This window comes from Phaseolus vulgaris, chromosome 11 (assembly GCF_000499845.2).
Source record: "Phaseolus vulgaris cultivar G19833 chromosome 11, P. vulgaris v2.0, whole genome shotgun sequence".
NCBI lineage: Eukaryota > Viridiplantae > Streptophyta > Magnoliopsida > Fabales > Fabaceae > Phaseolus > Phaseolus vulgaris.
This window is the reverse complement of record NC_023749.2, coordinates 5,868,162-6,009,783: the sequence shown is the minus strand read 5'-3', so window position 1 is coordinate 6,009,783 and position 141,622 is coordinate 5,868,162. Positions and strand designations below refer to the sequence as shown.

Here is a 141,622-nt window from a genome sequence, read left to right as displayed (position 1 = left end):
AAATCTGTATAGAAAAATCAAAATATAGAGACTCACTAAGTTCCAACAATTCGAGTGCTTATGTGGGTATTGTCCTCTTCATCGAGCTTGGCTAAACCAAAGTCAGATATCTTTGGTTTGAGATCTTTATCAAGTAACACATTAGTGCTCTTGATGTCCCTATGAACAATTTTCAATTTCGATTCTTCATGGAGGTATGCCAAACCTTTGGCAATACCAACACAGATTGTTTTCCTTGTAGGCCAATCCAATTTTATTTGGTGTTCTTCTGCACCTTCATTGGTGAATGCAATTAAATTACACAAAAATTTCATATGCATACACAAGTTAGAAGATGGGAAATATCATAGAAGGGGCAACTGAAATCAGCCTCATAAGAAAAAATTACCAAACAAAGCGCGAGCAAGGCTATTGTTTTCCATGTATTCATAGACCAACAATAATTGATCTCCCTCGACACAACATCCATAAAGTTTAACAAGACAAGGGTGTTGCAAAGCTGAAATCATGCCAAGCTCATTTAGAAACTCACGATTCCCTTGACTTGATTTGGAAGAAAGCTGCTTGACTGCTATTATTGTACCATCTGATAAAGTTCCCTGCATATGGAGCAATGCAACATCAAAAAGTAATATCTTCAATTAAAATAGATGCATAATAATTGAGGGGATATGCCATACTGTCCAAATTACCTTGTACACAGGACCAAACCCTCCTTCTCCAATTTTGTTGGCTTTGTTGAAGTTGTTTGTTGCTACTTTGATTTGTCGTAAGGTAAATATACCCATTTGCAATTTTAAACCCTTTAGCTCTGTCAATTAAACAAAGAAAAACTGTAGATTTCATGTGGTCGAGAAAATTCTATATTATTAATACTTTTGTAACCATTGGCAAACTGGATCAATCGCACAAACAAATCACTAGTGGTTCATAAACAGAATGATGGACACTAATGAATATAGAGTCATTAATTGGTAGCATCTCTTTAGTTCTATGTATATATCCAAGCTTAGTTACCTTGTCAATGAATTCACTTTGTTACTTGTGGAATTATCACCATTATGTTTGAGGAATGAAGAAGCAAGAATAAAAGACCAAGAGAAGTGAAACATAGAGTAAACGAGTGTGAGGGTTAGAATCAAGTGTCTTGAGTTACAAAAGAGTGTTAATAATAAAAAGTGAAGTTTGCTTTTCAAAGAACTTTAACTGCATGCCTGAATTTAGGTGCGAAAATTTATGTTGCGTGCAAGAGTTCAGTTTTGTACATTGAAAGTCCTTAAGTTGAAGCACAAAGCTTTTCATCATCATAGAATAAGTTATTCGCAATTACCTTTTGCTAAAGAACTTTTCTGTCCCAGACAGCCTTTCCACCTAAGTATACCAAATACCAGGACTAGAAAAACTGCTACACTAGCCACAATAGCAACCACGGCACCTGCAGACATTCTACTTCCGTTTTCTGAGGGAGGGATGAAGTCTGCTTGATTATAATAGAAAAAATTATTATATTGCATGGTAACATCCAGGTGCTATATGAATATCAAGTACTGAATGAGAAGTACAACTCACTGGGATTTACAGAAATAGCTGATATGAGAGGACCATATACTGATTTAAATGGAATACCAGTTGTCCCTTTCCCAGCCCAATATAGGCGGATTTCCAACGTGTTAGTACTAATCACAATGGTAAATGATTTTGTGATTGCTTTATTAACTCCTCCTGCTTCTTCTGCAATGTTAAAATTCTTCAGCACCAAATTTCCCTGAATGAAAAGGAAACCAACCTTAATGCCTCATAGTGGCTACAATTTTAAGTATGCAATATCCAAATTTCTTTAATTAATTGTAGTAATCAAATTCATGAATGAAATGAGGTACCAAGGTGGGAAAACTTCTCCAGTTGATATGTGATATTTTGGGTATTCTAATGTTCCACATGGAGTATAAAAGGACATATCTATCTCTAATCAGATTTCTTTTTAAAATTTGAAGATATGGAATTTGAACATGGCAACTTTGACTAAAGGGTTTTTCAATTTCATGAAATGAAATACTCATGACAGACAAAATAAAACTACAAAAGTTTGAGATAATTTACCTGAATGTAGACATCAAATATGCGCCTTCCTAGGCTGTTATATGTTTGATCTTCAGTAAACATGACCTCTGCAAAGCGTAGATTTACCGTGTAGTTTCCATTTCCCAGGCAAAATCCATAATAAGTAAGAGAAATGGGAGAAACACGTGCATCCATGTATAACTCAGCATCATCCATGAAAAGCTTAGATTGATTTAGCCAAATATAATATTCTGCACGGTCATTATCCATGAAGTGACCAGTGCTGCTAAATCCCCAGTTTTTTCACTTAAGTGGAATCTTGCTGGTCCTGCATTATCTGTATCGTCATCATATGTTTCATTTCCATTGACTGTTACTTGCTTTCCACCACAATTTATATGCAGAGAGTATGATTCTGGGACAAGCATATTAGTGAGTAAAAAAGGTATTAGACATATATGATAAGTTTGCACTATCCCCAAAAGCAAGACAGATCAGAAGAAAACGAGTCAATAGTGATTATAGATCATCAAAATTCCAAAGTTCTATTTGTACTATTGTGACATGTTATTTGGTTCATAATGCAAAATGATTAGTTTATAGTTTTCACAGCATGGAATTTTGGAAAACTCGGTTAATAGCAATTTTGTAACTTCACTATAAGATTTTTTTAGTGTGGTATTTGATAAGTGTGATAGCAAGTAGTTATAACATATGTATTGGACCTCTTTAGTTGTATTTATGATATAGTCTTTTCAATTGGTGTTAAAAATCATTGTTAAAACATTTTTTTTTCTGTAGAAGTGATTACTACTTATTTCGTAGATTTTGTAGAGAAATAAAGGCTTGAAGTCATGAAAGGTGAAAGTCAACATTGGAGTTTTTCGCCCAACAACTTGAAGCCTCACCAAGAGAAAATGACTTTGAATTTGCTGGGCTAGCAATGGATTTGTTGAGTGAGAGCTGAAACTTTGCACCTTTTACAATGTTGTCTTTTACCTAGAAAACAGATAAGCTCACCCAACGAGAGTCTACTTTTTGGACGTGATAAAAAAGAGAGAACTTAACATATTGCATGGACTTTTGGAGGGAAAAATAAAAAACGTATGTTTGGAGCTACTGAAATGGAATGAAGGAAAGATCCAGGAGGACCTCCAACTTCAAGCTAGTCATTTACTTTACCATTTCTGTACTTTAAATGTCTTGGAGTAGCTAACTCCCCATTTCATTGGGATTGGATGTAATGAATCTCTTCTATATGTAGTTTCTCTACTGCAATACAAATCTCTTCTCATAATTCTTGTGTTCTTCCTTGATGCTTAATGTTGTGTGGCTTGATCATCTATGATTTGGGTTGCTTCTAAACATTGGAAATGATTTTAGAACTTGGTCCTCAAGATTGAACAACTTAGGGATATAATATTAGACACAACCTATTATCTCTTGGTCATTCTATAACACTTGATCTTCATGCAAACTTAGTGTAAAAAGTAATAAGGAACTGATGTGTTTCACATTATTTTAGGTATATATTGGATAGAGAAGTACATTTATAAAAGTTCATGAAATCCAACCCGGTAAATCTTTGTCCGTGTGAAGTAATATCATTTAAAGTTAGTCATTTTGATGCTTTGAATTTAGAATTAACTCTACTCTTCAAATTTAATAAATCGATGCCTTTAAGTCTTTAGTCGAAATTTAGTGAAATTGCATATTGGCTAAACTTGTGCAAATCTCTTGACAAACGATACTTGGACTTTTCAATATTACTAGTTTGATTTGGTACACTTGCTAAAGAGTTAAGAGCATTCAAACATGGTAAATAAGTAAAGGTTAGTGACAATTTAACTTTGTATAAAAATTTGTTATAAAAAAAGAAAAGTAAAACTTACTTTTAGGACAAGCAACACTTTTTAAACATGAAATGGATTCTCTGAAAGAATGACCAAAGTAACAAAGCTATTTAGCATGATCCCATCATATAAAATTTAAAATGACCATATGAAAGGGAAATGTCAAAAGATATATCAAACTTACGAGCTATTGTCCATCGAGGAGCTTGCAAACAAGTTCCTATGGGATACAACAGAAAGTTATGACTCAGATAGGCTCTTTAAGTTGCAAACAAATGTTCTCATATGCAAGGATTCTTACACATTTCCACGTTGACATGGCTGCTGCCCTGAGTTTTCCATGCTAAAGTTATTGTACGAAAGATCTCTGGTTCAGATTTAAAATTTGATTCAGAAAATCAAACAAGATTCAAAACAGATAGACTTCATGAGACTGGTAACTAGAAAGAAATCGATTACAATTAGTATAGTAACTCAAAGGTGCCTTCAGGTAAACAATTTAATCAAGCACTTGTCTGATAAGCTCTTAAGACATTAAGGGTCATGACATAATTTTGAGCATGAAACATGATGGAATGAACTAAAAGAAGTGTGTATTGATAAGGTTCTCCAAGAAAGTTATTGAAATAAGCCAGAAGGAGCCGTAAGTTCCCCTTAAGTTCTTCCAAATGCCCCCAAAATACTAAAGTTTTTGTTCAAAAAACACGTTGTGCACAATCTAGTTCCACTGCCAAAAAGTTATCAAAGTGACTTTCATCATGGGTAAAAGTTAGCAGAAAATGATTGCATAAACAAGTTAGAGTAGAATGATAACAGACTAACTAAACAAAGAAGAATAGTACACACAACCTGGATTCTTAATCCAATGCTTTGCATTAGAAGTTATAATTAGGACTCCCAGATGCCAAGAGTTTTAAGACTACGGCCTATACTGGATTTATAGTTGGTTGGAGGTGTTGGTGGGTTTGTCACGGCCTGCAGCTGGTGCAAGATGGAAAGGACATATGTGCTTGTATGCCAGGGAGTCAAAAGAAATGTTAAGGACATGATGGAGGATTCTGTTTTGATGTGTCTTATAACATACCAATAGAGGCAGGGTGTATTTGATGGTTTTGTAGCTGCAGTTTGCAGTGCTTATAGCATTCCAATACGAGCACGGTGCTAGCTGGAATAGGATGTCTAGCTTATGCAGCAAACATTATCTATCTATTGCTTCTGGGGTGTTTGTTCATCTCTTTATTCTTGGATATTCTTAATGTGATTTGGTTTATGTAAAAGGTTTGGGATACCCCTTTTGTATCCCTCTTAATTTAATTTCATTCTTTGCTGATAAAAAAAAAAAAAAAAACCTGCCTCCACATAGATTTGGACAACATGAAATAGAGGGGAGATTAGCATTTAAACTTTTAGAAAGTTAGAAGAATATATGACTAGCCTGTAGTAAGTTCTGAAAGAAGTATTGTTTATCAAGTTATCATCAAGGTGAAAAGAATGGTGTCTATAAATGTTGGTCTGAGTAAAGGTGCTAGGTTTCTTTAAGCACGTGGTCTTAGGTTCATTTATAGTATTCATGCAAAATAAAATGACATTAGGAGAGGTCACAGGTAAATCAAGTTACTTAGATAGTTAGATTAATCTAATAGGCAACTGAGCACAACATTCTATGAGATATAAAATAACTGCAACAAATATTTAGGGAATTACAATTTGTATATCAAAAGTCTAATCAAATTTTATGTTTTAATCATACATAGGTGATGGTCAAGTACTGATACAAACAGAAATCATACAACCAAGACTAGGTTTTTCACATAGAAAATAGAAGGGAAGATAAAAAGACGAAAGACACATTTTACAAGGGAATAAAAGACAGCAAATGATATGCTTATAAAGTCTCTTTCCCCTTAGAACTCATTAACTATTCAATTTAAGGAATCATAACATAAAAATAAAAACCACTGGAATAAAACTTACACATTTTTATCTTTCTCTGCCCATGCAGGTACAGGTCCCGTGAGGATGTTTCCAGTTAAATATCTACAATTAAAGAATACAAAGAAATTACCATGTATAAAATTTCTGATTTATTCAAGTCCTAGAATCATGGTGAAAATTCTAGTAATATTGAAACATGCTATTTCTCCTAAAATGAAAGTGAACAGCAGTAATTGGTTACCAGAAAATGCCAGCCCAGTTTAGAGGAAGAAGAGAAAAGAAATTAACAAACTTCTTACATATATTCTATCTTTCTTAGGCCATACTCAAAGCTGCTTGGAATTTGTCCACTTAATTTGTTAAAGCTGAGGTCCCTGAAAAAAATTGCAACCAGATTAAGCTGAAAGAAATTAGCTTAGAAAACATTCTATAAACTCAAGGAAAATTGTAGTTATGTTTTTTGAAGCATTGGTACAAAAGAAAAATACTATTGAAATTTAAAAGTAATACAAGAACATTGTACTTAAGCATATTAAGCATTGGTATAATTAGTTGCACTTAAGCATATTGGGAGAGTAACAGAAGTTACAAGGTTTGTAAACTAGACATAGTCCCAAGATATTCAGGTATGGTTCCATTAATATTGCAACTCCTCAGAATTCTGCGAAACAGTAAGATGGACAACAAAAGGAAATCAGTATTGTAATTTCCTTCTTCTGAAAACATTGCCTTACTGAGTCATTGTCCCACAATGTGCACAAAGTATTAATTGATGCAATCAACTCACAAAATTTCCAAATTTGACAGATTGTTAAGTTGGGGAAAAGGAAAATGGTCTGATCCGTCTATGTCACTAATTCTCCTGCACATCACATTTTAAGCACAGATAAACACAACTAGAATGAAAGTAAATTTAAAGCTTACTACATAAGATACCAGACATACAAGTCTGTTAAACTTTCAAGTAGTGAAATTCCAGAAGGAATTGGCCCACTTAATCCAGTTCCTTGAATCACTCTGTCATAACAAAAGAAAAATTCTTTGAGATCAAGGGTTTGTGTTCCTCAACAATCATGAACAGTTAACATTGGTACCACTGTAACCGAACAAAAAATAGATTCTCACAGTTTCTGGAGACTTGTCCAGCTTTGAATAAAATCAGGTATCTTTCCAGAGAACTGGTTGTCCCCTAGTCGACTGCATAATGTGATGACAAGAAACAAAACAAAAAGACTTTAGCTAAAGATGGAACTTAAAACAACAGTATATACTAATTTAACAGTCACTAATCAGTGCATTAAAAGTAACAAATTGGGAAGCTTACACTTCCTGCAAGGTAGTGATTCTTGCAAATGTTGCAGGCAACTCTCCAGTAAAATTGTTGGAGGTAAGTAGCCTAAACGTATTAAAAACAACAATAAATTGTCAAGAGAAACCAAGGTCTTCTAGTTAAACTAAACTGCTATTCAATGAGCATTGACATTTGATATTTTAGAACAAAAAGGAAAGATAACAACCCAAACAAAGTACTAAAGTTGAATGGAAAAAAAGAAAGCAAAATAAACGTCATACAGTCTTTGAATACTTGGAAGATTCCCAAGCTCACTAGGAAGATTTCCAGAGAGTTGGTTGAATTCAAGGGTCCTATTCACATAAAGCGAAAGTTAAATCCAGATGAGGTGATAAATGCTTAAAAACAATGCATGGTAACCAGAAAAAGAAACTCACAAACTTTGGAGAGTGGAGATGTTTGCTAGCTCTGGGGGAATTGAACCCGTTAGTCGATTAGCACTCAGAGAACTATCATAAATATGAAACATCTTGGCATGCATTAGCTTCTTGTTTCAATAAATTAGTACATCACAACGAACAAAAGAATGTATTACAACAAGTGTTGTTAGTATTTCTTTGATAAATGATCACCAATTGCAAATGTGACAGCAACTACCAGGTTTTGTGACCTCTGTTGCAATTTTTCCACTATAGGGTTAGTATTAAGAAGTGTATTTTAAGCTTAATTTAATTTTATAAAACTGAATTATAAGGTGAGGTTTGCACTCACTTATATACCATGAAATGTTTTATAGTGACCCAATAGTGAATGACCTGATTAGGTCAATCGTTATAATTGACTTTGATACCATATTAAAAAGTAGAAGTCTAACTCAATCTTATAAAACTGACTTATAAAATAAGGTTTACACCTATTTATATACTATAAATGTTCTTATTTTTTTTTCTTAACTCGTCCACGAAGTTAATTACTCATAGGTTTCAATCGCAGTAATATACTTACTGAAATAGCTAGCAATGAGCCTTTATAGTAAAAATGTTTTAAAAAATGAAATATTTATTATAATTCTTAAACTGTGTGAAACAACCTTAAATCACAATACTTGTGAAACTGAGGGAATAAGAAATAACCTTAAACTGCAGTTTTTATGAAACAGAGGGAGTAGTAGCAATGGTACGTGCATGTATTTATAGATTGGTGAAGAGTAAATTGACAGAGAAACTAAAGAAAGTGTACATGTGGACAATATTCAATAAGCCCCACTCCAAAGGAATTGTCCCATTCAGGTAATTGCGACTAAGGTCACTGCAACAGAGAGACAGTGTCATGCAAAATTGAAAATTACAAAACACATTGTTGAATTGAAGTGAGCAAAAGTTAAAGAATATCATACATTTCTTGAAGGTACGGTAATCTAACCATTGCTACTGGGAGAGTGCCTCTGAGATTTTGTACTTTCAAAAGTCTGCATCCTCATTTAGCCAATTAAATGTATTTAATTTTGTAATTGAAATTGAAATTGAAAGACACATCTAATGATTTTGGTAGTGAGAACAATATATGGAAACTTTGAAGAAAAAAAGGGAGTGAGACAAGTACATGTTAGTAACATGGCAGATTGTGTCATTCTCAAAGGAGCAATCACAGATAACATTATTTTCTGTTCCTCTCACTTTAGTATGTGATGTCCAATTGTGTTCTCCACTGCATGGATCAACACTGAAGTCCCAATCCTTCTTCCCAAGTGTCTCACCTATGTCTTTCAGAGCTTGCACTATATGTACAATGATTATTAAACAACTCAAATAATGTTTGTGGGTAGAACAAAATGCATACTCATTTGCCAGAAAGCTCAATTTGGATAAGTATACTTTTTGTTTCTTAAACTTAAATTAAGTTGGATTATGATTTATAATTTAAAATTAATCTTTTTAGTTAATGTAATTATAAAAATAAAAAACTTTTTAGTTCCTCTGTTCAAACATTTCGTACTTAAATATTTTCAAACTTTAAAGAGTAATTTATACGTTTCAAAGCTTTTAATTATGTCCGGGTTTAACCTTTTCGAAAATTGATAAGCATAAATTACTTTGATTTTATGGGAACAAAGTTTGTTTGATTCTTTTTATTTTGTGAATTTTCTTATTTTTTTTTTATGAATCTTGGCCGAAAAGTTAATTAAAAATGGTTAAATATATTTTTGTCTTTGTACTATAATATGAAATTGATTTTTGTCTCAAGTCCAAACTTTAGACCATTTATATATTTGTAACATGAAAACAATTGAGATACGTTGTTATGCATATGTGAAATTATTGTTAGATTTTTTCAATTGGTTTATGATGTAGAATTTCAAATTGAACCAATTTCACATATAGAATGACTTATTCAATTATTTTCATAATATAATATGAAATTGGATTTTGTGTATGGTTCACGTTAGACCATTCATATATTTGTAATATGAAAACAATTGAGATAAGTACTTTTGTATGTGAAATTATTGTTAGATTTTTTCAATTAGTTTATGAAGTAAAATTTCAAATTGAACTAATTTCACATATAAAATGACTTATTTCAATCATTTTTATAGTATAAACACACTTTAATAGCGTAAAGTTTTGGATAATATACAGAAAAATACAAAAATTAATTTCATATTATATTACAGAGAAAAAATATATATTTAAAAAAAAAACTGCTTTGATTATCTTTACATACCTTCATCTTCTGGGAGAGTAGCTCCAAAAGCTAAAGAGACAAAGCAAAATACAAGTAGGAGCTGAAGGAGGAAGAAATGAGGTGAAGCCATGTTCATGCTGTTGTTGATTTCATGATGGAGAATAGCTTCATGAGAATGACAAAACAAATTCAATTCAGAGGAAAGATATATACAGATTTTAATACAAAGTCAACTCTCCTGAAGAACTTCCCACTTGGTAATTTTATAAGTGCTTCAGAATGAGATTGCCATTTTAATCAATGAAAAAAGAGAAAAGGATAGTGACCACTGGCTGACACAGTAAAAGATGGAGAATCAAGTTTCTTCTTGGTTGTATATTTGAATGGTAGGTAGTTGTATAAATCATAATAATAATAATAAGCTTTGTTTTTGTTTGGTTGTTGTTATGTCATTCTTGAGGTATTTGACATAGTCATGTTGTAGCTTGTTTGTCTTAGCAGGTTTACCATAAAGTTTTACTTGCATAAAAAACAGAAAAAAATTATAATTTTACATTAGCTTATATTATACGCTCAAGAAACCAAGTGGCTTAAAAATTTAAAGAATAAAAAAACTATTTAAAATATGTTATAGTTTATGGTCATGTGTATATAAGTTACGAGAGTAAATGGGAAAGTTCAGGTTGATCTTATATGGTAAGGCATTTCATGTTCATGCATGTTTTTTAAAGTTTTAGTTTTCATTTTTAAAACTTCAAATATAGCTCCAAACACTGTTTTGTTGGTTAGAATGACGTTTGAACATAAATTCGTTTGTTAAAGGAAAAAAAAAAACTCATGATGTAGTATATTGTAGGTATTGTTATTCAATTATATTTGAAATGTCGCAGTTTATATTTTATTAAAGATTTAATTAAGTTTTAAGTTTCGTAAATTTTATTTGAGTTGCTAATATTATTTTTCTTTAAGTACTTAAATGATTTATATTTTGCATTTTAGTTTATCTTATTTAATTTTTATGTTAAGTGAGTGACATGATTTTTATCTTGTTTTATTGTCTTACTTTCACGTGTTAAAAAACATGAGATTATATGATTAATATAAATATTATATTATTGTTAATATAAAATTATAAGTATTTTTTATTAAAAGATATTAATAACAAAAGACTCACATAGTCACGTGATGATAAGAATGATTATTTGATCTTGTAGATTATAATATCGTTGTAAATAATGACATAGAATAATGAAATTGTTATCCAACATATTTTTAATAAAAAAAAATAAAAATTATTAATCATTTTACATTAGCGACAATATCAAAATATATTAATTACAAAATTTTATATTTTTTAACACGTAAAAATAAGTAGACAAATTAAATGAGAGAAACTTAATAGAAAAATATAAAAAAAATCCAGTCTTAAATAAAACAAAAAAATTAATAGTAACTGTGAAGAAGTTGAAATTTAATTAAGTCTTCATTAAATAAATAAACCTAAATTCAATTGGAGAATAATACATATATTATATTTTGTAAGTTTTATCTTTTATTAAAAAAGACCACCATCAAAGTACTGTAGAAATATCATTGCCTTCTTGTTTGGACCTCAAAAGAACTGTTTTTTCTTGTACCTACTCTATACGGTCTTCTGCTATTCTCATAATTTTTTTAATCTCCTATCTAATATTTCAAATTATGTTATTTAAAAGTTTTTTTTCTAAATTTATAATTAGTTTTTGAATTATATAATATGGAAGTATTTTTTAAGTGTGTGATTAATTTTCAGATTATATAATTTGAAAATCTTTTTCTAATAATCTGTAAGTCTTTTTTTTTTAGATGTGTGATTAGTTTTCGAATTATATAATCTATAATTTTTTTTTAATATAAGATTAGCTTTCAGGTTACATAAAAGTTGTTTTCAGATTATGTAATCTAGAATACTATTTTTTAAAAATATATTATAGATTAGACAATGTGGAAGCTATTTTCGAATCCGAAATTAACTTCTGGTTTATGTAATCCAGAATACATGTAATTTTTTTAAATGGTTATAAATCTATAGAAATGACACAAGAATGATAAAAAGGTATTTTTTATATTTTGTACAGGGGTACAGGAAGAAGTAGTCCCTCAAAAGCCAGAGCAGCCCAACGAACATGCCTTCTCTCTCTGGGCCTTTTTTTGAAGCCCAATTAAATTTGGATTATATCCACTTGGATTCACAAAAAGGTATAACCAGGGAACCCTTTTAGATCTCCGATTCGGTAGCAGCGACTACAATAACAAAGCAGCAGAAGCAAGCTTGAGAAAATAGCATTGCATTAACAGCAGCGTTGATAAAAAGAGGTACAAAATGCGGAAGTTCGATCCATGGCCCGTTTTCTTCAGGCGCGAATGGAAACGGAACTGGCCTTTCCTCGTTGGATTCGCAGTCACCGGAGCCATAATCACCAAGTTTTCCCTCGGCCTTACCGGTAAATCACCACATCAATTACTCTCTCTTTCTGATGAATTTAACTGTGTTTTCTCTATGATCGAATCGTAATTCACTAATTCACTATCTCGTTTTCTTTTGGCAGAGGAAGACGCTAAGAATTCGAAGTTCGTTCAGGCGCACAAAAGGTAACCCTATCTGCGAGGCGTTTTCATTTGTGTTTCTGTTCTTTAATATTTGGTACGAGTGTGTCTCTACTGTTTCCAATTGTTGAAAATTTAAGCGGGCGAGGTTGTTTATTTGTCTTGTGTAGTTTATGAATTTTGTCTATCGGGAAATGGCGATTCCTCTTTGATATTTTGCTGTACGTATGATGATACGTCGTTTTGTACCGTGTTAGCAATTCAAAGTGGCTAATAGAGAAAGATGAGAGATATGGAAATTCACAGATTTATTCTAATAATCGATTTGCTCTCAATTCATCCTATTTGTACTGTTTGCACTCGATTTCCTAACAGAATTCTATCTTCGTTATATATCCTAAGTTCTAATAGAAATGGTAACCATCAATTATATTTCTTACTACTGTATAAATTTAGTCGGTTTGTTAACTTCCAGGCTTGCTATACTCTTAGCATTGAAACTTCTTTCTCGGTTTGTTCCTGACTATTGACTTGATCAGCTATGGTAGCATCCTGTTCTTGGTCGATGTACATATATATATCCCTCCCGCCCACTTCAATCTTGTCCTCAATGTTGAGATCAGGATAAGTAGTTCCAATGCTGTCCTCTATCTTATCTTCCCATTTAGCTTCTTTGAAGCACAATGTTATCTGCAGTAGTTTGGTGCTGTGCCAAATCTGGCCCAATGTCCTCCAACTCCTGCAAGCAATAAGTTTTTCAAAATCACTGCATCAGAAGCAAGAACTATAAGAACATGCACTAAAGCTCAACAATTATGCCTAATAGTATATTTCTGGTCACAGTAGAAATTAGAACACCGGCCTCTTATACGTCTTGCTTTAATCTAAACCTGGTACAATCTCTGAACAACTTGCTTGGGTTTGCTAGGTGTGCTGGAAATGTGAGTGCTGTACGTAGACAATGGCAGACCTATACATTTGGATTTGAACTTGGATATTTGGATTTTTTTTTTAATTTTGATTTAGAATTTTGAAATGAAATGGAATGGAGGACCTATGAGTATAAAAAAAACAAGTTTTGAAAACTGGACTGGCCGATTGAACTGGTGAACCGACCAGGTAACCGGTTCAAATAAACAGGGAATATAAATGTGTTGTATATCTCTATTTCGTTCTCAAGAGTTTATCCCTTTTTTATAATAACAAAACTCTAAGCTTTACCTACTTAATATTTGTACACTTTGCAGCAAAGATGTAAAAACAAAACGTGAACGGGCCCACGCCCAACCAATTAAAAGATTTTTAAATGCAGTTTTGTTTTGTTTCATGCTTTCTATGGTGTCTTTGACTTTTTTATATAGATATTTTTGATATGATTGATGTGTGAGCAATTTTCTCATTTAATATTGTGTTCGTAAATTCTAATAAAGGTTGATAATGTAATCCTTGAAATTCATCATGCAGAATTACTTGAATTATCGTACTAGTTTCTGCATTGCATCTTCTTATAGAAGGGTGCATTTCCTTTCTAAGCTAGATGTGTATAAATCTAGTTTGTTGTTGACCCAACTGTTGGCCGGATCAGAGCTATGTTAGCATCTTGGTCAATGGTCATATTAGGCTGAATTTTCAATTGCCTTTTTGTGTGTAGATAAACCTTGACAATGAATGTGCTTGTTTTTCTCTCCAACCTATGCTGGACAGGAAAATAATTTTCCGAGTTGATGGAACATATTTTTTAAAACTTGACCGATTTTGGTTTATTACAAATGAGCCTCAAGCCGATGATTATTGGGCTTTAATTGAGGAATTATTAGCGATAAGTCATTATTGTCATCGATTCTACAACGTATTTTATCACTATACCTGATTGTTTTGTGCTCCATCTGTTATATGCTATTAGGCATGCGTCTAAATGCATGAATTCTAATAATAGGACATTGTGGTGTTCATACGCATTTCAGGTGACTTCTAAATGGTGAGATCTGCACTGGTTTGACACTGTTGGATTTGTCAAGATTACTTTGCTTGTCTTGATTTTATGGATTGTAATAACACAAGAGAGATGCTCAGGATAATCTCTCTCAGTCTGTATCCCTTGTTTTGAATTCAGTTTTGTTTGTGTACCTAAATCTGGTTGAAGAAAACACACAATAGTTATTAATTTCTAATTCAGGTTATTTCCTTCATTATAATACTTGTCTGTAGTTTTCCCTGTTATGTATCGACCCTAATATTTTCTGGAAATAGATGTCTTTAATACTGTACGTTCTGTGCCTTGCTAATATGTTTGTTACTATTCTGTATTGACTTAGTATCTAGTATCTTGAGAGTGGGGCTAGTTGTCTTAGTTCACACTAAGCTGATATTTTCAGAGTGAAAAACCTTCCTAAGCTATGCAGTGCAGTAGAATTGCCGCCATATTTTAAAGACTAATCGAGTAGCAATCATTTGGAAAATTAAATAATGCCCCAAACTGATGCTTACTCTATATGGAGATAGAAAAAAAAAATTAAGATTACAAGGAATCTGGACACAAACCAGCATGAGGGCATAATAATTAGAAGGCAAATTCTCACTCTTGCATACCTTCCCCTTGCCTTCTATACTTTTTTTCTTTTAATTCTAAAATACCCTTTTGAGAATGATGAAGAGTGTTGTACCTTCTTCATTTTCAAGTTGTTGTTTTTTTCTTTTCCTTTTCCTTTAGGACTTCTAAAGGAACAAAATAAAATTATTTATTTTCTGAAAATCATTTTCTAACATGCAATAGAAAAGATGGGTGTAATTTGTTCCCTACTCGGTTTTGTTACATCCATCTTCTCTTTCACTTGCTCTTCAACCTCTTAACGTACCTTATAACTTACCCCATAGAGACACATTTTCCATCTTCAAACAAATTACCATTCCTCGGTACCATAATGTTTCTCAAAACATTAAAGGGTTATTTCACTAAAAAGAAAATGAACCATTTTGAGATTTAGAATAAGGGTTGAGAGGCTTATTAACTGTTGGCAAATATTTTCTCTTCTCATTCTCTCGCCGATAATGTGATCTTGTGTGTGATGAGAAGATCTGGCTGATGAATCTATTTTCTTGCTCCCATAAGTAACACATTTTGGTTCATTCTTTCAAGGCAGACCTATTCCACAATTCGCAACCTTGGTCTTTGCAGAACATTCTAATTAATGAAAAAAGCCTTTCTATTTAATTAAAGACATTCTATTCGTTTTTCTTAATCGTCTTAAATTCTTCATTTGTGTGAGTTTTAAATTTAGGACAATTATTTTTTCATAAATTTTAATTTAACTTATTAAGAATAAAAAAAAATTAATGTAAAGAAAATCAAGTTTTATTTTTAATATATAAAAATTTAATAACTATTTTATTAAAATCAAAGAAAATTACTTTAATTTTATTTCTAGATTCTAGATTAGTTTCTGGGTCATGTAATCTGATTTTTTTTTTAAATTACTTCTAGATTTTATAAATGCAAAAAAATACTTTCAGATTCAAAAATATCTTTTAAATTATATAATCCAGAATATAAATGATGTGAAATTTTAAATATTAATTTGATTTTTACAGAAAGAAAAAAATACATTTTCACTTAGTATGGACTAACAGTAAGACGTATGAATCAATCTTCGCAACTATATCAATATAAATGACAACTTTAACGTCAAAATATTTATTAAGGAAACCGTCTAATTAGGAGCCAAGCCATTCATTTCGTGGGCCACTCTAGGACTAGTCCATGGAGGTAGACTTCGAAAAAAAATCACATCATTATAACTATTCTCTCATCTGTTCCATTAAGCAAGTTATAAAATTTGCAAATAGAAGATTATTTAAAAAGGTTTTAAGAGACAAAGGTATTAACAAAATGCAAAATACGATAAAAGGAATTTAAAAAAATGTGTTTATAAATAATATAAGTTATGAAATCACCCATGTACAGTGATGTTGTATGAAAGATCTTGGTTTCCCAAACTTTTATTTTCATACATATAAATTATAAATAACTAAATGTATTTTTTAATTTTAATATAGTCATTTATTTCACACCTTTGAATATTTTTACACTTATAAAAATATTTTGACATCCAAAAAATAATTTTTTTAAGATCCGGCCAGACCACAACCTAAGTGGGTTGGTCCTAATGCTAATTGGGGACCTATCATCACCCATTGGTCACAGTCGGTGATGCACCCTCATTACATCACATCAAACCGTACACGTGGCTTCACCGAAACAAAAAGGAGGCCCCGACCACTTTTTCATCATGCACAAATTCTGTTTAAATGAAATATGAGATGAATTAACTATATTTAAAAGTGTTTTTCAACTAATTAATATACTGAAGATATCTTATAATTAAACTGCTCTATTAATATTATTATAGAATATAGAACTTTTTATTTTATAAACAGAGAGATGGAAAGTAGGAAAAAAGAAAGAAGAAAAAGAATTGTATAATTTTTCCTTACCAAAAGTTTTTCTTTTTCATATTACCCAAGTGTTTGTTTGTGCTACAAGTTAAACAAGGTGAAATGCAGCAGCAGGTCATTAGTATATATAAGAAGCATTTGAGCAACAGCTTGAGGAAGAAGCTTTGGTAACATAAATTATCAGCAAAAAACCTTATAGTTGAAATCTTTGAGCAAAGAAAACAAAGATGGCGAATTCTAGAATTACCATTGGAAATCCTTCAGAGTTTGGCCAAGCCGATGCATTGCAGGCTGCTCTTGCTGAGTTCATCTCAATGCTAATATTTGTCTTTGCAGGGGAAGGCTCTGGAATGGCATTTAGTAAGTCCTTATTCATATTTGAGCACACAACTCTTCTTAGTCTGATTTTCATTGACAGTATGAAGCATGCAGTAAGTATATTATGAACTATTGGGGTGTGTTTTTGACAGACAAACTGACAAACAATAGTCCAGCAACAGCAGATGGGGTGGTGGCAGCAGCACTGTCTCATGCATTTGCTCTTTTTGTTGCTGTCTCAGTTGGTGCTAACATCTCAGGTGGCCATGTTAACCCTGCAGTCACATTTGGTGCCTTTATTGGTGGCCATATAACCCTCCTCAGAGGCCTTTTGTACTGGATTGCTCAGTTGCTCGGCTCTGTAGTGGCTTGCTTCCTGCTTAAATTTGCCACTGGTGGATCGGTAAGACACTTTACTTATATTGTTTTAGGTTAATTTACTATGATGATGTAAAATATAGTTAATTTAGTTTTTGAAGTTTTTGATGATGTAAAATGAAAAATAGTTTTTGATTTAGTATTAAATTCATTATTAATATTATAATTTAATGATAAAGTGGTCTCCCAGAACATAATCCCAGATAAGAAGTCACAAAATAGTGTGAAATACAATGTTGAATTATGTTAATTTTAGTGATTAGTTTTCCTTTTTTTGTGTGTCCGTTGCAGGAGACATCTGCATTCTCATTATCCCCTGGGGTGGGATCTGCAAATGCACTAGTTTTTGAGATTGTGATGACTTTTGGTTTGGTTTACACAGTGTATGCCACTGCAGTGGACCCAAAGAAGGGTCAACTTGGTATAATTGCTCCAATGGCAATTGGTTTCATTGTGGGTGCAAACATCTTAGCTGGTGGTGCCTTTGATGGTGCATCCATGAACCCAGCAGTTTCCTTTGGGCCCGCTGTTGTTAGTGGGATATGGGCCAACCATTGGGTCTACTGGGTTGGCCCATTAATTGGCTCTGCTATTGCTGCTGTTGTGTACAGCACTTTCTTCATCACTCCAAACTCTTATGAACAGCTATCCGTCGCAGATTATTAGGACCTAAATTACATTTCTTTGCTTTTCATGAGGGTTCTCTTTGTTGTTTCAATTTCCTTGTTTTGCTTTTGGTTGCATATTTGTCCTGATCTATGAGATTATTTACCAAGTAATTGTCACATTTAAACTTCTAAGGTTTAAGCAAACTTTACATCCTCTTGCTCCTTATAAATGATTCTTAAGGGAGACAATATTTACATATAATGCTTACTATCCAGAAGACCATAAACTCGAAATGCAATATTTTAGAATAAGAAAGAATGAACTAATTCATTTTATCAACAAGCTATCAATATAAATTCACGGGGTAGAAATCTGTACACAATACTGAAGGCAAAATATTACAAATCATGGTCTCTCTTCCAATTCCTACCATAATCATTACTGCAGGGAACAAATCCATTATTTGACACTAGACTCCAGTCATGTAAAAAATTGAAAAGGAAATAAATAAATTTCAGAATGAGTGTCTCCAGTGCTACACAGAATGCTATTAATTTTAACAAAATACATAGTGTACGGAACTAAAACACAAGTTCAGAAGTTTAATCATCAATCCAATAATATGACTAACCATGAAGAACAGTGTTTATAAAGTTTTGTAAAGCTCCTCAAGCCGTTTTCTTGTCATGGCGTTTATAAAGTTTTGCACGTCGTTGCTTGAACATATGCAGGTAAAGTTTGAACCAAAGGAATGGATAAACTACAAGAACAACCTGAATGAGAGAAATGGAGCATAAATTAAAAGAATAAACAATTCGTGGACGTGTACATAAGCTACAATTATACAAAATTGAATTGAAAGGGACACAAAAAGGCATTTGATATGAAGCAAAAACCAGTTTCAGTCAGTTCTCAACACTTGTCTTGGAGGAGCTTATGTACAGTTTATTTGGACTTGTCATTTTGCATCACCACTTGTTTGTTAAAAATTATGAAAATAACTTATGGCATGTTTATAAGTTGCCTTTAGTTATTTCAATAAGCTCTCCCCAATAGTTTATTAATCAGCTTACAGCTTACATGCAAACAGTACAATCTTATTTCTTTTTTTATCATAAAATCAACTTATGCATAGGTTTTACATGGTAAGCCCTTCTTCAATAAATACTTAATAAGAGTATGCTAGAATAAATTTCTCCTAAACATTTCTATGAAAAAAATAAGAAAAACTTATGAGTTCTTCCACAAGTTAAAATTAATTAATGCATAAATTAAAAATAAAAATTTAAAAAGACTACATGGAAAGAGTTTCATCAAATTAATTTATCCATAACCTAATTTTAGTTTATAAAGAAATTCAATTAATTTTTTTCTTATTTATATCTTCTAGATGTGTTTATGAAAAAGTTTGTTCAAACCACAAATCTTTTATCCAAAATGCATTGACACAATAGTTTTCATTTGAAGCATTTTTTTGTCTCCTCTCTAGTAGAAAGTTCGGTAATCAATGGGAGATCCTTTTGAGGCTATGGATTATTTGTTACGTATAAGGACTTACTACCTTAAGGAACTCATAATAACTAAATGGGAGGCCTGAAAAGGAATCTGCATAGAGATTCTTCTTCTTTATAATTGGAAGCGCCTGGTACATAGTCCAAACTGCAATATAATACATATCAGTTACTTTATGAAGGGGATGATGGCATTTGGTTTAGAAAGGAATAGGTGGAAGTCAAGCCTACTGTAAATTTGTTTCAAAATTCAAATATTTTTTTAATCAGGTGCAATTTTACACGATAATTATCGAAATAGATAATATTTTAAAAAGAGTATTGAAATTGATAAGTCATGGTATCATACGACTTCTGTGTATTTGAAATGAAGTTATTTCAAGAATACACGACTTACTCATTTTAGTAATTTTTTAAAATTTTATCCATCTCTATAATTAAGTTGTGAAATTGCTTAAAATTCATTCCAAAAGGGATTTCCAAGAGATTGAAGGGAGATATTAATTTATGAACTCACTTTCACCAGGACCCACTCCCAAAGGATACAGCACAATAAACGCGGTGTACCTAATTAGAGGATAGCAACAAGCATTTACTTTGAAAAGAGTACTCTATAAAAATAATCGAAGATATTAACCTTGTTCAAGTTAAGTATGTGGCCTAAGATAGAAAAATACCTGAGATAGGTCATCCAAGAAGGACAATTCCCCAAACAACTGAAAGCATAATGTGAATACCTAATGACCTGCATCGCCAAAGATTGCAGTCCCAGTCATCTTTCTAACTTGAAAAAAGATCATGATATATTTCTTTTATAAGATAATTTCCATGGATCAGACATAAACCATTAGTGCCGTAGAAGGAAATATCAGGCTACAGTTCACAATACATACACACCATGAAAAAGTCACCTGATATTCTCTTAAAAAGAAAAAAAAAATAATAGGAATTCTATGTTACACTAGGGATGACATAAACTCGCGGTTAAAAGAAGTTTGGGAACATTAAAGATGACCTCAATCTATAATATGCTAAAATTTGTAAAAAGTGAACTTTTCATGTGTTATTAAGTCATTTTCCTATTATTGCTGAACACATATGATCAACATTGTTGCTTTAAATGGTTATGTAACAACTGTTTTAAATGTTAAACCAGAAGGTAATGCTAGAAAATTCAATGAACTACATCCAATAAAAATATAAACAAATTACCTCACCCATACTCCATGCAAGAAAAGTGATAAAAACTGAAGGTAATTCCTGGAGCTACAGAAAGCATGCGACAAAGAGCCAATGTTAGCATCTGTGTCTGATTGTCAACCATTGCATACGCGAGTAAACTTTCAGATTAGTCCTCAGGACTTCATGCATTTCATTGTCATTTTACATAAAAAAATAATGATATTAAACAAGTGACAGAGGATTTTCAAAATGTTCGCTGTAAATAATTTCAAAAACTAAATATAGTGGTTCATTCCATGAACAAGAGCATGTGGAAACGAAAGTGGAAAGAAATGGAACTATACTATTCAAAATGAGTCTTGCCAACACATGTCGCACTTGTGGAAAGCCTTTAGCCAAAAAAGGTAAAACATTAATAAATTGGGATAACATTTTCTATTTCAGTGGCATACTGATATTTGGCAAAACAAAAAGACAAGAGAACTGAAAGTGAGCCATAAAACCTCATCAAGTTTCCGAACAATGGCAAGCACAAAATGGGTTCTTCCTCCCCATTGCATAAGAGGAAGCAAAACTCCGCTGGGCACAATACCTGAAATTGACTCATTAAAATTGCTTCTTAAAATTTAAACTATGTGTTCTACTAACAAAGCAATTCAATTTCATTCAAGTAGCAAACGCACCGATAGCTCCGTGTATAACTTCCAAAAATGCAGCACATTGCAGAAAACCTTGCATCAAGTACCAAGGCAGAGCAAATATTAGCTTTAATTAAACAAATCTCTACTCTTGTTAAAAATTACAGTTCTACACTTTACCACTGCACTTCTTAATCTATTTTAGTCTCGTCCCAAAGTAAGTACTAAAACAAATTAAAAAATATAAAGACTAAAATAGTTAAAAGTTATTGAAAGATAATAAAACAAATTTTAAGAAAATAAATGTTCAATTTAATCTCTGAAACTGTCTCAATATTTCATATTAGTTTGAGCAAATTACACTAGCTTTCCTTATTTTTATTTTTATTTTACATAATATTTTTCAAACTTTAAAAGGGACTACCATAATTTATAAGGATATCAATATAATATAATGTTGTCAAAATAATTAAAGAATTTTCTGCGAAAAAGAAAGATATCGGACTAAATTGAAAAAAAAAAAAAAACAAGTGTAATTTACTCTGTTAGAATTTAAAAATTCAAATATATTCTAAAACTAACATATTTGTATCTCTAAACACATGTTACTATTATTATAATCGCTTATTAAATGCAATATTAAAACATTCGAGTGACTTATATGATTTTTTTTAGCAACATAAAATTTTAATGACTAAATTTGAACATTACCTCGATTAAAAAATCCAGGAGTAGGAATTGAAACGAAAAAATTCTATCTATACAGATTAAAATGCAAACATTGCAAGTATAAATCACAAGTGAGTAATTAAACGGAAAAAAGTTATAAAAAAAAACATGTGTTTGTTTTGTTCACAGTGTATTGAATAATAGAATTGCGAGAAGGGTATTTTGGGAATGAACTGACATATTAAGTTGCCGGCGGAAGCATAGGTTCCGTTGATGGAAGCAGTGACGAGAACATTGTACAAAATCTTAATTAAGGAAAGCGTCCTGCGAGTGAGAAATTAGAGAGTTAGAAGAGAAATTAAAGAAAGAGATGAGATGAAGAATTGTAATTTGTACCATCCAACGGTCTGAAAGGAGTTGTAAGCGAGGAGATAGAATGTGGAGATACGAGACATTCTCCGTCTCTCGATTTCTCGTTTCCCTCGTCTCCTTCCCTACTTCGCCGGAGATGGGTAAAATAAACTCTCGAACCAACCAATCGCACCGGTTCACTTTTACTTTGAATCACATTTATATTTTTTTCTCATATATATATATATATATATATATATATATACTAAATAGATGTTTGCCTAATATTATCTATTTATTTTTACAAATATTCATTAACTGTCAACTAGAGAAAAAGTTAATTTAAGTATATAAAAAGTTAATTTAAGTATATAAGTAGTATAATTTAATAATATATTAAGGTAATGAGATTAACTTATTCTCACATAATCACCTATTAAAGCCAAGATAAAATTTATTTTTAAATTAAATATTCTATTTAATAAAATATACTTAAATTCAAAAGCATCAATCATAGTATTTTCAATAATTAATATTATCGTGAGACTACATATAAAAAGAAGTCACTCCACAAGAATAAGATAATGAAATTTTGATCCTAGAACCTTTGACACTAATATATTTAAAACTAACTTGAGCATCAGAGTATCATTGCAGGTACTCATGCCTGAAAAAACGAAAGGATGACAATACTGAAGACCGGATGCCGAAGACCAGGAATCCAATCTACATCTCATATTAATTAAGTATTAATCTCATATTAATTAAGTATTAGTATTAAATAAATATTACATGGTAATCACACATAAATCATGTCTATCAAGTAGATTAGATTAACTATATTAAAACATAGCATCCTAAAGGTTAAAAACACACCTATAAATAAGAAGAAGTCACTCCACAAGAATAAAATAATGAAAATTTAGTTAAATATCGAAATGTCATCGCAAATACTTCTACCTTACACACCAAAAGAACAACAAAACTGAAAACCGAATAACAAAGACTAAAAACATATAGCAAGTGAAAAACATTCATTCCTACCAAATTACTTTGTGAAGAGGACTTCATTCCTGCAATATTATTTTGTAACAACAGATCTTAAATTTTGTTACGAAATTATTTCTAGGAGTTATTTGTATTACTAAAATAATCTACTTCTTCTCAAATTGTAATAGTTTATAATTCAAGTGAGGTCAACTTCAAACAACATAATTTATATTTCAAGTGGTCCAATGAATCAAATTTCACTATAAATAATTGAAGCACTCTTTTACTTAATTTAGGTTTGATTCGTATTAGTAATTTTTTTATGGATACATGATACGTAAGTGCTCCTATTTGCAAAGTTAATTAAAAATTTGTTACTGTTAGGTCAATGTTAAGAAAATATCTATATATAAGTGGTGTCCAATTCAGCTCAGCGTGCATCTTCATTAATCTAATTTTCTTGTTAAACCAAAGCATAGTATTTAAGTCAGGACTAGATAATTTAACAAATTACGTAATGGTTATAAATAATTCATACAATTAAGCTTCAAATATATAATCTATAATTTATAATATAAATATTTTATACTATTCTTAAAATTTTCGCCATAAAAAAAAACCCGCCGTACAGTTTTTATATAACAATTATAGTAAATTGTACTTAAAAAAGTTTGTGTAATTTTTTATTATTTAATTTTAAATTTAAGAGCTCATGTTTTAAATTTCAAGTTTAAATATAAAATTTAACTGTACAATAAAAAATTGTCACGCCTGTACCCAAAAAAGTCTATTTTATTTTATTTTTATATTAACTTAATTTTGAAATGGGTGAATTCACCTAGTTTTGATTTGATATTATATTAACAAAATTTGTTTTATTTCCTTTTTTTGAATTTGAATATTCAAGTACTATTATTACCTATATTTCCCACTCGCCTAGTCCTTATTCACGAATAGTATTAAAAAATGTAAGATAGATGTGTCACGTGTAAAATAAAGAAATGTATAAAAAAAAATAAGTTGGAACAAAAAGGTATAATGTAATTTATATTTTCCTAATGACTTTTATAATTAAAAATATATTAAGTACACTAATTTAACCTTAATTCAATTTTATAAAATTAATTTATAAATAAAATTTATATTTATATTTATTTATATATTATGTATTCTAATATAAAAGGGGACGGAGAGAACTATTACCTCTTTTGATCATCAGTCATCTTTCCTCCTTTTTCACTTCACCAAACAACTCTCTCTCCTTGGATCACTCTCACCACTCCTCCTTCATAACCCTTCACCCATGCATAAGTTTTTGGTCTGGATGATACATGTAAAAGGTACTCTAACACTCAAGTCAGTTTTAATATTTAGTGCTCGATGTAATTAATACGCGATGATGACATATTTTTTTTTCTATCGAAACTCATGACTATTTATATGATTATTATGTGGACTCATTATTATTGAGTCGAATTAGCGTTTAGGTCATAATTAAGAGTACATTACCTAATGTTTAATCACTGTTTGGAATTATTAATCTGATGTTGAGTTTAATGAATTTATTATGTCGGGTCGGTACAAATCAAACACCTAGACCTCCAATTTTTGTTCGGTACATTATGATTTTTTTGTTATTTATGTGAAATTTCTAACAAAATAATTAAAATAATTAATGTGTTTTGAACTTACGTTTTATCTCTAGCTTCTGTCTAGACTAAATATATAACTGTTAAAAATGATTTAGTGGATATATTGATACTCTCCATTGTATTATAATTGAAAAAAAAATTATTAAGATGAAATCATTTTAAAATTACATTCATCAAATCCCAATTATAAAATTTGTCTTTTTTTTAATGTACAGTTGAAATAAAATTTTCCATAAATGATTTACTGGTAATAAACCTGAACCATAAGTTCATTAATGCGCCACGTTGACTAAAATGTGCCTAGTGCATCTGATACGGTTCTTGTGGTTGGAAAGGTGAATATAAATTATTCACCCATTAGTAGTAGTGGCTAACATCAATTTAATATGTTTCAAATGAAAAAGAAAGTGCTGTAATGGATAGGTTCCACATCGGATATTGAAACTTAATTTTAAACAAGTGCTCATGTATATTATTATTTTACATTCAGAACATACAACCTCACTATTGGATGTTGGTTTAAAGCAAAAACACAAACACTGAAATACACTACAGTTACTCTTGGGATTCATCACAGCTGTGTCACACTATGGAGAACCATGCCCAAAGCTCAAAGATATTGTGCTGTACATGTCAAGCTTTCTTATTCTGACAGATGGCACAGACAACTACAACAAGATATTGATTAAAAAAATATCATGAACCCTAGTTAGCCAGTTAGAAATGCATTCCCTTGTTCATAGCAGGAATAGTATTGGTCAGTTAATGTAGGAAACAACATCTTGCTACTTTCTTCTTCATCCATCACCCATAAGGGATGAGAAGAATTGTACTCCCATGATGATGGAGAATAAATCATTGGATATGGACAAGAGAAGTTGCATCCCTCTTCACTGTGCCCTTCATACACAGGTTGCAGAATATCATACATGTCCTTCTCTTCTGACATAACAATATCTTCCCATATATCATCCAAAGAGTACCCTTTTTCACCACCTTCCTCATCTCCAGCACCGATCAACCCCATTATGTCATCACATCCACCTGTGTCGTAAAAGCTCTCTTCTCCAACCTCTTTGGAACCATGTGAATCCGCAGCATGATTGCTGGAGGATGGTGAAGATAGAGAACTAGAAGACACAGGTGATGATGATGACGATGAAGATGATGATGATGCTCGTTTTTTCTCTAGAGCCTTCTTTTTCCTCATGTGGGTCCTCCAGAAATTCTTGATCTCATTGTCAGTGCGCCCTGGTAGCTTCCGAGCAATTCTTGACCATCTGCAAGGGAGCATCAAAGTGAGCAACGCAGTTCAAGTAACTAATGAACAAAATAAGGTGAAGAGTGAATAATATGACAGACATAAATAGAGTAAGAAAAGATTGAAAGAGATGAAAAATTTGGAGTCATAAGCAGGTAGCTTATAGTTTAGTTTCTGCATGGTTCTCAAACCTATTTCCCCATTTGGAATGAAGCTCCATGACGAGGTGTTCTTCTTGGGATGTCAGCTTCCCTCGTTTGAGATCAGGGTGGAGGTAATTAACCCACCGTAACCTGCAACTCTTACCTGTTCTATTCAAACCTACAACAAAGTGACGTGGTTAAAGGGTGCTTAGAATGAAATATTCATACCTATTCACTGTCTCCCTCCACCTTCAAACCTGATACCTTTGCTATAAAGTCCCATCTACGATCTCCAAACATGTTAACAAAATACACCAGTTTGAAGTCCTCCTGTTCTGTCCAGGGACCCCTTCGGATTTCTTCTTCAACCATTTTCTCCTACACCACCTTCTTCTATTATTTCAACTTTTGTTCTTCACTTCATAAGCTTACGGATTCTGTGAGGCTACTACCACTATTTATACGTGGTTTTCCCACTATTCTTATTCCCTGACTTCATTTTTATAATAAGCAAGTCTGCATATCCACGCGTTCATGTGGTGCACTCATGCTCATTCATCATTAACTTTCTATGGCCAATTCAGGATGGTCACGTCACCTATGACAAGGACTTCACAAATTTATTACACTTAATACTTTGATTCGATTTATTATTTTTAAAATTTTATTAATTATAAGAAGTAAAATCGTATCTCTTTTGTGTGAGATATTCTAGCTCATGCTAATAAGAGGATATCGTATCTTAGTAGGATAGCATAGTTAGGGTTAATCAGCGCATTCGATGTATTGTCCGTTATGAAATTCGGTGTTTCGTCACAGTTTTGCTCTTAAAAGACGTTTCGGTAAATGAGGAAGGAGGGAATATATAAAATAACATTGACCTCGACTTTTAAACGATGTTAGACTATATTAACGGAATAGTAAGTAATATAATCAAAATTTTGATGAAGCAAATTTACTCTTTTGCTCGTATCAGTTTTTGGAGATCTAGTGTTGCAACAAGTTGCAATAAAATTATGGATTTGAATGGACACAAATAATTAGTGAGGTTTAGATGCATGAATGAGTGGAGGGAAATGACTTTAGGAAGCAACTTGGTCTTTTCTTATAGAAATTGATGAATGAATGCGTTCCTTGACTTTAGAAAAGAGGAGGCCCAGGTTTGGCAATAAGAGAGAAAGAGGAATTGGACAGATCAAACTTTACAAGTGGAGAATGGGAAGAAATCATTGAAATGTTTTATGGGCAATCTTTACTCTCATAGTAGTACAAAGTGAAAATCTGAGAAGCTATTGTTAATAATTCAGATGAAAAATTGTCACTGCTATTGTACTAAATAAATACCATATGTTGGGTTGCAGCCAACATTATTTAGGATTTCGGCTCCAACAGTGTCGGTCCACTTTAGGTTGTTCCATATTCCATTTGGGGAAAATAAACAAATCTGAACATGAATAAATAAAATGAAGAAATCAAATCCCTTAGAATGCTATGGACTGCATTTAAAGATGTTAGATTCGCCTCAACATGTGCTTTGTGCCTTGCCATCTTAGGGAATGAAATAAAAGATTGGAAAACAAAACATAAGAGTAAGAGTATCTTTGTTTCAAATTTTACACTTTTTGTAGGAATATTTTGTGGCTGAAAAGAAATTCACTAAGACTAATTTTATAGAAAAAAAAAAGTAATCACAATAACAAAAAAATCATTAATTAGTTATTATATTGACTAAATTAAATATTATTATAAAGACTAAAAGAATTATTGATATCTAAATTAGTTTCTATTATTAATAAATAGTTTTTAGATTGATATCTAATTTAGCTATCAAATTAAATACTATTTTATATACTAAAAAAATATTGATATTTAAAATAATTTTTATTATTAATAAATAATTTTAAAATTGGTATTTAATTAACTACTAATTTTATAGAATAATTAATTGATAGTTAAAATTTTGGTGACTAAATATCAATTTAAAAATTATTTATTAATAATAGAAACTATTATAAATAGTAATACTTTTTTAATAGTATTTATTTTAGTTAATATAATAATTATTTTTAAAAAAAATATTTTTTATTTAATAATTTATTTTTATAGCACGAGCAAACAAAAACAGAAAGTTTCTACGCCAAGAAAAGGAAAACATTTAATTTAATTTTAGTCATCCCTCCAAATTGTCGAGAATTGCTTATCTGGGTAAAACTTTACCTGAATTTCTAAATCATAAAAAGTGTTACTTGATCATTGGCACCAATTTACAGCATTAAGACAAAATCACGATATGGTATACTTTTGAGCTTATAATGTGATTAGTCCAAACATGATTCGGAGTATATAATTCTCTAGAAAGATCCGAAATTGGTCGCATTCGGAAACTAAGTGGAGATGAACATTGGATTAAATTAAGGACACTCAAATGGTTCTAATTGGACACTCATTTTCTGTGTGATTCTACACATTTCTACTCGATGAGTGCTATCCATGAACTTCATGATAAGTAGATAGGAAGAGTGGAGTATGGAACCATTTGTAAGAATCATCATACCAAAACTATAATCATCACCAAAAATAATATTTTTTTATTATTAAAACTATACAAGAAATTTTACTAATATTTTTCTTAGTTTTAGAAATAAATATAAAAGTGTTTCGAAATTGCATAAAAAATCATTTCAGCCAAAAATAAAAAATCCACAAATCACTACGAATAAGGCCTTATAGTTTTTGTTTTTGTTTTCATGTTAAAAGAAGGTGTTATATATATATATATATATATATATATATATATATATATATATATATATATATTAATCTTTTAAATTTACACGTCATCACACACTTCTCAAATTTGTGAAAGTAGAGAAAAAGCTTAAATAAAAAACTATTTATTGAAATCTCCTAGTATTCCAGCTGTAGTTGAACATAGTATGCTGATTTTATAATTAAATTATGAAATATAAAAGTTAAATTGAAGTATGTTTTGCAATATGCTAATTATGATGTAGGAAAGATCCTACATTACTAACTATTAGTTTATTTATTTTGATATATACGTGTCTAAAACCAACCTAGATTTCAGAATTTAATGATGATAGTGTTTATACTGTTATTTCTATCATTGATTAATATTACTATCCTAGATTTCAGAATTTAATGATGATAGTGTTTATACTGTTATTTCTATCATTGATTAATATTACTATTCAATCATATATTATTACTATAGAAATGTTTTCTTACATAAAGTTTTTGTTTTTTTATTTTATTTTTTACTATTAAACTTATTGTTGAATCTATCTAACTAGTAATAAATGTAGTTTCCAAATGAAAAAATAATCATTTTTAGAAATAGAAATAATGAAATAGAAATAATGAAATAGAAACCAATTTTAGAAGAAAAAAGAATTAGTTGTTATAATGATTAAATTAGAAACCATTTTAGAAACTAAAAGAAAATTGGTTTCTAAATTAGTTTTTATTATAGTTAAATAGTTTTTAAATTGGTATCTAATTAGTTACCAAGGTTTTAACTACCAATTATTTAGATTTTAAATTTGGTAAAAAAAACTTTAGTTGTTAATTAGATACCAATTTAGAAACCATTTAACAATAATAGAAACTAATTTAGAAACCAAATATTTATAGTCTATAAAATGGTATCTAATTTAGTCATTATAATAACTAATTATTTTTTATATCTAAAATGGATTTTTCTCTCCTGATTTTCTTAGTGAATATGTTGATTGTAGTTTAGAAAATGTTTTATATTTGATTATTTTTATTATTATTGATAAAAAAAATTGTATTTTTTAAATAATATGCGAGTTTTTAAGTAACTATAGTCAAAATCAACAAATTTACACCACCATATCTAGCACAACCTATTTTCTCCAAATTTTACTAAATTCCATTTGATTAATTGCACGAATTGTAACATGACCTTACTTTAGAGAAGAGGAGTTTGTTTGTTATAGTGGAGAAATATAATGAGAGAATAGCCAAAAGATTGGGTAGTGAGTTGGATGGCACTAATTTGTGGGTACACCACTTCATTACATCCTCTTCTCTCTCTGTCTCAAGGCCAAGTGTTCCTTTTCATATAAATCAACAAATATATATATATGCAATAATTTTTTCAAACTTAAATATATTTATTTACTTTTTTAATCTTTTGTTTTTAATCCTTATAAATTGTGTATTTTTAATCCCTATACTAAACTATTGAAGGACTAAAAATGAAAATTATATGCTTTAGGAAAATAAAAAATATATTTAAGACGTAAATAAGATAAGTAAGATGACGAAGCAAGACTAGTGTGCAAGTAATCTGTCACGTCACTCTGCTATCTCAATCCTTTATAATTTTCTTCCACAAATGCTAACTTTTGACTTCCTTTTTTTATGACAAGTGTAAATTAAAGTTATTATATATATATATATATATAATCAAATAGTTTTGTATTGGTTGAATTTATTCATAATTTATTATTATATTAAAGTGCTTATCACTAGAATAATATAAAATTATTTAATACCCCGCTAGCGAATATTAACAATTATCATAAATATGTAACTTATAAACATATAAAACAAAAATTATCTGACTAATTTTGGACAATTTCTAAAGCAAAATAAAAATTATCAATAAACACTTTCAACGCCTAATTTAAGTGTTTTTTTTTTATTTTGAAAATAATATTCTTTCTTTAATGAGTTGATTTGGATTTATAAAGAAAATATTTTATAAATATTTTTGTTTGGATTAGAAATATCTTTTTTCTTAAATAAGATTAATCTTTAGTTTTTTAAGCATTGGTAAGTGTGACTATTTAATTGTTAGTTTCCAGTCGGAGTTTAAATGATATTTGTAAAAAATAATTATAATTCCAGTTAATGTTTAATATATGATGATTAAGTATGATAAACACTGATAAATATATACATTAATATTATCTTGGTATAAGTATAAGTTGTTTGTGAATTTGAATTATCACTATCTTTGTGATTAATTTCTTTATTAATTTGACATCACGTACTATTTTTCAATTGATTTTATTCTTAATTTATTTTTAGGATGTCACCGAGGAGTTAATTATTTAGGCCGAGGGGTATTGACACTATATACTACAAAAAAAACTTTAATCCTGAGCCCAACTATTACAAGTAATAAGAACTATACTTACATCACCTTAGTTATTTTTACAAAATTGACTCATAACAAATATAAGGTCCTAATTGCACCACTTGCCAAATATTGGTTTGTTTATCAAAGTTTTTCAATCTTATCTTACTTTCACTTGTGCCTAAAACATTAGTTGAACTATAAAAAATTACTTTGGTCAGAGTATATTGATAAAGAGGAAGTTTTAGTAAGATTTTAAGTTTTTATCACAAAAATAACATAAACAAAAACAAATATGACTTTATAAAATGGTCTATTTTATTATAAGTTTATAATAATAACACGTTGACTAATATGATTTATATAAATTTATCAAATATTCATAACTATAAATTATATCATTTTTATTAAAAAGTGGAGACCCTCAATAATTTGTAGCTGGTATTAAGACTAGTCTTTATCAAACTTTTAATATTTTTTCATGTTATGTATATATTTCTTACTTTTGATAATTATGAAGATGAACAAGTGGTCACATATCTTCTAAAATTCATATTATCTATGATTCAAACAATAAATATATGAACAATTATATAATAGATTTGTTTATTTGTTAAACAAATTGCAAGAATTCATTCACTTAGCATTATTTTTACTTTATTTTCATGTCTTGTATTAATATGAGATGCATTAATCCAAATTTGATTCATAACTTCTCTATTGTCTTTATCATCAATATTATGTAATGTGATTGCTACTTTTCTTCATTTCAAGTTGCATATGTATTTATAAAAAAACTTCTAGGATTAAGATGCATGCAACAACAACTCACACAAGAATCAAAACCTGATCCACGCTTTTTCTATCATTTCTAGTAATGCAACTTTTTTAGTGCTCTTACTTCAAGTGGTCTATCAATCTCTTCATAAAGTGTCTATTTTTTGGAAGTCCATCTTAACTTGTACCTACAACTTTCTTGGACTGGTGGGCAGGGTAGTTGATTTTTGTTTTGAAGAAGCAGATAGGTTTATCTGATATAGAAAATTCACTCATAGGTAGTTTACGGAACATAGTGATCTTTATAAGCTCAACTTTTATTGTTATCATGGTGGTTTTATCTATTTTTTGTTTTGCTTTCAAGGTTCTAGTCTATCTTTTGTATACGGATTGGAACATTTCTTAAGTATTTATTTTAATTCAATTAATTCATTTTTGAGTAATATGAGTAGGAACTTCTAATAGTCAAACTACACAAAATGAAAATAGTGATTCGTAATAGTCAGTGAAAAATGTTGATGGTGCACAAGGAAGCATAAAGGGAAGTGAAGGTATTGTTGGAGTTCTCTCGTAGAGTATCATGAGCAGGAAAAAGAAGATGTACATATCTATGTCAAAGGCCAAGTTTTTCAACTCAGTCTAATGTCATATTAAGAATAGAGTTTAAGTCTAACTCATTCTCATAAAATCGACCTGTAAGGTTAGGATTGTCCCTAGTTATATATTGTAAATTGATTTTATCTCTAGTCGATGTGAGATTTAAGGATGGCAAAACAGATTAGTCCCGCCCGTTTTGGTCTGACCTACCACTAACCCATCAAAAGCGGAGCGGGGCAGGACGGGACAGGCTGGACCACAAAGGTTATACGGGAAAAAATTAGTAATTCACCCTCGACATAGGGAGTGTTAGCGGACTAACCCGTCACTTTTTAATTTTTTGTTTATTTTGGATTTATTTATTTTGTTGTAGTCATTGATACTAATTTTTTGATAATAAAAATGCAAAGAATAACAATAAAATTAAATCAAACTTTAATATTCTAATTAAAGAAAGTTTAATTCGTAACAAAATAAAGTATATATTTAACAATATTTCAATGAATAAAATGATGTATACAAAAATTAATATAAATAAAGTTCTATATAAAACATTGACCACCATCAATTTTAATTTCAAAAACATGAGATTCCTCTTTAAAAGTGACAGAAATAGAAAAAAGGATCAGACAACCATACCCGATTCACTTTGTCATCCCTAAAGGGATCTCCAATACACCTCGCTCAGGCCAAAACATGTACATCTCATGTGTGAGATTAGATATTCGTGAGTTGCCCGATAAAAACACAATCATAAATGACATGATAGATCCATCAAATATCGTTAAGATAGACTTTAATACCATATTGAAAAAGGTAATATCCTTCCTTAACATATACATACATAGTGTGATTCATGATGAAACACAATAAGATTACATTAGTCATAAAAGATCCTAAACGATGAATCTTTGATCCTAAACGATGAATCTTTAACCCTAAAAAGATAGAACCTCTTCAGTTCACATATGGAAGAATGAGGTAGAGATATGTACATAGATGTAAGGAGGAGGGAAAAAAAAACTGCAATGTGTTATTCTTATCTCTTAACACACCAAAGAAAGACTACAAACCACCCTTATGAATAGATAGTAGTATAAAACAGAAAAAAATACAAACGAAGCTGTATTCAAAACAAAACCGCATGCAACAAACTGCCTATACGAACCTACAAACCAATAGAAACCACAAACGCATAAACATATAAGATATTATTCTTAATTCGTGGGTAGCACACGCAACTTATATGAGGTAGGTACCTAAATTAATCACCCAAAAAGAAATCAAATCTTAATAGTTTAAAGGGGAATCAATTCATATTTTAAAAATATACAACAATATATGCCAACTTTCACCACAATGAAATAAAACATGATTAATAAGTTTATTGATGATGTATGTAGTGTCATCATAACTAAATGAAGTGTTTGTGTGTGAAAAGAGAAGAATGAAACTTTGATAGGAGGTTTGGTTTTGGGGTTATAACAAGGGGTCATGATCCAATGTTGAAGAAGGCTTCTGCACTGTATTATTTTGCAACATACAATATATCACAGATATAAAATGACAAAAATATCATCAATTTTTTTTTTTTAAATTCTTTCAAAAATCTAAATAAGTAAGCCAAATTTTCTCTTCCAGAATTTATAACTAAAGAATTTATTTTATGGAATACATTTTTCATCTTAAAATCACTTCTAGATTTTCCATCACGGTTTTGTTTTCAAAAGGCATCTCAACGAATGTACTTCAACACTCAAGTCAACAAAAAAGTTCATCATCCGATTGTCAGAGTACTCGATTCTTCAAATATGTGTTATTTATATTACTTTAGTGGGTATTCCTTGTTGGATCGGATTAGGAAGTTAGATCGTGCTTAGAACTGCATTACCTAGATGCTAATCACTGATTAACTTTGCTGATCTTAGTTGAGCGTGATTAGATTTGAGCTGTTAGTCGGCCCGTCGGACGTGGGCCTTGATTATATTCGGTCGATCCAATGATGGGATCCGAGATGTTGCATCAATCATACGATCCTCACCGGTACGTAAAAAGAATGTTACCTTGGGCCCAATTTGTTGTGCCCTATTGATACTTGAGAAAAATTGGCTAAGTAAGAATTTGGTGATTTGTGACATAAGGAAAATTTGGTTGGAACTATAGGAGGTGGGGACTGGTGCGGTAATGAAGCACTTCCACCCAGCCCACAAACGCAAAAGCAGATCACATCTTGTTAGATTTTTAAAGCTACAAAAAGTCATTCATATCATTATTCTTTATAAGTCCACCAGAGCCCTTAACAACGACACAACAATGCTTCCACTTCAATAGCTATAACATCCAAATTTTGTAATTCCTTTTTTTACTTTAAATACTATTTTTTAGTTTAAAGACATGTATGCTTTAATTTTTTCTTAAAACTTTTAAAAGCGGAAAATATAGGAAAAAATTAAAAATGAAAATAAAGTCTAAAATTTATCATCCACCTTCCCCAAACCCGGAAAAGAAACAAAATTAAGGAAAAGACATATTTTTGAACTATTCATTTTCTATCCTCCAGATTTTTTGATAAACAAGATTAAATTAAAATAAGACTTAAATATTTAAAATTTGACGAATATGTCACTTTATTTTTTTAAACAAAATTTAGTTATAGATTTTTTTTTATACAGTTTTAGTATTATTTTCTAGTCTTATCGTTAATTTAACTTTTGTTAGTTTAATATTGATATAGTTTTAGCAGTGTTCGTCCCAACATTTCCATTAGCAATATAATATCCATCATCAAATTAGTCTTCTAAGCTTTTTTGGTTCTACAAAGCCATGCTTTTCTTATTTTAGAATTACAGAAATAATAAAGAAATATGGGATTAAAATGAAAGCGCACAATTTTATAACAAATAAAAATACTCATAAAAAAAATCACAAAAGGACTATATTACTGATGATGAAAATCTAAGGAGTGAAAGTCGTTAAAAATTATAAAAACAAAAGAAAAATACTATTTTATGAAATGAGACTTGTTTAACTTAAAATATATAATAAATATTTGAACTGATTGGTTAAAAAAACTATTTGATTTGTTTAAAGATGAAGTATTATGCGATATAATTAGATGAAAACATACATTATTATAAAATATTTTTCAAATTTTAAAATTTAATATATAAAAATATATTTTAAAATTTAAAATTTTAGGTTCAAAAATACTTTTTCAACTCTTATTTTGAATTCTAAAGTTCAAAATACATTTTCAAATCCAAAAAATATTTTCTGAAATTTAAAATTTAAAATAAAAAATTATATTATAAATTTTAGAGTTTAAAATATACTTTGGAATCTAAAAAATATTTTCTTAATTGAAATTAGGCATACAAAATTTTATTCTGAATTTTAGAGTTAGACTACGAATTACACAATTTGAAATTGAAAAAAAAAAATGCACATTTTTTTTCAAGGAATTGAAAAATTGATGGAGGTGCAGGAATAACCTATGGAGGAGGAGGAAGAAATTGCCCAGTTGTAAAGCTGAGCCCAAAATGTGAGGAAGCTTTGATCCAATTACATTCGCGTCTGATTCTGTGAAAAAAACATTGAAATTCGAATAGAATATTAAATTGTCGACAAAAGTATATACATATTGAATATTAAGAAAAGTTTTTCTCTCTCTTATCATCACATGATCTTTTTCTTCGGTAGATCTCATGTACAACATGAGATACTGTAAAATATAACGAATATATATATATATATATATAATGATTTTTTTTATGATTTTTTTTCTCAGCTTGTTTTGTTATTTATTTAAACTACAAAAGGCGAAGTTACTTCACGTATTTTTTATCTGACAACCAATGAATTTTTTTTCTTCCAAAATAGATTATTTATATAGTAATAAAATCCCGACATCTACATTAGTCTTATCCTTTTCCAAGTGATTGCAAATATCAAATCCTTACACCAATCCTTGTTACCAAGTAATATATATGTCTATTCTGTGAAACCAGATGAATTTTATGTAATAGTTAGACTTTTTTGTGTTTATAATAAAATTGTAACCAAACATAATGAAACTTAAAGTCTAATTATTTAATATAATGAAACTTAAAGTCTAATTATTTATCTGTGAACGTAAATTATAAATTGACAATTGAAACACGTTAAATTTTATATTATTTATTTTTATAGTTAATTTTGTGATTATGTATTTCTTTTGCGTGTATTTTTTCCTATTAGGTCGCCATCAGAAAATCAAACACCACGTACGCCATCTATCACTTGAGTATCTCACAATCTCGAACAGTCATTCTCATCATCACCCCATTCTCCTTTTTTCCTAAACAAATGTCTCACCTCCTTTCTATTTCCATCACACTCATTCTCTTCTCTCCACCCAAATCATTTACCATTGCATGTGGAATTCACGTGATCTCGATCCATCTTCTCTCTCTCATATATCTCACTATATGAACAATAATGATTAGCATTAGTTTATGAGAAATTGTGGCAGTGTGAAAAGATGAAGAGGTGGGAACATAAGGCTTGTTGAGAGAGAGTGTGGCGTGTGAGAATGGGGCCAATACTGGGTTATTGGCAAATGCATGTGCTCTTCAATGACTTTGTTCACACCATTGGACGCTTGTGCCGATAAATTGGACCAACCGACCATTTCCCATTTATTCACACTATTATTTTGTTCATAAATTTCAAAGTCCTGTCCTCCTCCCAAATCAACGACACAACATTGCTCATTTCCACCACCACCACCCTCTCATCATCCGCCATGCATTCTTCTGTGGGGTCTTCCTATTTTCTTCCACACCATTGCTCTCTCATAAACAAACAACTTAAATAAAAAAATTTCAATTCTCCAATGTGGGATACATGAATATCTTCTTTTCAGGAGCATTGGGAATATATACGGGGCATGGTCAACGATCGCGTCCATCCCATAAATAAACGCCACCTGGAATGGGACCCACTCTGTGCAGATTAGGCTCTAAATTTTCTAGGTTTAATTAAACTTGAATGATGCCGTGAGAGAGCCGCGACATCATAACTCCATGGAGTCAAAGTTAGGTGAAGATCGTTTACGTGTCTCGCCGGTCAACCTGCCTCAGAAACATTTGAATTTTTCAAAGGAAAAGTTGTTGAAAATTCATAGAAAATCATAAGAAGAAAAGGTAAATAAACGTAGACTTTTTTGCCTATCGTTTTTATAAGAACCCTGGGACCACAAAAGGTTGAATTTTTTAATAAACCTGCATGCAAGATAAAGTGTGGAATAATGATCACAATAATGGAGGAGTAGTACAAACATCATTCAACTCAAACATTGAATGCCAAGAGTTGAAGAAGAAGTTGGAGTTTTGAATTTTCAGGTAAAAGTTGAATCGTCTGAATTTTCGTATCTTTTGGCTTCTATTACCTGCTGTGAAATAGATATTCCGTATATTTACTTGGGTGAGGGTTTGGTAAAACGACAAATGGGATAAAACGAAATTGTTTGGTACGTAACAGGGAGAGGAGTTTGTGAAGAGTTGAAACGCGATTAATTTGGAGTTGGTGACAGTAAAAAGAGGGAAGGAACAAACAAAGCCGTTACGACGGCGTTCTGCTTTTTTCTTCGCGTTCGAGCAATAAACTAAAGAGAATTCTACTGTCACCGTCACAGGTCTGGCAGTACTGAATCCCAAACAGCCATTCCTTGTTTGGTAGCTGTTGTCTTTCGCATCCATATTTTGAATTCTCTCTCTCTCCCTCCCACATCACACGCCAAACACCCTCTTAAAAACCCACACAATTTCCCTTCCTCTTCAAAATAAAATTCTAACTCCACTTCTTTTTGTCTTTTTCTTTCCCTCCTTCTCTCTGCGCTCTTTCGCTTTCGTTCGCATTGCTCTCTGTTCACGAACTCTGCAACAACCCGTCTTCCATCGAGGTTTTGCAGCGAAGAGAAATGTCGGTGAGTTCGAGTTCCAGGGGAAGGATAACGACGGAGCTTCAAGTCCCCAAGAAATTTACTGACAGAGAAACCAGTCCAGAGAGAACCAAGGTTTGGGCCGAGCCCAAGCCCAAAACGCCCAGAAGGGTCTCCGTCGTTTACTACCTCTCCCGAAACGGCCAACTCGAACACCCTCATTTCATGGAGGTTCCTCTCTCTTCATCTCAAGGACTTTACCTCAAAGACGTGATCAACCGCTTGAACGTTCTCCGAGGGAAATCCATGCCCACCATGTACTCTTGGTCCTCCAAAAGGTACCGTTTTGTAGTTGTTGTTTAAACTAATTCAAATTCCTTTTTCATTCTTGTTTTATCTGATTAAAGGTGGTGTGTGTGGTGGTGATTCAGGAGCTACAAAAACGGCTTCGTTTGGCACGACTTGTCGGAGAACGATTTCATCTACCCGACGCAGGGGCAGGACTACATTCTCAAAGGTTCGGAGATTGTTGAGAACACTGTCGCCGGCGGTGCGAGGGTTAACAAAACGGAGGAGGAGTCCGCTTCGCCTGTGGTGATCACGAGGCGGCGGAACCAGTCGTGGAGTTCTATCGATTTGAACGAGTACCGTGTTTATAAATCCGAATCGTTCGGTGACTCGGCTGGGAGAATCGGCGCCGACGCGGCCACTCAGACGGAGGAGAAGCGGAGGCGAAGAAGGGCGGCGAGGGGGGAAGAGGCGGAAGATATTCAAGAGAAGAATGGTGGAATTGACGCGGGAATGGATGGGGAGAGGGTTCCGCACGTGACTTGTGATAATAACATTAATCATACTACGGAGCTGAGCAGGGATGAGATCTCGCCTCCACCGTCGGATTCGAGCCCCGAGACGCTGGAGACTCTGATGAAAGCAGATGGACGGCTCGGATTGCGGTCTTCGGAATCGGAGAAGGGGAATCTGACGGTGGAGAGCTGTCCTAGTGGGAGGATGAGAGCGTCGTCGGTTTTGTTGCAGTTGTTATCGTGCGGCGCTGTGTCGTTTAAGGAGTGTGGGGCTAACGCAGCGAAAGATCAAGGGTTCTCGTTGGTTGGGCACTACAAGTCCAGGATGCCCCGCGGAGCAGGGAATCAAGTGGGAAAAGATACAGGGATATCGATGGAAATTCCGGATTTGAGCAGGCTAAGGTTGGAAGATAAAGAATATTTTAGTGGGAGCTTGATCGAAACCAAGAAAGTGGAAACCCCAGCTTTGAAGAGGTCTTCTTCTTACAATGCAGATAGGTATGTTACTTTTTTGCTTTCAAATAATCAAATCCCTTTTAGTAAACAAGTTGACTGAAACTAGACAAACAAAGTTTTTGCTGCTGCCATAGCTATGCCCCATTTCCTGCTATATTCATTAATGGAAAGTTATCGTTGATGAAATACTGAATAATTTCTATTAGAAGAACGCATTAAATTATTTATTATTTAGGGTTTAGGGTTCATGTTTTATCTTTTATTTATCGAATCCTATATTTTTATTGTACAACTATTGTTTTAAGGCGACTTTTGTAAAGTAAATTCCGTGCCTCTGCGTGTACCTTGTAATTAGCAAACCTTGGAGAATGTGGGCATTGACATTCATACAGTTTCTGCTCCATAGGTTAAATAAAAAGTTGTGGTTAAGCATGTGTGAATGCTCCTAGGACGTAGAAAGCATCTTGAGATTGAAGACTTATAAAAGAAAAATGATATTCGAGTTGAAAACGTAAAACATTTTATCATACAATTCTGTTCGTCACATTATTATAATAGGAACCTAACTTTTCTCACATGGTACTATTTATTTTATTATATTTTCTTTGTTTATTTTTTATTACATCATTTTTTATCTTTATAGATTTCTCTTTTGTCGTGTTTCTTCCATTCATACACTCTATCTCTCATGATTAAAGGAGAATAGAGAAGAAAAAAGTTAAAGTTTAAAATGAAAAAAGTGGAAAAAAGCTATATATTTTTCTTCTAAAAGTTAACTTTGTTTAACCTTTTTCGTTTCTCTTAATAAACACTTCATTATTTAGTTATTTGTTTTCTTTTCTCCCTATATAAACCTCACCATAAATATAGTTTTTTAATAATCTGAGATCTTTATTAAGGGATCAAAATCTCTTGTTTGTCTTCATAAATACACATCTAACATCTTTTTCATTATAATACTATAATTTCCGTTGACAGTGATACTCTATGTCACCAGTTTTCTTTAAAATTTTACTAGGTAAGCATTAAGATTGAGTTCCACGCGTCACGTAATCTTAATACTTAGTAAGCATATTACATTATTAGTTATTTAAGAAATTCTGAACAAAACTACATATCTTACGATTTCAAATTTTTGTAGATTGTATGTATTATTGTCAGAACATGGTAGGGTTTTAACTTCCTCTCTCTCCGGATGTTGTCCATTCTACTTCTTCATCATGTAGCCTCGGCTCCCCCTTCTCCTACTTATTTCTAGCTGAAAATGAAAGCCTGTGTAGTCATGTTTAAACCTTTTTAACATATTGCTCCAAGTTTCATATGATTTAACATTTGTTTGCGAAAAATGTGCAATTTACACAAATGAGTAGCTAGTTTAATTGGTTTTGTACAGTCACATAAGATGTTGATGCTTGAGAGTGGCGTGTCTCTCCTGTTCCATCTCGTACACAGTATGCAGTGAATTAATTATATACCTCTTAACTCTTAGTTAATTATGCAATTAGTCATACTCGTTATTTTGTTTTGAACCCATTTAGTATTTGTCAGCTTCTGCATGTGGGGCCTAATTTAAATCATCCAGAGAGTTTATCATTAATTAACTTTCCAGTTTGCCACCTATAACTATACTAGTAGTACGAAATAAGCATCGAGGTAAAATAGGAATTCTCTTGGGGGCAATGAGTACGTCGATACATTCAGAAATCATATGCTCTGTTTTGATTGCTGACTACTGTTTATACTATCATTAATCAACCATGTAGTGGAAATTAGGTGTGTTTTAAAGAACATAATTTTTAATTTAGAGCAATTAAAAATTTCTACTGATGGGACAAGGTGGCTAGATTACATGATTAAAAGTGTTCTTTATGATAATGACAGTGACAAATTGTTTTATCAATAATGTGGTTTTGTCTGTGGTCTCTTTGTTCCTTGCAGCGGTTCCCGGTTACAAATAGTGGAGCATGAAGGAGAAGTGGTGCGGGCAAAGTGCATACCAAGGAAATCTAAGACACTACCAACTAAGAAAGAAGAGGGTACTTCCATGCATATTGGTACCGGTGGTCAACACGGAAGCAAAAGATTTGACGCACAACAATAATTGATACTTTGAATGAATATATAAAGCGTAAGGAAACCCTGTCAATGGAGGTTTATAGGCTATTAGTTGATAGTGGAGAAGAGAACAAAAATTTAGAGATGTGAGGTTAGAAGGAGCAGTTTGGCAGAATGTATAAACATGGAAGCAGATAGGACCAGCAAGTAGGGGGGCAGTATAGTGGTCTAGAGCTTGGCAATTTGCAAGTCACGCAGCAGTGTGTGCAGATACGTAGAGTTTTGTAGGCCTTGTCCGATTTGATGTTTAGGTTTTGGCCTAAAGTGAGTACATGTAAGGACTAGCCCATGGTTTCATTCCTGGCGTTATATGGGGTCCTGTTGGCGGTGACAATTGTCTTTTCTTGGTAAGTAATTGCCTTTTTTTTTTCTTATTTTACTTTTTCTCATGCCTTCATTCAAGTTAAACATCTTACCAGCTCATTCTTTTTAAAAAATGAAAATGATAAAACTTATAGAAATGTCAACATATCATTGATATTTTAAAAATGTTTTACTATAAAATTGTAAAATGTTTTACCTTGTTCAGCATGTGGTAGGGACTTATCAGACTGAGATGAAAATCTTTGTTTAGTTTGATTAACAGAGAAGAGAGAATCCTTTCTCTATTTGCTTTTCAAGACAAATAAAGAACAAAAAGAAACTACACTGTTTATATACCCTTATGTCAAAAACTGTACACCATAGTTTTTAACGAGTTATTTAAGATGATAAGCTTTGTCCCACCACACTTTTACTTTGAAAACATCCATTGATTCGTTATGATCTTCGATGAGATACAGGGAGAGATTTAATAATAATCAGATCTCAGTGAAACTCTAAATTTACTTGAGAAATTAAGTCATCTTTAACCTAAAATCTGAAGACAAATCAGTTTGTGAGTTTTTTTTATATGTTAGACTTACGTATAGATTTATGCTATAAGGGTATAATAGTATCTTTAGTTATAATATGTAGAAACTGAAAATCAAATTTATTTATATTAAAAATTCAAGTGCCTAATTATTTATACCAATTGCTGTAGAAGACCATATTAAAGTTTAAATAATATTTTAACGTAGCATGATAATGTGTTGAATGAAGTTGAAAAAAAGAAACTACCTTCAAAAACATTCACAGCCATTTTAAAACATGGAAAGAATAAAGTGTGATTGCCATTTGTAGCAGCCTTTTTCACTATTAGTCCATTGACTTCGATTGCTGCGAAATGTGAGTATGCCACCATACTTCAGCTTTGCCCTTTAAAGCACGCGTGTGTGTCACTTTTTTCCTTATAAATTTATTTGTCTTTTCTTCAATATTTTTTAAACAATCTCCTTACTATTTAGAACAGTGAGGCATTACAAACACTGTTGATCAAGTCAAGGCATAAAACTATTACAGCAAATATCATGTGTGTTTTATATATGAAAATGGAAAAAAGTACCCAAAATAATAAGAATAAAAAGACTTTGAGTTCGAATATATTAACAAAAGGTACAGAATTTTTTATAGTTACTCTAACTGTGTTTAAACATTGTTTGGTTGTGATGCGGATATCAAGGTCTTTCTGATTCATATTAGGTTGGGGTTCGGAATGAAAGAAAAGGAAAGTAAATAAAAAGTTGGGTTTTTTGTGCAGTAATAATTCGCTTTAAAACGAACAAAATTGGTTTCTCCTCTCAGTAAGAACTTATTTGCGATATATTGTGCAAGTCTCTCAGGATACCCACAGAAACTTTCTAGAGAATTTTAAGAGAGAGAAATTGAAAAGGAAAAAAGGAGAAGATGGTGAACCGAGGGTTTGAAGAAGATGAAGATGTGAGTGTGTGAGATGCAATTTCTGAAGGGGGTGGAGCTCTCTTTCTATAGGGAGAGGATCCAAGATCCGTTGCAACTTCTAGACCCACGTGCTTCCGTCCAACATCTCAACTACGGCAACAACGTTCTAAAATCCTGAAGGACCAGACACTGCGAGCGCAGAAGTGGAGCAACGTTCTTCAACTTTCGAAGGACAAGGCAGTGTTTTCCCAGTCATGCGGCCACGATCCAGGGTGGAGAGCGCAACGAGCGTGACAATCTCGGTAAGTTCCAGTCTCTACTACACTTCCGAGATCTCCTCCAACGAAATTGAAAAACTAGGATTTTCCACGCACAATCTGATCTCCGTTTCAAACACTCTGTTTTTTGTTTTTATTCTACTATATTAGGTTCTGTTTTACAACAATTTGGATATAGAAAAAATGAATTGGAAACTAGTGAATCGTGAAAATGATATGAAAGTTTGTAGATGATTTAATTTATGTAATTGAAATATTAAAAAATTAAATTGTATAATTTAATCATTTACGAAAAAGTTTTTGTTTTAAAATCAATATAAAACTTTATATAAAAAAAATTGTAGTATTTATATATTTGTGAAAGAAATTTTTACAACCAATATTATTACGTAAACAGACAAAATATTTGTAATTATAATTTATACTTTGTTTATTCAAAATTAAATATTTCATAAATTGATTGATAAACGTAAATAACTAACAAGTTACAACAATAACAATAAATGAGTTAAAAAAAACACAATAGACAATTGATTAACTGAAAATTCATAATCAATTCCATCATAATGGATAATTAATTAGTTGAAAACTCAAAATCAATTACACTTAAAATCCTAATTGATTATGATGTGCTACATAATTGATTAACTAGTTGAAATTGAAGCTTAATCTATTATACTTTGTTTAATCTATTGTAACTTTACAATATATATGAATTTAATCTATTGTTGTTCTGTACGGTTATAACATTTACATGACCTTTATTTTATTTTATTTTCTCATTATGCAATATTAAAATAATACAATATAACACAAATTAAGTGTTAATAACTATTTGTGAACTTCAAATAATGTATGTCCATTTGAACAATTGTGATGTGTTGAAATTTCTATGCGTTGTGCCCATTTCCCAGCAAAAAAATAGAACAACCCATGCAAGATATTGTATAGTGTGCCCATTTTTCAAGAATAAAACCAACAACTCATTAGTTATAGCCTTTTATCTACTCAGAATGGTGACAATCAAAGTTGGTTTGTTTAAGATTTTGCTGAAGTTTATTTAAGGAAAATATTTTTTGTTTAAATTTAATATTTTGAAGTGGGTCGAAAATAGGCCCCTCAAGCTCCATGTGAACTGAAATTGGCAAATGACTTTATTCGTTGGCCAATTGCTTTCTGCAACACCTCTATTTGAACCTGTACCCCTATAATTTTTAAAATAATTAGTTTCACCTTTTTTACAGTGACTTCCAGATTTCGTTATGAAAGCTTTTTTCATATAACACAGTTTTCAGAATCCATGAAATATATTTTTCAGAACAAAAAATTTGGAATAAAATTTTCAGAATAAAATAAGTTTGAAATAAGTTTTCAAACTTAAAATTTGAAATAACTTCCAGAATAAAATTTTCAGAACACATTAAATCCATTTTGAAATAAGTTTTTCAGAACAAAATTTTCAGAATAATCTTTTCAAAATATATATAATTCTTTTCAGAATATATTTTCCAAAATAAGTTTTTAGAAAGGTTTCTAGAATGAGAGTTTTTTTGCTCTTCTTCTTCTAACCGTAGTGGTGATGGTGCAGGAGCGTTGATAGTAGTGAAGGTGGTGGTGACATGGAGTGAGGGAAAAACGGATGGGACAAATGGATCATTTTCACCCGATCATGGGGAATACAGATTGAAAAGTTGGGGTACATAAAGTAAAGCCTATTTATTGATGAATGGATGCAATGCATGGGCCTATCTGATTCCGTAGGTCAAAATCTGCTGCAAGTTCTTCCTGCACTCCTACATTTTTCTTCCTGCACCCCCATAGAGTTGCGCAAAGATAAAATTGTCCCTATATGAACTGTACATCTTTTTATTTATTCCGGATTATGAAATTCGGTAAATTTTTGGATTAGCGGATCCGGTAATCTCCTGGATTGATGCTTCTGGTAGTACATGAATGATAGTGTTAATCCAAAATAAAAAAAAATGCAAAACATCCATAATTGAAAAAATCATTATGGATCCGTCAATCCGTAATTCAAAATATGCATTCCGGATTCAAAAATCCATAATTGAAAAAAAATCATTCCAGATTCACCAATCCGAAAATCAATAATTTAAGCAAACTTTGTTTCCAGAGCACCCCCTCATCCGGAATGCAACATGATTTACTTCCGGATTGATGAATCCGTAACACACTCCCAGATCCCAAAATTGTGGGGCTCAATTTCGAAATTTACAAATTTGTAGGGGTGAAGAAAACTGTAGGGGTGCAGGAAGAAACTGCCAAATCTGCTAGGATGTAGTGACCCAGTCCAAGTGTTTGTATTTCACACCTCCAGATTTTCTTTACACACCTCTCTCATCACATTTGAATGAGTGAATTAACCTTGCTAAAGAATGTGTGGCATAATGGCTGACCTGTTTTTGCCCTACCGTTGACTCGCCGTAGGAAACGGGTCGAAAATTTTGACCCACCCTTTCAATTCTTTTTTTTATATATATATTAAAAACATATTTAATTATATAAATATTTTCTAAATTTTAATTATTTATTTAATATATCTAATTGGATAAATTAAAATATTTATTATCATTGTATATTAAATTACTTCATTATAATTAAAAGCTGGAACACAATTTATAAATATTAATGATTTAACTTGCAAAATTATGACATATAATTTGAAATAATTATAAAAAAAAATATTTTTAATATTTTTTATTTTATTTTTTAATTTGGGAAAATATGTTGATCAACCTCTCATTTGTTCCATGATTTTGATAAGTTAGGCAGTACACCCCAAATCAGGTTAAAAACATCCATCCTATTCTTCAAATTTTGGCGTAAAGAAGTTTCAAAAAAATCATTTAAGAAAAAAAATAACTCATTTCAAATTAATTAATTCAAAAATACATTCATTCATTTTGTAATATACTATATAAAGGAAAAAAAATTATTGTGTATTTAAGTAAAATTTCGTAGATTACCTAGAAACTTATATTGCGCGCTTTCATTTTTTATTTTTTTTTATAAACTATTAATGCAGATTTTTTTATATTAGTTTACAATATCTTTGTGTTATTCGAGTTTTTTTTATGAATTTTGCTCATAATTTACATTTTCTTTTTCTTGAGTGTGTATTGTTTCTATACCAATCAATGTAAACAAATTTCAGTATATCGGATGCAAGTTTTGTAACTCGGATTTTGTAGGATAGTATAAAATGTGATACTATGCAAATTACATGGATGGAGACATTAGGGATAGCAATTTCTATAACCCATTACATAATAGTTATTCTAAAACAATACATTCTTTTCAAATATACTTTTGAAGACGATTGTTTGCTACAAAAGTATTTGAAAATTGTATAGTAATTCACGTGTAAGTTAAATTTAAGGTTTAAATGTTATCTAAGATTAAGTTACTCTTTAGATACTTAACATGTTGATAATAGGATAAACTATTTAATAGGTTTAACAGATTAATAAAGATGATATTCTGTTACCGAAATTTCATAAACTAAAAAGTAATTAAATCTTTAGATGTTGGAACTAGTTTTTCTGATACGCCACACTCCTCGTCTCTTGATTCTGTTTTTGAGTACTCATTTAATGATTCACTTAAAATAATGATTCCTTATAAATACGATACTTCTTACATTGAAAAATACACTTAAACTCACTACTTTAAAACAAAACAAAAACTATTTTAAAATTATTTTGGTTATCAAAAATACATAAACACCATTTTTTTCCTAGCATTTTCAAATATTTAAACTGATTAATCACCAAATCAAACAATGTACCAATGAATTTCTCTAAGTTTTCACTCAAGCTTCCACCATGGAAGAAGACCATTGAAAAGCAAAAACAAACAGATATAAGACTAATCTTCATCTTCATTACAATGAATGGCAAAAAATGTGGAATGAACAACATAAAATCATATATCTTCTGGTATGTCAATATAGTCTCACATCGGTCAGGAGTCGAAACCAATAACAGTTTATATATTCCTCCTCCTCCAACCCACCGAGGCGCCTTTTAAGGACTAAATCGTGATGGAGCACCAACCTTGACAATACATCGGATGCGGTGATTGATCGTAACGATGTATCCTAAGAGACTTGAAGTTAAAACAGAAGATAAAGACATTTCATAATATAAATACCGAAAAGATAAAGTTGAATTATACTTATTCCAATGTATGCTTCTTCCATTCACAAATCTCTCCACTTTTTCCCCCATTTTCTCTGAACTCTAACTTTCTTGCAAACTACTCACACTTTTTACACTCCATCCAAAGGAGTTGCAGTAACTCTCCTAAACCAACTTCATCAAGCTACTCCATCCAAAGCAACACGTCTGCTCAATTTTTTATAAAATAACCGTAAACTCTCTTTTCTTTATTTCCAATTTAGGTGACTTTTTTACATTATTTCTCTCCACTCTTTTTTTATGTTTCTTGTTCATTTTCCGTTACTTCTCCCTCTCTATTAATTTAAACAAATATATTCTGTTTATAAACAAAATAATTTTAACAAATATATCACTTTTTTCTCAAATAAATAATCTATCTCCTTTTCTTTCACTTTTATTTTTCATTTTTTTCGTTGCAATAGTAATTTAGTCTCCCAATAGTTTTATGTGGATCCAACTTTTTGTAGAAAGAAAAGGAGAAAATTAATAATTTATTTTTTAACTTCATTTTCTTTGTTTTCTTAATAACATCTGTATCTTCTCTTTCCTAATTACCACATTCTTTGATCTCCACTTTTTTATGTGTTCCCTCTTACTTTAAGATGAAATAACGTCAAAAAAAATTAAATGTTAGTGAAATAACATATTTAATCTAATTTTTTTTGGAATTATAATCTTGACCATATTTTTAGAAATGCCCTTGATAAATTGATAATCACTTTTTTTCTCCTTTAACTTTACAACCATCGGTACTTATTTTAATATTTTTTATACCATTTAATTATAAATATACTTTTTATTATATATATTTATTTCTAAACCAAGAATTATATATAACTTTATCGGTTTGAAAAAATAATTTTACATCAGATTAATTATTCAGTAAATCAGATAATGTAAGACTGAATATAGGAATAGTATATACTTTTGTACCAAACATTACTTATTGGGAATGATGCAGTAGAAAAACTGTGGGAATATAATTTTTTTGTATTCATCTGATTCATAACTTTCCCTGCTTTGACTGGGAGTTTCAGTTGGAGTCTTAAACAAATACAAAACAAAACAAAGTGCATGAATACGTGGTCACGCAATCTATTCATAGCCATTGATCCACCACAAAAACTTGTGTCACCTCGTGTTTCGACCCACACTCACGATTAACACTCCACCACTGTCCATTCACTTCATCACAGTATATATACACACTGTGCAATGGCACCAAAGTCCAACACATTTTCCCACATAACAACGTTGTTGTGATTCGTACGGAAGCATGAGTAAGTGTTTGATGTTGGTGGAGGAAGTGGGTGAAGGGGCATCAAGAGAGAGGGTTGTGAAGAGTGGTGAGTTTAAGTGCAAGACTTGTGACAAGCAATTTCCTTCATTTCAAGCCCTTGGAGGGCACAGAGCTAGCCACAAGAAGCTAAAACGCATGGCTTCGAACCTTCCGTGTTCGGTGGTCACACCAAAATTGCACCAGTGCTCAATTTGTGGACTTGTGTTTGGCATTGGACAAGCTTTGGGAGGACATATGAGAAAGCATAGAGTTTCCTCAATTCATCATCATCACCAAGATCTGCCAAAATCTAGCGCCACTAAAAACCTTCGTTTCTGCTTCGACTTGAACTTGACACCCTACGAGAATCATCTCAACCTCAATTTAAGAACACCTGTGTCACATTTGTTCATGTGATTCCAGAATTTTGGATGCAATCCCTTGTTCAGTTTTTTTAGTACTTTTTACCATTTCTTTTCGTTTCTTACTTCACCAAATTCATTTTGTAGTTGCAATAACCAAATAAAACGTTTAAAAACATGTTATTTTTTTTAAGTAGGTCATATCAATTTGGTTGAACTGACTAAACATCATGTTTAGTAGACTTAATTATTGTGTCTCCTTTATAATTTTTATTTTAAGAGATAATTGTACATGTAATTGATTTGTAAGGATAAAAATGAAAACATTGTCTGTGTGGATGTAGGTTGCAATTGACGATCGAACAACGTTAAATTTTGTGTTTTTTTTTTTCAATTGATTCGTGATTATCAGTGTTGCTTCCCGATATTTTTTTTTTCCATCGATTTTATCATTGTATGTTCAGATATATCACTTTTCAATCTTTTGCTGGATCTCTTCACATTCACATATTTGACTAAAAGATTATTTCTCTTTTAATCCGAATCACTTAACAATTTTTTTTTATTTTAATAAAAGATCTATCCTATAAATCATTTTATGGGATTAAATATTTTTATATTGAAAATGTGTTTAGTGGAATGTAAGTTTATTTATTTTTATTGTAGTTTCAGTATACGTTATGAATGTAGTCGCATTCATGTCATCAATTTAATCACCTCTATTAGAGTGAATTAATTTCTTTAATTAAAGAGCAAATTGAACGTAAAAATTAAATTAAAATATTCAAGTAGAGTTTGACCTAAAAAATTTATTGTTAAGTGGAAGAAAAAGTGTAAAGAAATCATTAAAAGTTACTAGAAATAGTAAATTACAATGAAATTATCTTTATTAATAATTTTGTAATGCATTTCAATTAGACACTTTGGCTTAGAAGTGAAATAAGAAACTATGTGAGACCTATTCCATCTTTGTTGTTATCCAAACTAATTTTTTTTATGAATCCGTTTATTTAAATTTAATCCTGGCTGCGAATAAAACCTGAAATTAGTTGAACAAAGTTGAGTCAACTACAACATATCAATCTAAAATTATATATAGTTAAATTCTAAAATAATATAAAGTTTAATTAGTGTTTAGTTTATAACTACTAATTTTGAAATAAAATACTTCGTTATAATACAAAGTAATGTTATACATAATATTCTTTATTAAATAAAAAGTTTTATTACTAATATATAATTGTTGGAAAAAATATATATCTTTTAGAGAGAGAGAAAAAATAACACTAAACTAGGTTGAAATTATTCAAAAACACAACTCCAATTTATTTTAAAACACATACCAAGTTAATTTTCAACATTTACGAATTCATCCCAATCACGAACACCAAAATAAAATATAATTAAATGTCATAGAAGCTACCTATGCAAAAGTATAGTTTTATTTCATATGCATCACCCAACCATGAGTTGTTCTTGATATAGGTTAATCCTATATTATATTATATCTTCTGGATGTGAAAAGTCTTTTGTATACTTTTGAGTGATTGATTTTTTTTATTTTTTATTATTGCATTATTATGATGATTACAATTTTTTTTTAAAGAGATAATGAAATTCAGTCATGTTTAATTTTACTTTTGATGAATTTTTTAATTGAACCAACATAAAAATCTTCATCTTCGGTATTACCAAATAACAGAAACCATAATAGTAAACTTATTCTTTAAATCCAATCATATAAACTAAAAAAAAATACTAATGTATACAAGGTTAACACAAAGAGCATGAAGTTAGAACAAATTAGTTATTAAGACATTGAAAATTTTGTATTGGGTTTATATTTTTATACATATCTTACAATTATTTTTATTTTTATTGGCTCTTGAATTTTGATTTTGAATGTTTTCTAAAACTTTATAAAGCTCCTTCAAATCTTATAATTTCATACTTTGCTTTCAAAATATTTTAAATTCTTACGACAAAGATTCATTAGAATTCAAAATATCCTTTTAATTTATTTTTTGTCTACATCAGATTCATTGTCTTTTAAAATTCACAATTTTTTTATATAAAAGTGGAATTTTAAAAGGATCAATTCAATACATCAGTAAGTATTTTCATGGTATTTACAGAAAATTATTAACTACCTAATTATGTAACTCAATATTTATTTATTTTAATTTGGTATATATAAACTTGTTCTCGAACAGGTTTGTGATCTAGAGAACGATTGCTCCTGCTTCCACCTTCGGTCAGTTTACGATTCTCCAAGCTCTCCGTTACACCTTCCTCCTCTCGGTCGTTTGGCTCCACAGGCAGGGATGGTACCTGCAGAAGACACTTCAACGTTCAAGTCAGCCGGGGTGAGCACGGTAGATAATGACATACATTTCTCCTTAGGATGCGTGTTATTTATATTACCTTAACGGGTCTTCGTTGATGGGTCGGATTAAGGATTTGGTTCGTGTTTAGTGTTGTGCTAAACAACCCTTAACCACAAATTAACTCTGCTGACTTGGTCAATCCTTGACTAAATGTTAGGGGTTGGTAGGCCATGTGGCATCAAGTGGTCACCTCGACTTTGCTTAGACGGTGACCTGGTTAGAGTCCTAGTCGACTCAACAAATCGTCCGGTCGTACCAGTACAAAATTCAATCTCAAAAATAAGGTAATATGTTTATCTTCTTCATATTTTGTTTACTATTTATGTCTTCCATTAGGTAATATCTTTGGGCAGACGTTATTAAGATTTTATCTTGTACTTGACACAGAATTATTTCTAAGGTAGTTCGGATATTAGGAAATTGTAACATAGTAGAAACTAAAAAAAATTCTTCCGATCGTATTTAACTTTTGTAAAATATTTAAAATTTATATTTTTACTGAAAACAACCAGGCTAATATATTTTTTATATGAACTTTGCCTTAAGTAGTTAATATGAAGGTTGCATTTATATTTCACTGTAGTGCCTAATTGCAGAGAACAAATTTTCAAAATGTGTTTCAGCCCAGCACAAGTCGTTTGCTTTGCATCTATACATTGGGAAAAAATCAATATTGAATGAATCTCACGACCCCCGCCATAGAAAGCTGGGGGTAGAGTTAGACATGCAATCTCCACAATGCATGGAGTCTTGGATTACTTGTTATAAAAGGTTCAGACACTACTTATCACACACAAATTTATGAAGAATGACAAGGTTGAGTGCAAGTCAGCATCATGATCATTATACATGTAATTTTTCCTCCATGTTCTTGGAGAGTAATGTTGCCTCCAATTTGTAACATTTGTCATCAACCACAGCAAGCAGATTTTTGTGCAGCTTCCCCGACTCCACCTGATTGGTCTTGGTTGATTTTGATTGTTGATGGCTGCAATGAAAATATCAACTTCAGAGAGGAAGAGGGAACTATTAAGACATTAAAGTACTGAGAGGAAGTTCAAATACCTCTGCCTTGGAGTCAGTGTCAGCCAACCTTTGTTTTATATCTCTTGCTATTGAGAAGAAAACTTCCTCAACATTTAGATTTGTCTTTGCACTCTGCAATGGTATTTTTCATGAGCATAATAACAAAGAAGTTTAGGGGTTTCCACATTTTCTGGTACACACCACTTACAGTTTCAAAGAATTTGATTCCGTACTCATCGGCCAGTGCTTGGCCCTTGGATGTAGGCACAACCTTAAAAGAGACGGGAAGGTATATTACGATCACAAACATTTCAAGTCTGACATGCATGCACATATGGCATCTCAAATCAAAACTCAACCCCTTTCTAACCTCCACATCCCAGCAAAACAGTTGAAAATTCACTTGCAGTAACAGGGTTCTCTAACACCATCAATGATGAAATTTAACCATAAGTTGTAACTTGCATAACAATGATGGAAGAACATTTGATAACAGTATTGGTTATTTTTCCAGGCCCTTTTGCTCTTAGTTCTACAACCTTGTTCAAATGAAATTGGTGTTCGAAGTATCTTTTTACTTTCCTCATTCAAGTTGTAGAAGGTACAATGAAAGAGAAATGAAGAGGTTTCATCAAACATGACCAATGCTATCTTACTCTTTTGCTTTCATCCATATCAGCTTTGTTCCCCACCAGTATTTTGTTAACATTGTCTGAAGCATGTTGCTCAATATTGCGAATCCAATTCCTGATATCTAAAATAAGTAGAAGCAGAATGAATATTCCAAATGCAAAAAGCATTTAAAGTTTGAAGAGTTATTCATAGATTTTCAAATTTCGAACTTAAGTAACAATTGAGAACTTTACTGCTAAATGATGCTTCATCTGTAACATCGTAGACTAATAATATGCCCATTGCACCTCGATAGTAAGCTGCGAAAACAAAATACAAAAAAGATAGGTAACACCAAAAACTTAAATGATAAACACTCCCACTTGTACGTTTTTTATATATAAAAAAGTTTAAAAAATACAAAAAATACAAAAAATTTAAGGTAGCATGAATGAAACGACAGTAATGGACGGTTTTTCTGAAGTTTAACTCTTGGTAGTGGACAAATTAATACAAAGGGGATGTTTAGAAGTTGTTTTTTGGAAGGGAGGGCAAATTTTTCATTTTTAGTCAATACTCTATAATTTATTTATTGTAAATAAAAGAAACAAAGTAATAGATTAGCATGAACTTAAAGCATTAGTTTTTTGTTTATTATCTATCTTAATTTAAAATAAAACATTTGTCAATCCTTTCACTCCCCTCCAAAACCTAACTCACATATCCTAAATGAATCTCTGTAATATTCATCTCATGTAAATTGAACAAACTCTCGTTGGCTCTAGTCTCTTGTATCTTTAACATTTAATAATTAACTTGAGAAAAAAATCTACATGGAAGTTATATTATCCCTACAGAAACTTTCTCACCAACAAAAAGTTATGCAGCAGAAACAATGGTGATAAAAAAGATATAGCAAGAAGAGACCATTTTAAGGTTCAAAATAATGGATATCCCAGGATCCAATTTTTGTCATATCCTTGGGATTTGGAAGTATCATCTCCAAACTAGAACAATAAGCTGCCTCTATGGTCTAACATATCATATTTGACACTCAATAAGAACTATGATGTTTTCACTGATTACTTCCCTTTCTTTTCCGGACTTTTTTTCTCTAATTTTTCTTCAAGCTTATATTTTTTTTTCTATACTATATCTCCTATTTTCCATTTTTTCACCACCTTTAAGTCCTACATCAGGAAGAGCCACAAACCATATGTCAACTGCTATGAAACGAATTTCCAAGTCTCACATACAATGATACTAAAATCAATATAGCAATACCCATAAATCTTACCAGTTGTAATTGTCCGAAACCTCTCCTGCCCTGCAGTGTCCCAAATTTGGAGCTTGATCCGCTTGCCATCAAGCTCAATGGTTCTTATCTTAAAATCAATGCTACATTAGGAAGGTGGGCCTATTGGTGTTAGAGAGAGAAGCTTTTGGCAAACAAAATTCTATACTTTTACTCCTAAGCTGTAAAAAACATACCCTATAGTTGTGATGAAACTAGTAGTGAAAGAACCATCAGAAAAACGCAGAAGGAGACAACTTTTTCCAACACCTCCAAAAATAAAATAAAAAAACATGAGATGTTAGCTTGCATATAGTTTCAAACAAAAGCTACACAATTATTCCATTGTGATAACTAGGATGCCAACTAAAATACTTCCAACCCTTTGCGAAACCTCAACAAATGCCATAATTTTTGGAGCTTAATTTATGAGCACCACTAGTGTAAGAAACATTATACTATAACCCAATCACTGATCATGTTAACGTATTCAATTATTCTAATTACACATAGTCATTCCGTCATACAAGTTAGTTTGTGATTGGATGATAGAAATCGTTCACAGTATCAATATACATTTATCACTCTAGCTTTTGTTGGGAGAAAGGAAATTAAAGGTCTCATCTCATGAACACAAGAACATCTTGCAGATGCAATTAGACCATTGAGGGCTTATTTTGGCAACCGAAATTTTGAGAATTAAACAAATTATTAATGGATCAAAGAGAAGGCTAATTTCAAATGATAACCACCCAAGTCAACACAAAATTTGCAATCCAACCTCTTTCACCCAAAATTTGCAGCACAATAACACAAACAATAAATTCAAATGCTGACTCGAACCAGATCATGAAAAGAACAATTTTTGCCACGGTTTAACACCAATCCCATTTGAAAAAGATGCATTTGCAGAACTCCAAACTCAACGATTCAATATATAGAGAAAAAAAAAATGGTGGAATGACAAAAAGGGAACCCCTAGTGAAAGAACCATAATTTATGATTACAAAGAAATCGCATGTTCCCCTTGTGTTTGATTTTACAACATTTGTTTTGCCTACAAATTAATTTGAAAAAGAAGAAGAGTCTACCGCTGTCACCAATCAAGAGAAGCTTTATGAGATAATCATAATCGGCACGAGCCCTTGGAGATGGAGCAGCCATCAACTCTCAAGTTGTAATTTTGTTTGGAATGAAAGGAAGAACAGGTCTGAAGAGTATGGAAAATGGTGTTGAGTGTGAGAAAAATGGTGAGATCGATAATGGAAGAGAGAGGGATCTCGTCCAAAACTCACTCGTAAGTGAAGAAAGATGGAAAATTTAGAGAGAAAACACCGGTGCTTAATTTTGTCTCATTTCATTTTATTTTATTAAAAAGTAAAAATGAAAAGAGAAGAGTAGGAGAACATATGTTTACAACCTTCTTCTTCAACCATTATATTTTAACATTCAAGTGTAATTTGTTTAAATTTTATGTTAGACTTAGCAAAGTTTACAAACTATTTTCAATTTTTTTAATATATTAATATATTAAATCATTCATAGTCTATGAAGTTCAGACACTTCTCTTAAATGGCGTGTAAGTTTTGGATACATGAACACCGACACTTGTAGGACACACGTATCCATAAAGTGTCCAATTCAAAAAATATTTGTTAAATTTTTTATAATTCTAGTACAATTTTAAAAAAGAAAAATACATTAATTTTATAAAACTCAAACTTATTGTATGAATTTTTATTATGATTATAAAAATAAGAAACAAATCATTTTGAACTAGTCATGAACAACATTTTTTGCTCCAAAAAAATATCTGAAATATACTTGTGCACATAAATCTTTATTGTCAATTTATATAATTCATAATTATACAATATATATATATATATATAGATTCGTGTTCCCGTGTCCGTGTTTCCGTGTCCTACATTTTAGATATTATACTTATTTACACGTCCGTATTCATGTCATATCAGTATCCGTATCAATGTTTGTGCTACATAGTTCATAGCATTCTAATATATTTTTAAAATTTAAATTGACTCATAAAATTTTATACTCGTTATAATTTTTTTTTTTAATTTTTATTTATAATAGTATGTATCATAAATTGTCTTTATCGTCTTTATTTTTATTTATTATTGTATATATCATAAATAAAATATCTTTATCACGTGGACATAAAGACTTGTTTCATCATTCAAGTTTTTTTCATATCTTTAATCATCATATCTTTCTACTTTTATACATTTTACCTTCATGATAAAATGATGGTGTTAACTATCTTCTTTTTTTTAAGACGTGCTAACATTTTTGTTATATATTTAATTTATCAGTAAAATATGTAAAACTAAACTAAATTAATAATGATAATGATAAAAAATGTAAACACTAATTAAAATTAATCTCCCAATACACACTACAGCTATTTTTAATAGACACCTATTCTTCTAACTTTTTTATGATATAAATTTAATAATTTTCAAAATATATTTTATGCAAAAAAGTAGATACTCCGTCAATAATTGAATTTATTTATTTGTCAATATTATTCGTCAAAATTTGAAAATTATATTAATGTTTTCTGAATTAACAAATAGTAAACAAATTATAAAATTATACTTTTTACAAATGTGTGAGTTTTTAATTTGTCTTGTAATGGTATATTATGTAACACTTACATTTTTTTAATATTAAAATATGTACTTATCTCTTTTACATACTTATTAAAAGTTTTAAATAGGTATTCACTTTTTCTTATTTTTAATAAAAAAAAAGCACTCGGTTTGTGGTTTTAATGAAAGATATTTAATTTTTATAATTTTTATTTAAATTGTAACTAGTATTGTAATTTTAAACAAAATTAGAAAAATGAGTGTGATTAATTTATAACATAAATAAAAAAAATAATTAATTAAAAACATAAGAAATGTGTTTAGCACATCCAAAAGTCCTTTCAGAATTAAAAACATCTTATTCTTTTTTTTAACATTTTTACTAACTACCAAACAAAAAATATATATAGATATAGATATTAAGTCTTTTTAAAATAAAATCTTCCTTTCTATAGAATATATATATATATATATATATATAAATGAAGAATAAATAAAAGATGAATATAACATCTTTTTTACATTTATAGTTTATTTTTGCTAAGACTATTAAGATTGTCTAATTGTTTAGGGTTTACGTTATCTACTCTGGTTTTTCTTATTTGTTTACTTGCTCAAGTCAAGTTTAAGCTCTCAAACATGTACACATTTCTCTGATTAATGATCTAAACATTATGATCTTGGACTAAAAAAATCTTCTTTACTTTAAGACCACGTGCAAACCATAGTCACAAGACATGTAAAACTTCTCAAACCTAACTTAAGAAAAAAATATAAAAAAAAACTTATTATAAAACAAATTATGATCAGATCGATTTTATATGTTCTCCACCAAAATTTTTAAGGTAAGTTTTGGTCAAAAAGAGATAATAAGATATTTGAGAAATCTATAGAAAAAGTGCTTGGAGGAAGTATTTCACTACAACAAAAAATCCATTTTAGCTGAAAAAAAAGTGGGGGCTATAAAAAGGAAGTCACTAGTATGGGTGAAGTTTACTCAAGTTGGACACAAAAATAAATGTCAAATATTGTGTCCTTAATGAAGACCTTTAACTTACTAAAAATTATTAAAATAATAATAATAAGTTAGAGTCTAGAATTATGACACAAAGTAGATGCAATGAAAAAAATTAAGTGACAGAATAATACTAAGATGACGTGGAGAATGTTGTAGAATGATACTACGTCGAGAATGTGGATACAAAGTGAATGCAAGTTAATATTTTATTACATTTAGTGTAGTTATGGATGACACTAAGATGACGTGTACGTTTATCGTCACCTTAGCCCACGCTAAGTTATTTAATGAGAGAGAAAAATAAAACATTAAAACATTTTTGTCTCATATTTTCATCTCCTCAACTTTCAATTTCTCATTTCTGTCTCACACTTTCAAACTCATAATCTTGAAATTCCTCCCAAAAAAACCTACGTCTTCTTCGTGGTCATTTCGCTCTCCATAATTTCGTTTTTCATTTTTGTCATCGTGGCCATTTCTCCCTCCTTGAGTACTTGGGTGCATTTTACTCATTTATTTTCCAAATAGTGTCCCCAATGGCAACAATGTACTCACATTTACTTTCTCACGTAATATTCCCAACGACGACGCTAAGTTTAATTATTGTTGGAGATCCCATATCGACTAGAGATTAGGACATTTCATAGTATTTAAGTGGGTGCAAACTTCACCAGCCGGTTTTATGAGGTTTAGTTAGACTTAAAGTTCACTTCTTAATATAGTATCAGAGTCATTTCGAGTCTATCCTAGCGATTATTTGTTGGGCTTATCAGACACATGAAGCGGTTATCGGACCACCCATAATATATAATCTCACGCACGAGTTGGTAGCCTCAACGTGAGGGAGTGTGTTGGAGATCCCACATCGACTAAATAGTAGAACATTTCATAGAATATAAGTGAGTGAAAATTTCACCTTATAAGCCGATTTTATGATATTGAGTTAGGCTAACACTACAAGAAAATCATGAAATATAAACCAAGTTTTAGAGACCAAAATAATTAATTGCAATAATAAATAAATAATAATTAGTTGCAATTAGTAACTAAATAGTTTCTAAATTGGTATCTAATTAGCAACCAAGGTTTTAACCACCAATTATTTAGTTTCTAAACATGGTAGCAAAAACCTTGATAACTTTGATAGCTAATTAGATATCGATTAAAATAGTTTCTAATTTAGTCATTATAACAATTAATTAATTTTAGTTTCTATTTTGGTCTCTAAAAATTAGTTTTTATTTCATGATTTTTTATAGTTGTCGTTTTGCTGTTAAATTAATATGATTCTAGTGTAGTTGTCCAACACCATAGATATGATAGTATAATTGTGGTCAGATGACCCCAAGTCGTCTCCCAACGAATCCAATAGTGATTTCAGTGAATAGAATTCAAAACCTATCTGCAAACAATGAAAATTAGCAATAATGGTAAAGTGAAAAAAAAAAGATTGAGATAGTTATGCAAGAAATATAAAAGAGAATTGAAAAAAAAAAACCGGTTGATCCCAAGTTATTTCACCATTGAATTCTTCACAGGTTCTCTAAAGATTAATCTTTTGTCAATCCTCCAACAGAGTTAAACCATATTGAACATGCGTTAATCTAATTCAATTAGAACTCACCAGTAAAACATGCGTGTACTGGTTTAATCAATACCTACTTTGTTTCATGCGTATACTCCGTGAGAATGCTTACCTCTTATCTCTTGAATCATTCGCCCAAGAAATTAATTAGAACAATGCGAACTAACTAAGAAACAAAACCTCATAACTAAATGGAGAATTACAAAAGAATCAACCAAAAAGGTTTAGCCTTCCATGCGGAGGCAAAACAAAAGAATTACTAAGAAGAAACTAAACTAAGAAAATCCTATGAAGCTCCCCATTTTCTCCTTGATGCTTGTGTCCTTTTATAGGCTTTTCTGGTCCAAGGATCTTTTGGGAAAATATTGTAGTTTATATTTTGTTAACCGTTTTCATCTTTTCATAATTATTGTATTTTGCAGAAGATTTGCTTCCAAATCTGTTTCTGATATATTGTAGATTTTATTTTCTCTTTCTTCTCATCAAAATTTGTTTACTGTTTTGGTTCAAAAAGCAACTTAGACTTTTGCATATTTGGCTCATTCACAAAGGTAGATGTTTCATCTAGATAATTTACTCTAAAAACACAAAATTAACAATAATAATAGTTAAGGCCCAAATAAACCCAATTATAAGAATATTAATTAAAACAATGAATTTATTTATTATTATAGTCCAATAATCTATGAATAAGGCTAGTGAGTGTGAATAAATATATGCTTATCAATTTTCTTGTAGTGTAAGTCCACTTCTTAATAACTATTTAATTTTATATCCATTTTAGTGTCTCCAAACCTACGTTATAGTTAAATAATATATTTTTCTTTATATAGGTTTAGTCAACACTATCTTGTAAATTTGTGTCTCATTGGAGGTCATCTCTAATGCATAGCCACCAAAAGATTAACTTCCATTCGTATTGGGACACTAAGCTCACACTAATCTCATGTTGCGTCTATCTTTTGCTTTTTGCGTCGCTCTTTTAGAAACTCTACTATTATTATTTCTTGTAGTGTTTTAGAAAAAAATAATAATTTTTCTAAAGTTAAATCTAAATAGTTAACTTTTATTTCTTTATAAGTTTTATACTTCAATAATAAAACATTAACACTTCATCTATGTTATACCATTTTCAGTCTTAAACAAATAATTAGGTACTTACATTTTTATTTTTTTAGATAAAACTCTAACAAAAATATTAAATTATGAGAGAAAAATAGTAAAAAAATATGATAATTTAATCTTATGCTACCTTGATAAATTTGAGATTGAAAAATAAAATAAATGTGTATTATAAAAATTGAGATGTTTAAAATGTACTCGCCTACTACCAGCAAAAATATTCCAGTGCAATTGGTGAATAAATAACTTTCTTTAGTCGATAAACCCAAATCATAGTCCAAATGCAATGTGTGGACTATTACTTGAGCTTTATTTATGCTTTCCATATGCGAATCAATATATTCTCCATAATTGACCTAAAAAGTGTCTCTTGGTGTTTTAAAACTAGAATTTGATATACTTAAGTGACTTAAAAACTTGTCTAATAAAGGATTTCCTTCAAGGCTTTTTTTTTAAGAATGTTATTCTATGTGAAAATTAAAAATAAAGTTCCGATTTTATTAGTTATTTAATATTTTTTACTGATCGAGATCAGACAAACTAAAACAGATATCAGTCAAAGTTAAAACACTCAGATAAAGTAAGAAAATACGCGACAAATCATGTAATTCCATTTAAATTATGACATACATTAAATACGGTCCATCAACAAGAGAGTCTATTATAAATTCTATAAATAAGCGTGATTGTATCAAAATAAGATAAGTTTTAATCAATACATTAATCATATTGAGTATACTTGATCGTCAGATTATGATATATATGCTCTTAAACGAGAACTAAGTAAGAAAAAGAGAAAGAGAAAAAAGTGCGATAGAAAGAGAAGAATAAATTATTCAACAGATTGCATATACTCTTTAATACAAATACAATTTTAAAGTTAGTTTTAATTTTTTTTTTACAATCAATTAACTTGTCCATTAATTTGGCTAAATGCAACTAGCTACTGTTTACCATGTGCCATTGAACACCAATCAATTGCCTACCCCTGACTTCATACCCTTGCTATTTAGAAAGAAAAATGAAAGGACCCACTTTTGGTCTTTTCATGTAGCCATCTTTATGTTTTTTAAGTTACAAATCAAGAAAAATTCAGCAATCAAGTAACTACATCTCAAAGCACATGAAAAAAAAAATCATGGAGTGAAATCCAAGACAATGACCATTCTAATTTTTTTAAGATAAAACAGAAAGCAATTAACTGCAATCTTTAGGTACATATTACATGCATCCACATCCAACAATAGAAGTATAGTAATTAATTAGTGATAGAAAAGATGCCAAAAGCATATGTGAAAAAGAATGGGGCAGCAAGTTAATGCTCCAAGCATATGCTTAGAAGATCCTCTGCCTATGCCCCCACCCACCCTCTCCATACCCAAACCTTTATACTTTATTAAACTCTCCTTCCCTTCTTCTCTTTCACCAATCATCACTTCAGAATTCCAAGGGGAGGTGTGCTCTGTTGCAAGTTCAAGATGCTGATTCGGATAGGAACTGAGGCATGTAACAAGAGTGAGATCAACGACGGTGAAGACGAGGAAGATGACACAGAGTTCAATTCCTGATCAACCAATGACAATTGCAAGTTCTTTGGACTTGTTTGATCATTTGGGCAACTGAAGATCCTTTGGCATGACACCCTTTAGGAACAGGATGTGAAGGATGCTCCTTGCTCCTCCTCTAACCTTCTATTTCCCCAACAAATTAAGAGGTTTTGGTTTTCCAAAATGTTGATTCCATCTATGTATGTTCTGTGAAAGAACTCATACTCAGTTATGGTTAAGTTGTGGTTGCTTAATATAGATTATATGATTATGTATTTGTGTGTGTATGTGCTATTGCACACCCTTTTGCAGTGCTAGTTATTCTCGCTCTATTTTGCTCCCTTGTTCTTTTTAAACTGTTTTTTTGCTGTGTTTTGTTTGGAGTCTGATCTGTTCTGCAACTTAGAAATTAAGGTGCCCAGAATAATGTGATTAATTCGCGAGATATGCTATATATGTACTGTGTATGTGGATTATTCTACCAAAATAAAAGTTGAATTAAAACGCTTAAAAATAAAAGTTTGGGAATTAACTTTGTTCTCCACTTTTAATGGATATCGAGATTTTGATATATCTATATAAGGGATTCCTCTCTTAACTGCTTTTAATTTTTTTTTTCTATTTTATCCTTATATTAATATTTAATTTTATTATTGTATTATGGTCATTGTGTCATTTCTTATTTCCCTATTAACTGTTCTTAATTTTTTTTCTATTTTATTCTTATATTAATATTTAATTTTATTATTGTATTATGGTCATTGTGTCATTTCTTATTCCCCTATTAACTGCTCTTAATTTTTTTTCCTATTTTATTCTTATATTAATATTTAATTTTATTATTGTATTATGGTCATTGTGCTCTTTCTTATTTTTTCTACAATATTTAGTATATGTAGTGGGGAGATTTTGAATTGAAAGAGAGGTGGAAAAGCGGTTTTGAATTGGAAGAAATGTGGAGGAACAATTATGAATTGAAAGAGAGGTGGAAGAGTGGTTATGAATTGGAAGAGATAATTTATTTTGAAAATTAATTGCATAATGAAATAGTGTCTGTTGTATGAGAGAGAAATAAATTTAATAAAATATTTGAAATAAATGGAGCAACCGTTTGAATTGAAAGAGATAATTTATTTTGAAAATTAATTGCATAATAGAGGGAGTGTCTGATTAATGAGAGAAAAATAAATATTAGGAAATGTGAGTAGTGGATTTGATTATTACTGAGCAATTACCACTTTCTTCCACTTCCTTATAAGGAGTAGGTTCCACCCGTTGCATCCAAATAAATTTTTGACACATTTTGAACCCTCCTCCTTCACGCTCCATGTTCTTCTCCTACTCTCACCCATCTTAGTCCCTTTTCAATCACCATTGTACAACAACAACCACCATTGTTTCCTCCTTCTCGCACTTTCCAAAGCGTTCGAAGCAGAGACATGTCTCATTGTTATAAGATTTGAACATTTTTGTTTCTATTGCTTTCTTAATTTTTTTTTTATATTTTTGTATGAATCCTAAGCCCAGCTTTGTGGGCAAAATTTTTATGTTTGTGCTTTGATATATTAGATATTACATAAGTTGGAAGTTTGGTAATTTGTATTTAGTTTATTATTTTATTTTTTAAAATTTCTTTGCCATGGAAGATGTGGATTCAATTGATATGGTGATAGATTCTACAACTTCCAACATACAACCATTTGCATTATGTTTTGACATTATTTGCTAGTCCATTTTTTTAAAACCTTATATTTAATCTTGATAACCTTACAAAGTTCAAGATTACACCCAAATTAAATCAAAATTTAATATTCAAAGGCAATAAAATGAAAATATAAAAAAATTAACATAAAACCTTAATAAAACTATTATCAATGGTGCATTTAGATAATTTACATAAAATTATATGAATATATAAATAGTAAAAATAAAAAATGTGGATACACAGGCACGTGAGTGTCTGTGTTCCCGCTAGTGGATTATAATGTATATGGTAAAAATCAACAAAAATAATGAGATTGAACCAGATTTTGTTAGGTTTAGTCTTTTTCTTTTTATTTTGGGCCTAGAGTTTTGCAATAAGAGCAACCACAATGAAAGTGAAAGAGCAAAGACAAATCAATACCTTATATCTTAGTATTTCATTCTTCTCCTTTTCTTGAAGTGATTGAACAAACAATTTCATTATTTGAACAATCAATACCTTATATCTTAGTATTTCATTTGTTTAGTTTGTACTCCATTTTTTTCTTTTGTTAATTTTTTTTATAGGTTTGTTGACTTCCAAAAAAATAAAAATAAAAGTAAACGAAAATACAACTATCTAAAAACACCACAAAACTTACCTCAATCACTCACTTTCACCACCACCACTTGAAAATAAAGAAGAAACCATCACACTTTTCATCATATTGAAAAGAATATTATTGGAATTAGAAACAAAACATATGAAGGTGAAGAAGGATTTGTCAAGAGCAGATAATTAACACAACCTCATTAACTTTTAATGTTTGCTTTAGATTAAAAAGTGAATATGAAATTATTTAAGAAAGAACGAAAAGACTAATGTTGTTTGAATTGAGCTATATCGAGTGAAAAGTAAAATGGAAATTGTATGTAATTTGTGATTAATAGAATAAAATCTATAAATTGAAAGATCTTGATGAGAGTTGATTTCAAAGAGTTAATGTAATCCATTCGAAAATTTATTATATTTGATCCAATGAACTTTATTGTTCCTTTTTTCATCTTGGTTTCTTTTCTAACCAGAAAAATTGGTGAGTGGAATTTCAATGAGACACGTAATATTTTATTAACAAACACCTTTATTTTATATGGCTAAATTACTATGGGAGGTCAAGTGTGAGTCTACATTTAAAATCAGCTTAATTGAAACTTGGTTAACTGATATTGAATATAGTTTGAATTCGTAAAAAACAAATGAACCTACATTTGAATTAATTTGAATATAACCTTGATTAATTATTATTAAGTCAAATTTAACATCACAAAAGGTTAAGCAAAAACCAACATTTAAACAATTCAATTCGAACTTTGTTATTTGTTATGGAGTCTCCATATCGTAAAAGATTGAGTAGAATCCTACATTTAAACTATATCAATTTTGAATTGATTAATTATTGGACTGAATTTAAACTCATAAAAAATAAATATAATTATATATCTAAACCACACTAAGTATGAGTCATTACTTATCTACTTTCGTTGAATATACATTTATTTAAGTTTATAAAGGTTGAATTCGAGTCTATAATAATTCAATTTTGTTGAATAGTTGTTTGAACTTGTAAAATAATGAATAAAGATATTTTAAAAAATTAATTACAAGAATTTTGGTTCATAAAAATAAGCTTCTAATTAAAAGTTGACTAAGTTTGTTTATGAAAAATATGTTAAAATTTGTACATGTATATATGTCATTGAAAAAATATTTGTACACATATTATGGACAAGTAGATGAATTCATAAACATTGTTGTAGTCGTAAAAAATATTAAAAACGTAAATATGAAGTTTCAATACAAGAATAGAAGAAATAATAAAACCATCTCAAAGACAAAAAATAATATTCATTATAAAAAGAGTGATAGATGATGTTATATGATTTTTTTCCCATCTAGTGGTTATGCAAGTCAAACATAGTCAATTATGTTCTTAATCATGATCAATGTGTCGTGTCTTCATTGAAAAACTCAAACTTAGTTATTTTCTCATGTCGTTTGTAACCTTGAATATTATAAATGATAACTTTTTTTTTAGGTACATGCACCATAAATGCATACACAATAAGGTGAAGGAGTAAAGAGAGAGTTGTCCCCGAATCCATAAACTTTTTTCTCATTTTCTCACCCCAACTCTAGGGGCATCGCTCCCTCTCCCTTTCTTTTTCACATCCCTTTCCTTTAAATCACTGAATCCAAATGTGAATAATGTTTTTGGTTTATCTGTTTTCAAATTTGTGATTACATTACATGATTAGATCCAAACAGAGTATAAGAAGAGTGATTAAAATGACTAATTGTTTATTATTCATCTATGTAATTGAGTAATCTACATCCTCTCAATAAAGTTAGAAGGACAAAATTAGTTAAAGTCAATAACAATTTCACTAGGATTCAAAATAATTATCAAAATATTTCAATAGAGAAAAAGAATAAATAGGGACGTGATTTGGAAAAATCACCCTCAATTAGGAAAACCTTCCAAAGAATAGTGTTTCTCCATAAAAACTCTTAAACATTTTGACTAAAATTAAGGAAAAAATTGCAAATAAAAAATATACCACAAAAAGCACTTAAAATTCACAATTCAAAAAAGATGTTCCATGCATTAAAACAATAGTAGCAAAGCAAATAAATAGGAAAAAAACATAAGTAAACCCAATTCACCACAAGTTCAAGTAGAATTGGATTGAAACAAATAGAGCATTGCCCATTATAAACCAAAATAGACTTGATTCACTTAATCTCTTAGTTAAACTATTTCGAGTTGTTAAACGATTTTAAATTGAATGATCGACCCATTTTTATATTTTAAGAATTGAATACAAAATATGTAATATGTTCATCTTTAATACTTTGAATATTTTAGTTTCAATAGATATATCAATTTTTTTATAAAATTATAATTCCTCATGACTCCCTCTTTTAAAATTGATACATTAATACACCAAACTTCACCATTAAGAAATAAACCATGATTTTTATTTCTCCTTTTGTTTCTACTATGCTTTGGATAGGAAAGTACCTTGTATTCGGGTTTTCTAACCAAATTTTCTCTAGACTTCTAAAAATAAAAACTTTTCGTTGTGACGATACCATCATATTCTCTTTGCAATTTAAAGAGATGCTGATTGTAAAATTAAAAATTAAAAGTCTTCCAAAATTAAAAGGATTTAATATTATTTTTTCAAATTATAATGATAAAATATTAATATTTAAATTTAATAAAGAAATAAATTTACTTTTATTATCATGAAAATATAATATTTCAATGACGGGAGAAGAAAAAATTAGATAATTATATGTTTTTCATTTTGAAATAAAAATGGCAAAACGCATAACAATTTTATAATGGAAACAATTCAAGAATAGACAATATTATTAGAAGAGAATTAGTTCCTGAATTTGTTAGATTTTTTATGAGACATAAATACCTTTTATTAAAATAAATATTTATAAGGATAACTTTGATATGCAATCATCAATAGCCGCGCAAGACTAATTTTGGCGCCCAAGGAAAAATTGATAAATGAAAAGAAGAGAACCATCTAATTTTGGGGGAAAAGAAGAAAAAACATCTCAGCCGTTGAACAAAAATAAATATAGGCGCCCAAGGAAAACTGAAAAGCCAAAAGAACATCTCAGCCGTTGAACAACAGACTCATCAAAACGCCAGGTCATCAATCCGCGCCAAAGCCCAGTAGCCAATCAGAACCTCAAAACCTTTCCTTATATTTACAATCCTTGCAATCTCTTTTCATTCACACCTTCAATTGTTTTTCCCATTAAGCTTCTGGAATCCCAATTCTAAACCCTATTTTTCTTCAGAGCACCAAATTCTGCACTAGATATGGCACCAAAGGCAGAGAAGAAGCCAGCGGAGAAGAAGCCGGCGGAGGAGAAGAAGTCCACGGTTGGGGACAAGTCCCCGGCGGAGAAGAAGCCAAAGGCAGGAAAGAAGCTTCCGAAGGAGGGAGGAGCTGGTGGTGATAAGAAAAAGAAGAGAAACAAGAAGAATGTGGAGACATACAAGATCTACATCTTCAAGGTTCTGAAGCAGGTTCACCCTGACATTGGTATCTCGAGCAAGGCCATGGGCATCATGAACAGTTTCATCAACGACATATTCGAGAAACTTGCCCAGGAATCTTCTAGACTTGCCCGCTATAACAAGAAACCCACCATCACTTCAAGGGAAATCCAGACTGCGGTCAGACTTGTGTTGCCCGGAGAATTGGCCAAACATGCTGTCTCCGAGGGTACCAAGGCTGTTACTAAGTTCACTAGTTCTTGAACAATTTATCCTATTACTGATCTGTGTTCTTGGTCCCCCTATGTTGGTAGTTGTATCTAGTTGATCTAATGTTCTGTTCCTAGATATGTAGTTTTTAGTTCAATTTGAAGATATCAGATTGTGCACATCCTTTGTGTATTGAGATTGAATTGACCTATAGAAGTGTTCGTAATGAACTTTTGTCTACATGTTCTGCTATCTAACAACCATTGTTATCTGTTAGTTCATTTTGGCTTGGCTATGACAGGCTTTTTTACAAAATTGAAAATAATTGTCTTGCCTTGTTAAGTATTTGGACCTCATTAGTGCAATCTATTGCAAAATTTCTTTTTGTGCTTCATTATGGGAAGCTGAAGCTGTTGCTGATAGAATTGGTAATGGAACTTGAAATGTATGCCTGATCTTGGGTTATTATTATTATTTAAGCTTATAAATGCCGAAAACCGGATATTTCAACCTTGGTTACAGGAATTTGTATTCATAAAAAGGAACTTCTATTTAAAATTTGATCAAGTTTGTGTATGAAAGATATGTTAAAATCTGGTATTCAGAATGTGTAAAGGAATGAGAATATAAAGATAATCGGAAAGACTTTTTATACACACAAAAGTATGGGCCAGTGGATCACTCATAGATATGTTCATATGGGTCATAGTAAGCAACCTGAACCTGAAAGAGTTCAAGAAATTCAAAACAATAAACTATATTGTGAGTCTAGGTTATTTGGAGAGAATCTCTTTTACATAGGAATAATCCTGGGGAGAAAGTTATACAGAGGTAGTTTTTTTTATCATTTCCCTTTGACTGTGTTATCTCTATCTCCTAAAAAAAACTTAGAAGTAGGGAAAGCCAAATCAACAGCGGCTTGAGCAGGGTTGACCTTAATTTTCCAGAGTCTATTTAAAAGAATTATCAACATAACTATATAGAGAGATTACAGGGATGGAAGCTTTAGAAGGATTACCCTCAATGGAGGAAACCTCCCATGAAAGAAGAGTGTTAAGAACTGAACATTTTGACTGAAAGAATAAAATGATGAATAAGAAGTTTATCTCAAAATACGTAAGGTAAAATGCAAGTTTATGTAAAGGGTGGACCCATGAGCCATTTCGGCTGCCACAAATTTAAGTTGGTTGGGATAAAAAAGTTTAAGTTTTGTCGTTTATGAAAAAAAAAACTCAACTGACTTAACATGTCACATGAATGAGAACATGTTAAGTTGTTGCTGGTTGTCCCTTTTTTTAAAAAAAAAAAAATACAAAATGATGTTACATTCTCCTTTTGAATCTTAAATCTTTCAAATATATGAAATGCTTAATTTCTTTACGATTTTTATTTACATATATTTGACATTTTAATTATATTTGTATTATTTACTAATACATGCTCTTTAGCTAAGCGTGTATATTTTTGGGACAAAGAAGATATTTATAAAAACAATTATAAAACATAAACCAAATATACTATTTTTTTTTCTATTTTCATCATCTTAAAAAAGTTACACTTAATTTCTCTTTTAAAATTTTAAAAATATAAGTATCACTTTATATTTGGTATAGTCATTTTTATTATTTGACATATTTAAAAGTTTTGCTTAATTTACTAACCTGTTTGAAATTTTATTTTGTTTTGAAGTTTTTAAGAAAGATTAATCTATCTCTAAACAAGTTACATGGAAAATAAGTTAAGTTGAGAAAATTGTAAATCAAATTATAAAAATTGAAACCACTACTACTAAAAATATGACATAAACGTGAAAAATACTTAATTAAGTTTAACTTAATAATAACTAAATGTTTAACTTTGTATTGTACTTACTTTTATTTGTTGAACTAATGATCAAGATTTTTTTGTTCTCTTATATTTTAAACATGTGAATATATATTGAGAATGTGATTAATATCTTTGCGTGCTCAATCGGATTTAAATGAATAGTTCGAATAAAATATTTATAAAAAGTTAGTCGAATTTATTAATTTTGAACTATGTAATTTAAATAATATACTATTAATTTGAGTGATCATCTATAAAAGGTTGATGCTCAGTCGGTCGGGGTATTTGTTAATTGCACTTCGACGCTCAAGTAAGTATTTTGATTTAAGTGTATTCTAACATAATGCAAAAAACGTACCTTACTCCTTCATATGAAACTCTATTTATAGTATTGGTTTATAGACCCTAACCCTCATGGGCTACATGTTAATTATTAACTTATGCATAGTGATCCCTTAAAATCAGGGACATGTATCTTTTTAGTTAATCAAATTTATTTATCACGTTGAAGATATTTCTCGTATATTTCGGGATGTGTATTAACTCATTTAATATTGACACAACTGTTTTTTATTTATTGTATATCTTTATTCATATTGACTCCAACGGTCGGTCACCGAGACCGAGACTGGATTGTTCGACCTCAACCGGTACACAATTTATTTAAATAAGAAAAAAATCTATTTTTTAAAAAGACTATTTAGATACTACTATTTATGCATGTCATTACATTTTAATATTTTAAAAATAATAAATAAATAGAAAGTATTGATGTAATTACAGAATAAGCATTTTATTAGATATGGTGATAAAGGATTTGTTATATTATTTTATAAAATAGGAATGGATTTTCTTAATATTTACATCCATGAAAGTAAAAAGGAAAACGTTGATATATAATAGTCCTTTGTTTTGTGAAACTGAAGTTACCCTTTTAGGTTGGGTTCCTTTCAATCTTAAAATCTAGGTGTCCGAGAAGCGAAGAGAACATCTCAGCCGTTGATTAACGGGTTCATCAAACGCCAGGTCATCAATCCGCGCCAAAGTCCAGTAGCCAATCAGAACCCCAAAACCTTTCCCTATATTTACAATCCCTGCAAACTCACTTCATTCACACCTTCAATTGCTTTTTCATTTAGCTTTTGGAATCCCAATTCGAAACCCTAAATTTCTTCAGAGAACCAAATTCTGCTCTAGATATGGCACCAAAGGCAGAGAAGAAGCCAGCGGAGAAGAAGCCCGCGGAGGAGAAGAAGTCTACGGTTGGGGACAAGGCTCCGGCGGAGAAGAAGCCGAAGGCAGGAAAGAAGCTTCCGAAGGAGGCAGGAGCTGGTGGTGATAAGAAGAAGAAGAGAAACAAGAAGAGTGTGGAGACATACAAGATCTACATCTTCAAGGTTCTAAAGCAGGTTCACCCTGACATTGGTATCTCCAGCAAGGCCATGGGCATCATGAACAGTTTCATCAACGACATCTTTGAGAAGCTTGCTCAGGAATCTTCTAGACTTGCCCGCTACAACAAGAAACCCACCATCACTTCAAGGGAAATCCAAACTGCGGTCAGACTTGTGCTGCCTGGAGAATTGGCCAAACATGCTGTCTCAGAGGGTACCAAGGCTGTTACTAAGTTCACTAGTTCTTGAACAAGGTAGTTTGTTTGATCTATGGACTTGGTGCTTCTATGTTTGGTAGTTGTATCTAGTGGATCTATTGTTCTGTTCTCAGATTTGAATTCTTAGGTTTGTAGGTTTTTAGTTTAAATTGAAGATATCAGATTGTGCACATTTTTTGTGTATTGAGATTGAATTGACCTATATAGAAATGTTCTCAATGAACTTTTGTCTACATGTTCTGTTTTCTGACAACTATTTTTATCTGTTAGTTCATTTTAACTTGACAAAATTTTAAATAATTGTTTTTTTTTTAAAGTATTCCAACCTCGTTAGTGCAATCTTTTGCCAAATTGCTTGCTGTGCCACATTTAGGGAAGCTGTTCCTGATAGAAATGCTGTTTGATTTTTGACGTGTAAGTTTTAAAATCTGATATTCAGAAAGTGTAAAGAATGAACATATAAAGATCATCGAAAAGACTTTTTATACACAAAAGTATGGACGAATAGATCACTCATAGAAATGTTCGTATGGGTCATCATAAGCAATCAGTTCAACAAATTCAAAACAATAAAATATAGTGTGATGGTTTGACGTTTTGTAAGAAAGATTGATCTATCTCTAAACGAGTCACTTGGAAAAAAAAGTTAATGTGAGAAAATTGTAAAACAAATTATAAAAATTAAACCCTAAACACTTCTACTGAAAATTAACATGAAAAATACTTGAATTAAGTTTTATAAGATTTGCGTTTAATCTTTATAATAACGTAATTATCGGACTATTTTAAAATAATTTATTTAAATAAGACAAAAAAATTATCCTAAAAAAATATATTTAGATACTATTATTTGTGTATGTCATTACATTTTAATATTTTTAAAAATATTAAATAAATAGAAAGTTTTGATGTTATTACAAAACAAGCATTTTATTAGATATGGTGATAAAAAAATATCATTAACATACTTTAATAATAAAATTTACTTATAATTTCTTGAATTGAAGTTTTGGATTTTTTAACCAAAATTATCAATCACTGCTAAACCGTAATTGCAATAATAAATATTCTATCAAACCATCAAATTATCATAGATTACTATATTGATACAATTTATTTTCTTATTTATCATAATATCCTAGTTTCCATCATATTAATTTACAACAAAAAAATAAAATAGTTTCGTTTCAACTTTAAAAGATACAATGCAAATAAATATTGAATGCACTCCTTCTTCAAGAGCATGAAAGGAAAGCCTACCGTAAACTAAAAAAATAAAAGATTTTAATTAAGTTTATAAAAGCTTTTATTTTAATTGTAAAAAAAAAATATTGAATATTTATTATTAACTAGAATATCATGACCGTTTGGTTTTAAAATAAAATATTTCAAAATTTAAAAGTAAAAGAAAATTAAAACCTTAACCATCTTTATAAAATAATTTGATTTTATAAATTAAATACTAAAATAAAAATCAAATTATTATAAAATAACTTAAAACAACTACAACGTAGAATTAATTAAAAAATAAATTCAATAAGACAAAATTTTCAAAGAAAATTTATATAAAAAAATTAATTAAGTAAAAATTAAACCATAAATGTTATTTTCCCTTTTATCATATTATATTATGTTGCATGTGGAAAAAAAATCTGTATTTGGTTAAACAAAACAAATGAAAATATTTTCATATTCTCTCATGAATTTAAAAAAAAAATGTTAGCAATCAAATTAAAAAAAAAATCAATATTTTTTCCAAAATCCTAACATTTATTTTTTTAAAAGTAATTTACTTCTATCATCATCAAAATATAATGTATCTAAGATGTGTGAAGGAATATTAGATAATATATATTTTTGTAATGAAAACAATTAAAGAATAGGTAATATTGAAAGAAAAATAGTTATTGGATTTGTTATATTATTTTATAAAATAGGAATGAATTTTCTTAAAACAAATAATATTTACATCGATAAAAGGAAAAAGGGAAACTTTACTCCATTTTCTGACATGAAGTTTCCCTTTTAATGCTGTGTTCCTTTCAGGCTTAAAATTTAGGTGTCTAAGAAAAACCCGAGAAGCGAAAAGAACATCTCAGCCTTTGATCAATGGGCTCATCGAAACAATGCCAGCTCATCAATCCGCGCCTAAGTCCAGTGGCCAATCAGAATCCCAAAACGTTTCCCTATATTTACAATCTATGCAAACGCATTTCACTCATACCTTCAATTGCTTTTCCATTAACTTTAGGAATCCCAATTCGAAACCCTAATTTTCTACAGAGCACCAAATTCTGCACTAGACATGGCACCAAAGGCAGAGAAGAAGCCAGCAGAGAAGAAGCCTGCGGAGGAGAAGAAATCAACGGTGGGAGACAAGGCTCCGGCGGAGAAGAAGCCTAAGGCAGGAAAGAAGCTTCCGAAGGAAGGAGGAGCTGGTGGTGATAAGAAGAAGAAGAGAAACAAGAAGAGTGTGGAGACATACAAGATCTACATCTTTAAGGTTCTGAAGCAGGTTCACCCTGACATTGGTATCTCCAGCAAGGCCATGGGCATCATGAACAGTTTCATCAACGACATCTTCGAGAAACTTGCCCAGGAATCTTCTAGACTTGCCCGCTACAACAAGAAACCCACCATCACTTCAAGGGAAATCCAGACTGCGGTCAGACTCGTGCTGCCCGGAGAATTGGCCAAACATGCTGTGTCTGAGGGTACCAAGGCTGTTACAAAGTTCACTAGTTCTTGAACAAAACATCTTATTGCTGATCTGTGCCCTTGGTCCCTTTATGTTTTTAAGCTGTATTTAGTGGATCTAAGTTCTGTTCCTAGGTTTAAATCAGTAGGTTCAATTTTTTATGGTTTAAATTGAAGGAATAGGATTGGTCACATCCTTTTGTGTATTGAAATGACTAAATTGATGCTATAGAATCTTTTGAAATGAACTTGTGTCTGTATTTTCCATTTCCTTTTGACAAGCTTTATGATAAAAGTTGAAATAGTTGTGTAGATTTGTTCAAGTATTTGGACCTCATTGATTAGCGAATCTGGAATTTGATATATAACTCATTGCTTTTGTAGTTGGCCAAATTAAGATGTGTAAGTGATTGAGGTTGTTCATTCTCTTGAATTTTCTTTTCCCCTTAACTTTTGTGGCTTCATAGAAGAATGGTTGTTGTGCACCAGTAAATGCTGTAAAGTATATAAGTTAATCCTACACTCCACCTTCAACATGTTTTCGAGACTTCAGAAAACTTCACTATTTCTTCAATTTTTGAATCGCCATCCACTTTTTTCAAACTCTACAAACTGACCATGTATATAAGTTATGATAAATCTTTTATAAATCACTCACATTATGGAGTAAAGGATAAAATTATCAGACTTAAGGATATTTTGGAAAAGGCTAACAGATAGATTTTACTTATATTAACTCTTATGAAGTTATTAACGACATATATGAATCAACAATGAACTTTTATGGAGCTGAAGCCTTCATTTCTACAACACATAATAGTTAATCATGGATTCTCCACTTTGACATGTTTCAAACCAACTTTTGATGTAGGCCATAAACCAAGCACAGTTGCTATAATACATACACCAATCATAATAATAGTTAAAAAAAGTTAAAATAGATTTTCTACATTAAATAGATGCCAATTACTTTATGCACCATGAATTGTTTGCACCTTATGTTACTTGAAATGACAAAAATGCTTTTAGATAAGAGGGAGTACGAATTAAAATACATTTTACAAAAATAGGTTTCTAGATTTGTTTTCCCTGAACATTTTTCTGGATTCCAGAAATCATTTTTTGAAAATTTTGATTTGGGTATGTAGGCTTTGTATTCCAAAACTGTTTTTTTTAAGGAGATTTTGATTTCCCAATTTTATTTTGAAATTTCATTTCTGAAACACAAAAATTTACTTTTGAAATGAAGGATAAGTTTGAAAATAAAAACTGAATCCGGTGCAGACAGAAATCATTTGGTGCAAGGAATAATTAGGCTACAAAGATTAGGTGTAAGATGTAGTTAGTTTTTTTTGTCACATTCCAAAAATTAGTGTTCATTATTTATGTTTTATATACTAAAAAAACTACTTTTTGTAATTAACTCAATCTTTTTACATTGCCATACTTATTTGTTTAAGATATGAAGAAAGTGTCTCTTAATGAAAATGAAGACATGATGAAAAATAAGAATAAATGTGAGAAAGTTAGCTTTGGAAAGAAAGAGTTAAGAGGTGTTGAAAAAGTGGGAGAGTAAGCACATATAAGATGGGAAGTGAAAGAAGTAATCTTGTTCACAAATTTTTGAAACTAGAATATATATGGAGAACTTGATCCACTACTACAATCCTTAATTGATGATATTACAATCCTTAATTGATGATATTTAAAAAGGGAATGATATAAAATTTGAAATTTTAGAAAAAATAGAGTTGTATACTGGAACAAGGTTTCTGAATGAATATTTTTAAAAAAAAATCAAAATGAATCAATCTTATTCACAATTTCTCATTTTCTTTATTATTGTATATGTAAAATTATTTTTTTATTAATATTGGTGTATTTTATTAAAATTTACACTAAATAGTTATGAATATTTTTATTCAAAATTTACTTAATTTTTTTTATTTAATCGTTAGTGTTATGATTTTACGATATTCCATTCTTTTAAATCTATTTTATGTTATTATTACTACTTTATTCAATTTATGAATAATTCAATTTTTAAAATATCGTACTTTTATTCAAAAATATGGTGGAACCTTTCTTTTTATATTCCCATAAATTTTTATCTTTCCTTTATTTTGCCATTTTTGAAGTGGGTTTTCAAAACGTGAAAAACGAAGATAAAGTTAAATTTTTATGGAATGTAAAAACCAGTGACCAATGTGGTGTGATGGGGTATTGGGGTAGGTGAAATTCAGAACCAGTTGAAGCTCTTGAACTTAACCGGTGGAAATATAGCGTTTCTCCACTTACCATCGCCGCCTCTGCTGTTCGAAGAAAAAAAGGGTTTTGTTCATTTCTCCCATGTCTGTAAATCCTCAACATTATTCTCTCAAATCAACCTCTTAGATCGATGCAGAAAACCACTTTGAGCCACCATCGTGAGTGGATGTGGAGGAGGATACAGGGAGAAGGAATTGCAGGGTTCTTACTGACAAGTGCGGTAGGAGGCGAATTTGAGTTTGAATTGGTAATCTTATTCAATAATTGTTTGATTCTGATCATTAATTGCATTGGATTGATTATGCTTGGCTAATTAAACTTCCTTTAAAACTTTGGTGTTTGATAAAATACTAACTGCATCTATGTTTCTGTCTTTCTTTGAATTTTTTTTATTTTCTTTGTTATTATAATTTTGTGTATGTCTGTGGAAACACACATGTCTAAACTACTAAGGTAGCGTATTAAAGTTGGAGCAAACAAACACAATCTGTAAGGATTATACACGAGTCTAATTGTTTCAGTTAGAATGCTCAAAACCCTTAGTCTTAGTATACTCTTTTTTTTCTGCATCAAATTACTGATATGCTATTGTCGGTTTCATTGTTGCAAACCTGCGATTCCTTTCCCTCAATTCATTATTCACCATTTAAGATGATTATTCCTTATAGAATGAAAGTTATTTCACTCTGTTGTGATCTTGTTGTGTGATCTTGGATGTCTATTTGCATATGGTATGACAATTGGCATGGCAGTTTATGTCAATGTGTTGTTGCCATCAAGTTGAACCATGCAATACGAAACACACCAGAATGCTATGAACAGGTTAAGAACATGTTTGGTAGGTAGGAATATTCATTCAAATTACTACTTTTCATTCATTTTTCTGTTAAATGATTTAATTGGTACATTTTTCTTATGGACCAATTAGTCTACTTGGATTGCTTAATTATATTGAAGTCTAGTAAATAGTGGAACCCTATGTAATTGCTAATTTTTTTATGGATATTAACAAAACGAACATACATTTTTAATTGAGTTTATTTTAGCTGCAGGAATATACTTGCAGCTCAGATTAGAAGTAACACAGAGGACCAAGAAGCGAATTTGTAGTCCTCCTTTTCACTTAGTCGTCATAGCAGAAAGTATTTCATTTCGTAAGGAACATAATGGCTTAGTAGAACTGTATGTGAAAACAGCTTGTTGTATCTTTCCAAGTCTGCGAAAAACACTTTAATGTGTTTAAGATATCAATTGAAAGTTCACAGTTATGCAAATAAGCCGTGCATTAGCGAAAGGCAACCCTCTTCTTTTCCCCTTATCTAGATTTCTGTGTGTGCGTCATCATTCATCAGCCAACTTGTTTGTCGCAGGTTTTCTCTAACTTCTTTCATCTCTACTTTATTTTTAAAACCTAATATTAATTGCTCCATTTTAGAGTTCTGATAGTTCAGCTAAATGTTCAATTTTGACTGGGAGTTTTTTGGTTTTGTTTTGGAACGAAGGGCTTTCCTGGGATACCAATGAACCGATTCTGAGAGATGCCTTTGAGCAGCATGGTGAAATCATTGAAGGTTAAAACCTAAGATATTTTTCTCTTATTTTTGTTTCCAATTTGGTCATGCAACTATGCCGCAATTGCTCTGAAATCTTTTATTTTTCTTTTTGCAGTTAGAGTAATATGTGATCAAGTGACTGGGAAATCTAAAGGTTATGGATTGGTGCGGTTTGTTTCTGAAACTACAGCTGCTACAGCTCGCAAAGAAATGAATGGCCAGGTCTTTATTTTTTTCATTTCTCCTATTTGTTTAAGATGAATTCACTCTTTTATATCACAAACTTTGAAAATATGCGGACTTATTGGCCAAAGAAGTTTCCTTCTATGTCAACCGACATTGTTATTCATGGATCTTGTTCCTTATTCTTTCACAGATACTGGATGGCAGACGCATTCGGGTTAGTTATGCACACAAACGCTAGGGACCAAGTCTGTCAAACAATTCACTACACAGTTTATGGTTGCAGCATATTAACTTTCTCCTTTTGATACTTGAAGTCTATCTATACTCTAAGCTTTTAAGTTTAGTCATTCAATGTAGGTTTATTATTTAAGGGCGTTTTAGATTGCCTCAATTTGTTTTGATGATTTGAATGGTTGTTCTCGTGTTCCTTGACTTGAAATTGCTGTATATTTTTGTCATATTTCAAAAGTTTAAATTCTTTATTTTATTAATTAAATTTTTTGAGTGGTTATTAAAAAAATTGTTGGCTCAATCATTTAGTCTTCTTAATCTCACCTAATCCTCTGGACAGTGGTGTTAGACGAGTTGTGCAGAGCTTTTACTCCCACGTTTTGTTCTTTGTGAATTTCGGAGTTATTCTGGTTTTAAGATTTGTTAGTTCTGTTGTCCCATTATTATTAGAAAGAATGTTATATTCTGAGGACTTGTACATCATGCCCAAATTTCTTAGGACACTACAATTTTTTACGCCCGAGTTAATCTTATTTTTTCATAGATGTAAGTGTGTGGTTTTGGAAACTAGTAACAAAAATATTAATATAAGATCATTGAGATTATATAACTTGCGGCTCCGTGCGTCTCCTGTTTGATTTTATTTTCTGCCGTAAAATGTTACTGGTAACCAAATGATAAGGACGGTGCACTAGCAGTAACAGTTTTAAACTCACATTTAGTTTCCCATTCTATTTTCATATGCACTTAAAATCGATTAAGCTATTCAGCTAATAATCATTATAATAGGTAACTTTGTTTCTTAATATATTTTGATCATTACATGAATTGGCCGATGTTAGAAAATGGAATGATTATTTTCTGTTGTCACTGAGTGACAAGCAAGAAGACTAAATTTCTTTTAATTACAAATTCTAATGCAAATAAATAGCACTTCACCTTCAAACCAAACTAAACATGTACAATAATTGAATTCCTAGACTAGTTTATGAAATTATACAAACAAATAATTAAGATGCTAACAAACTTAATCCCCGATGGTTCTGCATCCAATATCTTAAGATAAAATAGGCGGAACTCGTTTTGTAAAATTAAGAATTAATCGAAACTTTTTTAACAGTGTGAATTGATATAAGAATCATTCTCTTTGGAAACATCATCCCATAAACCTAATAAATTGTAGAACATGTAGACAGGAGTTGATTTCAAAGGCTATAGGATTAATAAAATCATTTCAATACACAAAGGATGTCACAATCCCATTTCTTCAATTTGAACTAAAACCTAACTAAAAAAATCTAGGAACAGAACATTAGATCCACCAGATACAGTCAACAAACATAGGGGACCAAGAACACAGGTCAGGAAAACAGACAATTTGTTCAAGAACTAGTGAACTTTGTAACAGCCTTGGTACCCTCAGACACAGCATGTTTGGCCAATTCTCCGGGCAGCACAAGTCTGACCGCAGTCTGAATTTCTCGTGAAGTGATGGTTGGTTTCTTGTTGTAGCGGGCAAGCCTAGAAGATTCCTGGGCAAGCTTCTCGAAAATGTCGTTGATGAAACTGTTCATGATGCCCATGGCCTTGCTGGAGATTCCAATATCAGGGTGAACCTGCTTCAGAACCTTGAAGATGTAGATCTTGTATGTCTCCACGCTCTTCTTGTTTCTCTTCTTCTTCTTATCACCACCAGCTCCTCCTTCCTTCGGAAGCTTCTTTCCTGCCTTCGGCTTCTTCTCCGCCGGAGCCTTGTCTGCGACGGTTGACTTCTTCTCCTCCGCGGGCTTCTTCTCCGCTGGCTTCTTCTCTGCCTTTGGTGCCATATCTAGTGCAGAATTTGGTTCTCTGAAGAAAAATAGGGTTTCGAATTGGGATTCCAAAAGCTAAATGGAAAAGCAATTGAAGAAGTGAATGATGAGAGCGTGCAAGGATTGTTAATATAGGAAAAAGTTTTGACCTTCTTATTGGCTACTGGGCTTTAGTGCGGATCGATGAGCTGGCGCTTTGATGAGCCTGTTGATGAACGGCTGAGATTCGCTTCTCAGTTTTCCTTTGGCGCCTAAATTTATTCTTGCTGGCGGCTACTACCTTTCAGTATTAAAAAAAACAAGACAATTTTACAAAGGAAAGGAAACACTTCCATATATCACAAAACAAACGAGTGCATATCAAAGTTATTCTTTTAATGTATCTATGTAAATATTATTTGTTTTAAGAAAATTCATTACTCTATAATAAAACAATATAACAAATCAAATAACTATTTTTCATTCAATATTCCCTATTGAATTATTTCCACTATACAATTGTTACGCGTTTAACAATTTTTATTTCAAAATCAAAAATATATTATCAAATTGCTATTTTATCCCCTCTTTAAAATATTTTATATTAACAATGATAAAAGTAGTTTATTTTATTTTTTAACTTAAATATTAAGAAATCCTCATTGTGATTTTAAAAGATAATATGAAATTATTTATATTTTGGGATGAGGATTGATTTCTAATTTAATTGTCAGCATGTAGATTGGTGAGGGAAGGGGTTTATTTCGTTGTATAAGTCAACCATAAAAAAATATAACTCTGATTATACTTGTTATAGTTTCTTTTATTGTTTCACGTATTTAAAAGTTTTGCTAAATTTATTCATTTATTTAAATATTCATTTTGGTAACAAAAATTTTAAAAAAAATGTTTCACTATTAATTTAATGTGATAAAGTTCTTTATAAATGTGTACAAGTGTTTATAATACTTAAATTAAGTTTTATAGAATTTGAGTTTAATTTTCAATAAATCATTCTATGATGTCAAAATGGGATACCTAACTCCAAAGTATTGTAAATTAAGTTTTGTAAATTATTTTTTGTACCATTAAATAATTATTTTAAAAAAATAAGTTACTTAACATTGTTGGAACATGAAAAGTTGTCATAAAAATAATATTATCTAAATATACACAAATTTACTGTTATATTTAAAATAATTTTAAAAAATAATTTATTTATGCATTTTAGGTGATTGTAATTAAAACATTATTTTTTGGAACTATATGAGAACTGACTTTTGAAAAAAAAAATACAAATTATGTAAATCTGTCAAAAAAAATACAAAATTATTATAAAATAATTGTGTTTGCATTAAAAATAATATTTTGATATTCATAATTGTATGATAATATAGATTGTAAAGATGGAAAATTATCAATATATATGTGAAAATTTTAAATTATTATATAAGAATAAATAATTTAAATACTCGCAATTTTATAAATATAATTAAAAAAAGTTGTATTGAATTTAAATAATTTATTTTTTTTATAATAGTAATGAACTCAATATTTACACATGCCACTGGAAAAAAATAACCATTTTCATGAAAAAAAACATAAACACAAATCCAACAACATGTAACATATATCATGAGAATAATAGATTATGTCTAATTTATAACATACTACATAATTGATTATGTCTTCAAAACTAATGAATGGTCAATTATGCCTCGTTTATAACATACTGATAAAAAAAATTAAATTTGAATATTGGAATTTTTTAAAAAATATTTGAATTTCATAATATAATTATTTTTTTATTAATTTATATAATATATTTATAATGAAATAAATATATTTTATATTTTTATTTTGTAATATAATTAATATATTTTAGAAAGTAATTTTAAATTATTTAAATTATTTTTTATTATATATGATTGTTAATCAAATATAAAACATAACACTAAAATATTTATATTTTATTTTATTTTTTAGAATTGAAAATTATGTAAATTTATTTATCTTTTTATTTTTTAAATTTGATTATGTTTTAAAAATTAGAAAATGAACTCGTAAATTGTTGGGACAAATAATTAAAAGGCACACATGTAATATAATCATGCCACGTGGCTTTGTCTTAATTCTTTTATCCTTTATAAATCTTTGCAAAAGGGGAGAATAACTGAAATAATATTTTATGTTTTATTCAATCTGTCTTTCATCTATAGCAATGATACATATATATAACCATAGTATTAGAACCGTACATAACCGATTCTTTTTCTAACATAACATCTGTAATTAAGACTAATTATAGACCCATTAATAGTGATTATATTCCTATAATTAAGTCTAATTATAGACTCATTAATAGTGATTATATTCCTGTAATTAAGTCTAATAATGATTTTGTCCGGTAATACCTCCCCTCAAGTTGGAGCATGTAAGTCTTGAATGCCCAACTTGACCAAGATGGCTCCAAACTTTTTAGCACCGAGAGCTTTGGTGAAAAGGTCAGCTAGTTGTGTATGTGTGGGCACATATGATGGAAGAAGGCGCTTGTGAATGATTTCATCTCGAACAAGGTGGCAGTCAACTTCAATGTGTTTGGTGCGTTCGTGGAAGACTGGGTTTTTAGCAATGTGAAGTGTTGCTTGACTATCACAATAAAGACGAATTGGGTCAGGATGAGGAACATGTAGAGAAGCGAGAATGTCTTTAATCCACTTTAATTCTCGGGTGGTCTTAGCCATTAATCGATATTCAGCCTCAGCAGAGGAGGCAGAAACCGTTTGTTGTTTCTGGGTTTTCCAAGAGATTGGGGAAGTGCCGAGTTGAATAAACCATCCGGTGAGAGATTTCCGTGTCAGTGGACAACTTGCCCAATCAGAATCACACCACCCAAAGAGTTGTAAGTTGTTCTCTCGAGGTAGGAGTATTCCTTGTCCAGGATGCCCCTTTAAATATCGAACAACACGAAGAGCAGCTTGCCAATGCTCGGAGCGTGGATTTTGCATAAATTGAGATAAAGCTTGGACACTGTAGGCAAGGTCAGGTCGAGTGAAACACAGATAAATTAACCTCCCAACAAGTCTACGATAAGTAGTCGGGTCAGAAAGAAAAGAACCAGTAGCGGAGCTCAATTTGTGATTTTCTTCACATGGTGTAGTGGCAGGCTTCGCACCCAACAATCCGACTTCAGTAATGATATCTAAGGCATATTTCCTCTGACAAAGGAAGATTCCGTTGGGGGAGCGAGCAACTTCAACCCCCAAGAAGTACTTGAGGCGGCCTAAATCTTTCATATGAAAGCATTGATTTAAGTAGCCTTTAAAACATTGGATGGCAGTACCATTATTCTCTGCAATCAAAGATCATCAACGTAGACTAGCACAACCAACTGTATGTCATTATTATTGAGAGTAAATAGGGAATGATCCTTCGGGGATTGTTGGAAGCCGTAACGAGTGAGAGAAGAAGATAGTTTAGCAAACCAACACCTGGGGCCTGTCGGAGGCCATATAGAGACTTTTGAAGCTTGCACACTGCCCCTGGTTGAGATTATTGGAAGCTAGGAGGGAGTTTCATATAAACCTCATCATCAAGATCACCATGGAGAAACGCATTGTGAACGTCCATCTGATGAAGCTCCCAATCTTTTGCGGCTGCTACTGCTAGAGTTGTGCGAATGGTTACCGTCTTTACGACAGGAGAAAACGTCTCGTTGTAATCCAAACCCTCCACTTGATGATTGCCAAGAATTACCAATCGAGCCTTGAATCTTTCAATTGTTCCATCCGAGTTGTATTTGATTTTGTAGATCCATTTACACCCAAGTGCCTTATTTTCAGGAGGGAGAGCGGTGAGTTTCCAGGTGTCATTGAGTTCGAGAGCATGAATCTCCTGTGCCATAGCATCATGCCACCGGGGTTCTCAGACCGCTTGAGAAAAGAACAGGGGTTCCTGCTCGGTGTGTAAAGAGGCAAGAAAACTTTGATGATGTTTAGAAAAGGAATCACAATTCACAAAATCATGTATAGGATACGAAATAACTGAGGATTCTGTTGAAGGAGGTGACGGAACATAGGGGCTTGACGGTATCGTGGTGGCTGCGACAAAATCGCGTAACCGTACGGAAGGCAGCTTCGCGCGATGCCCTCTCCCAAGGGGAACCACGACCGTCAGCGGTGGTGAAGAAACCGACGGCGCCGTCTCCGTCGGACGCGGCGGTGGATCCCCGGGTAGCGTCGAGGCTTCTATGCACGGATCAGAGTCGTTGATAGTGTGGTCGAAGTCATCTGTGAGGGTAGCATCCTCCTTGGCTGGGATGGGAGATGCAATGGGTTGGTTGACGATGCATTCATCTAGGTTTAAGGAGGCAACTTCATGAAGAAAATGTGGGTCCGTTTCAGTTTCTAAAGAGTTGGCAATAATTGGGTTTTTCAATGGTGGTGCAGTGTCCATCTTTTTGGCTTCAAAATATGGAAATTTATTTTCGAAAAAATGTACATCACGAGAGACAAAGAAAGTTTCTGTTTCTAAATCAAATAATTTCCATCCTTTTTGGCCATATGGATACCCGACAAACACACATTTTCGGCTACGACTATCAAATTTATCCCGCTGTCTATTTTGATTATGAGCATGACATAATGAACCAAATACTCGTAAGTACGCGTAACTGGGTACACATCCATGGATCACTTCATAAGGGGTTTTTCCTTTTAGAATGGAGGATGGTGTGAGATTGATTAAGTAGCCTGCAGTCAAAACGCATTCCCCCCAAAATTTAATGGGAAAATTGCCTTGAAACCGTAATGACCGAGCAACATTCAGAATATGCCGATGCTTGCGTTCGACGCGTTCATTTTGTTGCGGGGTCCCGACACAGGAAGTTCGGTGAAGGATACCTTGTTGAATGAAATATTGTTTTAGACACATGAATTCGGTTCCATTGTCAGAGCGAACCATTTTAACACATTTGTTGTATTGCCTCTCAACGAGTGTGAAATTTTTTTTCAAAGTCACTGATACCTCTGTTTTTTCTTTTAACAAATAGATCCAAACTGCCCGTGAACAATCATCCACAATTGTCAAAAAATATGAAGCACCACAGGATGAAGGAGTTTTATAAGGACCCCATAAGTCACAATGAATTAAATCAAAAATATTCAAAGCTTGATGCGCACTTAAGAAAAACTTATCTCTCGTTTGTTTCGATTTTTCACAAACTTCACAAACTTTATTCAACTCATCACGAGTACATTTCCCACTTATATCAAGAAGCATTTGCACAATCTTAAATGACGGATGTCCTAATCTTTGGTGCCAAAGTGCTAGTTGATTTTCCATCTTGACATGACATGCTTGAGTCTTCCGTACCCCACGATACCAATAAAGCCCATCTTTCCGTTCACCTGCTCCAATCAGCGTCCTCGAAGTGCGGTCCTGTATAATACACAATTTATCAGTGAATGTTACAACACAATTTTCTTCATCCGTCAATTGAGGTACTGAAAGTAAATTGCATTTTAATTTGGGAACATAAAGGACATTTTTCAATTCAAGTCCTTCTTCAAGAGTCACTGTTCCCTGTTCGCAAGCTAAAACACGTTCACCATCGGGTAACCCCACGGGGCACCCTTGTATAGTTTCATTTTCACTCAAATTTTCCAGTGACCCGGTCATATGGTTTGATGTCCCACTGTCAATAATCCACAAATCCCAAATGCTCTTACCAGTCATTTTCTATGATTCATTTGATTTTTGTTTGCTGATCATATCAACCAGTACCTTCCATTGTTCATTGGTCAGACCTGCCATCTCAAGTTTCTTGTCGTCATTGTTGGCTTGACTGTTGCTTCCACTAGCGTGTGCCACATTTGCACGTGTCGGGTTACCTTTGTTTCGCATCCCTTGGCGTCCCCTGCCGTTCCATTTGCCTTCACTTTTTGGTCTGTCACCCCACCATTCGGGATATCCGATCAATTGGAAGCATCCCTTCATGTCGTGACCATTTTTACCGCAATGACTGCACGTCATTAATTTTTCTACCATATCTCCACGCCCTTTTTCTTTGTAGTTGGCCTGCATCGCGAGACCCACGACCAACCCCCTTTCTTCCGTTGATTTGGCCATCATTCTCACTCTTTCTTCTTGTACCAACATAGCATATACGCGGTTCAGAGACGGCAATGGGTCTGAGGCCAGAATGTTTGATCTTACTGTCCCGTAGCTTGCGTCATCCAACCCCATAAGGAGTTGATGAACCTTCTCCTCCTCCCTTCATTTTTCCAACTGAGCACCAATCTCACACTTCCATCCACCACACGTACAAGATGGAATTTTGTCACTGTTAGCAAGCTCATCCCAAAGGACCTTCAATTTTCCAAAGTAAGTTGCCACCACCATTCCCTCCTGTTTGCATCTTGACAAGTCCGACCTTAGTTGTTGAATTCTAGGTCCATTCACGACCGATAATCTTTCTTTAATGTCTTCCCACAAGTTATGTGCAGTCTCAGCATATGCTACTGTGGATCGTAAGCTTTGTTCAATGTTTAGAATCCAAGAGACAATCATGAACTGCACGGTCCACCAATCTTCAAGGTCGGGTGCCTCATCCTCTGGTTGGATATGTGTTCCATCAATGAAGCCCCATTTTCTCCGGGCACGAAGCGAGATCTTTACTGCTCTTGCCCATTCGTCGTAATTTTCTCCGCGCAATTGGACTTGCGTGATTATGTTTCCGGGATTGTCACTCGCGTTGAGATCATATGGCGAGTAGGTCTTCTTAGCACCTCCTCCTTCGTGCTCTGCTTTGTTGGCATTATTCTTTTCTGGTGCAGCTGCCATGGTTGTGCACCGTTGCCTTTGCTTTGTGTTTGTCGGGTATCAGAGTTTTGTGCTCTGATACCATGAAAGAATATTTTATGTTTTATTCAATCTGTCTTTCATCTATAGCAATGATACATATATATATAACCATAGCATTAGAACCGTACATAACCTTCTTTTTCTAACATAACATCTATAATTAAGACTAATTATAGACCAATTAATAGTGATTATATTCCTATAATTAAGTCTAATTATAGACTCATTAATAGTGATTATATTCCTGTAATTAAGTCTAATAATGATTTTGTCTGGTAATAAGAACCACTTTACCTCATCCCTCCACTTTCACGCATCAACAATACACCACCTTATCAAAACATCATGTAAATGGATGAATTGTCCTATCTCTTAGAGTCCTTTAGCACTCTTTGTTAGAGTCTTTTAGCCACTCTTTGTTTCCGGGTGTGACTAAGGATGAGGGAGGGGCGGACGGTGGAATTCATGTTTTAATTGGTTTATTTAAAGGTGTGAGCGCAGATGGGAGAGCATAATGTGAAGTTTTTTTCCTCTTCACAAAAGTGAGAAGATTTGAGAGGATTACACGTGACAAAGACCATTGACTTAACATTTTACTTTCCTATCCTTTATGCACATGTGAATGAGTTTATTGTGGTGCAGTTATGAGTCAATGACTTTTCTTTTCATTAGACTCTCTAATGCTACCTTGCAGAAGAATCTTTACCAAAATGGTAGACTCATGAATGTGAAACTAAAGTTGTGTTTGCTATAAATGAGATTAGGTTTGATTGTTGTGTTGTGCCCAGAACAAGAAAACGAGAGAGAATTAGTTTGAGCAAGGTAAAACTCACTGTTTTGTGCACTGGTTTGTCTCCATTTTTTTCCAAAATCGATTTTTCTATCATTGTAGATGATTTAGAATCGATTTTCCTATCTTTGTATATGATGTAAAATCGTTTTTTTCATACGGTAAATCGATTTTAAATTTTTCCTAAAGATGCAGAATCGATTATGTGGTTTTTATAATTAATATAGGAAAATATATTTTTTTAATAGGTCATGTTTTTTAGTTTTCAGTGAATTAACTTAATTAAAGTTGATTTATTAGTATAGTAGACTATAAGAAAAGGGTGACTATTATAGTAGGTGTGGATTATAAATTGTGTTGGTAATGCATATTCTCATTAATAAGTAATGGAACACTTTAAATTTTCTAAAAGAAACATATTTATGATTTCAAATATGTTATTATAAAAGAAAATTAATATATATTATATATGTTGCAACTTTTATTGGTGGTTATTCATTGAACAGAAACACAGTTCAAAAAAATATTCTTAAATGGAAAAGGATTTTTTTACATATAAATTAATATTTTATATTTTAGTCTTAGAATTGGTGTGTTATTTAGTGTTTAGTTTTGATTAAATAATTATGTACTTTAGTGGAATCAATTTGGGTATCTATTATTTTAAATTAATATTGGAATTTATTTGGTAGGCAAATGTAGGTATGATCAGGTTGATTATATATATTTTCTATTACAAGTTGGAAAACATAAAAAATATAAGCATCATTAAATAACCTCACATGCTAAGTTAGCTATAACATAAACTAATGTAGTATAAAAGATCACTCTATATCAATTCACTTCATAATCAGTGCATAAGGGTTTCCGAATGCAAAAATAAACAATTTCGTGCTATTTTGACATATTATAAGGTACATAGAATCTTTGTTGTCACGTTAACCAATGTTATACGTTCCACTTTTTTCATTGATACCATATACATTAGGTTTATAAACAGTATATAGAAAGTTGAAAATAATTAAGGTTAAAATTATTTTTTCTAGTAGTATCTGCGAAACCATTTATCAACATTGATTTGACCAAAAAATGAAATTATCAAAATTCGAGTAGCTTTGCTAATAATCTCACTTTGTCTTCTCTTGTTAAATGATGGAGAATCACAATAGAATCATAATAAAAGACCAATTTTTAAAATCAAATATTTTATTGGACAGAAGATTATGCATAAGTATAGCGAGATATAATTTAAATTGATAATAAGTCATGTTAATTAATAGTTTTAATATTTATTTGTAACATTGTCAAATTATTTGTTACATGATTACTACCAAATCATTATTATGATATAAACAAGTATAATTATGGTCAGATAATTCTAAGTAATTTTTTAACAAATTTAATAGTAAAATCAGTGTTCATAATTTATCTAAAGGTGAGAAAAGTTAGCAATAATAGTAAAAATAAAATAAGGGTTAAGATTGTTTAATATAAAATATATAAGAGATTAAAATAATAAATAAATAGTGGTTGATCCCAAGTTCTTCCACCGTGAAATTCTTCACAAGTTATCTCAAAGATGAGTCATTTCTCAATCCTCAAACAAAACTGAACCAGATTGAACATGCATCAATTTAATTCAATTGAAGTTCATCAATAAAACATACGTTTATTGGTTTAATCAACTTTATTCCCTGCGTATATTCCATGAAAATGTTTATCTCCTTTAAGAGAACATATTTATTCACACTCAATAACTTTAATCATAAATTATTGGACTATAATAATAAATAAATCCATTGTTTTAATTTGAAGTCATATAATTGGGTTTATTTGGACCTTAACTATTTTTTTGTGTTTTTTAGATTATGGACCAAATATATAAAAGTCAAGTTGATTCTTTAAATCAAAAGAGAAAACAAAATATGAGGAAAATAATGAAAAAATAAGGAAAAAATAAAATCTACAATAACTTAAAAACAGAATTGGAAGCAAATATTTTGCACCAGAAAAGAAGTATAGAAAGTTGGAAATTGAAAAACGGTTAACAAAATATAAACCATAACAGTTTCCCAAGATCCTTTGAGCATAAAAACCTATAAAAAAACACAAACTTCAAAGTTGAAAGGAAAAGCTTCATATGATTTTTTTCTTAGTTTTTTTTTGTAATTATTTTGTTTCACCTTCGCATGTAAGACTATACTTTTTTTTTTGTTTCCTTTGTAATTCCCCGGTTTGAGTTTTGAGGTTTTGATCCATAAAAGTTTTATTTTTTTAATTTTCTGTAACAATTATTTTTATCTTTTAATCTACTGAAAACTGTTTTTTTAGAGGTCATACTTGAACGCATGATTAAGAGTTTTTCTTATTTTAAACTTTAGTTCACTGCACCCTTAAATCTAAATAATTGATCAACACTCCATAATTTTTAGCTAAAATTTATCCTTTTTAAACCTAATTACATCATTTGAGGGGCTATGAATTAATTATCATCGCTGTAAGACTTTGAGGTCAGACAATGTTGGACCCATTAAAGAGAATATCAACTTATATTCTTAGCGATTTGGTGATGTTTGAATATGATGAATAACTCCAACACAAGTCAGATTAATAATTTAATATGATGGTACAACCATCTATATAAATAGATAATGTTCTTTTTCATTTGTTAGATTGTGGTTTTCTATCGAAGAATAATGTATTTTTCTCTCTAAACCAATAATTTTCTAGACTTTTAGAACCAAATAAAAGCTTCTTTAATCATAATATCACTATATTTTATTCCTAATCTGAAAAGATGTTGACTATAAATTTAATTATAAACAATCAATTAGAATGATTTAATATTTATGATCACCAAAATATAATATTTCAAAGATGAGAGAAGGATGACATTTGATTTTTTTTTAATTTTGAAAAAAAATTGTTAAATGCATAACAACTTTGTAATAAAAACAACTGAAAAGTAAGTAGTTTTGATAGCTTGAAAATAGCAAAATAAAGAGAAGGTAGAATGCAAGTGTGTATAAAAGTGTTAGAATGGGTTGAAATTCCGGAGTTAATATGGACCATTACAGGTGTGACCTATACTAAGGTGAAAAATAAAATTAATGTTCTCTTAATTATATACAAAAAAAAAACTGAAATTACTTAACATTTAAATCGGATTATTGGCAGGTTTAACTCTTTTGTATTAGAAATAATAAAAATTATGCAATATTCTCGTATTGAATTCCTAATTTTTTAAATATTTGATTTATTTTAAGACTTTTATTTACATTTTGATATTTTAATTGAATTTACTGATAAATTTTTTTATCAATAAATAAAATCATCATTAAAAATATCCAATTGGTACGTTTTGTTTCGAAAAAAATCCTTTTTTTTATAATTTTACTACATTATTACTAGAATAGGCAAGTTAAACAAATATTGCAAAAATGAAAAAATGATGCTCAAAGGTTACAACTTCATTCCTCTGTTAGGCTTAGACAACTTTCTTTTTGATTAAAAAATGCACTAAAGTTATCATCATCCCTCACAAATTTGGTGGGTTTTATATATAGAAGTTGTAGTATGTGAAAATGACTTTGATTAAAGTTCAATCTTTTTTAACTTTTGAATTTTTTCTACATTGAAGTCATCATATCCTGTGATGGCTTTAGTTCAATTTTCTTCGGTTTGCATAAAATGATAATTTTTTTAAACAAATTGAGTTAAAAATTTATTGTGGGATAAATTAAAAAATATTTTATTGTTTTATAAAGTATTTTAAAAAATTAAAAATATTTTAACATAAATACAGCTACTATTATTTTTGTATACATTGTATAATTTATACCTTCATTAATACTTATATTAGAGAATTTAACAATTTATACATTAACACAAATTTCAATTAATAAAAAAAAACACAAATAATCTTGCTCTATGTTGTTTAATACAATTAATTCTAACTAAACAAAATTAACTATAAACACATGCATAGTTTTGAGATATGTATTTTTTTCAAATATTATTATAAAGTGGACTTTAAGCCTAAATCAACCCCGGTATATAAGTGGGTGCAAACCTCACACACATGAGTCGATTTTATGGTGTTGAGTTAGATTTAAAGTCCACTTTGTAATATTGTATTAGAGCCATTTTTATTACGAAATAGAACATAGATGAATAAAAGAGAACAAAAGATGAACAAAAGAGTAAAAGGGATGTCAAAGATATGACAATGAATATTTTTTTTTTCTTGTTATTTAAATCAAATCAAATGGTCTGAATATATATATAAGTAGTACACTCATTCCAGATTTAACTAAAGAGGAAAATAATCAATAATTAAATACTAGAATCATAACACACAATGACGAAATAAAGAAATAACTAATAATTAGAAAAGACACCAAATTATTCTCTTTTATAAAGATAAACCACGGATAATTAGAAAATACACTCAATTAATATTAGGATCCTTCTATAACTACTTTAGGAGAGCAAATATTGATGAGACTCAGCTTTGAACAAATATTCTTAAAAGATTAAAGTTTTGGTATAAATATCAGCTAGTTGTTCTGTGGTAGAAATTGGAAGCAAATGGATGAGAACCTTTTTTAATTTTTCTCAGACCACGTGACAATCTATTTCTATTTGTTTTATACGCTTGTGAAGAGATGATTGCTCAAAAGGAACCATAACATCTCAACCTAAATTCTAAACATACATGTCTTTTCAAAATATTTTATAAAATAATAAAATATTTTTAATTTACCCACAACAAGTTTTTAACCCAATTTTTTTTTTTTTATTTTATGCAAATTAAAAAAGAAATTGAACTAAAATGTGCAGGTATAACAATTTCACATACCTTTTTTCCAAAAAGTTAATCATGTTTTAAACCTTAAAAAAAGTCGTTTTCACATAATACGATTTTTATATATTTATTTTCACCAAAATCATAAAAAATAATAACAATTTAAGTACATTTATTTAATTAGAAGAAATACCAACAAACCTAAAACGACTTCGGAAGAATGAAAGCATACCCTTATAACACGAATTTTCTATTTCTATAATATTTTCTAAACTTGCATATTTTTGTAATAATGATATAAATTACATCATTTATATAATTTTTTCTTTTGTTTACCCATTCATCATTATATCTTACTTTCATTCTAACTTTTCAAAGTAAGATGCAAATAAATCATGAACCGTGGTTACTAAATTAGAAAAGAGGGAGAGTGGGCAATAAATTATGAAAACAGTTTCAATCATCCATCAATTAGTCTTAATAAGTTGTGTAAGTCTATTAAGACAGAGAAGTCTCAATTTCTGAGAAGGATACAAAATTGAATGGTGGTTTATTTGCATCATATATCAAAATTAAAAAAATTCTTATAATACCTCGTATTCCTCTTGTAAAATCAACATATTAGTGAGAAATAGTATATCACAATTCATTAGTGAGAAATAAAGCACGAATTTTATTTTTCCTTTCTTTATTTTATGATTGGTGTATAGAAGAACTTTATATTCTAATCACTAAATCAAGTTTTGGTTAAACTAAGAAACTCCTCCTCAAAGAAAACATACTCATATTCCTTCTTTAATTTGAAAAATGTTGACTATGAAATTAAAAATTAATAATTTTCCCAAAAATAAAATAATTTAATATGTACAATGTTGTAAAACTGTATATATATTGCAAAACGAAAAACAGAGTGCATTTTTACGAAACGGAAAACATAGTAAGTAGTCAAACCCAAAAATTCTTCAATGACGTTGGAGGAGATCGCGGAGGTTCGGCGAAGACTGGATCTGCTCTGAGGTGATCGCGCGACGTTGCCCCTTCCACCCTGAATCGTAGCCGCACCTCTGGGAATGCTCACACCTTCGCTCTGCAGGTCGTGTGGAATCTTGAGAACGTTGCGAGATTTGTGGGTGGTTAGCTCCTCCATTCCCGCGGGTCTTCCTCCACTCTGGCGGCCATGACCGCTCCTTTAGGGTTTGAAGATGTGGCAGTGTGTTTTCTCCATCTATAAATACTGCATCCCATTTGCTTCAGAAAACACATCTCACACTCACTTCTTCAAACCCTAAAGGAACGGTATTTGGGTATTACTCTTTTAAAGAGAAACTTGCTAGTTCTGATCCTCGAAAATTTCCGGGAAGTTCCTGTTGTATCCTGGAGGACTTGCGCAATACACCGTAGATAAGTCCTTACGAACAGTGATTACTCACACCTTGGAAAACTATTTTTTTTTGTTCGTTTTAAAGCCTAATTTACTACAATCGTAAGGACTTATGGCTGAAAATACGAACAACAACAACAACACTGGTATGGGATCGTCAAATGTTGTTTCCACAACGCAAACCATTTTTGCGAAACCATTTCCGAATGTCTCCGAAATTGAAGTCTTCACCGTTCAGAACTTCTGACGTTGGCAAGAACGCGTGTCCACCCTATTGGACATGTACGGAGTTGCTCTTGCACTTACAACTTCCAAACCCGACTCAACCACAACTGCAAAACAAGTTGACGATTGGATCCATGCAAATAAGGTATGTCGTCACACTTTACTAAGTGTGTTATCTAACGATCTGTTCGATGTTTATGCTTCTTATAAGAATGCAAAAGATATTTGGGATTCTCTTATCCTTAAATATACTGTCGAAGACATCGTCAGACAAAGGTTCGTGATTGCAAACTACTACCGCTGGGAGATGATCGAAGGCAAATACATCAAAATCCAGATAAATGAATATCACAAGTTGATTGAAGATATCAAAACTGAAAGCATAACCTTGCCGGATGAATTGAAGTCCGAACTCTTGATCGAAAAGCTCTCGCAATCTTGGACGAATTACAAACAACAACTGAAGCACAAACAAAAACAGATGTCTCTATCAGATATGATCACACACATCATCATCGAAGACACAAACAGAAAGGAGTGCGCTACTGCAAAGGCCAAAGCTTTGTCTGTCAAAGCAGACGTGATAGAAGACAAACCAACTCCAAAAAGGTACGAGAAAAAAATTGATCACAAAAAGAAACTTAATAACAAATTCTCTCGTCTCACTGAAACTAACCCTACTTACAAGAAAAAGGGTAATTGTTTTGTCTGTGGAAAACCAGGTCATCATGCACCTCAGTGCAAACATAGGGCCAAAAACGACTATCCTCCTAAGGCAAATCTACCCGAAGGGGAAGATACTATTATGTTAGTCGTTTCACAAGTAAACCTTGTGACAAATGTGAGCAAATGGGTGGTAGACTATGAGGCTATCAGACACATATGTGCAAACATAAATGTGTTTACCTCCTACACAAGTGTGGGGGATGGAGAAGAACAAGTATATCTCGGTGACTTCAGGACAACTCCTGTCATAGGAAAAGGAAAAGTTCTTCTGAAGCTCACATCCGGTAAAACTCTGGCTTAGAATGATGTGCTACATGTGCCATCAATTAAAGTTAATTTGGTCTTTGTGGCATTGCTAAGCAAAGTTGGGGTTAAAGTGTAATTTGAATTTGATAAGATTGTTATGACAAAAAACAATGTTTTTGTGGGAAAGAGATATTGTGATCAAGGCCTGTTTGTATTAAACATTTATGAAATTATGAATGAATCTAAATCTTATGCTTATATTGTTGACTCGTATGATATATGGCATGCTAGATTAGGACATGTGAATTCTTCGTATGTTATAAAATTGCAACGACTAGGATTAATCAACATGCATGACAAACAAAGTAGTAAATGTGATGTATGCGTAGAATCTAAAATAACAAAGAAAACATGTCACTTTGTAGAACGTCAAACTGAAATTCTTGGTTTAATTCATACTGACCTTGCTGATTTAAAACAAACCATATCTAGAGGTGGTAAAAATTATTTTGTAACTTTTATAAATGATTTTTCTATATACACCAAAATGTATTTAATTAAACATAAGGATGAAGCTTTTGACATGTTTTTAACTTATAAAGCAGAAGTAAAAAATCAACTGAATAAGAAAATTAGATCAGATAGAGGTGGTGAATATGTTTTATTTAATGATTATTGTGTGAAAGAAGGTATTATTCATGAAGTAACTCCACCGTATTCACCTAAGTCTAATGGAGTAGCTGAAAGGAAAAATATGACTCTTAAAGAAATGATGAATGTCGTGCTTATTAGTTCTAATGCTCCTGATATTTTATGGGGTGAATATCTGCTTACTGCGTGTTTTTTACAAAATAGGATACCACATAGGAAAACTGGTAAAACACCCTATGAGTTGTGGAAATGTTATCAACCTAATCTGAAATACCTAAGAGTGAGGGGTGTTTAGCTAAAGTGATGTTACTTGATCCTAAGAAAAGGAAAATAGGCTCTAAAACATCTAATTGTATGTTCTTAGGATATGCAGAACATAGTGCTACCTATAGGTTTCTAGTTCTTAATAGTGATATAATTGAACGTAACACTATAGTAGAGACGAAAAACGCTGAGTTTTTTGAACACATCTTTCCTCTAAAGAGTAGTGGTACATATGAACAACCTATAGATAGTGCTAGTGATACCTTGAGTGAGGATGTTAGGAGAAGTAAATGACAAAGAAAGGAAACATCTTTTAGAGATGACTTTTATACTTATCTAGTTGAGAATGATCCAATAAGTTTTGTAGAAGCTACTAGTGCTTCTGATGCTAAACATTGGGATAAGGCCATTAAAACTGAGCTTGATTCAATTAAGAAAAATAATATGTGGACCTTAGTAGATTTGCCTAAAGGAGCAAAACCCATTGGTTGTAAGTGGATCTTTAAAAAGAAGTACCATCCTGATGGATCCATAGAGAAATATAAGGCAAGATTAGTTGCTAAAGGTTTTACTAAAAAACATAACATAGATTACTTTGATACTTTTGCACCTGTTACTAGGATTTCCTCTATCTGTGTATTGCTAGCCTTAACATCTATCCATAAGGTAGTGATTCACCAAATGGATGTTAAAACAACTTTTCTAAATGGAGAATTAAAAGAGGAAATTTATATGACTCAACCTGAAGGATGTGTAGTTCCAGGTCAAAAGAAAAAAGTATGCAAACTTTTAAAATCTTTGTATGGTTTGAAACAAGCACCAAAACAATGGCATGAAAAACTTAATAATGTTTTACTTTGTGAAGATTTTTCTATCAATGATGTTGATAAATGTGTGTATTATAGATCTGAAAATGGTGAATATGTCATTATATGTTTGTATGTAGATGACATGCTAATTTTTGGTACATGCAATGATATAGTTTTTAAAACAAAATTGTTTCTTGGATCTAAGTTTGAGATGAAAGACATGGGGGAAGCAAGTGTGATTATAGGAGTTAAAATCATAAGGAAGGGATATAGTATATTACCATCCCAAGAAAAATACACTGAGAAACTTCTTAAGAAGTTTGGTTACTATGACTTTAAGTGAGTGAGTACCCCTTATGATGCTAATTCTAAATTAAAGAAGAACAAAGAAGAATTTATTTCTCAAACTTAGTATGCCCAGATAATTGAGAGCTTATTGCATTTAATGAGCTTTTCTAGACCAAATATTGCTTATGCAGTAGGTAGATTGAGTAGATACACTCAATGTCTTAGTCAGGATCATTGGGATGCACTTGCGAGACTCATGAAATATTTGAGAGGTTCAATGGATTATGCCATTGAATATAGTGGATTTCCCGTTGTGCTAAAAGGGTACAATGATGCTAACTGGATCTCTGATTCAGATGAGACAAAATCCACTAGTGGTTATGTATTTACACTTGGGCGTGGTGCAGTTACATGGAGATCAGCTAGACAAACTATTATTGCAAGATCAACAATGGAATCTGAGTTTGTTGCTCTAGAAATGGCAGGTAATGAAGCTGAGTGGTTGAAAAACTTCTTAGCAAACATTCCTTTAGGAATGAAACCAACCCCATCTGTATCAATGCATTGTGATTGCCAATCGACAACAGCTATAGCTAAAAATAAAAGCTACAATGGAAAGAATAGACATATACAATTGAGACATAATTTGGTGAAACAGCTGTTTAAAGAGTGGAACAATTTCTATTGACTATGTCAAGTCAGATCGGAATCTAGCAGATCCTCTGACTAAACCCCTAGGGAGAAAAATGATTTTAGAAACATCGAGGGGAATGGGACTTAAGCAACTTGCAAACAAACAAGTGATGGAAACCCAACCTTTGTGATTGGAGATCCCATGAATAAGGTTCATATGGGTAAAAACAAGTCACTTGTTACTTCTGCTAGCATTGATATTGGTTTAAAATCATTTTTGTCCATTCCTATGGTGTGTGTGAAAGTGCTAGATACTGCATTATCGAGAGGATAAACTTTGTGGTTAAAATTCAGAGGTAAAAGAGTTTTAATGATTTACAAAGTTTTAATGATTTTCATATCCCTTATGGGTGGTGTATAATTTGCAGCATACACTTGATGAAATCACCTATATGAGTGTCAATTGGGGCCGCTTGCATGAGATCTTGGCAAGATATCTATAGTACTCATGAATACCGGGCACGCGCATGGCCTAGTGACGCAACACAGCGATAACAACAAGTAATGTGGGGGTGTATTGTGATTGAAAAACCTCTAACACATACGAAGTGTCTTGGTTCATATAGTTTGCTATACCAACTACACTATGTGTTAAATTCATCAATCTAAGACTGGTTCATATAGTTTGTTATACCAGCTCTGATGCATTACATCTTAGATGAACCCAAAAGTTTTCTTTCTTTATCTATATGTTTTATCTTTTGCAATATGTGGGGGATTTTTGTAAAACTGTATATATTGCAAAACAAAAAATAGAGTGCGTTTTTGCGAAACGGAAAACAGAGTAAGTAGTCAAACCCTAAAATTCTTCAGTGACGTTGGAGGAGATCGCGGAGGTTTGGGGAAGACTAGATCTACTCCAAGGTGATCATGCGACGTTGCCCCTTCCACCCTGAATTGTAGCCGCACCTCTGGGAACGCTCACGCCTTCACTCTGCAGGTCATGTGGAATCTTAAGAACGTTGGAGAACGTTGCGAGATTCATGGGTGGTTAGCTCCTCCATTCCCGCGGGTCTTCCTCCACCTCCGGTGGCCATGACCGCTCCTTCAGGGTTTGAAGATGTGGCAGTGTGTTTTCTCCATCTATAAATACTGCATCCCATTTGCTTCAGAAAACGCATCTCACACACTCACTTCTTCATCTTCTTCAAACTCTCCGTTCACCATCTTCTTCCTTCTCCATTTTTCCTTTTCAATTTCTCTCTCCTCATTACTTTATTATTATAATATTTATGGGTTCTATTTGGGTATTACTCGAGAAACTTGCTAGTTCTGATCTTCAAAAATTTCTAGAAAGTTCCTATTGTATCATTGGAGACTTACGCAATACACTGCGGATAAGTTCTTATGGACAGTGATTACTCACGTCTCGGAAAACTATTATTTTTGTTCATTTTAAAGCCTAATTTACTACATTTAAAAGGAAAATATTTTGCTTCTTAATATGTACATTTAAAAGGAAAATAATTTATCATAAAAATATAATATTTGGGAGGATAATAAAATTAGATAATATTTATTTAAAGCAATTTTGTTATAATGGAAAAATTCAATAATATGTAATATTGATAGAAGAATAGTTATTAACTTTGTTATATATTTTTATTACGTAGGAACGAAATCTCGTAAAACAAAATATACTCAATGCTTGTTTTGTGATAAGGAAGTTTCATTTTTTAATCACAAAAGGTAATAGCGGGACAAAAATAAATTTAGGCGCCCAAGGAAAACTGAAAAGCCAAAAGAACATCTCAGCCGTTGAACAATAGACTCATCAAAACGCCAGGTCATCGATCCGAGCCAAAGCGCAGTAGCCAATCAGAACCTCAAAACCTTCCCCTATATTAACAATCCCTGCAAACTCAATTCATTCACACCTTCAATTGCTTTTCCACTAAGCTTTTGAAATCCCAATTCTGAACCCTAAATTTCTACAGAGCACAAGTTCTGCACTAGATATGGCACCAAAGGCAGAGAAGAAGCCAGCGGAGAAGAAGCCGGCGGAGGAGAAGAAGTCCACGGTTGGGGACAAGGCTCCGGCGGAGAAGAAGCCAAAGGCAGGAAAGAAGCTTCCGAAGGAGGGAGGAGCTGGTGGTGATAAGAAAAAGAAGAGAAACAAGAAGAATGTGGAGACATACAAGATCTACATCTTCAAGGTTCTGAAGCAGGTTCACCCTGACATTGGTATCTCCAGCAAGGCCATGGGCATCATGAACAGTTTCATCAACGACATCTTCGAGAAGCTTGCCCAGGAATCTTCTAGACTTGCCCGCTACAACAAGAAACCCACCATCACCTCAAGGGAAATCCAGACTGCGGTCAGACTTGTTCTGCCCGGAGAATTAGCCAAACATGCTGTCTCAGAGGGTACCAAGGCCGTTACAAAGTTCACTAGTTCTTGAACAAATTATCTTAGTCCTTATCTGTGCTCTTGATCCCCTATGTTTGTTAACTGTATCTGGTGGATCTATTGTTCTGTTGCTAGATTTCAATTCTTAGGTTTTTAGATTTTAGTTCAAATTGAAGATATGAGATTGGGCACATCCTTTGTGTATTGAAATGATTAAATTAATCCAATACCAGTGTTTGAAATCATCTTCGTACATGATCTGCAATTTTGTTTTAACTTGGTTCTGAGAAGTTTTACAACGAAATATTTGTGAGTATTTGGACCTTATTTTATTTTTGTAAATTGATTTTATCTATTCAATCTAATTTAATTTTTAATATATTTAAAGTCTAAATGAAATTAGTGTATATTTTTGGAAATTTTAAAGAATATTCAACCTAAAAATTTGCATCCACAATACTTAGAAAATAGAAAAAAAATGCTTAAATCTTATAGATACGCATTATCTTTTTTCGTAAGGTACAATCTAAGCAAGAAAGTAATACAGATTTATAGTCATTATAGTAAAAAAAATATCTAAGTGAGCATTGTTCATGTTTTATCTTGATTTTTTTGACACCAACATTTTGCTTTTTAATTTATAGTTATTTTAATTAATGAGAAATGATGTTTAGGTCATGAAAAATATACCTAGTATAATTCAAGAAAAGAATTATATTATATTTCATATATTATAATTCATTATAATTTGTTGTAGTTTTTAAAGCAGAAATCTTTAAAAACTGTGTTTATTCATAATAATACTCATTAACTTTTATATTAAATTATATATGTTATAGCAATGTTCTTATATTAATATTTTACCCAAAAGTATATTAATATAAGAATGTTACTATTACATATTTTAAATGTAATTTTGGATTTTTTAAATTTAATTATATATTGAAACATAATATACATTTTAAATTAATTAAAAATAACATTTTATATTAGTTATTCAGCCACTATAAAATGTTTTTTTTATGTACAAGTATATTATAATTTAGGCACTTGTTTAGCTATTTTTTTTAGTAATATTGTGATTTTAGTTTTTATAAAAATGATTTTTATGCGTATTGGATTAATAGTTCACGTTCACCCGATCATTTAAGACATGTAATAATCTAAATTAGTAACTGAACATTTGGAATTTTTTTCCATAAGCATTTATAATAAAATAAAATATTTCATGAACTAAAGTTCGCTTGTATACGACTTAATTATATTTTGAAAAGTTAATATTCTAACTTTTACAAATTAACTCATTTATAAGCGAGTTTTAACTTTAGATAATTATTTATTTATTTTGAAATGGAGTACCACAAGTAAAAAGTGGGTAGAAAATGAGTTTGTATTTTACTATTAATATAACAGAAAAATTGATAAATGGGGAGAAATATATGAGTTTGATGATGTTTCACTCTAAAGGAGATAATGAACTCACAGTAAATATAAGAACACAAAATATACTCATATACATTTCATCAGTTTTTTTTTTACTTTTTATTATCAATAATTTATGTGTTAATATTTACAAAAATAAAATGAAATGTGTTGTAAAACTAAATTGAAAATTCTTATAATTTAAATTTTTATTATTATATAGGGAATTCTAAAATATTTAGAAGCTAGGACATCCCAATTGTTATATTTACTGATGAAAATGCGAGACGGACCATGTGGACTGGTTCTTAGTCCGCTACCAAAAAATGCAGAACAAACTTACTAATCTATTCTGTTGACTCGTTTATGTCCGTCCCGTATAATTCACAATCTGCACGGGCCAACAATAGGGTGGGACAAATTGCCCCTTAACCTGCATAAATAAAAAAAATAATTATTTTATTGTGTTTGTAAAAAAAAAAAATACTCCATTCATTTATTATTGTAGTGCGACATTTTTTAATTTTATTTTAAAAAAATAAATTTAATGTACTAAAAAAAATGTTATATTGTATTTTAATCATTTAAATGAGTTAATTTTTTTTATCAGTAATAAAAAATAAATAAATAAGAATTATTTTAATGAAATTTTTGTACAAAATCTTACCGAAACAAACAATTAGTCTAAATAATTATTAAATACTTAATTTTAAAATTTATAAATACAAATCATTTTAAAAAATATTATATAAAAATTAATGACTATGCTTATTATGGAAATTATTATTATTATTAATCTAAAAATAGTATCTCATAAAAGACTGTGTTTGTTATCTTTCAAGATGATATGATCGTGATTCCAATTCGTAATCAATTAATTTTTTTTAATAAGATTTGGATGAGATTTTGTAGTATGATAATTTATTAATATTTTTTGTAATTGCTTATTCACAAATCTCTGTATAAAAAAATATTCTTATATAAATATTCACGAATAGGTTTAATTTGATTTTTATTAAATTTTTCAATAAAAAATCGAATTAATCATTTCATGAAGTTAATTTTTTTTATTAAAAATAAAAATAAATAAATAAGAATCAGATAATCTAACTCATGTAATGGAAAAAAAATAATTAGTTTGAATAATTATTAAACACTGTAATTCAAAATTTATAAATACAAAATCATTTAAAAAATATTATATGAAAATTAATTGCTATGTTTATTATGTAAATTATTATTATTAATCTAAAAAAAATATCTCATAATAGACTTTATGTGTTTGTTATCTTTCAAAACTAACGATCATGATTCGAATAGAGTCGCACCAACCTAAATAAATAAGTACATTCAAATCAGGAGATTCAAACACCAAACAGAAAATGAAAAAACTTTGATAAGATATTCTTTTGATTTGCATCTAACTTTAATTATTTTTAATCAAACCTTTTAACAACCCTCATACTTAATTTATATTTTTTATCTTAATTGAATTAATTGAAATATGAGTAAAATTTTAATTTTCAGTAGTACGAATAAGTTTTTTTATAATTAATGAAACTTTAATTAAAAAAAATAAAAATTTCTTATGCAGGCTGACCTGCGATTTAGCTCTTATACGGTGCGTGTCAATGAAATGAGTATGCACTCCTTGCACGGGACGGACCAACCCGATATGCATTTTATGGGTCAAATGTGGGGCAAGCCTATGCGGAATGGGCCTGCTCGCGCCTGCTTGCATTGTCACCCATAACATTGATAAATTGATTAAACAATATTTTTTTTTCCTTTTCCGATTTGAGTATTTCTTCTTCTTCAAGTTGTTTCGTTTCTTCCATTGACATTTTTGTGATGGGAAAGTGAGATGTTGATCACGTTAAAGTTAAGATTGACTTGATGGTATATACAAAAGTATAATGGTTTTACCAAAAAATATAATTGCTTGAAATGAGGTGAAAAAAGTGATTGAGAATGAAAGTTATTTTATTTGATATGTGAGATTTAGTGTAGAAACGTTTGTACATTAGTATTAAATTAAAAAATAATTTTATTTTTTAAGTAATTCATATGAAATAATAAAATATTATATTATAATAATAAAATAAAATATATTAAATAAAAGTAAAATTGAAAAAAATTTATATAAAAAAAATATTATAATAAGAAATCCCTTTATATATCCTTTATAAGTAAAGATTTCGTACTCATGTATCATATATGCATAAATCTTTAATTCTAGAACATAACCTACAAATACTGATTCCCAGTTCCTAATCTAAATTACGAATACTGATTCATAAATAATCAACAATTTAAGATATAGATTTTGGAATTATTCTGAGATATGGTAAAGAGTAAAAAATATTCACTTAATAATCTAATAAATTATTATTTTAATTATATTTGTTTTATTTTTTAATTTAAAATATTATTATATCCATTATTATTCATGATCCATAAAGAAAAACTGCAAGACCCAATCAGAGGCAGTGGCTCTGAATACCCCGGGATCAACAACCTTTATCTCCTCTCTCTTTCTCTCTCACTCGACTAAACCCTAAGCTTCTCTCATTCTCACGGGATCTGTTCCAAAACCTAAACCTGACTCTATAAACATGTATGCAGCCCTGGATTTGACTCTCGATGACATAATCAAGAACAACAAGAAATCTGGATCCGGAAACTTCCGTGGTCAGAACCGATCATCCGGATCCGGACCCGGACCTTCACGCCGCTTCCCCAGCCGTGTTGCCAACCGCGCCGCTCCTTATGCCGCCGCCAACGTATGTACCTCTTACTTTCCCTATCTTTTGTTTTTAATTTCGATTTCATGGTTCAAACCCTAATTATACGTTGGATTTAATTGATCGTTGGTTTTAGGCCGACGCGACTTGGAAGCACAATTTATACGCAGATCAGTACGTGGCTGCGGCGGGGTACTCTGCTCGAGGTGGTTTTGCGTCTTCTATTGAAACTGGGACCAAACTTTTCATTTCTAACTTGGATTATGGTGTTTCCAATGACGATATTAAGGTAAAAATTTCGTTCCTCTGGCAGTTTGTTAGAAATCCTTGGTCTCTATTGTCCGTAGTGTTTGCATAGTTTAGACGACTCCTTTTTTTTTTACGGATTAAGAAAGTAGGGATGGACCGGGTGGTGGATGTAAACTATGAAGTGTATGTTTGCGCAAGTAGCTTTGTTATTAGGACTCTAGCTGTATGTAAAAAAGTCAGAAGTACCTACTCTTTTTTGCTTCCTATTTCTTTTGCTCTCTTGGGTTTTCATACCGTAGCTACTCATTTTGGAATTTATTTTGATAATTGTGTTATTGTGATGTGTTTGACTAAAAGGATAAATTAACTGCTTAGCACTGTTCAACTTATTTTAGAAAAATAGTCACTTAATTTTGCCAATTTCCCTAGAGAGGCTTTGGTTCTAGTTTTTCCTAAATCATTTTTTTCTAATCAGTGTCTTTTCAGGCTCTTTTTTCGGGGACAACTTGTAAATTTTTACGTCTGTTAGTTGATTAACTTGTAAACTTAAAGCACCTCTTGGTGCATTAAGAATTCCTATATAATTAAAGTAAAACATGACATTAGCACCTTATCAGTAACAATAAAAAAATTTGAAAACCAAGACATTTAACTTGATAAGTGATAATTAAATACCAAGGATTGAAATAGAATGTTTAATAACTAGTTGTCACTCTCCGGGAGTATCTAGGAAATTAAACTTATTAATAGTTTATTTACAATGAAAATGTTATCCTGGAGCAATTAATTTATATGGAACAGGAAAAGCAGTGCAAAAAATAAAATATTTTACATTTTTCAGATTCTATTGTTAATGACGTTCTTTAAAATAAACCAATGTTTAAGACAACTTTTCGCCTTGGAATACCTTAAAAAGCAGACACCAAATTCTTCCTTTTTATTTCCTTCAAAACCACTTGAACAATTAAAAACCCTTAATGCCCAAGAGCACTTTTTGGCCTTTACAACCTTATAGGCATGAAACCTTACCTTTATTAAGGAGTCAATTAAATTGCAGTATAGAATAGAGAAAAGGGATTTTAATTAAACTATGGCTTTGAAGGGGCAAAAAGGAAAGAAGACAGAGATAGAGTTACAGACTATCATTATTGATTTAAATTTAAGTTCGCCTGATATTGTCCCCAACATTGCATAGGCGCCTGTAGTCAGGACTATAAGGAGTGTTTGGAAGAGTTTTGCTGGAACTTTCTGGTGGCGTATATGTAATAAGTTAATAACTACTAGGTCTAAAAGTTAATTCCATTTCATTCTATTTCACTCCTTGGTAGTTAATTATCACTTATCAAGTTAAATGTCTTGGTTTTCAATTTTTTTATTGTTTTACTTTAAGGTGCTAATTACATGTTTTACTTTAATTATATAGGAATTCTTAATGCACCAAGAGGTGCTTATACGTTCTAGCACCTAGTCTAAGTGTAATGGATTTTGGAGAAAAAGGGAAGGAAGAACTAAATATATATATTTTTTCTTCTTCTTTGACATTTCTTTGAAATAATAGATTAATATAATTTTAATGTCTTAATCTTTTATTTAGTGTTGTTATAAACCTTACACAACTCATAAAAGTAATAAACTTTCTTACCCCTCCTTGCAATACCCCTACTCTTTGAAACAGCCCTTGGTATGATCTGCCTATATACTGCCCAGAAACCTAAATATGCCTAGCTGACTGCTTTATCATGAAAAAAATGCAAATATTAATTGCAATCTTATATTCTTACAAACAAAGATGTTTGCAGTTTTACTGTTTTACAGTCAAAGATTGAAATTCAATTTTGTACTCTCCAGGAATTGTTTTCTGAAGTTGGTGACATGAAACGGCACGGGGTTCATTACGACAGGAGTGGAAGATCGAAGGTATCTTATTCTGTTGGCATAATGTGGTCCTTCTCATCAATTTGTTCTGTATTGCAGTAGTTTAGAAAAACTTTTTTTCATAGGGTACAGCAGAAGTAGTATTTTCACGACGAGCTGATGCTGTAGCTGCTGTGAAGAGATACAACAATGTTCAATTAGATGGCAAACCAATGAAGATAGAGATTGCGGGAGCAAACATTTCTACCCCTGGTGTTCCTCGAAGGTATACTCTTTCTTATGATTTTGTTCCTTAATAATCTGTTATTTGATTTCATTTTTGGAGTTGTGAACCTTTTTGTATCCTCTGTTTTTTGATTTGGCATTTTTTTCTAAATTTTACTGGGTTTCAATGTGTATATATCAAGGATTTCAAATTTATTTCATTTTAACTCCCTAGAAAACTGATTTATGTTTTCTGATGTTTCCAATTAGTTTATGTTAAGAGGTTGTCTTTTTTTTATTGTTAAGATGATCATATGTGCTATTGAACTGACTCAGTGGACAAGGAAGAAATGGGGCATTAAGAAAGCCAGGAGGAAGGGGGCAAGGCATGCAAAGGGATCGAGGTCAAGGAAGAGGTCACGGTGGAGGAAGACGTGACGATAAATTATCTGCAGATGATCTGGATGCTGATCTGGAGAAGTATCACGCCGAGGCAATGCAATTGAACTGAAGGAATTGCCATGTTTTAATTTTCTATGGTTATTAGGGGCTTGTTGATGGAACACTATTTATTTTGCTATGCCCTAATTATTAGGGGAAAGGGAATGGACTTCTTTAGTGAAAACTTTTAGACTTGATCCGTTGAGTTTGGGCTTCTGTTGCCTATTATTCCTTTTCCTTGGGTATGAAATATGGATCACGAAACAGGAGTCAGCATCCTCTCCTTGGCATTAATTTATTTTAACTAGTGTATTATGGAAAGTGGGAACCATGATCTCGTCTATCAATACACAGAAATATTTGGCCGCTACAAAATATGGGAGGCTGCAGATTTGACCCACAGTTGCTTTGTTGTTTTGGTTAAACCATACCAATACAGTGGAATCTTCAAATAAGGTAGATTCCTTGCCTTTTCTTACCCTCTCTCCCTAGGAAAGAGTCATGTGATCTCTATTATTATATAACCTTGCCCTTTGCTATATTTGTTTAGTGTAGCCGTTGAGGTTTGTCATCTTTATATGTTCTACTTATTATAGTTGAGAACATCTTTTCTGACTGTCTGGTAAATTTGGCTTGATTATATAGTGAGATGGAATCCCATTTGACTTCATCGGCTGGTTGCACTTGGCGGTACAAGTCTACAGATGAAGATAGCACTCCATGCTAGGGATTTGCTGTAGGAGTCGGTAATCTCATCTCTTGTCTGTTGTAAAATTTACATCGGCTGTGACCGTTCTTTACCAGTACTGAATCTGTGAGAAATGTCAGTGCTGGTTACAATGACGTGCTCGGCCATTTTCCTGGTAGTTAGAAATTCTTTTTAACATGATAGGCATTGGTATCCGTGGGAAAGGGTGGTGTTAATTCATTTAACATAGTGTGACGATTATCCACTAATACGTTTAAGAACAGTTTTTCATTGGGAGACCAGCTTGTGCGCGGCTTTAACGTTGTTTTTTATGGTTGACCTGTAACTGGCGAATGAATTAATCTCTATTTTGGTGTCTTTGCAGTGCTTTTATACTTTTGGAAACAACGTTGTGTATGCAAGTAAATGAACAAATTCTGCGCTCTAGATCAGTCATAATACTTTATAATATTAATGTCATTGTATGGAAAACGTGCTGGTTTTATTTAGTTAAAATTGTTCGTCCTTTTTCAAAAATTCGTGCTTCAATCTACTTTAATTAAGGATGATTTTCGGGTTAATAATACACTAAAATTGATAAATTTTCAGTCTCACTTAATAATTTTACTAATTTTGATATATTTTTGCTAAATGATTGCAGTCTTTTTCTCCTTCAACTTAACGCTATATAACTAAAAATTCTTAACTTGGACAATAACAAAATATACAAAACATTAGCAAGTTTGATTGCACACAACTTCACTAATGACGAAAGAAGGAAGAAAAGTCAAAGGAGCTACGCAAACGATGGCTTGACAATCTGTACAGACAGGAATTTATTGCGATTTTGGCTTGGCAATCCTATCCCACGTTGAAAATATAAACCCGAGCAAGGAGTAGAAAATGGTCTTAACACAAGAAATGACGAAATTCCAACAGGAAGAGGGCCAATACCAAGGATAAAGCAGCCTGAAGAACAAACTAATAAGATGCCGCGGATAACGTCCCACCTGTATGTAACACGGTAATTTGCCATGTTTAGGAACTCAGTTAAATAACCAAAGAGGAAAAAAATTTAATAAAAGAACTGTATTATTAATGTATTGGCAGCTTAAACAATTTTGAACCACTTATTAATCATATTATGTACCTGTTCAACAAGACTTATAAACTTATAATCAAAAGTCAAATCCTTTAGTTACTAGAGTATCTTTCTTTTGGCTACCGTGAACTCGTTCCGACAACTAAAATTAATAATCCGCATGCATTATTTAGGGGAAATAAAGAACGAAACCCTTGCAATGGTTCAAGTACGAGTACTAACCGGAAAAAGTAAGTCTAATGATTCCCAAGCTGCATGACGAACGGCTCTCGTGGGATACATTGGACCACCAGGAGAAGTAAAGCTATACAAACAAGTTTTTAATCTTGTACTAGTAGTCATTCTCAATTCCATACCTGTGTCATTAGCATAAAAAAAACGGCATAGCTAAATCAGGACGATATACTAATGGTCCCTGTCCAAATATTGCATCTGTATAGTTGATATAGTACCCTGAAGGACCCTAATTTCTGAAAAGTAATGAAGCAGCACTGGTTCCACCTTTAGCTTTTGAAGCTGATAAGTGACGAGAAAAATAATCAAACCAACATTAAGGGTAACATCTTCATCTCTTCATGTGAAATAGAGGATAAGGCTCTTAATCATGAAATGGTAAATTGTAATTCAAACGTACCTGATCAGTGAGTTCAGTAACAAATATATCTGCTGGACCACCAATTAGGAAAGCAGTGGGGAAAGCAGGACATTGTTTCAAGAAGCTATCTATTTTGTCAGCTGCAAAAAAAAAAAAAAATTGTATTTTAACAGGCTAGTACATAGTCAATCATAGCCAGTAATCCACTGCCCCAAACGTATGTTTACCTTTATTGTAAAATAGAATGAACCTTGAGAGCAAGAGATACACATCACGCTGAGCCTGATAATATGGTGAAAAATACAGAATTTTCAAAATGTCAATTGCTAGAAACATTAATTTAGTAATTCAAGGTTCCAACAAACAAAACTATAACTTATGGGGTTAATCTGACCTGGAAAGGAATTTTATTCAATCGAGTGTGGTTTAATGCAACATCTTGCAGAAGGTACTGAACTTGAGGGAAACACAAGGAATATGCAAAAGAATTGGGAAAAGGAACAAAACATTAGTCAGATGATCCATATCAGTGAAAACAAACATTAGATTGGACTCTTACACAGAATAAAGACTGGAAACGCCTTGTATTTGTTTGAATGTCAATCCTGCACATGGTTTTGAAAAATATTATTGCAGTATGATCCCAGATTAAATTTGAGCATGGCATGCCGATGGACACAATCTTAATAATTAATAATATTTTATATTACTTTCTGTTTTTTTATGGAGGGGATATGCTTGAATGGATTGCTATGGAAATGGCATGGAAACATCAGGTGAAAAAAAAAAAATTTAAATGAAAAAATCATGAAGAGGACTCAGAAATATTCTTCTTCCCAATTAGAGGGGGAACAGAACATGAAAGTTAGTTCATATATTTTGCCCAGGAATAGTAATGAGAGTCAATACAATTGTAACTACTACAAACAACCAGTCAATCCAAATCCAAGCTTGGTTTTGGCAAAAACCAATTAAGTAAAGTTTTCTTTTATAACAGCCTATATTCATACCAGAAAACATTTGTGGCACCTTGAACCAGAGCAGATGAATACCGGAGGAGCACTTCTGGATTATCAAGATGAAATTCAAATAACTGCAAAAAGTTACGAAGTTAAATATGTTTGTACAAAGATCGAAATAATATAATATGATAAATTAGTTTGTGAATAACTGTAATTTTATCCTTCATAATTATTAAATAATTAACAAATTATATTTATATTCTACACAGACACACACAAATAAAGCCACATAATTTCACTTGTATTGGATAAATAATTAAATATTTATGCTACATATTGTATTGCATTCTAAAAGATTAAATCTAAGACCTGCTGCAGAATCCATTAAGGTTTGACAAACAGATTTTATCAAATAGCTCACTGTACAAAAGAAATGTGAGTCTGACATCAGGGAAAGTATTAGTTTTAGAAATCAGGGACATGTATTAAGTAAACAAGAAGAAATCATAGTACATTAATGAAAAATGGGATATACACCAAATGTTTATATATTCCTTTGACCAACTGAAAACAGAAATAGCAGTCACTCTGAACAGTTGCACAGAAAATGAGCACGCTTCAGAATCTCACATACATAAATTATAAATGTTCAAATTTGTCAGAAAGGCACCTGATAGAACTGGTTGGTAGTATCAATGAAATACAGAACAATAGCATGGACTAATAAGAGTTTTCAACTATATACAAGAAGGTCCTATATTTGATCACGAAATAAAAAAGAATAATTTTCATTTTAGAGATTACAAAAGAGAGGCTTATATGATTTCGAACAGGAAAATACAAGTTCAAAATATGACTGACCATGGAATATAGAATCTTTTTTCTTATTAAAAAGTGGTCCGACATTTTTGCCTTGCAAACAATGAATTATGAATGCTAACTAAATTGCCTAAAGTATGGACTCCCAAGAACAGATACTATTTTTTTCCTGTTAATGACCGTTCAGCTTAGACAATTATTTCGCACAAGTCTCAAGCAGCTGCTGATTTCTATTTTTAAGATATTTAAACATCATTGCCAGCTCAAATATCTATTATTATCATTAATGTTTACCATTCAGATTTTTCTCAAATCTTTACAGTGGTAAAGTTCTCAATTCCAATTCCAAACCTTTTTCAACATCCAAGTAGCTTTTTGCTATTGTTCTAGGTTATTGTTATTATTATTATTATGGTATATGATTGTTCAATAAATGAACATATAATTTATTTAATTTGACTTTTATATGTTATGTTATTCTATGACTTTTTGAATTTTTAAACATTTTCCTTTAGCATAAAACTGTTATCATGATCGAATTTCAGCAAAATGGTCTTGACTAGTCAACGAGAATGCAACTATTAGGAATTATATGAAAAACAACAAAGAAAGAACAAAATAATAGAGTGAGCAAGTGAGAACTAGAGTAATAGAATCCAGACTGGGAAAACTACTTGAGTAAGGAAGTAACTCGTTCATTTCTTTATTTTAATGTGAATACTGTAACTTAAAACCAGTGATGAGAGATCATACAACACATGTAGGAAAAAGCGTCATCAAGAACGAAATAAGACAAATGCAGACACAAACTTACATACCCATTTGTGAAACAGGAGGGCAAAGATATGTGAAGCAAACGATTGGCTCCAAAGTTGAACAATTAAGTCAAGGATAGGTTTTCCGCTCTCAGACACACTCACAAAATAATCAGCAAGCACATCGTAGAAGCATAAAGGACCATCATTAATATCCTCTGCGGGAGAAAGGTCATCTTCTTCCTTGTTGAGAATTACATCTGTTAATTTGAAAATTGGAAAACATGCACTCTGTAACTCTTGTTTGACAAATAAAAGATCACATACATCCCCCCCCCCCCCCCCCCCCCCCCCTTCTAAGAAGGAAAAAGAAGAAGTTCCCAACACATTATCTGAACTCAAATATCCGCATTGTAGTTGTGAATTCCATTCTCACGAGTTCCAAGAATTCCCAATCACAGGTGATCAAGCATAAATTGCAACCAAAGAGCACCATAAAATAACAGAATACCTAATTATGTTAACAAGACATTATAATCCTACTTTCCTAGCCACATATACGCTAGCTAACCTTCAACGAAAGTCAACAGATTAAAATAACGCATTGTTATAATACCTTTGGCTCGGTCATCGACTTCTAAAGCTATGTCCGCAAACAGCTCCTGCAACAAATTGCGCCTCTGCGACGAATTAGCCAACGCCTGCACCACATTCATCATCACACACACAAAGCTAATATTAAATTACTCGTTCGTTCCACTTCGCTACAGTAAAAGGAGGGAGAAACTATAATAAAACGAACCTTCTGAAGCTTCTTGTGGATCGCCTGAGAGAGCGCTTCGAGGTAGGCGGAGGTTCGGGGCGTTGAATGAGGTTCGGACATTTCCGATCGGAATCCGAATCAGGATCGGAGGCAGCGACCAAAACCCTAGCGCCCTAATCCCGATCCAGACGCGGCTTCGCCATTTCTCTAGATTGTTCGAAACGGAAGAGAAATGAAAAAAGAAATTAAATTAAGATTTAAATCTAGCGGAGAGAGAGAGAGAGAGAGATTGGTTTGGGAGAGTTATTTATCCCAAGAAACGAACGCAACCGCTTGGCTTAGCTCTCTTTGTTGGTTGTTTTGGAAACGAAGAGCGTAGAAAGTAACGTGCAAAAGAAGGTGAATGAAGGAATGGGAAACGAAGGTTGAAAAGAGAAACGACATGATTGAAGCGTGGCCGTTAGATGGAGTAACACGAAGGCACAAGTGAAAGGGTTTTTTTTTTGTTTTTTTATTATTATTATAAATGAATTGATGCGGTGGCATGGCGCGGTGTTTTGGATAACGAAAGAATCTGAGGCTGAGGTGGCGTGGAATGGAGATTAGTATATCATATTCTGTTTTTCGATGTTAATTTTTTACTCAAATGGATGTGTCTTTTATTGTATTGTCAACTCAACGGTGACATGGTGAATGGGACGACTCGAAAACAACACTTTCTTTCCTTAATTTAATTGTTGGATTGAAATAGGTCACGATTCAATTGGTCTGAAGAGTGAGAATGTAAAAAAATATTAATAGTTAATTTGAAGTTAATTAAAATTCACTAAATACGAAAATTCATTTTTTATAAATTTACTAATTTCTCATTTTTTAAAATTTTTTACTAATTTATATTTTAATTCATAAATAAAATAAAAAATTTAAATAAAAAGAGATAGTCAATTAAAAATATAAGGTATAAAAAATTAAGATAAAAGAAATATGATTTTATTTGTTGATGAACTTTTTTTTAACAAGTTAAAAAATAGAGACAGTTCCACTTTAAAATATGCTTAGGTTGAAGTGGTATTTAATTCTCATTCCTTGAAGATTTCAAGGTTAGCTTTGTTGATGAAATAGATGTGATTGAAATGTGAGATCCAATTAAATGAGTTATTTTCTGTATGAATTAGTTATTAATAAAATTGGTAAGTATTTTAGAGTAATCAGGGTGACAAAAAAAATTATTTTTTATGAAATTAATTAAAACAATAAAAAAGTTTTACACCATATTCTAATAATATAGAGAGAATTAATAAAACTACCATCCAATGCCAATACTAAGCTAATTATTTTTGCAAATAAGAAAACATTTGTAACAAGGATTTTTACTTTTAAATTCTGAATGAGTGTCGGCATTCATTACGAGGTTATGCACTTTCAAATTCTTGATTCATGTTGTTATTCATTGATGAAATTTCAAATTAGAAATTAAAATATCGTAACTTATTCATGAAATAATATTCTTAGTATTTATCTTTTTTTTAATGTAAGGAACTGGTTGGAAATTAGTGAAAAAGGAAAATAAATACATGAAATGTATAGTCATGCTATATTGAAATTTTGTTTTAACAAACTAAAGGTTTTTCCCCCTATGTTAGGCTGTATTTCAGGCGTGTTTATATACTAACTAAACACTAATAACCTAACTTTCTCTTTTCATTTGTGGTCCATTAAATGCAGGTCAAACGTTCAATAATCACCGAACCCAGATAAAATGTTCAATAGCAATACCAAAGTAAGCTTTGACCAAAAAAAGCATGAATATTAAATGACACCAAAAGTCAGAATTAGGATTTACTGACATATAAAAACTAAGTTTCTTTGTAGTCAATCACAACTTTATTACTAGGATTTTTTAACAGGTGCAATTTTACACGACAATTGACAAAATAGTATAATTAAAAAAAAATCTAAAAAATATTAAATTATGACAAGGTAATACGATTTTAGTTAAAATATAATAAGAGAACACCTTAACATCACTTCAATTCTTGACACAACTTCTTCCAAATAGGACTAACCCATTTCATTAATCTTTTAATATTTTATCATAATTAATCTATGAAATTATACCTATTTGATAAAAAATCCTTATTAGTACACACAAAAAGAAATAAAAAGTAATGCTTGTGCAAGAAAGAGTACTTAAATATCATATCACGAATACATCTAACAAGAGAACTACAAAGAGAGGGATTTTTTTTTCAATAGAAATTTTATCTCAGTAATATAATTCTACCGGCAAAATTTGCAGAGACTATAGCTGCAGTGTTTTCTGTCAAATAAAACCAAGAGTAGGGTCTTTGACACTTGTCATAATTATGAAAGGAAAATTGTGAAATCTTAGTAATCCATCCCACTTATTATCTACCCATTCTGACTTTTATTTAAAAGGAGCAAAAATATGTTAATTGTTTTTGACAACTCCAAGCCTCAAACGGAAATCCTCTTCCATAAGAGGAAGACCATCTTGCAGCTTAAACTTTGGTTCCCAGTTAAGTAACTCCTTTGCTTTTGTTATGTCTGGTTTTCTCTGTCGGGGATCATCAGGAGTGTTGTCCACTATCTTTATCTCCACACCTGGATTAACTAGCTGCATATCAATCACAAAAGCATAAATTAAAAACTATTTTACGATAATTCCGTTAGTGTAGATGGCATGCACTAATCTTGTATTGTGAAAACATGCAGCCTTCCCCTTAAAACAGTTCCCTCCCGTGGTTACCAAGTTTTGAATCACATTAACACTCATAAAACGTAAGTATGAACGAAACTTGAGAAGTGAACGCTAATAAGCTTTGAACTAACCTCCTTCACTTTCTCAGCAAGTTCAAGCACTGTAAATTCACCTGAAAAGGCAGAGAGAGTTAGGCAAATAAATAAGGGAAAATAAATTAAAGATGTTTTGCAATATAAATGTAACCTGGATTTCCAAGGTTGATTGGCCCGGTGTCGGATCCTTCCATGAGACGGATAAGGCCATCGACCTATCACAATAAAACGTAATTAGCTTATTAAATACTAATAGCAACTCAATGCAAGAGATATGTGCATACGTTATGGGATATATACCAGATCAGAGACATAGCAGAAACTGCGAGTTTGTGTTCCTGGAGACTGGACCGTCAAGGGTTCACCACTAAAACACACCAAAGATATTGAGATAAGCATCAAATTAGAAATGGGAAGACGGAAAAAGAAGACACGGTTAGTCTACAAAATCAAGGTATTAAAATAATGAAATCAATAATTGATGCTAGTGAAGTGACTGCACCCCCCCCCCCCCCCCCCCCCCCCCCCCGGTTGCTCGCATCACACATTCTATTAAAGACCTCAACGCGGGCCATGATTAACAGATCAAACAACCCATGTAGAAATAATACTGCAGCATATAAACCACAAACAATAAAAGAAGTCTTAATTACCGAAGTGCTTGAGCAATGAAGTTGCTGACAACACGCCCATCGTCAATATTCATGCGCGGCCCATACGTGTTAAAGATTCTTGCAACACGTATTTCTATGTTGAAAGAATACAAAAAGTCGGTTAAATTACAAAGAAAAACTTTGTACCAACTATACCTTACAAAGAAGAATAGGCAATTATGAAGGAAAGAAGACCATAAATTACCTAAGCCATGCTGCCTATGATAGTCAAACATCAAGGTCTCAGCCACACGTTTTCCTTCATCATAGCAACTACGAACTCCTGTAGACATATTAGGAATTTAGGATGATGTTTTTGTTAGTCAAATCAGTTTATTATTTTGTGACAAGAGCTCTACCATCGAGCTTTCAAAAATTGTTGTTTTCCAGGGGCGGTGTAAGCATATCGATTCCATTTCTTAAGTAACCTCAGCAATGATGGAAAGGTGAAGCTGGTACATTGTGGTTCATTTAATGAAGTGGAAGACATAATGACTTAACCACTCAAGCTATTCATGAAATTGAGCAAGATACTGGGAGCTTGCAAGGTTCCTAACTTCAACCATAATCAAGTTTAGGGAAGGATATGTTAGGATAAGGTTTCTTAGTAAACTCAGTTTATTATTTATTACTAATAAAGTCCTGAATAATTGGACTTATTTGTAGGTTGGATCCATTCTACTTAGTTTTCCACATTGTAAGGGTTGTTGAACGTGAATGCTGAATTTTCTCCAGTTCGTTGTAAAAGGCTTTTATTAGTCCCAATGTTACTAAATAAGTCATATTTTTTTTCAATTCTGTGTGCATTAGCTTAGTATCTAACAATGAGAATCCAGTGCTTAGATCACATTTACCAAAATATTGTATTAAAAGAATTTCATCGACTCAAAAGGATCAACTTTGCATCAAATAGTTAATGATTATGTGGAAAAGCAACGGTCCACACACACTTAAAAATTTCAATGCTTTTAGCTTCTTAAGTCCATGACTAATTATTGTTTGTCATGAAAAATAAATTCAAGCCATAAGCCACTACTAAATAAGAGATTAGGTTTCCATGGTTTATACAGTGTAGATATCTTCCACAATCACTAGCAGAAATACAATCTCACTTAAGAAGCAAAAAGATAGAGATGGAGACAGAGATAAAAGCATGTACCAATAGGATTCACGTTTCCCCAATAGCTTTCTTTTTGGGGATGCTCAAGAGGATCCCCATATACCTCCGATGTTGATGTAAGTAGAATCCTGACAATGAAATAAGTAGTAAGACTTCACCAAAACAACAAATTAAATAAAATTAAAAAGGTGATAGAAGTTGAAATTATTGAATTCCAAAGAAATTTGCCAACCTTGCTCCAACTCGCTTGGCAAGCCCAAGCATGTTCAGTGTGCCAATCACATTTGTCTTTATTGTCTGCAAAAATTATTATCTCCTGACATTAGATAATTTCTCAAGGATCAGCAGAAAAACAGAACTTTCAGGAAATGAATAATAATAGATAAATGGCTGTAGAATAAATATACTGTAGATTGCAGAAAGCAACATAATGGGCCAATGACTATGAAACGAAAGTTAAAAGCAAAACCATCAGCAGTTGCGAAAAATATGTTAGCATGCTAACCAAAAGATAATGAAATGCAGAAAAAATAAGAATCAAAACTATACCTTCACAGGATTATATTTGTAGAATATAGGAGATGCAGGGCATGCAAGATGGTAGATCTGATCAACTTCAATCACCAAAGGTTCAGTGATATCTACACAGGAATCATAACGATAATGTGCATCAGCATTATTGATTTTCAGACAGATTTTAAGACATTCTAAACATAATATACAAAGTAAACTAAAGTATCACTGATAATGTTGCTCAAGAATAGCATACAGCAAGGAAACTGAGCAACACTGAAGTTGACTAATGAAAGAGCTGAAATCTAAAACATAACTACTGAAATTATACCATGACGGATCAGCTCAAATCTGGGATGGCCCATCCATTTTTTTAGATTATCCTTTGATCCAGTGAAGTAGTTATCGACAACAATGACCTGATTAGAAGTTATGTCAACAAAATATAATAGTTGAAGGAAAAAAAGCTGTTAAAAATCAGAATAAACCAATTATCTAACCTCATTTTTTTCACATTCCATCAATCTATCAACTAGGTGAGAACCAATGAATCCAGCTCCTCCGGTGATCAAGATTCTCATGTTAGACTATTGTCAAGAATGAAAGAAATGTTAGTGAAATCCTTCTTTATAATCACACGACAAATTTCAATCAACAGTTGTAAGATGCATGCCTGCTGGCATACACACATACTTCTGAACCAAAGGTATACGAGATAATAGATAAATGAAAAAAACAACAACTCAGTTTCATGGATTAGTATATCCTCCTCAGAATAACTGAGTTGTAGCCATTTTGCAGGGTAAGCTCCTATGCTTCGATTTTCTAAAGGTTCAGTGACTGCATTCTATGAAAACAGCAGACCGTACTGCTTTGAAGTGCCAAAAAAACAAACTTAAATTAATAAAGTTCATCCATTATATTTGTTTTGAAAAAAATATACCATTGAATATGAAAAATAAATCTACCGAGCTAATTAACAACAAATCTTAATTGTACGATCAAGTAACAATAACAATAAGAACAACTGGCAAGAAAATCGTAAAATAGAAAAAACAACGGTGCACCTGATAGAATTTGGAGAAACGCAAGGGAGATGGCAGGGGAGGCTGCTTCGGTGACATAGAGGAATCTCCATGAGAAGAATTCGCTGCCATTGCAAAAACCTTTGAAGTTCAACTCCTGCACCAATTTCAAAGAGGTTAACCGTTTTCCTCTCAGCACGGATCGAATAATTGTAGCGAGTTATCAAAATATTCGTGCCATCAAATAAAATAACCTATTGGGGAAAGAGAACAGGCAATGAACCTGATCGCTTGCTTCATAGAAAAACCAAACAACCTAACCCAATCCAAAACCCTACCCACTCTTCTGATCCAAACACACGGTGATCATGAACGAGACTATATATAGATCCAAATACGGGAGATTCTTGCACCAAATGCAAAACTAAGCAAAACGAAAACATTTACAAATTCAATTCGATAAATAAAAGGAGGAAACCTCAAAACTGAGGGAATGTTGAAGGACGTAAAATGATAGGTCCAAGGCAACGAAAGGAGTGAGGGAAATAAAAATCACATGCAAAGAAAATTACCTAATACCTGATCGGAATTGAAGGTTAAGCAAATGGAAGAGAGTGAAGAATTTGAGTAAGCAAGGGGAAGGAAATTGGAAATTGGAAATTGTGTGAATGCAATTTGTTAAATAAAATTGTGATTGTGATGTGAATCACAGACTTAGAGTGAGGCACGCATGAAAGAGCTTGGGGTTCTTGAGCTTGTTTGAGAGACTGAGCGAATATTGCTGGGTGCCACGTCTCTTCAGGAGAGTTGCATGGGCTCACGTGGATCGGGACAAGACAAAAGCACCAGATTTGTTTGTTTGTGGCTGGGTTTAGATTAAAATAATTACAAACTAACTGATTCTATCCATAAATATTTTCTTCAGTTGAAACACATTGGGATCTCAATTACTTTAATTTAATCTTTTAAATTATTTGTTTTTTCTTATCCCTTTTATTATAGTTTTAAGGAAACAAGTTTACACACACAACACACGTATATCATCCATATTATTTTAAATTTTTTTATGTTAGCATCATTATTATTTAAGATATCAATTAGGATCACGCTCACGTATTCACATAACAAAATATTATTAAAAAATAAAATACAAAAATACGTAATAATGGAAAAACAATAAATTAATAATTTTGTCTATATTTTATTTTATATTTAATATATTAACTTGTGCATAATTGAATTGATTTTGACCATTTTTACTATTTGAGTTTGGTCCTTAATTTAATTATATTGGAATTAACATATATTTTAATATTATTTAGGTTATAACTTGATATCTACACTTCGTTTTAATGTGATTTTTTCTTCCAAGAAAGTTAACAAAGAGTCTACAATCACATAATGCAATCAACCACTAAATATTAAAGAATTACTACATTTTTTAAAATTTCATATTATGCGTAATCTAATTATGATCGTTCCTTAGAATGTTAAATAGAGGAAAACTAATTAGTAGAATTACCCTGAATGTTCAATATAATTTCAACATATTTGAATCAAAATAATTCATCAAATGTGACTTATTAACTCCAACACTTACAAACTTCCACTCCTAATAATTAATAATCCAAAACTTAAACTTATACAATTCATTTCTCCATTTATTTTATCACTAATTCATTGAATATAGAACTAGTACATATTCTGAAAAAGGATACAAAATATAATTAATTAGAGATAAAAAATAATTAGTCATTTAATTGACTAAGTTAAATATTATTTTATAAACTAAAAAATTATTGATGTCTAAAATAATTTTTATTATTAATAAAAATGTATAAAATAATTTATAAATTAATATTTAACATTAATTATTAACTATTTTAAATTTTAATTAATTACTAATTTAATTAAAATAATAATTTAAAATATAAAGTAATTAGTAGTTAACATATTGGTGATTAATATTAAATAAAAATTTAGAAATTATTTTATATTTTTTATTAATAATAAAAACTATTTTAAATACCAATAAATTTTTAGTTTATAAAATAATATTTAACTTAACAAATATAATTATTAGTTATTTTTTATTTATTTTTAAATTAGTTAATATTTAATAATTTTTTTTAGACATAATATATTTTTAGTTATTAAAAAAGTAAATATTCTTTTAATTTTACAGAAACTGTAAACTAAAAACATTTATGTCTATTTATTAACATATTTATATTTTTAATTTCAAATGATTATACTTTATCATCTAAATACAAGTAATTCGTAATCCATTCCTTAAAGGTAATTACTTCAAAAATAATTTTACCAAAATATAAAACGATTATTTTTATAAAAAATGTTATTATAAAAGGGATTTAGTTAAATAAAATTGGAAAGTCCAATTTAGAGAAGTGTTTTTTTAAACGTTCAAAATCAAATATATTTTAAAAATGCACTAGTAAACATCTCGTACATTTTATGTTTATTTAAAATTTAAATAATATTATAAACAAATAATAAATAAAATAGTTTATATTTTCATCAATGATGATACTAACAGGGAAAACAAGAAAAAAAATCATAAAAGCTAAAAAAATGGATCTAAGCTCACAAGAAACACATTCAATTGAACAGAACTTAAGTTTATTCGTAGAGGAGATACAAAAGCTCCTCAAATCCAAAGCTCAACCCACCCAACAGCAATCTGAATTTTATTTTGCTACAAAGAACACATTAAGACACCTACAGTAGCATACAATAGAAAAAGAAAGTTGAAAGAAAACTTGCAATAGCTAGTTTTGAGTTGAAAAAGATTTCAACTCACAACAACAGCATTTTTAAGAGAAGTTGGGTGGAGAAGCGATCATCATCATATTGGATCAACTGAAGTGCAAGTTCTAGTGTTCATGGCTGCAAGTTCTAACCTTCCTCTCCATAACTTTCAGTATAAAATATCTTAAAAGTAACATAATCATCCAGATTCTATGAAAATATTCATTATGACATGAAGTGTAGGAATAAAACAAGCTTAGTTTTTGTTGGGAACCCCAAGCCTCAAACGGAAATCCTCTTCCATAAGAGGAAGGCCATCACGCAACTTGATCTTTGGTTCCCATCCCAGCAATTCCTTTGCTTTTGTTATGTCTGGTTTTCTCTGACGAGGATCATCAGGAGTGTTCTCAACCATCTTTATCTCCACTGCTGGATTAATAAGCTGCAAAACCAAGCCATAAATCAAAATTTTCACCAAAATTCCATTTTTAATCCACAGGGTAAACATAAAGTGCTTTCTTTCTCCCACATTACTTTGTTGATTGCATATTGCAAAGCACATGTATTATCCCTCTCACGAAAACATGTTCGTAATTCGGTATCAAAGAATTCCTTGGTTCAAACTGTTGTTTAAATCTTGCAGTTATAATATGACCAGACTGACACATAAGAGGGGTGTGGGATTGTCCAAGAATTTAAATGGTTTGTAATGCAAGTTACAACTGACCTCTTTCACATTCTCGGCAAGTTCAGTCATTGTAAATTCGCCTGGAGGAATAAAGTACCAAAACATTAGCATTTGGCAGAAAAATCAGAGCTCAAACGACTCAGTTGTGATACAACCTGGGTTCCCAATGTTGATTGGACCAGTGTTTTCCCCTTCCATCAGGCGTATAAGTCCATCAACCTAATAGATTTCAAATGTATAATCATAGTCAATCACACCTAGTTCTTGATTCAAGATCATAATATACAAATGAGAACCATGTAGCAAATATACCATGTCAGAGACATAGCAGAAACTGCGAGTTTGAGTTCCTGGAACTTGGACAGTTAAGGGTTCACCACTATAACACAAAAATGCACATGATAAGCAACAAATAAAGAGCAGGCTCAAGAAGCATATAATTCATACGGTTATAAATAAGGGTTGAGTTTTTTTATTAGTGTACTTGAATAAATCGTTATACTTGATTACAGAAGATGTTAGTCATAAAAATTAATTTATCAGCTTCTCCATCTTGCCTATAACATTATAAAGTTAAAGGATTTACCGAATTGCTTGAGCAATGAAGTTGCTGACCACACGACCATCATCAATATTCATACGTGGTCCATATGTGTTAAAGATTCTTGCAATGCGTATTTCTGAGAAAAATATATGAAAGGAAAATCATATTAAGTTAATATTTAACGGCAATGCATCACTTGTATTGTCTATGAGAAAAAGGAATTACCTATTCCATGCTGCCTATGATAATCAAACATCAAAGTTTCAGCAACACGCTTGCCCTCATCATAACAACTCCGAACTCCTGTACACACGCATTTTTATGTTTAGGCTATATCCTCACAAGTTTCAGCACAACATATTTTTAACAACACTTATTACAATATACTAAACAAGTAATTGAGGAGAATCTCACATCGTGAGCCCAACACTTAGGGAAAAATGTTTCTTAACCCACCCCCTAATCAAATTTTACCGAGTCACATAGAACAACAGATATGGCATATATATTATAATCAATGAACATTCTAAGTTCCTACAGCTTTGAAAATATGTGAATACTGTAGATCTTATCAAGGTATAATTCAAAGAGATCATATACTTGCAGCTTTCAGATCATGCTCATTAACAAATGCATGTTCAAAATGAAAAACTATTTTGAAGTGTGAAAACCAAACATTGAGGTATACATTATGATGAACTCAGCTAAATCAGTATTGGCCCCACTATGAAGCCATTGACACATCAAGTTTGGATTGAGAATGAGATGTGTATGTACCAATTGGGTTAACATTGCCCCAGTAGCTTTCTGGTTGTGGATGCACAAGAGGATCTCCATATACTTCTGAAGTAGATGTAAGCAAAATCCTGTCAATCAAAATTAAAACTTGGTAAAATCAACAATTGGTAATGATTTAGCTTATCAAATTTATCTTTTAGAAAAAGAGATAACCTTGCTCCCACTCGCTTAGCGAGCCCAAGCATGTTCAGTGTTCCAATCACATTTGTCTTTATTGTCTGTAAAGTTTTACTGTAACTGTTAGATTATTTCTCAAAATTCGCTATAAGAGAGAAATCAACCAATGCGTAGGTCATAAACACAGTTGAATCAATAAGCAGACTAACAATTGAAACATTATAACAATATATATGAAATTCCCGTGTTAAATCTGCAATAGAGCCAGGGGTGCACTGGGAGGACTTCAAACTACTTCTGTGCAAGAAGTAACTCGTGTAGAGAACTGACAAGGAGCGTGGTAAATGACAGAAATACAAAAGTAGATTCTAAGAAGCCCACCTTTACAGGATTGTATTTGTAGAAAATTGGAGAAGCAGGACAAGCAAGATGATAGATTTGATCAACCTCAATCAACAATTGCTCTGTGACATCTGTTCAGGGAAAAGAAAAGTATATACTTCTAATTAAATAAAAACACATCTAGAAACAGAGAAGAAACTCTGCATATGATAGCATTATCATTCATGTTGTGTTGAACAACATTACTGGTGTCTGATTTAGAAAATTTGAGAATAAACCATCGGAATAATCCTTAAAATTACAAGCACAAGTCATTTTATTTCCTAACATTAGGAAAACTAAATTTTAGTCCTCAAAATTAGCAAATATTAGTCCCTCTAGTTCCTAATGTTAAGAATCTGTCAATTTGATCTCTTAATTTAACAACTATAGTCATTTGTCTCCCTGACTTTAAAGCACAGAAGTCAACTTAGTACCTGGCCTTGTTGTGCATCATCATTTAATTTGGTTCCCATACCCGACTAAGTTCACTGATAAGGACTAAATTGATTGATTCATTTATGTTAGGGACCAAATTGACTGATAATGCATACTTTAGAGACTAAATAGTTGACAATTGTGAGAGTTGGTAGCTAAAGTTTCTTTTTCACAATATCAAGGATTAACTGACTGATGCTTATAATTTTAGGTACTGATTTGGTGTATTACTTGAAAATTTATATATTTTTTAATTTAATATCTTCATTAATAACCAACAAGCTTCTGTTGCATGATCTATCACAGTCTTGAAGATATTTCACAATCTAGATGACTAAAATTAAGAAGCCAAACACACATTACAAGGTGGGAAGAAAGGAAAGTCAGAAATTGGAGGATTGCAATGAAGAAAATAATAAAACTATACCATGGCGAATTAACTCGAATCTTGGATGGCCAATCCATTTTTTAAGGTTGTCTTTAGATCCAGTGAAGAAATTGTCAGCAACAACAACCTGATTAGACAAACATATTGTCACATCTTGTTCCAAAGTTTTATAGCACTCATTGAATAACTAATAAACTTCAAAACTGTGTACAGAAAGATATCAACCATCCTAACCTCATTTTTTTCATTTTCCATCAGTCTGTCAACTAAGTGAGAGCCAATAAATCCAGCTCCTCCGGTAACCAGAATTCTCATATTGGACTGTTGTCAGAGATGAAAGTAACATTGTAAAACCAAGAGTTCACACAAGGAAAGGGGAAAAAATGATTAAGTAAAAGAAGATATCCTGGCAAGAGAAGTGTTCAGGTTGTCAGTGTTCTCTAGATATTGAGATGTAATACGATGTTTTAGGAACATGTACCAAATGAGCTGAACTGTGGTGTGCAATAGAATGCATAAAGTGTAATTTATAAGTGGAAAAGGCATACATTTTAATTGATTGATTGGCAACAGGAGTTGACAAGCAGAAGAATGCAATCATAACATAAATTTAGACAAGAGTAAGCATTGAGATTTAAACTAAAATGCCAACAGCTACAAGATCAAACCAGCGCACAAGTTGACATTCAGAGAGATCTGAATTGAGGAACTCATGTTCCCAACAGACATTAAATGTACCGAATTACTCTAAAATAAAATTCTAGCCAATTAAAAAATTATGATTATTTTATGTTCCTTTATTCTAAACTACAATTGGAATCAGCACCACCACGAATAAAGATTCATTCATAAAAGCAAAAAGGGAAATCTGACAAGCACAGGTAAGTTAAGCCACTTATCTGGAAATAAATGGTTTTATAGTAGAACATGTCATGATCAATTGGTCTTATCAATAGAGATCAATTTGTAACAAAAGTGAATTGACAAGAAATTTGCATAACATGATCCAAACAACAATCATAAACACAATGGAAGAGTAGAGTTCACCTGAAAAAACTTGGAAAAACGCAAGGGAGATGGCATGGGAGGTTGCTTTGCTGCTCCATTGGAAGAACTCGTTGCCATGGTCAAAAAACCCTCTGCAACTCAAATGCAGAACCAATTTCCAAACGGTCAAAATTTCAAAGTGAGTACTCTATACACACAATCGTTAAGTTGCAAAGTTTTTCAAAACCAAATCTAGTAATTAGTAACAACAGACACTTCAACTACATCCGAAAGAAAAAAAGAGATTGAGAGCTAACAATGAACCTGATTGAGACTCAAGCAAAAAAATATACAAATTCAAAACCCCAAATCACAGATCTGATCCAAACACTCCATGATCAGCCAACAATTTATAGAAGAAAGAAGATCCAGGAGTTCGAAATTTCCCACCAAACGGTAAATTAAAAATTAGATTTTTAAATTAGTTAATTCCACACCCAACAATAATTTAATAGAAAAAAATGATTTAGGGATCCTTCAAACTCACGGAAAGTTAAAGAACATATGATGAAAGGTCCTATGCAACGTCGATGACACAAAAACAAAAGGGTGGCATCATACCAAACATTGAAGACATAAAAAAAAACAAAGATGGCGAAAGTGAAACTGAAAATGCATAAGTAGAGTACGAAAGCAAAGCATAAACATTAAGTAAAGGGTACATGCAGCGGTTGAGCTTGATAATTGTGTTGAAGTTGGCTTTTGAAACTTGAATGAGATGTGGGTGTCTGTCAGAAGTGCGTGTACGCATATATAAGGTTTTGTTACAGTGTTTTGGACTTCGCAGGTAAATTTTACCGTATAGGATAAGTATCTGTTTTCTCAGCACTGTAGCAGATGAGATTGCCAAACACAATTAATGTATTTATTTATTTTAATTTTTTTTCCTTTTTTTGGTTGGATTTTCTTTTCTTTTCTTTTCTTTTCTTTTCTTTTCTTTTCTTTTCTTTTCTTTTCTTTTCTTCTTCAAATAAACCTATTCAAAAAAATAAATTCCCAAAACTAACGTCTCAAGTGGAATTCTGATCTGATTTTTTTTAAGAAAAACGTTTTCAGAAATATTGAATGTTTGTAAAAGTATTCCTTTGAAAATATTAATATAAATTATCAAATAAAAATAACTTATATTATTTTGTATTGGTATGAACCGAGCGGTCAACTACCATAACTCGGTCTTCTTGACTGAGTCGATTGAGTCATGTATGGACGTGTAGGCCGATCGACACACCTAAATCATTAACGTTTAAATTAAGGTCAGTAAAGCTAACTATCATTAACTAGGTAATATGCCGTAAGTGAAATTCATTTCACTAATCTGACCCAATAAGGTAAGTTCATTAAAATAATATAAATATCGCATATTCAAATAATAAGGTACGTCATCATCACTATATACCTCCGAGTGCTGAATACCATTTTTGCTGATTTGAGAATCGTAGTACCTTCTGCAAATACCCTTATTCGGCATTCACCTGAGATTGAGCGACCAAGACTCAAAAGAGTAGTATCGAGACGAGAATGACACTTTGAAACTCTAATAGTCTACCCGAAAAAAGAAAAAAGAAAATTTATGAGTTATTTTTTCAACTACACTTTCCGGCTACCAAAAATCACTTTGAGAATTCAGACCTTCAACTCAAATTCTGACTTTCATATAAAAAAAATCTATTTTATTTTAGTAGATATGTTGACAACAGGTTGGTTTAGAGTTTTAAATTATTTATTGACTAACTATTTTCATACATATCTTATTAACTTTGGTAATTTGTTTTTCTTCCAATTATTTAGTAAAATGTTAATTTTAATCAACTAAGTATCTTTAAATATCACGGAATTTAAATTTAATATATCTGACCTTTAAAAGCCATTAAAAGTAGGACTGCTAATTATCAAAATGGGTAGGTTGCGTTGGAATTATTATATTCTAATAAAATTTTAATTTGTTTAAAGAACATGTTAATAAAAGCAAGGCTTAGATATGATATTATTCAACTACGATTGTAATTTCAGTTAAATAATACGATTAATATTTAAAAAATTCATTACACAAATTATTGAGACAAATTTCTAATTATAATTAAACAAAAACGTAAATGATACTTATCATATATATATAAACTAATTTTACCTTATTAAATAATATAATTTTCCGAATATCCTCCAATGGTTATAATTTGAATGACTTTTTTTCATTATATCAAGTTTAAGTTAAGAATAGTTTAAAAAATATTTTTAATTAAAACAAATAAAATTAATGTTATTTATATTTAAGTGACCGAGCTTAATAAAAAATACATGTTTGAAAGAGACATTAACTATCATTTTCAACGACATCTTTATTTGTATCTAACTTTCACACCCTTCTTCCTATAAACAAGTGAGAGAAATATAAGGGATATACTTTAAAAAATAAAATAAAATAATAAATTAGTTATAGAATTAATAATTTTAAATTACGATGAATTTGATTATATAATTATTAATTTTAAATAATTGATAATTGTTATAGTACTTTATTTATTGGAGATTTTATATTAAAAATATTTTATAATATATATGGATAGAAATCTCTTCTTATAAATTGATTTTATATTATTAAATTAGATTTTAAATATATTTCTTCATATCATTTAAATCAACCTTTATATTTAAGAGAAATCGGATAAATTTCTCTCTCTCAATAATTAATAATTAATGGGAGGGTTGAATTTCAATCTATTTTTGTTACCATCACCATAACTCATTTTCAAAATGTGATTGTCCAAGAGTTTAAGTGTAATCCACTATAATAAATAAGTCTATTTATGTAAATAATGTGATAAATGATTAGTGTTGAAAAAGAAAATGTCAATGAATTTATTGGGGAAAAAAATGATAATAATGACGCTTTCGTAGTGACGTGTATAATGAAGATGCATTTAAACCAGTACTAGATATCAACGTAATATTGACGTGGAAGATGAGTCTTTAAATTAGATTTTATCTTTAATTGTAACCACCATTATAAACAGCTAATACTAATATTAATTAGAAAACAATTTTTTTTTGGAAAAATAATAGAGTGGTATTAGTTATAATTTTACTTTTATATTAATTTTTTTTTTTAAGAAACTAGTAACTAGGTTGAAATTTATAGTATAGAAATTAAGGATCCATTATATTTTTCTATATTTATATGAATTAAATATTACGTTTTTTTCTTCTGTTTCATTTTTCTTTATTTTATCTACCAATCTAAAGCCTAAATATTTTATATTAATATTTTTAATACGATTTTTTTTTAATTCTAATAAAAAGAATACCAACATTTAAAGCATTACGTTTTTATGAATATTTTTAATAAGAAATAATTTTGTTTAAAATAATTTAAATATTGTTCATATCCTGTAATATTCTATTAATATTTACATAAACAAAAAGACCAAACAAAAAAATGGTCTTTTTAAAAAAAATATATTAGGAAGACTATCCTCGTAAATTATACATCGATATTCTTTCACAAAAAGATTTAATCTGAGTATTATTTCATAAGTCACTCATGACTTAACTTAGTTAACTATTCTTTCGATTTATAGTCACTTTTGACTTATTCTATTCAAATATTCTTTACCACAAGTCACTTTTGGCTTAACTAAGTATTCTCTGAACTAAGTCACTATTGGCTTAAGACAAATATAAGGTTTAAGTGATCAAAAATCACAATTATGCTTATTAGAAAGAGTAACATCTTTCAACTTATACGATGTTTAAACTCTCTAATAATTTGTTGGAATGAACACAATCAGTGCTTTTACAAAACTTTAAGGCGTAGAGAAAATTTAACAGTTTCAACGCTTGCAAAAAAAATGGCTGCTCTTCTTAATCTTTTCTTCGAAGTATGTCTTTTTTACCTTTTGCAACCATTTGATAAGCTTTAAACATTGAGAGGCATAATTAATTTCTCTTCTCTTCTTCATGTCTCTCTAATTTGCCAGTCCTAATTCATATCCAAGCTACAATTGTTTTTCAAAGTTTTTCTCCTAAAAATATAAAAATCTCTCAGAAGCTTTTATAGTTGTGTCTAAATTTATTTTGATGTGAGTGCTGCTGTCAAGATCCCCCACCTGCATTCATCACTAACTGCATTGAGAGGATCAAACAAAGTCTATAAAACTAAAAAAAGGATTTTACAATGTAGTTGTTCAAGGCATAACTGCATTGTCTAAAGAACCTGAAACAGTTCACCTTTACTGTTCGGAGCTTTGGATAAATGCCAGCTCCAAATTTCGAACTAGAGGTGTCCTCTAAAAATTTATTCAACTAGAGACACAAAACTAATTTGGCCAATCTTGGGTTATGGGGCTAAATGACGACTACTAGGATCGTAAATTCCAGCACCAAGAGCTATGAAAACCCAAAATACTAGAAAACTTATGACAGCCTTTTTCAACAGCTGGTCAGAATTGCTGACTTGGCGGTCATCTAACTCATTAGACGGCGGTGATGGAAAACCCCCATTGTCACTGATCTCCTGCTCCCTATCAATTCTGCTTGTCCCAGTTGAATGAGGTTGCAGCATACCCCAGTTGCCAATTTTAGAACATCTCATGCAAGTGCATCTTCCTCCAAGATATGATGGTGGTGTCGGAAAATTGTCAAAAAGTGCTTTCCGAAACATCTCTCCCCCTAATTTCAACTTCTTCTTAGTAGCTGGCTTTAAAACCTAGATTCGAAGTCATAAATTAGTTCATTTAAATAAAGCAAAAAATTTACAACGGTATTTTTTCTAAGAAACAAGAAATTGAGAATCTATATCTAGATTTGAGAGGCTCTAAGGATAAATGAAATTGCATTTAGTCGAACAAGCGATGCCTGCATACACTACATGAGCATCAACTTCATGACTACCTTCCCTATTGCTACTTTCTTTGCTATTTTAGCCTAAAAAATAAATGGAAAGGAAAGTTTACCTGAATAAAAGTCTGGGCAATAACACGAACAATTGCTGGCAGTCGGATGACAAACAAACAACCAAGTCGATTAGGAAAGTAATCTTGCAGAAGGGAGGAACAAGATCTCATCACTTTCATGGGAATTCTCAATGGAGATAACCCTTCACAGTCCACCAATACTGCAATTTGAGGGTTGTCTGCATCTACCAAGTGCAAGACTCCGTATTCTACCTGTGATACTGAAGTACAGCCACTGATTTTAAGATAAATAAACCTAAAGCATGAAACCAATAGAGCAAATATAACAAGAGAAATGCAACATGTTCAAAAAGAGAAACATACTAACTGCCTGAGCAAACTGAAGTCTATCTTCAGACGCCAAAGAGCGACAAGCTATCCCAAGCCTTACAATGAGGCAAGGTCTGTTCAAAACATCAAATCCATGCCAGAACACCATATTTGACCACATTTCCAGCTCTTCTCCTGAAAGAAATCGGTAACTCTCCCGCCACCGTATTGTCTTCTTGATTGAGGTAAGGAAGCATGAAAAGTCATTATTAGAAGCTGCGTAAAATCTGTGGAGCTCATCATCATTGATTCTGCATAAACACTACTAAATCATGGTCCGGTGCAACAGGAGAAACCAAGAATATGCAAGTAAATGTGCTATTGCTATCTAATAAGGCTGCGCTGGCCACAACTTCAGAACTTGACCCAAAAAATACAACAATACAAGATCAGAATGAGAATACATAAACAATTGGCCTAAATTTAACAATCATTGTTAATGACTGGATCTATTAATTATTGAATAACTATAAAATTAAGAAGTTGGTGCACACGCATATCCAAAGCTATTATATTGAATGTTATTCAATTACTAATGATTATTTAAAAAAGGAATGATAGGAACATGCTCTCTAACACACTGTTTTTAATCACAATCTTTTGTTGATTACACATCTTAATAAATCTCTCATTTTTTTTCAGTTTTCAAAAAATATTAATCAATAGTAGAGTGTACAGGTAGCACTCCTATTATTTCATATATGTTTAGTTTAGTGAAAAGAAACAAAACACAATTGTTGAATTGCTGATAAATTATTTATCTCGTGCAACTTTCTTTTTGAAAAAAGGTAAATTTCAAAATAACTGTCATTGTAGGAACATCAAATAGCCTTGTTTTGAAATAGAATTCTGTGAGAATCATATTTAAGTGTTTTTTATTGGAATGGTGTATTTAAGTACATAACAGAAACCATCTATACCTTTCCGGCAAACTAATCCCTTGATTTTGCAGCTCTTGATTAAGTAGAGTCAACCAGTTTTCATATTCTAAAACTTCAGGATCTATCTCACAATGACTGCAAAAGGAAAGAAAAATATTTGTAACACTAAAGAAACTTGCACAGGAGAATTATAGACATGGAAAGCTCCATATAATAATTTCATATTTATCATGAAAAACACGCAGGGCATAAGAAGCATTTTATTCACCTCAAGACTTAGTAACAGAACATAGTAATTGTGTAGGAGATTCATATGTATGGCGTGTGAAACATTGAAAGAGCTGATTTGGGGACAGTCCTTCACATGTTTGGCTCAATAACATCAATATCCTACATTACTTTCTGAGAAATATATCAGAGGCCTCTCAGCCAAAACTTTTTATTTGATCATAAAAAGCCACAGAGAAATAACAAATGAGAGGCATAATTTTATGAGTGAGGGGAAAATATTGTTCATTAGATGTATAAGGAAAGTAAAGATTAAGCTAAAAAGCCACATAAATTTTTTTAAGTAGCTATATGACTTTAAGTAACCTTTAACCGTTACCATCTATGTATAGTTGTAAGGTTAATATTTTTTCTCCTCACTCTCATAAAAACAGTTCTCATACTAGTCACATCCCCTGTATATTAGTAGAACCACAGTGCAGTGAACTTAGCAAGTCATTCATGTTGAAACAAGAGTAATACAAGATACGCACACATAATTTTAATGCAACAAACTTTAGGAAACACTTTCAAGGAGTAGCCCCAAACATCATATGTAAATAACAACGATAAAACTAATTTCTTATTTTATAAGGTCTACGACTTTGTGGTTGTGTGCACACAATTTTGTCTAACCAGAGTTGTCCAAAGCAAAGCGACAACTAAATCAGACTGCATGGTTTTTATGTTCAAGTTATCTTTGAAAATTCTAGGTAGGAAAAAATTTGCAAGATTCGTATAGGAAACAGAAAAATAAATAAATAAAACTGGTTTCAGTGTTTCTGTATAAATCTTTGCAAACAGGAAATGTCTTGAAAACAAAGTGGCAAATTTGTAAATTAAAAGAGAATGGAAAATAAAAACACGAATTAATACGAAGTAAACGTGTCTTTGGTTTTCCAAATGAAATACAGGGTCTACTTGGATAAATTTTCCCATAAACACTTTTAGAAAAAGATAACAAGAAAAAATGAAATAAATATCCCCACAAGCTAAAATTAACTTATGTATGAGTTAAAAATCATCTTTTAAAGAAACTAACATGAGAAAACTTCTACACATTAGCGCCTATGTTAATATTAGTTCATGGAAAAACTAATTTCATTTTTCCTTCATATTTTTCTATTTTAGAAGTTCTTACGAAGAAATTTACTCAAAAGACCCATAGAATAAGAAGGTATTGTTAGACTATTAATCCTGCAAACTGCACCAAGTTTGAAACAAAAATCTGCTAAAAAAATTTTCTAAGTTGTAGAAGTTGTAACAGTGTTGTCGAATCGTAATTAAACTTCCATTTTAAACAGTTTTACTGATGGGTTATTGTATTCACATACTACTACACTAGTACCTCACACTAAAACAATCATTTTATGAACTGTAGAATAATGTTTCCGCATCACCACAAATAACTTTCAGAAGCATGGATTACAATGAATCAACTAAAAAATCAGGAACCTAAATGAAACCTGGCAAATATAATGATGACCACTGGTCACTAATTCTATTACCATTAACAAAACTATTCTGAATGGCATTACAAATCTAGTCAATGTAGGATAGCTCCAACGCTTTCTTTAGTTGCTGTTTATCAGTTATTTGTGAAGCTAAATTTATATCTGCAACTTTATCATCTTTTAAGCAGATTAATGTCAGAGAATTCTGCATTACAAGAAATAACCCTCTACTATAGCATTATGAACAGAAAGGTCAGTGATAACTCAGATGCTAGCTTCGCATCATGAAGCTTCTAATCATATACCTTGTATTCAAGATAGGCTGTGCAGGAGATTGTTCGGCAGATACTTCAGAATCAGGATCAGAAACACAGTCGGATGTTCCATCACTACATTGTGGTTGATCAGTAAAGACTGTTGCAATCGAAAGCACTAAAAGTGGTCTTGAAAGTACCTGGTAATAGAGAAATTTAGTAGCTATCTGTTTCTTAAATATAGCTAAACCTGGTAAAAAAAAAAACAGAAAGAGAAAACTCCTTAATTTGGTCCTCCTTTATCTTAATAGTAAAGGTGGCCTAGGGAAATATCAAACATTACATCTTATAATTGCTAACGGTGACACAATACTAAAAGCATGAAGCTCTTAGAAAATCCATATGCATAGTCTCTATAGCGGCAATACCAATCCTTTTTTTTTTATATAAAACAAAAATAGGAGGAAAAAAATTATCTTTGAGAAACTTTCCTAATGAACATGATACATTGAAGCCACTAATAAAATGTATTCTCAAATCCCAAAAAAGTATCTCCTAGAATCATACAAATACAGATCATATGAACCAATTTCTAAAACTTAAAAACGATGATCCAAGCTAATTCACATTTACAGTAATGATTTTTCTGAACTATCATATTCCAATGCTTTAAAATTACATTCAAATATAACTTTTATGAACCCTTCAGAAATTAGTAATCACAAACCTGCATGCTCTTCACCAAACCCCTGAAGGGTGCCCACCTCTGAATCCATTTGAAAGGTGGATAGACAAGGATTTGTAGACCCTGCAGGCCTCGCCATACACACGGGCATTTACTCTTGGAGAACCTCCTCACGGTCTCTAATGCAGCAACTTTGAGTAAAAAAAAAGTGGCACGACCCACAACACTGCTTCCAAAGTCACCATGGGTTAATGACACAAGTTGTTCATAGTTTCTCTGTGCAAAGCCTTTAGGCCGTGATGCAACCAGAAGGTTTTTGTATGTATTTTTCCCAGTGATAACACTGCTTTCCTTAGAATTAGTTCCCATGCTCGAGGTAGAATTATCCACTCTATCTCCCATGTAAACTTAAGGCATGTCAGTTTCCCTAGCACACAGCAGAACATAAAAGTATCTTCAGTTTTAGATGCAACAATTACGTTTTGTTTGGATAAACTCCTTTAAAACACTTGTAAAAGAAGAAAATAAAAAGATAAACACATTAAATTTCTCTACAAAATAAAACCAAATTCCGTATCTTAGTTATCTCTATGATCCTCTGCACCCTATATAGAATTTAAATGCACCAGTTTATATTCTACAGAGAGGATTAATTCTTGTTTTCCTTGTCACTTTCCTTACTTATAAATATTTATAGAAAACTTTATATATTGTACAAGTGCCTATAGATTCCATTTTGAGGACATTTTGCTTAATATCAGATAAAATATCTTCAGAGTGAAATCTACCTGTCACACTAGAACATTCCAGTTCCAATATCCTCATCACTAGATAGTAAAAGAGAACACGAAATTATTGCACATTTTTTTTTACAAGCTGCAAGCCTACATCTACATAGCCGCAATGAAACTTACCCCAAATCCTGTTGGAAATCCCTTCTTAATTTAGTGGGAGACTATGACTAATGAATATTGGTAATTGATCCATTGAATATATTCAATGATGGACAAAATATATTCAGTAATGGACATTCCAAAGTCTTGGAATTGTATCTCTCTTGAAAACTTTGAAATTTAACCTAGAAAGTTGAAGATAGTGTTTTCAAGATATTTTGATCCTAGTAAGATGATAAATGCTAGAGAAGCATTGTATTTCATCCTAGTTGAGTGAGATTGAGTATTATACTCATAGAGTTTGAGAAACAAATATTGTAATCATACTTTCATAATGTAGGCATTTTCTGGATTAAGTCCCGTGGGTTTTTATTTCTTAAGTGAGAAGATTTTCGCACCTTAAACATGTCATTATTCTATTTTGCTCTATTTTCTATTATCTGCTTACACAAGTAACTATTTTGTATCTACACAAAGGAGAATTAGTTCTGATTTTCCTAACAAATTCAATACACCAAAGTAACTCTTCAAAACTTTTTAAATCAAAATATCAAACGTGAAACATGAAAGACAAAACGAGTAGCCTCAATTGAAATAATGCGGATTTGCGTTGTAATTAGCGAACTTAAAAAACACTACAGTATGAAATTAAAATTAGAAACAACACGATGCGTGAATATATAACGACGCTAGAAATAATCGAGGCAAAGGATATGACAGAAGCAATAGAAGCAGGAATAATTGCTAATTCGATCCGAAAGTGATGAAGATTCACCTGAAAGAAACGTGTAAATGTGTAGGTTGGGAGATTAGGAATACAGTGAAAGTAATGTGATGAGTTTTGAAGGTGTAAGGTTGTTGATCTTCTTTCGTCGCCGATTTCCACCGAATGATTCTTCGTTAATTAACTTTCCGAGTTGCTTTCATCGCAGTGGAAGATCGTTGGTTTGGGAGAGGGAGCGCAACTGAATCTGATTCTCAGACGTTGGGTGGCTACGTGGACGGTGGAGATGAGTTCAATTAGACGTCACTGTCTGTCCATCTGTTACTCGACGATCTTCATCTTTGGACATCAGACAAGCCAAACGCAGATTCTCTTTTGTGTTTGACTTAAATTAATCAATAATTGATGACGTGAATCACATGATCGTTTAATTTTGCATAATTACTGTTTAAGTGCAATAAAAAATATTAGAGTGAAATTATTTAAATTATAATATATTTATTAGTTGTTTTAAGAAATGATCAGATCAAATTAATTATAATAGGTATACTTGATTTAATATTTTATGTTTATTTAATGAAATCATTTTTATAGTGATTAAATATGTATTTAAATAATTGAATCATAAATTAATGTTAAAACAGTTACTATAATGTGTAAAATTGATTTTGATGTTAAACTAAATGAAACTCTAAAATGCCTTTAAATTGCATGTAAATATAGGTCTTTTTACAGCACGCATCGTAAATGTAGTTAAAACAATAAAAAAAATGTGGCTAGCAACTTTAATTATTTTATAGTTTTTTATTTCTTATTAATTTGCAATATCCCCTTAGCCATTAATATAAACATCTAAAATATATATAAAAATACATTAAATTAAGCAAGGTATTTTTGTAGGATTTTTGTAGGGACTGATGAGATGTTTCGGTTCCTATCATTGGTCTCGGTTCCTATTATTAGTCCGACTGATATTATGGTTTACATCAATCCAATTACATTTAAGTAGAGTCAGTGAAGTTAATTCATGATCAAAAGTTAGATAATGTATTCCTAAATATGGTCAAGTTCCTTAATTTGACCCAATAAGAAAGATTCATTAAAATAATATAAATATCACACATCCCAAAAAATCCAAGTACGTCATCATACATAATGCTCTGACAACCGAGCATTGAATATCTTTATTGACTTGAGCGTCGAAGTGTCTTCTGTAAGTACTATTTGAATTTAAACTTCGAAAAGATCAAGAGGTGAAACGAATAAGGAGAAGTAAGAAATTCTAACAAGAAGTGAAACGAATAAGAAGAAGTAAGAAACTTGTGAGAATGAGAGAAACTTAAATATAATCTTGAGAGAATGTGAGAATGAGAAAAATAATCTAAATAATTTTTTGGTTCCAACCACCATTTCAATTAAAAAAGTATTGATAAAAAAGCAAATATTTGTATTGTGTAAAATTACTTATTATATATTTATAATAGCATATATAGATGTAATTTAGTATTGCACCGAAGCATTTCACAAAATTTTAAATCAATATTAAATTTAATATTTTTATAATAATTATGTTACAAAAACACAACACACTCAAAATCAATCATAAAAAATTATAATTTTCTTGTCATATGTGAACTAGTTTTTGCTATCCACAGATCATTAATCAATTCCAAAATAGCAGTTGATTCAGAATTCTGGCGGAGCATAATCCATTTATACTGGTTTAAGTGACTCACCATTCCACTAAAAACTCAGCTAAGTTACCTACTGATCTACAAATTTTATGTTCTTCAATAAATTTCAGTGTAACGTGACAACGCGCATGAACTCCACGTGCAGGTCTCGTATGAATTGCCACGTACATGAAAATTGAGTCACGAGATTGGGAGAATAAAACTACGAGAGCGAGGGTGGGAAATTGAACAGAGTTCGATCACATCAAATAGTAACAATGGCGACGAATCAGAAACCGGTTTTTGGGTACGTGGTGGTTTACGTGAAAGACGTAGCCGCCTCGGTGGCTTTCTATGGCAAAGCCTTCGGCTATGACGTTCGTCGCTTAGACGAGTCTCACAGGTTAAATATTTGTGATTGTCTTCGTATGCAGAGTTAAATTACGAATTTGAGGCAGAGTTTATTTAATTAATTTGAATTTAGATGGGGAGAGTTGGAAACGGGGAACACAACTATCGCTTTCACTCCGATTCACCAGCACGAGACCGATAATCTGACCGGTGCGGTGCACAACTCTGGATCTGGTGGAGAAAGGCCACCCATGGAGGTTTGTTTTGTTTACTCCGACGTTGATGCTGCTTATAAGGTAACATAATTATTTGTTAATCCATACACATTATATGAAATTAATATGATATGTGTTTGTGTTGATTGATTTTTGGATTGAATGGATCAGCGTGCGGTGGAGAATGGAGCGGTGGCTGTGAGGGAGCCTGAGGGAAAGGAGTGGGGGCAGAAGGTTGGGTACGTCAGAGATATTGACGGCAACGTCGTTAGAATGGGAAGCCATGTGAAACCACCCAAATAAGTCTTCTCCCTTTGTTTATGTAGAAGAAACTGCGAAATATTATGCCTTTTACGTTAATTTAGTTATATATATATGTGTATTTACGGTCACTAAAGAATAAAATTGCTATCAACTAAACCATGCAATAAATGGTTTTTTCTCACTTGCAGACTCTTCCTTGTAAATGGTTCAACTCACAGAAATTTTATTCATATGATTTTGAACATGATAATAGATTTTTTTTACAAAAGATGGAGAAGAGATGAAACGATGGAAATAAATTAAAGAAAATGAAGGGAAGTACAAATGACATTTTCTATTCTTAGCGTATCTGCATATATGTTCATGAATTTTCATCAATTTCAACCTTCAAATTTACACCAATTAATTTGATCCAGCGTATCATATGACAATATGTAAGACATTTTATAACATTTAATATGCAACATTGTTAAATGTACTACAAATGTTTATTAATGTTTTTCTTAACATCCGTTTGGGTTGGTTCTCTACCTAAACCCCCTAAAGCCCAAAACTTGATTTGAAAAAGCTAATAATACCTCCCTCGCTCGAAGGGAAAGTCTCGAGTAGTAACAATAGTTTTATGACTTTTTTTCTGTGTTGCTATTGTGTGATTTGACACCTACTGGGAGTATTCTTGAATTACTAGAAAATGCTAATGATTTAGGGTCCATAATTTGGGGTGTATATAAAAGGTAATGGTCAACATTAAAGAGTAATTTAAAGAAGTCAGCCCATGATACTAATTTCAGATATAAACTATGTTATACACTCACTTCAATTGCACCTAAAGATATCCTGCATGAGTTATTAGATTGATTTATAAAAACCATAGTTCCTGTAACAAGAATATGCTTCAGATACAACTCCATCTGTACACGACGTTCGAACACAGATGTTTCGCTAACTGAGCAGTGATTAGTGATTCCAAAATGTAGCACTAAATCCCCGTCTCCCGCTGAAATGTTACCATTTTGTACTCACTAGACCCTTAAACTATAGACGGGAAGTAGGTATAAATTGTCTTGATGAACC

At 31.3% G+C, this 141,622-nt stretch overlaps 17 protein-coding genes and 1 pseudogene across 26 annotated transcripts; 9 read left to right on the top strand and 9 right to left on the bottom strand.

The window, feature by feature from the left end:
- Nucleotides 1-10,069, bottom strand: part of LOC137821900 (probable leucine-rich repeat receptor-like serine/threonine-protein kinase At3g14840) — an 11,139-nt pseudogene extending 1,070 nt beyond the window's left edge.
- A 1,997-nt stretch (nt 10,070-12,066) lies between these two features.
- On the top strand, nt 12,067-14,678 carry LOC137822755 (ATP synthase small subunit 6, mitochondrial-like). Of its 2 annotated transcripts, XR_011083007.1 has the most exons (3): nt 12,086-12,308; nt 12,414-12,456; nt 14,376-14,678. XR_011083007.1 is itself a non-coding variant. In XM_068627780.1 (2 exons), the coding sequence occupies exons 1-2, from the start codon at nt 12,188-12,190 to the stop codon at nt 12,458-12,460; spliced, it is 168 nt and encodes a 55-aa protein (XP_068483881.1). In that variant the 5' UTR covers nt 12,067-12,187. The 2 variants fall into 2 exon arrangements, 1 of the variants encoding a protein (XP_068483881.1); XM_068627780.1 differs by lacking the exon at nt 14,376-14,678 and having other exon boundaries at nt 12,067-12,308; nt 12,414-12,460.
- Nucleotides 14,679-16,963: 2,285 nt separating this feature from the next.
- Nucleotides 16,964-18,352, top strand: LOC137822101 (aquaporin TIP1-3-like). Its single transcript, XM_068627028.1, has 3 exons — nt 16,964-17,223; nt 17,334-17,584; nt 17,851-18,352. The coding sequence occupies exons 1-3, from the start codon at nt 17,091-17,093 to the stop codon at nt 18,223-18,225; spliced, it is 759 nt and encodes a 252-aa protein (XP_068483129.1). The 5' UTR covers nt 16,964-17,090; the 3' UTR covers nt 18,226-18,352.
- A 302-nt stretch (nt 18,353-18,654) lies between these two features.
- LOC137822221 (uncharacterized) lies at nt 18,655-22,755 on the bottom strand. 2 transcript variants are annotated; one of them, XM_068627139.1, is made up of 9 exons: nt 22,565-22,755; nt 22,407-22,492; nt 21,545-21,592; nt 21,365-21,453; nt 20,892-20,945; nt 20,357-20,424; nt 20,197-20,246; nt 19,730-19,827; nt 18,655-18,941 (listed from the first exon to the last, which is right to left on the bottom strand). In XM_068627139.1, the coding sequence occupies exons 1-9, from the start codon at nt 22,621-22,623 to the stop codon at nt 18,837-18,839; spliced, it is 657 nt and encodes a 218-aa protein (XP_068483240.1). In that variant the 5' UTR covers nt 22,624-22,755; the 3' UTR covers nt 18,655-18,836. The 2 variants fall into 2 exon arrangements, with proteins under 2 accessions (XP_068483240.1, XP_068483275.1); XM_068627174.1 differs by lacking the exon at nt 19,730-19,827 and having other exon boundaries at nt 22,565-22,739.
- Nucleotides 22,756-25,610: 2,855 nt separating this feature from the next.
- LOC137822167 (transcription factor MYB48-like) lies at nt 25,611-27,158 on the bottom strand. The gene is made up of 3 exons (XM_068627082.1): nt 26,830-27,158; nt 26,614-26,743; nt 25,611-26,441 (listed from the first exon to the last, which is right to left on the bottom strand). The coding sequence occupies exons 1-3, from the start codon at nt 26,846-26,848 to the stop codon at nt 25,871-25,873; spliced, it is 720 nt and encodes a 239-aa protein (XP_068483183.1). The 5' UTR covers nt 26,849-27,158; the 3' UTR covers nt 25,611-25,870.
- An 11,093-nt stretch (nt 27,159-38,251) lies between these two features.
- Nucleotides 38,252-42,715, top strand: LOC137821980 (protein SOSEKI 5). Of its 2 annotated transcripts, XM_068626929.1 has the most exons (4): nt 38,252-38,451; nt 38,591-39,328; nt 39,422-40,291; nt 42,188-42,715. In XM_068626929.1, the coding sequence occupies exons 2-4, from the start codon at nt 39,030-39,032 to the stop codon at nt 42,348-42,350; spliced, it is 1,332 nt and encodes a 443-aa protein (XP_068483030.1). In that variant the 5' UTR covers nt 38,252-38,451; nt 38,591-39,029; the 3' UTR covers nt 42,351-42,715. The 2 variants fall into 2 exon arrangements, with proteins under 2 accessions (XP_068483030.1, XP_068482950.1); XM_068626849.1 differs by having other exon boundaries at nt 38,363-39,328.
- A 10,570-nt stretch (nt 42,716-53,285) lies between these two features.
- Nucleotides 53,286-56,944, bottom strand: LOC137822334 (ras-related protein RABE1c-like). Its single transcript, XM_068627238.1, has 8 exons — nt 56,657-56,944; nt 55,763-55,835; nt 55,569-55,669; nt 54,526-54,591; nt 54,316-54,413; nt 53,868-53,930; nt 53,699-53,791; nt 53,286-53,621 (listed from the first exon to the last, which is right to left on the bottom strand). The coding sequence occupies exons 1-8, from the start codon at nt 56,727-56,729 to the stop codon at nt 53,544-53,546; spliced, it is 645 nt and encodes a 214-aa protein (XP_068483339.1). The 5' UTR covers nt 56,730-56,944; the 3' UTR covers nt 53,286-53,543.
- An 11,997-nt stretch (nt 56,945-68,941) lies between these two features.
- On the top strand, nt 68,942-73,105 carry LOC137822869 (probable histone H2B.1). Its single transcript, XM_068627919.1, has 2 exons — nt 68,942-69,480; nt 72,474-73,105. The coding sequence occupies exons 1-2, from the start codon at nt 69,044-69,046 to the stop codon at nt 72,901-72,903; spliced, it is 867 nt and encodes a 288-aa protein (XP_068484020.1). The 5' UTR covers nt 68,942-69,043; the 3' UTR covers nt 72,904-73,105.
- Nucleotides 73,106-75,073: 1,968 nt separating this feature from the next.
- LOC137822548 (probable histone H2B.1) lies at nt 75,074-75,817 on the top strand. Its single transcript, XM_068627486.1, has one exon. It carries the CDS (start codon nt 75,178-75,180, stop codon nt 75,619-75,621), a length of 444 nt encoding a protein of 147 aa, XP_068483587.1. The 5' UTR covers nt 75,074-75,177; the 3' UTR covers nt 75,622-75,817.
- Nucleotides 75,818-77,703: 1,886 nt separating this feature from the next.
- On the top strand, nt 77,704-80,072 carry LOC137822636 (glycine-rich RNA-binding protein 4, mitochondrial-like). 2 transcript variants are annotated; one of them, XM_068627599.1, is made up of 5 exons: nt 77,704-78,084; nt 78,890-79,207; nt 79,340-79,408; nt 79,506-79,612; nt 79,767-80,072. In XM_068627599.1, exons 2-5 carry the CDS (start codon nt 79,105-79,107, stop codon nt 79,812-79,814), a joined length of 327 nt encoding a protein of 108 aa, XP_068483700.1. In that variant the 5' UTR covers nt 77,704-78,084; nt 78,890-79,104; the 3' UTR covers nt 79,815-80,072. The 2 variants fall into 2 exon arrangements, with proteins under 2 accessions (XP_068483700.1, XP_068483766.1); XM_068627665.1 differs by having other exon boundaries at nt 77,768-78,084; nt 78,884-79,207.
- A 934-nt stretch (nt 80,073-81,006) lies between these two features.
- On the bottom strand, nt 81,007-81,731 carry LOC137822465 (probable histone H2B.1). The gene has a single exon (XM_068627378.1). The coding sequence runs from the start codon at nt 81,631-81,633 to the stop codon at nt 81,190-81,192; it is 444 nt and encodes a 147-aa protein (XP_068483479.1). The 5' UTR covers nt 81,634-81,731; the 3' UTR covers nt 81,007-81,189.
- Nucleotides 81,732-101,212: 19,481 nt separating this feature from the next.
- LOC137822392 (probable histone H2B.1) lies at nt 101,213-101,936 on the top strand. Its single transcript, XM_068627304.1, has one exon. The coding sequence runs from the start codon at nt 101,300-101,302 to the stop codon at nt 101,741-101,743; it is 444 nt and encodes a 147-aa protein (XP_068483405.1). The 5' UTR covers nt 101,213-101,299; the 3' UTR covers nt 101,744-101,936.
- Nucleotides 101,937-105,562: 3,626 nt separating this feature from the next.
- On the top strand, nt 105,563-109,692 carry LOC137806001 (THO complex subunit 4B-like). The gene is made up of 6 exons (XM_068605912.1): nt 105,563-105,896; nt 105,994-106,146; nt 107,955-108,023; nt 108,107-108,246; nt 108,522-109,082; nt 109,272-109,692. The coding sequence occupies exons 1-5, from the start codon at nt 105,729-105,731 to the stop codon at nt 108,694-108,696; spliced, it is 705 nt and encodes a 234-aa protein (XP_068462013.1). The 5' UTR covers nt 105,563-105,728; the 3' UTR covers nt 108,697-109,082; nt 109,272-109,692.
- Nucleotides 109,693-110,003: 311 nt separating this feature from the next.
- LOC137805897 (uncharacterized) lies at nt 110,004-114,769 on the bottom strand. Its single transcript, XM_068605810.1, has 11 exons — nt 114,350-114,769; nt 114,164-114,248; nt 113,611-113,807; nt 112,022-112,104; nt 111,571-111,616; nt 111,406-111,462; nt 111,239-111,293; nt 111,051-111,151; nt 110,869-110,932; nt 110,639-110,772; nt 110,004-110,324 (listed from the first exon to the last, which is right to left on the bottom strand). The coding sequence occupies exons 1-11, from the start codon at nt 114,428-114,430 to the stop codon at nt 110,151-110,153; spliced, it is 1,077 nt and encodes a 358-aa protein (XP_068461911.1). The 5' UTR covers nt 114,431-114,769; the 3' UTR covers nt 110,004-110,150.
- Nucleotides 114,770-116,485: 1,716 nt separating this feature from the next.
- LOC137821756 (UDP-glucuronic acid decarboxylase 5-like) lies at nt 116,486-121,323 on the bottom strand. Of its 2 annotated transcripts, none has more exons than XM_068626540.1 (13): nt 121,011-121,323; nt 120,481-120,595; nt 119,914-120,000; nt 119,745-119,832; nt 119,450-119,541; nt 119,133-119,197; nt 118,940-119,028; nt 117,986-118,063; nt 117,781-117,874; nt 117,428-117,494; nt 117,279-117,342; nt 117,164-117,204; nt 116,486-116,948 (listed from the first exon to the last, which is right to left on the bottom strand). In XM_068626540.1, exons 2-13 carry the CDS (start codon nt 120,568-120,570, stop codon nt 116,763-116,765), a joined length of 1,041 nt encoding a protein of 346 aa, XP_068482641.1. In that variant the 5' UTR covers nt 120,571-120,595; nt 121,011-121,323; the 3' UTR covers nt 116,486-116,762. The 2 variants fall into 2 exon arrangements, with proteins under 2 accessions (XP_068482641.1, XP_068482718.1); XM_068626617.1 differs by having other exon boundaries at nt 121,018-121,207.
- Nucleotides 121,324-123,037: 1,714 nt separating this feature from the next.
- On the bottom strand, nt 123,038-128,447 carry LOC137821468 (UDP-glucuronic acid decarboxylase 6-like). Of its 5 annotated transcripts, none has more exons than XM_068626194.1 (13): nt 128,271-128,447; nt 127,609-127,700; nt 126,796-126,882; nt 126,601-126,688; nt 125,736-125,827; nt 125,391-125,455; nt 125,217-125,305; nt 124,665-124,742; nt 124,482-124,575; nt 124,208-124,274; nt 124,051-124,114; nt 123,935-123,975; nt 123,038-123,649 (listed from the first exon to the last, which is right to left on the bottom strand). In XM_068626194.1, exons 2-13 carry the CDS (start codon nt 127,684-127,686, stop codon nt 123,464-123,466), a joined length of 1,029 nt encoding a protein of 342 aa, XP_068482295.1. In that variant the 5' UTR covers nt 127,687-127,700; nt 128,271-128,447; the 3' UTR covers nt 123,038-123,463. The 5 variants fall into 5 exon arrangements, with proteins under 5 accessions (XP_068482295.1, XP_068482368.1, XP_068482523.1 ...); XM_068626267.1 differs by having other exon boundaries at nt 128,275-128,438; XM_068626422.1 differs by having other exon boundaries at nt 128,096-128,331.
- A 3,285-nt stretch (nt 128,448-131,732) lies between these two features.
- Nucleotides 131,733-138,422, bottom strand: LOC137821395 (sec14 cytosolic factor). Its single transcript, XM_068626004.1, has 7 exons — nt 138,097-138,422; nt 136,471-136,855; nt 135,795-135,943; nt 133,808-133,903; nt 132,882-133,138; nt 132,558-132,778; nt 131,733-132,310 (listed from the first exon to the last, which is right to left on the bottom strand). Exons 2-7 carry the CDS (start codon nt 136,828-136,830, stop codon nt 131,942-131,944), a joined length of 1,452 nt encoding a protein of 483 aa, XP_068482105.1. The 5' UTR covers nt 136,831-136,855; nt 138,097-138,422; the 3' UTR covers nt 131,733-131,941.
- A 1,530-nt stretch (nt 138,423-139,952) lies between these two features.
- LOC137822406 (uncharacterized) lies at nt 139,953-140,729 on the top strand. The gene is made up of 3 exons (XM_068627295.1): nt 139,953-140,121; nt 140,203-140,365; nt 140,456-140,729. Exons 1-3 carry the CDS (start codon nt 139,997-139,999, stop codon nt 140,585-140,587), a joined length of 420 nt encoding a protein of 139 aa, XP_068483396.1. The 5' UTR covers nt 139,953-139,996; the 3' UTR covers nt 140,588-140,729.
- Nucleotides 140,730-141,622: the final 893 nt, after the last annotated feature.

What these genes read in the sequence shown, in the direction of transcription:
- LOC137822755 (XM_068627780.1), top strand. Translation starts at nt 12,188, where the DNA reads ATGCGGAAGTTCGATCCATGGCCCGTTTTCTTCAGGCGCGAATGGAAA. An exon ending in GTTTTCCCTCGGCCTTACCG is followed by an intron (nt 12,309 to 12,413) that starts GTAAATCACCAC and finishes TTCTTTTGGCAG; the next exon opens with AGGAAGACGCTAAGAATTCG.
- LOC137822101 (XM_068627028.1), top strand. Translation starts at nt 17,091, where the DNA reads ATGGCGAATTCTAGAATTACCATTGGAAATCCTTCAGAGTTTGGCCAA. An exon ending in AGGCTCTGGAATGGCATTTA is followed by an intron (nt 17,224 to 17,333) that starts GTAAGTCCTTAT and finishes TGTTTTTGACAG; the next exon opens with ACAAACTGACAAACAATAGT. An exon ending in AATTTGCCACTGGTGGATCG is followed by an intron (nt 17,585 to 17,850) that starts GTAAGACACTTT and finishes TGTCCGTTGCAG; the next exon opens with GAGACATCTGCATTCTCATT.
- LOC137822221 (XM_068627139.1), bottom strand. Translation starts at nt 22,623, where the DNA reads ATGTCTCGTATCTCCACATTCTATCTCCTCGCTTACAACTCCTTTCAG. An exon ending in TTGCATGGAGTATGGGTGAG is followed by an intron (nt 20,425 to 20,891) that starts GTAATTTGTTTA and finishes TTGGCGATGCAG; the next exon opens with GTCATTAGGTATTCACATTA. An exon ending in TCTTGGATGACCTATCTCAG is followed by an intron (nt 20,247 to 20,356) that starts GTATTTTTCTAT and finishes TCCTCTAATTAG; the next exon opens with GTACACCGCGTTTATTGTGC.
- LOC137822167 (XM_068627082.1), bottom strand. An exon ending in CATTCCAAATGGGGAAATAG is followed by an intron (nt 26,442 to 26,613) that starts GTTTGAGAACCA and finishes GCTCCCTTGCAG; the next exon opens with ATGGTCAAGAATTGCTCGGA.
- LOC137821980 (XM_068626929.1), top strand. Translation starts at nt 39,030, where the DNA reads ATGTCGGTGAGTTCGAGTTCCAGGGGAAGGATAACGACGGAGCTTCAA. An exon ending in TACTCTTGGTCCTCCAAAAG is followed by an intron (nt 39,329 to 39,421) that starts GTACCGTTTTGT and finishes GTGGTGATTCAG; the next exon opens with GAGCTACAAAAACGGCTTCG. An exon ending in TCTTCTTACAATGCAGATAG is followed by an intron (nt 40,292 to 42,187) that starts GTATGTTACTTT and finishes TGTTCCTTGCAG; the next exon opens with CGGTTCCCGGTTACAAATAG.
- LOC137822334 (XM_068627238.1), bottom strand. Translation starts at nt 56,729, where the DNA reads ATGGCTGCTCCATCTCCAAGGGCTCGTGCCGATTATGATTATCTCATA. An exon ending in TCTCTTGATTGGTGACAGCG is followed by an intron (nt 55,836 to 56,656) that starts GTAGACTCTTCT and finishes TTATTTTTGGAG; the next exon opens with GTGTTGGAAAAAGTTGTCTC. An exon ending in ATATGGATGAAAGCAAAAGA is followed by an intron (nt 53,931 to 54,315) that starts GTAAGATAGCAT and finishes GTCTCTTTTAAG; the next exon opens with GTTGTGCCTACATCCAAGGG.
- LOC137822869 (XM_068627919.1), top strand. Translation starts at nt 69,044, where the DNA reads ATGGCACCAAAGGCAGAGAAGAAGCCAGCGGAGAAGAAGCCGGCGGAG. An exon ending in GCTGTTACTAAGTTCACTAG is followed by an intron (nt 69,481 to 72,473) that starts TTCTTGAACAAT and finishes GGCACCAAAGGC; the next exon opens with AGAGAAGAAGCCAGCGGAGA.
- LOC137822548 (XM_068627486.1), top strand. Translation starts at nt 75,178, where the DNA reads ATGGCACCAAAGGCAGAGAAGAAGCCAGCAGAGAAGAAGCCTGCGGAG.
- LOC137822636 (XM_068627599.1), top strand. Translation starts at nt 79,105, where the DNA reads ATGCAAATAAGCCGTGCATTAGCGAAAGGCAACCCTCTTCTTTTCCCC. An exon ending in AGCCAACTTGTTTGTCGCAG is followed by an intron (nt 79,208 to 79,339) that starts GTTTTCTCTAAC and finishes TTTGGAACGAAG; the next exon opens with GGCTTTCCTGGGATACCAAT. An exon ending in GCATGGTGAAATCATTGAAG is followed by an intron (nt 79,409 to 79,505) that starts GTTAAAACCTAA and finishes TTCTTTTTGCAG; the next exon opens with TTAGAGTAATATGTGATCAA.
- LOC137822465 (XM_068627378.1), bottom strand. Translation starts at nt 81,633, where the DNA reads ATGGCACCAAAGGCAGAGAAGAAGCCAGCGGAGAAGAAGCCCGCGGAG.
- LOC137822392 (XM_068627304.1), top strand. Translation starts at nt 101,300, where the DNA reads ATGGCACCAAAGGCAGAGAAGAAGCCAGCGGAGAAGAAGCCGGCGGAG.
- LOC137806001 (XM_068605912.1), top strand. Translation starts at nt 105,729, where the DNA reads ATGTATGCAGCCCTGGATTTGACTCTCGATGACATAATCAAGAACAAC. An exon ending in CTCCTTATGCCGCCGCCAAC is followed by an intron (nt 105,897 to 105,993) that starts GTATGTACCTCT and finishes CGTTGGTTTTAG; the next exon opens with GCCGACGCGACTTGGAAGCA. An exon ending in TTTCCAATGACGATATTAAG is followed by an intron (nt 106,147 to 107,954) that starts GTAAAAATTTCG and finishes TGTACTCTCCAG; the next exon opens with GAATTGTTTTCTGAAGTTGG.
- LOC137805897 (XM_068605810.1), bottom strand. Translation starts at nt 114,430, where the DNA reads ATGTCCGAACCTCATTCAACGCCCCGAACCTCCGCCTACCTCGAAGCG. An exon ending in CCCTCCTGTTTCACAAATGG is followed by an intron (nt 112,105 to 113,610) that starts GTATGTAAGTTT and finishes AACTTTTTGCAG; the next exon opens with TTATTTGAATTTCATCTTGA. An exon ending in CATTAGACTTACTTTTTCCG is followed by an intron (nt 110,325 to 110,638) that starts GTTAGTACTCGT and finishes TGTTACATACAG; the next exon opens with GTGGGACGTTATCCGCGGCA.
- LOC137821756 (XM_068626540.1), bottom strand. Translation starts at nt 120,570, where the DNA reads ATGGCAGCGAATTCTTCTCATGGAGATTCCTCTATGTCACCGAAGCAG. An exon ending in GCCAAGCGAGTTGGAGCAAG is followed by an intron (nt 119,029 to 119,132) that starts GTTGGCAAATTT and finishes TTTCATTGTCAG; the next exon opens with GATTCTACTTACATCAACAT. An exon ending in TCTGCTATGTCTCTGATCTG is followed by an intron (nt 117,343 to 117,427) that starts GTATATATCCCA and finishes TTATTGTGATAG; the next exon opens with GTCGATGGCCTTATCCGTCT.
- LOC137821468 (XM_068626114.1), bottom strand. Translation starts at nt 128,272, where the DNA reads ATGTACCCTTTACTTAATGTTTATGCTTTGCTTTCGTACTCTACTTAT. An exon ending in ACAAATACAATCCTGTAAAG is followed by an intron (nt 125,456 to 125,735) that starts GTGGGCTTCTTA and finishes AAAACTTTACAG; the next exon opens with ACAATAAAGACAAATGTGAT. An exon ending in GGGCAATGTTAACCCAATTG is followed by an intron (nt 124,743 to 125,216) that starts GTACATACACAT and finishes GCGTGTGTACAG; the next exon opens with GAGTTCGGAGTTGTTATGAT.
- LOC137821395 (XM_068626004.1), bottom strand. Translation starts at nt 136,830, where the DNA reads ATGGGAGATAGAGTGGATAATTCTACCTCGAGCATGGGAACTAATTCT. An exon ending in GTTTGGTGAAGAGCATGCAG is followed by an intron (nt 135,944 to 136,470) that starts GTTTGTGATTAC and finishes CTCTATTACCAG; the next exon opens with GTACTTTCAAGACCACTTTT. An exon ending in TTGCCCAGACTTTTATTCAG is followed by an intron (nt 132,311 to 132,557) that starts GTAAACTTTCCT and finishes CTTCGAATCTAG; the next exon opens with GTTTTAAAGCCAGCTACTAA.
- LOC137822406 (XM_068627295.1), top strand. Translation starts at nt 139,997, where the DNA reads ATGGCGACGAATCAGAAACCGGTTTTTGGGTACGTGGTGGTTTACGTG. An exon ending in CGCTTAGACGAGTCTCACAG is followed by an intron (nt 140,122 to 140,202) that starts GTTAAATATTTG and finishes ATTTGAATTTAG; the next exon opens with ATGGGGAGAGTTGGAAACGG. An exon ending in ACGTTGATGCTGCTTATAAG is followed by an intron (nt 140,366 to 140,455) that starts GTAACATAATTA and finishes TGAATGGATCAG; the next exon opens with CGTGCGGTGGAGAATGGAGC.